This window comes from Perca flavescens, chromosome 8 (genome assembly GCF_004354835.1).
Source record: "Perca flavescens isolate YP-PL-M2 chromosome 8, PFLA_1.0, whole genome shotgun sequence".
NCBI classification, from domain to species: domain Eukaryota; kingdom Metazoa; phylum Chordata; class Actinopteri; order Perciformes; family Percidae; genus Perca; species Perca flavescens.
In genome coordinates this window covers 36686676-36821119 of record NC_041338.1, presented here as the reverse complement: position 1 = coordinate 36821119, position 134444 = coordinate 36686676, and the positions used below count along the sequence as shown (strand labels likewise).

General features: G+C 41.8%; 6 protein-coding genes across 10 annotated transcripts in view; 3 read left to right on the top strand and 3 right to left on the bottom strand.

Moving 5' to 3' along the window:
• itga11b (integrin, alpha 11b) overlaps positions 1–3485 on the top strand; it is a 54480-nt gene extending 50995 nt beyond the window's left edge. The window contains exons 28-29 of the mRNA XM_028585272.1: positions 2537–2650; positions 3022–3485. Of these exons, the coding sequence (XP_028441073.1) occupies positions 2537–2650; positions 3022–3102 (195 nt within the window). The 3' untranslated portion in view covers positions 3103–3485. The remainder of the gene's footprint in view (positions 1–2536; positions 2651–3021) is intronic.
• A 9296-nt stretch (positions 3486–12781) lies between these two features.
• Positions 12782–20349, bottom strand: fem1b (fem-1 homolog b). Its single transcript, XM_028585456.1, has 3 exons — positions 19914–20349; positions 15885–16308; positions 12782–14064 (listed from the first exon to the last, which is right to left on the bottom strand). Exons 1-3 carry the CDS (start codon positions 20159–20161, stop codon positions 12841–12843), a joined length of 1896 nt encoding a protein of 631 aa, XP_028441257.1. The 5' UTR covers positions 20162–20349; the 3' UTR covers positions 12782–12840.
• Positions 20350–23984: 3635 nt separating this feature from the next.
• Positions 23985–43669, top strand: cln6b (CLN6 transmembrane ER protein b). Its single transcript, XM_028585271.1, has 8 exons — positions 23985–24067; positions 25689–25809; positions 26352–26450; positions 26564–26752; positions 28049–28104; positions 29197–29319; positions 42158–42286; positions 43153–43669. The coding sequence occupies exons 1-8, from the start codon at positions 23985–23987 to the stop codon at positions 43298–43300; spliced, it is 948 nt and encodes a 315-aa protein (XP_028441072.1). The 3' UTR covers positions 43301–43669.
• Positions 43670–47137: 3468 nt separating this feature from the next.
• calml4b (calmodulin-like 4b) lies at positions 47138–88047 on the top strand. Of its 4 annotated transcripts, XM_028586335.1 has the most exons (5): positions 47138–47371; positions 47486–47516; positions 49533–49673; positions 83883–84071; positions 87642–88047. In XM_028586335.1, exons 1-5 carry the CDS (start codon positions 47369–47371, stop codon positions 87737–87739), a joined length of 462 nt encoding a protein of 153 aa, XP_028442136.1. In that variant the 5' UTR covers positions 47138–47368; the 3' UTR covers positions 87740–88047. The 4 variants fall into 4 exon arrangements, with proteins under 4 accessions (XP_028442136.1, XP_028442138.1, XP_028442137.1 ...); XM_028586337.1 differs by lacking the exons at positions 47138–47371; positions 47486–47516 and adding an exon at positions 49014–49062; XM_028586336.1 differs by lacking the exons at positions 47138–47371; positions 47486–47516 and adding an exon at positions 49084–49163.
• LOC114560737 (E3 ubiquitin-protein ligase TRIM39-like) lies at positions 68363–74287 on the bottom strand. 2 transcript variants are annotated; one of them, XM_028586334.1, is made up of 3 exons: positions 74203–74287; positions 69169–70254; positions 68363–68805 (listed from the first exon to the last, which is right to left on the bottom strand). In XM_028586334.1, the coding sequence occupies exons 2-3, from the start codon at positions 70243–70245 to the stop codon at positions 68758–68760; spliced, it is 1125 nt and encodes a 374-aa protein (XP_028442135.1). In that variant the 5' UTR covers positions 70246–70254; positions 74203–74287; the 3' UTR covers positions 68363–68757. The 2 variants fall into 2 exon arrangements, with proteins under 2 accessions (XP_028442135.1, XP_028442134.1); XM_028586333.1 differs by having other exon boundaries at positions 68365–70254.
• A 26706-nt stretch (positions 88048–114753) lies between the features above and the next one.
• On the bottom strand, positions 114754–116719 carry rxfp3.3b (relaxin family peptide receptor 3.3b). Its single transcript, XM_028585924.1, has one exon. The coding sequence runs from the start codon at positions 116566–116568 to the stop codon at positions 115408–115410; it is 1161 nt and encodes a 386-aa protein (XP_028441725.1). The 5' UTR covers positions 116569–116719; the 3' UTR covers positions 114754–115407.
• Positions 116720–134444: the final 17725 nt, after the last annotated feature.

Here is a 134444-nt window from a genome sequence, read left to right as displayed (position 1 = left end):
AAACCCTTGGTGTTCTCTCAATGAGCTTCATGAGGTAGTCACCTGAAATGGTTTTACCTTCACAGGTGTGCTTTGTCAGGGTTAATTAGTGAAAGTTTTTCCCTTATTAATAATAAAGCAAAGGGTGGCTACTTTGAAGAATCTAAAATATAAGACATGTTTTCAGTTATTTCACACTTTTTTGTTAAGTCCATAATTCCATATGTGTTCATTCATAGTTTTGATGCCTTCAGTGAGAATCTACAATGTAAATAGTCATGAAAATAAAAAGGAAATGCATTGAATGAGAAGGTGTGTCCAAACTTTTGGCCTGTACTGCCTAATCAATAGGACGGCCAGAGCTGCAGCATAAAAACACCATCAAATTGAACTGAAGAGGAACACCTGCTGCAACCGAACCGCTGATAAAGACTGGCACACACATTCAGAGACGTTAAAGGCTTATTAATAAGTTAGAAACTGAACATGTGGAACGGTGCTGCCATCTGCTGTCAGACATCTGTATTAAAACAATAACAACTGCAGATATTCAACATACACAGAGGGATTTCTTTACTCCCCCGTTGGCTGGGTGGCCGAATAATACTGGAATAGCTAGCTAACTTAGCATTCAAACACTTAATATATTATTATATAATATATATGGGATCCTCAGTCATATTCTGTTAATCTGTTGAATTACAGACATCCTGTTATGTAGGATACACGCTAAAGCCTCCAAATAACTAACTGGCTGGATGCTATGTCCGTCATTGAGTGTGTTTACATGCACACCAATATTTCACTATTATTCCAAATATGACAATATTCTGAATTTGATACAGGTCATGCAACAGCTTATTCTGTTCGGATATTCCAAATAAGACCTTTTTCCTAATATAGCATTTTCTGATTAAGACGTGGGATATTCCGGTACTATTCAGGTTTTTAGAAGCATTCATTGGACATGTATACAGTGCGTTCAGAGTCTGCGTCTCAGTCAGGTATTTTACTGCAGTTTGTGACTGTTTACGGTCTCTTGCCTGTTTACTGTTGCTATGGTTATTGTGCACAAACCAACCAGCCGACAGTTTGCAGGGCTGCAGACCCGATAAGAAGGAGAGACACAGCTACTTTTAAACATTATCAAAGACTCGGATATCAGCAGGTTTTGGTTTTTGGATATGAAGCTGGTTGAAGGAATGACAGAGGGAGGCTGACTACATGTGAATGGAAATATTAGAGGAATATTCACTTTCATCAGCGACACAGTGGTGTAGTCTACATGATAGGCAGGTATCCGCAGTATACCCACTAAGAAAGCTCCAGGATTTCCATGTACAGTACAGGCCAAAAGTTTGGACACACCTTCTCATTCAATGCGTTTCCTTTTTATTTTCATGACTATTTACATTGTAGATTCTCACTGAAGGCATCAAAACTATGAATGAACACATGTGGAATTATGTACTTAACAAAAAAGTGTGAAATAACTGAAAACATGTCTTATATTTTAGATTCTTCAAAGTAGCCACCCTTTGCTTTTTTTATTAATAAGGGAAATAATTCCACTAATTAACCCTGACAAAGCACACCTGTGAAGGTAAAACCATTTCAGGTGACTACCTCATGAAGCTCATTGAGAGAACACCAAGGGTTTGCAGAGTTATCAAAAAAAGCAAAGGGTGGCTACTTTGAAGAATCTAAAATATAAGACATGTTTTCAGTTATTTCACACTTTTTTATTAAGTAAACAATTCCATATGTGTTCATTCATAGTTTTGATGCCCTCAGTGAGAATCTACAATGTAAATAGTCATGAAAATAAAGAAACGCATTGAATGAGAAGGTGTGTCCAAACTTTTGGCCTGTACTGTATATATACAGTATAGTATACCCACTGCAGCCACGTAAACAGCTTAGTCAGAATATCGTCTTTTTTGGAATAAGTGCAAAAAACTGAATATTATGTGTATGTAAACGTGGTCAATATAATGTCCCTGCATTACGTTCTGCCTTTATGAAGGCATTTAAATATGTTTTTTTATTTATTTGGAACAGTTTTGTCTGATATCGTTGCTGTCTCCATATTTTGTGATCTTATTTTCACAACATTTTGTTAATGTGAAGCACTTTATTATCTCCATATTTCCCATGTGAATAATCGCCTTGTTTTTAAGTCTTATTGTATGAAAACCACTTTTAACGCTGTTCTCACGTTGTGTTCTTGTTATTTTGTCCGTATGTAACAAAGATGAAGTGATAAACAAACTGTAACTCCGAACACATCAACAATAATCAGCTGCAGTGTGAGAAAAATCACATTTATATTCAACATGTAACTCCAGCCGGTCTGAAGCTACATGATGTGATGTTTTATATACATTCAGATCATGAAGTATTTATAGAAAGTTGATGCACTCTGTTTGGTTAATAAATTGGGTTTCAACCTCTAAATTGATTTCTTCCTCATTAGAGGTAATTTATTCCAACATGTTGAAGCTCAGAAGGTCAGGAGAGAATAAATTATAAAATATGAGTGTGTTTCTATGTGCAGATGATTCTGGAGTTTAGGAAAGACGAGGATTACATCGTCCCCGTCTGGATTATACTGGGCAGCTCACTGGGAGGCCTGCTGCTACTCGCCTTACTGGTCCTGGCCCTGTGGAAGGTACACACACACACACACACACACACACACACACACACACAACACGTGCATGCACACATGCATGTACATACGCTCACACGTTTTTATCACATTGTGAGGACCAGTAGCTGGTAGCAGCCTGATGGGGATCCACCTTTTCTGAATGGTCTAGTGACATGTTTTTATTGCTAAAATGATTATTATTTTCATGTGAACAGGAAAATAACTCAAATGTAATTATTAATTACTTGTACTTGAGTATTTCCTCATCTCATAGGGAAATATTGTACCTTTTGTATAGTTGTTTGTCGGCAGATAATGGAAATTTAAAACAGTTGTCGTCTGTCTATTTGTTGTCGATCTTGTGTGTTTGATTTCTGTTTCCGGCTCAGCTCGGCTTCTTCAACAGACGGAAAAGACAGGAAGAGGACCAGCAGCCCGTAGCCAATGGGAAGGCAGCAGAGGAGCTGTAATGTGAGGGCAACAACGATGCTGCGTTCGTCCGGTCCTCGTCAACGTGTACAGTCACACAAACATCATCACACGAGTTCTGCACCTGAGTGGTTTAACGGCAGAACGTGGAGCTTATTACTGGTTTTACAGAGAAAAGTCTGCGATTTTATCAATTACTGTGGTCTAACGTGTAACTTCCTGGTGCTGAAATCAGAAATTTCAGACTTTATTAGTTGATGAGGATCACCTGAATGCATCATGAGCCACTCAGGGACCCTGATGCCCCAATCAGCCAATCAGCCGCGCCCCTGAACATTTGAACACGTTCCAGTTAATCAAAAAGGTTGATTTGCAGGTCACGTGAGTAAAGTTTAGCAGTCGTTTCAGCGGCCGTTGCAGTTGAGTTTAGCCGACAAAAGGTGACTGTCCTGCTGTGACGACAGTTAAGTTTAGATATCAAAACAAGTGGTTATGATTAGAAAAAAAGATTGTTTTTTGAGGTTAAAACACCGGTCGCCTTAAGTAGTACTACCCGGGACACAAACACCCGTTTTCCTGCCTTTCCTTTATTTTAAAGTTAAGTTTGCACCTCCAGCTTAGCACCATGTAACCAAAAACAGTACAGGTGTCTTGTACGGCCGCAGATACAAATGAGCATAAAGATCACTGGTGCTTTTATTTTATTCTAATAAATGAATGGGAGTGTACTCAAAATGTCTGATCTCATGCAGTTAAAAACTGTGCACAAGTACTTTAAAGGGTAACTTTGTTTTGTTTTTTCAACCTCGACCCTATTTGTGAAATTGATCCAGTATTAACCCTTGTGTTGTCTTCCCGTCGACCACACAGATTTTTCTCATTCTGGGTTGAAATGAAAACCTTTTTTTTTCTTCACTTTTGTTGCTTTTTTGTCATTTTATCCGATGTCGTTGATTTTAGTTTTTTTATCAAGTTTTTGAAGTTTTTTCTGACTTCTTCTGATGTCTCTGTCGATTTTTTTGTCACTTTTTTGTCACTTTTTTCAACGTTCTATGAACTTTTTTTTTCAAATGCTATAAAATCTAATAAAATACCCAAATTAATTTAAAGTATCGGACTGACCATTTATTTTACAATATAGACCGTTGTAGGGAAACATCCACGTTATTGTTTTTGGACAATTTGTTGAAAGAAACCCACATTTTTGATATAGAGACAAGGTCAAATTTGACCCGAGGACAACAGGAGGGTTAAGCAAGAATAACGCTGAAATGTAACGTTAATGTAACGCTGTTTTTGCTGCTGACAGACTCAGATTATTATTATAAATGTCTGACGCACAACGTTTTGAATGTGAACGAGCACCTGCTCACAGATTCGCTTCCACCGACTGCACCCGAACCTGATGTCCTTGGGGTCAAAATTTACCAATTTTCGAAAATGTTTCTATATCACAAATTTGGGTTTCTTTCAAACAAATTGTCAAAAAACAAAAAAAAACAAAAAAAAAACAGTAACGTGGATGGTTCCATAAAACCAACGCTCTTCACAAGTAAAACAAGTGATCAGTTCACTGCTTTAATTGAATTTTGGTGTTTTATTGAATTTTATAGCATTTGAATTTTGTTTTATAAGAGAACATTGAAACAAATGGCAAAAATGTCACAAAAAAAGGGGCAGGAAAAGTGACAAAAAAAATTGGAAAAAAGTGACTAAAGAAATAAAACAATTGGAAAAAATGACCAAAACATGCATATTTTTTATTTATTTGGGACCTACAATAAATTTGTGAAATCTTTTGTGAAGGCCAGTCACTTCACTCTCAAACAACAGCCAAAGATATTAATCTGATTTGAGGTTGCAGTGAACTTCTGCGTAAGTGCTTCGGAAAATGTGACAGAACCTGAGTAACCTGTGTGACAACGTGTGTCCTTTAATTGTCTTAAGATGACGTCATGATGTTTGAATTTATGCTGAGTGAAGCCGCTCAAATCTCAACACTGATACGGAGGAGTTAAATTGAAGAGAGAACGGATAGAAAACAAGACGAAGGTTGTAAGAATTAAACAAAATGTATTCACAGACAGGGCAGGTGGCTTCTGGGGGGTCCAGTCCCGAATCTCTTAGGGTTTTAAAATAACTTTGTGTCATTTCCCCTCAGTCTTTTTGACTGGACCGGCAAATCAATGAAAAAAAAGGTCTAATACTGGCGAAAAATCGCCATTCATTCTGTGAACTCTTCATAAAATAGATTTTGCACGTATAGTTATGTTGTTGAAGCCAAATTCCTACCCTAACTACATTATGTAACTCAAAAACAATTTTTCCTCTCTTTATGTGACAGGAGTGAAAATTCTCAACATTTGATTGTTTGTATGAAGGCATTTGGAGAACATTTAGGGCTCTACCTTGCTCCCGGCGCAGCCTTAATGCACCTGCTGGTCTTACAGGGAGGTGTGTTCAGGTGCATTCTGCGCGTATTGCTATCAGCGGAAAGCGATCGTGCTAGTGACCAACAAAAACCTGGTCTAAAGTCAATAACGCATTATTTCATTGTTATTTTAACACCACATTAGTAAAATAAACAGGACTTTCACCCAGGAGACCCGGGGTTCATGTCCCGTATGAAAAGAAAAGGAAACAGAGAGGTTTTTTTTTACTTTAAAGAACAAACAGAGCTACGTCACGTTCTGCGGCACCGTGGTAACCTTCAGGAAGTGAAGTCACGTCTGATTTGAACCCAAACCTCCATTTTTTTATCAACTTAACTCAGTAGTTTTGGTGCCTTAACCTAACCAAACTGGAACCGTTTCACAACGTTAACAATGTGTTTAAAACAGCGACCGTTACCATGGGTCGTATCAGAAGGGGGAACTAACAACAGATAGGTATGTTTTGGAGGACTTGTTGGGATGTTAACATCTGGCTCCGACATAGAAGAATAAATATACCCGGATGGAAAGCATTCAAACCAACAGCAGAACTTAACAAGACAACTAAAGACTACCTAAGACGGCTGGTTTTATTCTCCTTTTTTCATACTAATGGAAACTGTAAATGCATCTTATGAACACATATTGTATATTATGTCCAATTTATACCTGATGCACTTTTGTTGTATAAAGTCAAACTTGAACTTTTTGTGTAAATATGTATGAATTAATAAAAAAAAAGGATTGTGGCATTACTGTTTGATATGAAGCTGTTGTTTCTGCAGTAGTTTGTCCTGTTATGTGACGCCGTTCCGCCCACACACCCACACACACACACACACACACACACACACACACACACACACACGTTTGGTATGTTCACTGTTTGTGTTGACGTTGGAATAAAGCCAAGAAATATACCAGTTGTGTGTTATGTTAAGCTTCATATACAGAGCTGCAAGTAACTATTTTCTGGATGTATGGATTAGTAGTTTGGACTCTAAAATGTCAGAAAATGGTGAAACATGTGGATCAGTGTTTCCAAAAAAGCCCAAAATAAACGTCCTCAAACGTCCTGTTTTGTCCACAACTCAAAGATATTCACTTTTCTTTCAAAATTGTTTGAGATTTAAAAAAAATAATTTTTTTTTTTTTTAAAGCAATATATTTTTTATATACACAGTATGTTACATTCAAAGTTAGAATTACATTCAGTACATTTACTGTTGTCCTATCGTAACCACTCACCCTGTTTTAGTGAGACCCTGGATCCATACAAGGGCAGGGGGGATTAAAACACCATGTACGGAGTGTAACACATAACAACAGAGGGAACTGACAGTTTTGATTATTGAGGGAGTTGTAACCCTCCCACCCCCCCTGTAAATTACACCTACGGGCCAACAAACTCCACGGGGGAAAACCGTGTTTTAGTGCTTTCTTAAAGTTGTGTTCTGCGCCGCCTTCATTTTGGCCGATTTGACTTGTTGAATCGGAAGGCGGGCAGTCGGACTCAATGACCAATCTGATTGGTGGAGAGCTAACCCGGAAAAAAGGAGCAGGATGAGCATGACTAGAGTCTCTCAAAATCTGAGGAAATTTTTTTAAACTGACCTTTTGTTGATCTGAAATGAAGACAGATTCAGCAACTACACACACACACACACACACACACACAGCCTATTTCTCTCTTCAGATGTTTCCAGAAACATGTTTCGGTGAACTATTTTAGTCCAATATGAGATCGGATTCTCAACGAGCCGCCATGACAGTCTGGCTTTGTATTTCCGGAGAAACCAGACACCAGGTGACGCGTTCGTCCAATCAGCTGCCGGTTTTCATTTTTTCGGCGACAACACAGATCAGCGCCGCCTGCTGTTATGGAGACATATTCGTCTCTTTGGTGTGTTCTGAGGAACTTTTTGGACCAATTTCGAGGAGACTGATCAGTCCGACTGGCTTTACTGCTGATGGTCGGCCGTCTGGTCGGTGTGTCAGGGCTTTTTTTTTTTTGTCTTTTGAAGTTGAAAAAAATTCAACTTTTCTGAATAAAAGCGCTTTTTTGACAGCAGACATGAGACGCTGCTCGGGTTGAACAAGTTTCCTCAGAACAGCGTGTGCAACAGGCTTTGAGGGAGGACTTCTGTCATTTGGTGGCTGTGTCAGAGATGTTATCCAATTGGAAGCGACGCGTTTTTCAACTTGTGGTAATAAAAAAGGCAGAAGGGTGTACGCACCCTCAGTTTAAATAAACTGTTTGCTACGTTTTGCCTTCACTCTGACACCTACAGTATAATTGTAATGAAAAATACTTAATCCCTTTATTAAAATGTAAATCTAAAGCTATTTAGTCAAAAAAAAATTCAGAATCAGCCTTCAAAACTAGCCAACTCTTCATGAATTAAACTCCCCACACATAAATATGAGACAGACTGATGAGGTGTCATCAACCAATCACAGTGCACCTGGCAGGCTTTTGCTCCAATCAGGCGATAAAGTGAGAAAGAGAAAAGCACAGCAGATGAATGCAGAAAGGCTTTTATTTTGACAGCGTTGGTTCTGCAGGAAGTAAACAACACAGCTGACGTCTTTATAAAGTCTCATCAACGACGTGGAGAATCTTTGGCTTCGTTTCAGCCACAGAAACAAAAACTAGTTATAAAAACTCAAAACTTCTCCAACTCCGTCGGGACACAATCCATCTCCTGCAGCGATAAATAAAAAAAAAATACCTCAGAGTTAAAAAATAAAAGTTAGCATTCTGAATGGCACATTATCATTATTATTTATCATCACTTCAAACCCTAAAAACCTCCAGGCAGAAATCCCCTCTGACATCCTGTAATATTTTGTATATATGTATATTAGTTTCTGGATTTATTGTTGTACGTTTAATGGTTGATTAGTTGACTGACTGATAAGGAGGACAGCCCTAGAAAAGTCTGACATGCAGGACTTTACTCACATGCTGCTTTATGTTCAGAAAAATCTACAATCACGACACCAGCAAAACCAGCAGCTGAGAAATTATTATTTTTACCCTCCAGTTTATTTTGCAGACAGCAAACAGCTTAAAATACGTTTAGAAAGAGTCCCGCCGTCATGCTTAACAACAGCTTAAAGGGTCCCTGGACCCTATGTTCCTATGTTTTTGTGTCCAAGTGACTGATGGGAACAACAATCTTTGACGTTGGTCCAGTATTAAGCGAGATCTCTGCAGTCGGCAGCGGAGAAACGAGCTACAATGTAATAGGACAATTGTCCAGCTTGTATTTACCTTCACAAAAATGCTCGCGTTGCCGCTGACAGAATCAGATTAATATTCTAAGTGTCTGACAATGTTATGGAAAGGATTTCTAAGGAGGTCGACCTTTCTGTTAAAGAGTTAGATCCTTTTTTTAAACATGAAAACATCTGCGGAACTGCGTTCGCTAAACCCACCAGACTCCATGTAAATAATCAGTCATTTTAGCATCGTAAAACACACTTCATTCAAAGTCGACAGAAACAAAATAAAACTGCGAAAAGCCATTTTGTGTCGTCTTTCCACTTTAAACAACCATCACAACTCTAGTTATGGTTGAAATAAACACAGTTTACTGATTTACATGTGGAAATATGTTGGCTCTATACACGCTAAAAGTATTATTTTTTTTAAATTGAGTCTGGTGGGTTTGACGCAGAGCTGTTTCTGGTTGAACAGAAAGGTCTCAAAGAGGTTTTAAAAGGTCTATCTCTGGAGGGATCCTTCAGTCACTTACGCACAAAAACATCGTCTGCGGCCGAGTGGCTGCAGAGAAAGAAACCTCGGAAACCAACTCAGACGGTTCCCTCGGTGGGGGGGCCGACCGCGGGGGGGAGGGGCAGAGCTGCACCGATACAGAACAGATACCAGAGCTGCAACCATTAAGACTAGTCCATCGATGGTTATAAAAAAAAAAAACCTTTTCTGTTTTTTTGTCATATTAAACTTGATATCCTTGGGTTTTGGACGTGTGTGTGTGTGTGTTTACGGTTTTATATCATATTAAACTGGGTATCTTTGGATTTAGGACAAAACATTTGGAAAACTAAAGATAAATCGACAGGGTTCAACGCTAAGGGTTTTTTAATTCAAAAATTCTACTTGCCCAAAGTCTATGCCTCTTTACAATAAAAAAAAAATCTCTGCAAAAAAAAAGAAAAAAAACAGTAGAAAAATATTTTTAAAAAGAAAACGGTGAAACTTGGGTTGTTATATTGACTCGCCGGGCGCGGCGTTACTGCAGCACCCTGAACTGTACGATGAACTACTTGGAAGTTAAAATCTGTTCTGCAGAAGAAAAAAAAAAAAAAAAAAAAAAAAAAAAAAAAGTACCGGTGCACCTCTGGTGTTGAGCTAAAGGGCCCCCCTCCCCCATAAAGAAACACTTTCACACACACTTACAGGAGGAAAGAATAAGCAAACAGCTTTGTTTTTTCCGCTGCGACTGCGGTGACTCTCAAGTGCGATCGGCCGGTTTTCAAAGATGAACGAACCCCTCAGAGGAGCTTCTAATCCCTCAAACTTGGCGAGCTGCTTGAACACAGAACACTAGTTCTGCCTCTACAAATCGCTCAGCGTGCAAACTGTCAACGGAATAATCCCCAAAAGGTCTGGTGGGTTTTTACATTTTGTTGTTGTGGAAGTAAGTAAGCTTTTTGCATCGATAGCTGCCGTGGGGGCTTAAACTTTCCAAACCGAATACAATTGAATATTCAGATCTTTCGGTGCTTCTCGTGTGTAACCGCTACTTAGCACCCACAAAGATTCAGGCCTTTGGTTTTGAAAAACAAACACCAGCCATGTGTCTAACGCGTACTGCTGTTGAGAGACTCTTCTAACCAATCGGGATCAAGAAGGATTCTACGCTGCAACATTTAAAAAAGATTCTGAACACACGTGTCTTTTCCCCCCCGTTTCTATCTGTATTTCCAGTCCGATCAGCCAGAAACATTGTCAGATCTTCTTGCTCGTTTTGGGAAAATACAACCAAAAAAAATGCTTGCTTTACTTTTAGTTTTGGTTTCACATCGTACAAAATTGGGCACACGTATGTTTCGGATCAGAGCATGTGGGCCGGAAACCTTTCTTTGTGCGCGCCGTGGATTAGAACACTTCTACTAAATCTTTTCTGGGTTTTCATAAAGATCTCTAAGGTAGTATTTTTGGGAATCAGATGGTTGGCTCTGGAGACACGTGAGGCACAAAGAGCAAAGATGGAAATAAATCAACAATCATAAACCTGACAGAGAGTGAAGACACTTGGCAGCAGCAGCACGATGTGCCGACAAATAAATAAATAATCCGTGCGAAGTCATAGAAACTGATTCCTAAAAGCCTTTATGCTCCAGAAAGATCAATTCACAGAAATAATGCAAAGTCCTACAAGTCACTTCCGGCGCCGACAAATCGGCAAAAAAATGTTCAGCTCGGCTCTCGATATTAAAATGTCTCCGTGTTTCTCTCCCCCTCAGACATTAACAACCAAAAGCTAAAGCTGCAGCAGCAAAAAGCAGGTGTCATCACCCTCGAATTAATGCTGGTCAGAGCTCCTCTGGAACAAGAGCTAACGTTAGCTAACGCTAGGCTATATGTGCAAAACCAACAGCGGAGAGAAACAGACTTAACTGTAGATACACGGTAAACGGTGGGAGGCAGAGGCTTGATGCGGCTGAGTAAATGAATATGCTCTACGACGACATGAGGTTTTAAAATATGAATAAAAGAGAAAATCCATTTGTGGCGGTCAACGTTGATGTCGTGGGCGGGCCGCCACACATAAGTCAAAGTACGGGGGAACATTGCAGTGGCGATGATATCCCTAGTCCTACGAATAATGACATGGCAGTAAAGCATTTATTAAAAACGTACGACCACCTAGAAGCCCGATAGTTGGTAGAACTTTCCCACCGCAGTCGCATCACGTCTCCTTATTTCGGACTCGCTTTTCTCGCCGGCCAGTTGTTGTCGTCCGCCATGAAAACTTAAGCCAGAGAAAAGAATTTTTCGCTCATTCATTCTGTCCGTTCATCTCTCCGTCTCACACACTCTCACACACACACACACTCTCTCTCTCACACACACACACACACACACACACACACACACACACACACACACACACACACACACACACACACACACACACACACACACACACACACACACACACACACACACACACACACACACACACACACACACACACACACACACACACACACACACACACACACTCTCTCTCTCTCTAAGAACAAAGCTCGCCGTGGCCCCAAGAGACCCAGACGCACGTAGAGCTGTTTCGATACCGATAACAATCCCATGCTGCCCTAAAATGCCGGTATGGACGAGTCTGTGCACCGATCTGATACCACGTAATTTAGTCCCGAAAAAACATCAACTTCAAAAGTAGCGTTAGCGGGACAAAAACGTCACTCCCGCCTAGCCGTGCCGCAAGCAGACCAGACCAGAAATCAGTTCTTCTGTGCCGCCACAACTACTGTCTTTTAGAGCGGCGAAGAAGATTTTAGAGCTGAAACAATTAGTTGATTGAAATGGACGACTATTTTGATAATCGATTAATGGTTAAAGCAATTTTTCACGCCCCCAAAAAAATAAAACATAAATAAAAGGCAGAAAAATGCAGTTTTCAGCTGCTCTCTCTTTAATTTCATATCATAACAAACTGAATATCTGAGTTTGGGACTGGAAAAAAAGAAACAAGACATTTAAAAAGACATTAAAAGACATCATTGGTTGCAGACCGAATAAATTGATTTCTGGTTTTGGTCCACTAGCGGAGAGTTTACCCAGAGACGGTTTATAAAGCAGTTTTAAAAAAACAAACAAAAAAAAGATAGATCGGCCGATACAAAAGGTATCAGGTATCGGAAACTGGAAGGAAAACCGGTATCGAAACATCTCTAGTACTTAGCAGTTAATACTTAAAAAAAAAATAAAAAAATCAGGGTTTAAAATTAACTTTTTTATCCAGCAGCCACATGGCTAGAGCATGTTCCAATGTTACCAGCCAATAGATCACCATTGGTGTTTTCTGGGCAAATCTGCATTTGGCTGGTAAATGGGGCTAATTTTGAACCGTGCTTGTGTGTGTGTGTGTGTGTGTGTGTGTGTGTGTGTGTAAAAAAAGCCAACCCACTTCTTCATAAAAACACTCAAAAACTTGTTTTTTTTAGTACTGAACCATCATCTTCAGCACCGTTTGAATTTGTTAGAAAATTATAAGAAAGTTTTTTTTTGTTTTTTTAAAAAAGAACAAAGAGTCTTTTTTTGTTGTCCTTTGGGTTCCATTTTTTTTTCCCCTCTCAGTGGAACTCGACGAACTCCTCGAGCGTTTTGGGGATCTGGTTGCGGTAGGTGATCTGGTGCAGGCGCACGGCTCTCGCCGCCAGGCACTTGAGGCTCATCTTCATCTGCGTCTTGAGCAGGATCTCCGACACGCCTGTCGTGCTCTTGTCCAGCGGCGTCTTCTTCTGCTTGTTGGCCATGTCCGTGTGCGCGCCGGCCTCCACCAGGCTGATGATGATGGCGTGCAGCGTCAGGAAGTCGCTGATCGGCCGGTTGTACTGCACGATGACGTGCAGCGGCGTGTTGCCCTCGTGGTCCACGGCGTTGACCTGCGCGCCGCAGTCCAGCAGCAGCTTGGTGACCTGCGCGCTCGGGAAGCTGCACACGTCGTTGGTGTGGAAGTCGTCCACGGGCGTGTTGGAGCTGATGGCGAGGTGCAGCAGCGAGGCGCCGTCCCGCGAGCGCGGGTCCAGCTGGATCAGGTCGTAGATGTGCTTGTTGATGCGCGCGCGCTCCTCGGCGCCGCACGTCGTCTTGGTGGAGATGCACGTCAGGTACAGGAAGGTGAAGACGTTGGACTCGTAGTTGTCCAGGGCCTGTGGCAGCTCGGGCTCCGCCGCCGCTGCAGCGGCCGCCTCCACGCGCGCCATGCTGCGCCGGATCTCCAGCACGCTGCAGCTCAGCACCTGCTCCACGGCGGAGGCCACCACGCGCTCCTTGAGGTGCACCATCTGGGAGAAGACCTGGGCGAAGCGCAGCAGGTCCTTGTGCGTGTTGCGGTTGCCCTTCTGGCGCAGGCGCAGCGCGTGCAGCCACAGCTTGATGCAGTGCTCGAACTCCATGTTGTCGGCGTAGACGGCGCCGCGGTAGATGATCGGGTGCGACACGTCGATGTTGTCCGAGCCGAGGACGCGCTCGCGGATCATCAGCCCCTCCATGTGCAGCGCGTCGCGGTCGGCGCGGATGGCCTCCAGCTCCGGGAGCGTGCGGCACTCGGCGCGCCCGCCGTACGCCTCGATGGCCGGCAGCAGCTCCTTGGCCACCACGTTGTCGGGGTCGCGGTGGCGCTCCGTCATGGCCATGTGCAGGTAGTGGTACGTGCGCTGGATGTCGTAGTTCTCGCGGTCGTTGGCGAACGAGGCGCCCAGCAGCTCCAGCGCCTCGATGCGGCTGCGCGGGTCGCAGTCGGCGTGCGCCAGCAGAAGCTCCACCACGTCCGCCTTGCAGCTCTCGGCGGCCACCTTGAAAAACAATAATCGTTAGTGGCAGCCCTCAGAACACACAAGCTGACCTCTGGATGGAGCTTTTACACAGCAGACATGTTGACTTGTCATAGTAGGAAAAGCACAGCTGAGATTGATCACCTTAACGATGGCTCAGTTCCATCAAGTGTCTCAGTAAGATATTTCAGTGAGTCAGCATGAACAATACCAGGACCTCTCCTAAGTGGAATGCAGCCATCAGTAATGGTTTAATACCAGGACCTCTCCTAAGTGGAATGCAGCCATCAGTAATGGTTTAATACCAGGACCTCTCCTAAGTGGAATGAAGCCATCAGTAATGGTTTAATACCAGGGTCTCTCCTAAGTGGAATGCAGCCATCAGTAATGGTTTAATACCAGGGTCTCTCCAAAGTGGAATGCAGCCATCATTAATGGTTTAATACCAGGGTCTCTCCTAAGTGGAATGCAGCCATCAGTAATGGTTTAATACCAGGGTCTCTCCTAAGTGGAATGCAGCCATCAGTAATGGTTTAATACCAGGGTCTCTCCTAAGTGGAATGCAGCCATCAGTAATGGTTTAATACCAGGGTCTCTCCTAAGTGGAATGCAGCCATCAGTAATGGTTTAATACCAGGGCCTCTCCTAAGTGGAATGAAGCCATCAGTAATGGTTTAATACCAGGGTCTCTCCTAAGTGGAATGCAGCCATCATTAATGGTTTAATACCAGGGTCTCTCCTAAGTGGAATGAAGCCATCATTAATGGTTTAATACCAGGGTCTCTCCTAAGTGGAATGCAGCCATCAGTAATGGTTTAATACCAGGGTCTCTCCTAAGTGGAATGAAGCCATCAGTAATGGTTTTGAATACACCTGTGCTTTTCTACTATGACATGTCAACATGTCTGCCGTGAAAAAGGTCTATAGAAAACAACTTGATAATGCTACAGGGTAGGGCTGGGCGATATGGAGAAAATCAGATATCATGATATTCTAGACAGATGGATATAATATTGATATATCGCCCAGCCCTACAGGGTTTCTCCCTGATAGATTGTTAAGCCCGGTGGAAAGATTCGGCTCGGACCAGTCCCAGACTGATGGCAGCATTAATGTAGAGCTCTTCACTTTATGTGATAACAGAATCATGGACGAACTGGAGATTTGAGAATATGACTACGTCTTTGTTTCCAACCGAGCCGCCCCACTGTAACTAGTTTAAAAAAAGTCTTAAAAATACATTTTATGCTTCAGTGTTAAAACAACGCCGTGGCTACGTACGCAGACTGTATTCGTGTAGATACGGACCCTACGCCGGAGCCTGATGTGCACCTCCCAAAAAAATGTAGGGCTGTCCTCGACTAAAGGCCTTCTTAGTCGACTAACACTTATAGGATTTTGTCGACTAATCGATTAGTTGATTTAATTGACAGAGCTGTGCTCTTTGAGAGGTGGTTAAAACTAGAAAAGCACAATATAAATGTAGTTAATTAACCATCTGTAAAACTGAGTTTCTCCACAATTAATCCTGCAAACCACCACTTTAAATCTTGTGTTTACCATAAATGTGCTCAGAAGTTTCTTGGAAATGAGTAATTAAGCATGAATAAGCATAAAAAAAATGACTAATCGACTAATGAAATCTTAGTCGACTAAGACCAAAACGACCGATTAATAGGTGGCAGCCCTAAAAAAATGTCACCATTTCTAGCCACTGGGGGACCATAGGCAGGCTGGGTGAACTCATATTAATGTTAAAAAAAACTCATAAAGTGACATTTTCATGCCATGAGACCTTTACAACAAACTGCATTATTACTCAGGGTTGTGTTGCTTGTCACCTTGAGCGGCGTCATGCCGTGTCCGTTGACGACCATGCCGGCTTGGCAGCGCACCAGCTCCGTGACGATCTCCAGGTGGCCGGCCTCGGCCGCAAAGTGCAGCGCCGTGGCGCCGCAGTGGGCCTTGGCGTTGGGGTCGGCGCCCCGCTCCAGCAGGAACTTGACCACGTCGGCGTGGCCCTTGTAGGCGGCGATCATCAGGCACGTGTTGTTGTACTTGTTGGTGATGCGGAGGTCGGCGTCGTGCTCCACCAGGTAGCGCACGATGTCTAGGCGCCCGTCGAAGCAGGCGGCCCGCAGCGGCGTGGAGTTGGTGACCGTAGTGTGGTTGACGTTGGCGCGGTGAGTCAGCAGCAGGCGCACAACCTCGAAGTGCCCCGCCCCGGCCGCGCACCACAGCGCCGTGGCGCCGTCGATGACGTAGCTGCGGGACAGACGGCAAACTCTTTATTGAAAACATTTCTGGTAGAGGATGTAAAATCCTTTATTCCACACTCAAGCAACACAGAACAAATTGTTAGCTTATCCACAAGGATTTTTTACAGGATTATTGCGTGTCTCATATAGCCTTCTCACTTACAATTTACCCTAAAGCCCCAAAAAAGTAACTAAAGCCATCAAAGAAAAAAGCAACAAAAAAGGTCGAAAAAAAACCCCCGCCAGAAAAGGCCCCAAAAACGTTGGGAAAAAGTGACAAAACGTCGGGGAAAAGGCCCCAAAAAGCATCAGCAAAAGTGACAAAAACTTCAGAAAAAGCAAAAACATTGACAAAACATTGAAAAAGCTACAAAAACTATACGGGCCAAAATGTATTGTGAACCTAAATTGATATGCGGGCCGGATCCAAATCTGCGAGGGTCTGGATTTGGCCCTTGAGTTTGACACGTGTTCTAGGGTAAAGTTTTAAATAATTCCCTCGTGTCTCATATAGGGCAGCAGTTTTCTGATTACATTATGTGCTTACATAATTTGGTTGATGGTATATACATAAAAACAATAATATAAAACCAACAATAAATACAGAAACAAATAACACAGAAAGTCCCTGACAAAAGTCTTGTCGCTCATCTAAATTGTAGGAACAACAAATAATAACTTGACTTGTAGGCCTCGACCCATATGGATTTTTTAGTGCCGATACCGATTTTTTCCCATCAGCCTTCGCCGATGACCAATACGGGCTGCCGATTTTCTTGAGCCGATATTTGGAGCCGATATGGCTTTTGCTCCCTCAATGTACATCATAAAAATGTAAAACCCTGCCACACTGGATTTGCTTTCGCAATCGGCTCTGCCATTTCTTTAAAAATAATAACCAAAAATAAAGATCAGTGTCACTTCTGCAATCATCTTACATTCATATCACCCAAATTATGTGTGCAGTGTGCATCATATGGACGGGTGCACTGCATATGGTTAACTGTGCTTCATCTACATCTACAACACAGCCTTGGTGATGCATCGCTTGCTGACATATTATAAGACAGATATAATCAGGTCATCACAACATGTCCTTTGTGAAGACATTTAAATAATTTAAGAAAACAATAAACCTGAAAAGTAGCCATTGGACTAAAGTGCTTGATTTGTAATTTAAGACTACCGTGGTGCTAGTGGGGGAGGGGTAGTGCATGGTCTGCACGTGAACTGCAGCGTCTCCAGCAACACAGAGCTGCCTGTGGACGCCGGTCTGTAAATAATGCCGGGAAAAATCTATCGGCCGATAAACGTAAAATCACAAATATCGGCCCGATATACCGGCCTATCACTATTGACTTGTAGTTGATCAATTGGAATCAGAAATGGCTTTTATGAAAGGCAAAGGCTTCTGGATTATGCTTATTATACCAAAATAAAGTCTTGGTAAAAGAATGTACATGTATATGCAAGTGTAGAATAAAATGTACAACTTACATAAATAGTACATGTTGTTGTTGTTGTTGTTGTTGTTGTTGTTGTTGTTGTTGTTGTTATTATTATTACACAAAGTAACCACTGTGCAAGTAACACAAGGTAATGAGATAGTTACCTCACACACATAATAGTGTTGAGAAGATATGGAATTGTGAACAATGTAAATATTCACACCCTTCAGTATTACTACACCAGTCACAGCCGGATATTTCATTTGTAAATTGGTTCACAGAGTCTGCGGTTACATCACTGAGCGGGCGTGGCCAGCTAGACAAACCAGCTGAGCAACAACAACAGTTTCTGTGTCGGGGGGGGGGGGCTCATTTCACATCATTTATCTCATGTACCTCCCCCGCACCTTCCCCCCAACCCTCACTCACTACTATCAGGGTTCAGAATTAACTTTCTCATCCACCAGCCAAACAGCTAACTATAAAAGATCAACTCGTACCAGCCACTTAACAGATTAACATAGTTTTTTTGGGCCGGTGAGCGAAGCAAATCTACCAGCTTACCACTTGCATATTCTACCAGAATTTGGCGAATGGAGGACGCTGATTCTGAACCCTGCTAGTGATTAAATCAGGATAGTTGCATAGTAGAGAGACAGTTTCAATTCTCTTTGAGCCTTGTGTTGTCTCCCCCGTCGACCATGATGCAACTTTTTGTTTTTCTGGGTCAAAATGTAAAAATAATCCAACGTTTTGGTCGTCTTTTTGGACACAGTTTTTGTCACTTTTTCCAATTTTTTTACACATTAGTTTTCTACGTTTTTCAACGTTTGATTATGACTTTTTCTTTACATGCTATAAAATTGAATAAAACACCTACAATCAGTGACAGTAGTGAACTGATCATGTATTTAACTTGTGAAGAGCGTTGTATAGAACCATTCACGTGGTTTTGTTTTCAAATTTGGTTGAAAGAAAACCCACATTTCTGATATAGAAACTTGGGTCAGCTTTTACCCGAGGGATAACTACACACGTAAAGAGAAAAGGTAAACACGGCAGCTGTTGGGGGAATTGTTGAGTCTTTGTAAATTATAGAGTGTGGTCTAGACCTACTCTATCTGTGAAGTGTCCTGAGATAACTCCTGTTATGATAGGACACTACAAATACAATTTATGAATTCGTATCCTTTAGGGTGACATCTAATGATGCATTCAGAATATTTCTCAAACTGCCAGGATGGACCAGTGTGAGTCACACTTTTGTGAATAATGGTCCCACCACACACACACACACGTTTGACATCTCTTTCAATGTTTCCTTCTACGTTTTTCCCGCCCAAGGCTTTTGACATTTTAATTAAAAAAAATTCCTGTAATAAAAACGCCAACAACTTGTATTTTTGAATTTACCTGAATGCAGAAAATTAAGTGTTTAACACTCATATTGTTCTGGGGCTGAACCCCCAGACCTAAGACCTAAACTAAACATACACCCCTGAATTCCAATTCCCAAGACACTGTGTCTGTGTGTCTTTCTGTGTGTGTGTTTTTGTGTATGTATGTGTGTGTGTGTCTGTCTCTCTGTCTGTCAGTGCGTGTGTGTTTCAGCGTCTGTGTGCGTGTGTGTGTTTCTGTGTGCGTGTGTGTGTTTCTGTGTATGTGTGTCTGTTTCTGTGTGTGTGACACTGTGCGACACTGTGTGTGTGTGTGTGTTTCTTTCTGTGTGTCAGTGCGTGTGTGTTTTGGTGTCAGTGTGCATGTCTTTCTGTGTGTCAGTGTGTTTCTATGTGTGTGTGTGTGTGTCTCCATGTCTGTCTGTGTTTGTGTGTGTGATTCGGTGTTTGTGTGTGAGTTTCTGTGTCTGTGTGTGAGTTTCTGTGTCTGTGTGTGAGTTTCTGTGTCTGTGTGTGAGTTTCTGTGTCTGTCTGTCTGTGTGTGTGTGTGTGTGTGTTCGCGCGTGTCCGGGAAACACTAGAAAAAAAACATAGAAAGAGAAGTCAAACTTCGAGGGAAAAAAAACATGGTTAAACTTAACACATAACGTACTTTTCCCGAAGTTCGACATTTTTCGGCTAAACCTACTCCCTTGAATCCTGACAGCTCCAACTGCCTGTAACTTCACACCTAAATAGAAAAAGGTAACCATGGCAGCAGCTCTTACCCGTCGAACCGAACCGTGCCGGTCTGTTCCGTGTCCACCTTGTAGTGGTCCACGAGCAGCCGGACCACTTTGTCGTGTCCGTTCCGGGCCGCGATGATCAGCGGAGTGGACTTCTGCCCAGCCACCTGGGTCACATAGTTGAGCAGGTACCGGACATCCGGCTCGGAGTGGTTGTGCAGCAGCGCGGCCAGGGTCAAGACTCGGCCCTCGCTGGCTGCCTTGTACACGTACCCGGACAGAGACTCCATCTGCACGGGACAGGAGGCCGGGACCCCCGCTTTCTTCTTCGCAACTGGCGCCCGCAATGTCCACTCGTCCAAAGCGAGCCGCCTCCCATTAAAATGTCGAAACCAGCCCCACTGCACACATGAAAATGGTATTTTCTCCGTTATGGCCACAAAAGAAAAAGCTACGGATCCCGGTTGGGGAGTTTTACCCGTCTACTGTCCGAAACTGAGGCTCCAGTTGTGGGTTTCTGTCTCCGGAGGTGTCGGTGTAGCCGGTTAGCTTGTGTGCTAACGGTTGCGGTCTCGAGCTCAGTCAACAAAACGCTGCTTTTAAACCTCCAGAGTTGATTCAATTTAACTGACAACTTGTTAATGACCGTAGAATATATAAACAAATAATCCCCCGCTGGTGTTTCTGTCTAAAAAACTCAAAAAGCGACAAAGATTTCAAACACAAACAGAAGCACTTTCACCTTTTGCTACCTTACGTTGGTGCTAAAGCCGGAAGTTGCAGTTCCACTTAAAAATACCTCCGACTGGAACTTTCTCCAGCTGATATTGGGTCCACTACGGAGACTTCCTCTTAAAAAAAAAACAACAACAAAACTTTATTTCACCGTACCAACTTGTGCAAAAATGCAAAGAGGACTACAAAAACATATATAAATATATTAGTAAAAAAAAGAAAAAAGAAAAAAAGAATAACAGTAGTAAAAAATGAAAAAAACAAGTGAAATAATTTATTAAAACTTGTTTATTGAGGATTCAATACTCTTTTCTCTTCATTATTTTACACACACACACACACACACGCACACACACAAACACACGAATGAATGAATAATGGTAAAAAAAAAAAAAAAAAAAAAAAAGTAGTAAAATATGAATAAAAAGTGAAATAATTTATTTAAACTCTTCTGTTTATTATTCAATAGTCTTTGCTCCTCGTTATTTTGGACAGGCTGAATACTTTGCTCAGATATAGTTTATTTATTTATTTCATTGATATTTATTTATTAAAAATCCACAGTGAGCAGATTCTTCTGCTTGAAAGAGATTTGATGCATCCAACCCAAAGTTATACACTGGATTTCACTCAAAGTCCAAACACTTCCTTTTCCTTTTTTTTTACTCCATTTTATTTAGGCAGATTTAGCAGTTCCATCTGCTTCATTTCTTCAGGCATTAGGATACTTTAGGTCTCAAGATGTTTAGCTGTTTAGGCGAAAAAAAAAAAAAAAAGGGTTTCTGGGGGTCGTCCCCCAGAAAACTGTGAGCGTCAAACACTTAATTTCTTGCATTCTGGTTAATTTGTATGTCGCCTGGCATTGCCAGCGTCAAAATAGTTTACCAGGTCTGTGTGTGTGTGTGTGTGTGTGTGTGTGTGTGTGTGTGTGTGGGTGTGTGGGTGGTATGCGCATATCTCTTGAACTGTTAAATTTCAAACTTGACAGGTGTCTTGCTATACGGGCACGCGTAAGTGCAGTGCCAAGTTTGACGTTGTTTGGATTAGAAATGCAAAAGATACGGTAAAAGAAGCACACATTGGCTTTTGCCGCCCTAGCTGCTGGCCACTCCCCCTCTCACACTGCACACTGACTGTCTGAGCACTAAACCTGTTTGAGTCGTGACTCACTCGGATCTTTCACCCGACTCTTTAAATTAACTCATGAGTCGCTCATACTACACGAGACATCTCTCTCTCTCTCTCTCTCTCTCTCTCTCTCTCTCTCTGCGCGCACACACAAACACACAGACACAAACACACACACACACACACACACACACACACACACACACACACACACACACACACACACACACACACACACTCACACACAGGTTCTGGTGGTTAATGAACGCAGATATGTGCTGATTAGCTCTCATAACGGGCCGGGTGGGCAGCACACTGCCATGACTCCATGACGCTAATGTCTGATTACTCCACACTTTCATTGTGATATTTTGTGATTACATTCTGAATCTGCACAATCTCTGTCAGTTGAAATCTGTAAGTCAGTAGTAGGCTATACAGGGGAGTGACATATTAAGTAGTTTGGGGTCCTTCTGTAAGTAATTTTGGGCTACAATTTGGTTTTGATGAATTCTACAAGCAGCAATACCACAGGCCAAGTAATCGCCTGTTCCAAACAGGCACATTTTCAACGGGCACTGCACTAGTGTATTTAATTATTATTTGAGCTGATTTTATATTCTCTTTACGGGTGTTTTTACCTGCCCTTTAATGTTTTATGAAAAGCACTTTTAGTGAATCAATAAAGCTGCCTCGCCTTGCCGTAACATAACTGATGAACATTCCCCGAGCTGCAGGTCCCGGATCAGATTTTGCAGACCACGGTTTGGGTCTCTTCATACAGATATTTCTGATGTGTGCAGTGAACCTCATCATCAGCTCCTACCTGTGCTCATGTGAAACCAGATTAATGCTGTCTAATAAAACACGGGGCGGAGGTTTATACAGATTACAGGCTTATCTGCTGGCAGATCAACCTGCACACAAGCTGCTGTATTTTACCATCAAATGATTTCTCTTTGCATGAGCTTTAGCGTCAGTCCGAGGGGAAAACTGGGAGAAAAACGGCGTTTGGCTTCAGCAGCGGTCGGAGGAGACATCCACAGAGGAAACGACGAGAAGGGAAATCATACGTGGAGGCTAATCAAGATAAATGGTAGAATTTTGGGAGTGTCAGCAGCAGGATTGTCTCTACTGTCAACCCAATTGTCTCTCATTGAGGCTTAAGACACCCTGTTTAGGCCTGTGATACTCTGGCTCTTTATATTTTAATATCAGATTAAATTAGAAATAAATAGACAGAATATTGGAGTTTCAAAAGAGAGATGCAGCCATCCAGCCGGAAGAGACAGACCTCCGCTTTGTACGCGGCAACTTTCATGTGCAGGTTTGTAAAATGTATTTTTCTTATTTTTTGTCCCACCTTTAATGAGCTACGCCAGTCATCTCAACTGTGTAAAGGTTAAAGGTGCACGTCCTGGCTTTGTTTCTGCTACTGAACCAGGAAAAGTTCCTCGTATTTAAAACGAGTTGAGTTTAAAAAAACAGATCTCACAAAAAACAGATCTCACAAAAAGTGCTCCAAACCATCTGACGATATCGATTGTTAGTTCCTACTAGAGTGCGGATCGGGCCGACCCGAGCCCGACACAGTTAAAATCTCACTTTTGTACGTGTGTTTGTGTGGAAAGCTTTTACTAAGCAACTGTAGGAAGGCATTCGGAAATGCCAACAGATGAGCGCACACGGGGCAACAAGCGCAGCACCTAAATAATAAGCTTTTTTAAATTTAAAATGTTCAATGCCTTATTGCGCTGAAGTGACCGAGCCCGACCCGAACATCATTTCTAAATATCTGTCCAAACCCAGCCCAATTCGGGTATCCATCCTCTAGTTCCTCCCCTCTAATCCGACCCACAGGAGCGTTTTCCGTCCTCCTACCTAAAACAGAACATAACTGTCGCAGTTTTAAACACTTCGTTAACGTTGTAAAACGATCATCCCAATGATGATTAAAAAAAGAGACATATGGTGCTTCTCCATCACATGGTACCTGCTTGACTCACCTCGACTCGAAGTCCCTGGTACCTGCTAACAGGTACGTTTTTTCGTACCACCTCAGTCGAGGTGCCAAGCGAGCTGAGGCGATACCAAAAGGTGATGTGAAAACCTGCAGACTGCTGATTGGTTGGAGAGAATCTGCATTGCTAGCGACAGACGGGGGTGTCCCGAACAAACCCGGCATTTTAAAATAGTTTAGCCAGTGGTGGTTTTTTTGCTGCAGGGAGAATGACTTGAAAAATAGCTACAATGGATCTACAGGCCGACAGAGAAGAAAGAAAAAAACAGTGCTTCCCGAAGCGTCCTGGACCCAGAGAGAGTCGTGACCTGACGTATGCTCTCCTTCCATTATCCCCAAACTCGGAGAAAGTGGATTTCCTCCGGCGCTAATCTGCTCTGGTCCTCTGTCACACATCCAGCCGAGGATCGGCTGATGTCCTGCTGCTTTCATTTTGATCCAGCAGCATTCATTACGTAATCAGGTTAGTCCCACTGACACACACACTATATCTCGCTCTAAGAGAGGGAGACACACAACAATACAGCAGCAGTTTCAAGATAGAAACCAGCAGCACAGCACACATTTCTTTAGATAGTTGATATCCAAACAACAAAAGTTTAATATATCTGTTGATTTATGTATTTTATGTGTTGGGAATAATGTTGTATTCCATTTCTGTGACTCTGAAGAAAGTCGTTCCCATCCATTTTATTTGTATCCTAAAATGCAAAACTGTCTCTGACTCTTTTGTATCTCACTACACGTCATCTAAATGAATGTAGCCATTGTTAGAAAATATCTAGTCTATATCCACGATGTTCCACTTCTGGTGGATTTGTGAGGACTATGGTTAACTGCTCCTCAGATCTCTGCAGGGTAAATCCAGACAGCTAGCTAGACTATCTGTCCAATCTGAGTTATCTGTTGCACGACTAAAACTACTTTTGAACGTACACATGTTCCACCAAAACAAGTTCCTTCCAGAGACTATTTAGCAGAGGCACCGTGGCTCCGTCCGGAGCTTAGCGCCACCCACGATGATTGTGATTGGTTTAAAGAAATGCCAATAAACACAGAGCACGTTTTCCTCTCGTCCAGGAATGCTGTGTGGACAGGGTCAGCCCAATGGTCCCACAGCCCTATGGTCCCAAGATTCTTCTTAAAATTAGGCCCTTTGTTAGGGTTAGAGTTACATTCCATCTGTAGTCCATTGCTACTGGATAATAGGTTGGGTGTAATTGGCTACCAAATTGTAAAAAAAGGGGGATCAAATCTGATACAAATTTATGAAAAAGGAAATGTGGGAACATAGGGCCTAATTTTGGGAAACAATCTTAGAAATGTGGGAACATGGGGCCTAATTTTAAGAACAATCATAGGGCTTTCGGAACATAGGCACTCTCCCTAGCCACACTGAGCAACACTGTTTTTCTATCTGTGTGAATCAACCTTGGGACAATCTATCTTCCCTTCCTGACTCGTTTGTATCTTACTCAAGTCATCTAAATGAATGTAGCCATTGGTAGAAAATATGTATATCCTTGTATGTCTCATTGAAACTTTCGAACATTGTGAACTGAACCCTCGCTTCGTGTCGCTTCGTCCTCCGAGATCTCGCCACTGCTTTCGGAGTCAAAATTAACAAGGGGTCAGGGACAGTAGATGGTAGGAGTCGAACCACAAAACCATCCTGATCAGATTGTTTCACAACATTATGTATTTTAAAAAAGGAAATTAAAGACCTTCCTTTTCAGTCTGGCTTTTAATTTGGAGTAATGTCACAGCATTCGTTGATACTCTGGGGGTGATTAGAGGGTAAGAACAAACAACCTATATCTTTGTTGGTTTGGAGGACTTGGAGCAGGGGGAGCAGGGGGAATGAGAGGGGGAAACCAAAAAGTAGCGATGTGCAGGTTTACCCGTCTCCTGTAACATGTTCCTGTGTTCTGCAGCCGGGCGGCCCGTTCTCTGGAGGTGGAGGCGGTTCTGTCCAAGCCTCGGTTCCACCTGGACCTCTGGCTCCGCTTCACCGTCCAAAACTGGCTCCTGGATGTCGGCCGGCCTGTTGTCATGGTATTCTGTACTTCCATCCTTTTTATGGAGGATGATTTCAGCCATGAATTGTACAGTAGCCACTGTAATTGTTGGAATTGTTGGGGCTTTGTAAATTATAGAGTGTGGTCTAGACCTACTCTATCTCTAAAGTGTCTCGAGATAACTCTTGTTATGATTTGATACTATAAATAAAATTGAATTGAATTGAATGAAGAAAGGAAAAAGAGGAAAAAAATGTCTATATTATTTATATTCAATTTATATTTAAAGTCTCATTGTAGATTGTTCTCGCTGTGTTTTACCATTTTTAATCCAAACTAAGATTGAAATATTTGTCAATGCCTTATCAAAATGTGCCTTAAGTTCCTTTTTCTTTTTTCCCGGTAAATTATAAAACTAGGGATGCACTGAATCCAGATTTTTGGGGTTCGACTGAATCCTGAATCCACTGGTTCCTTATATATATATACAGTATATATATATACAGTATATATATATATATATATATAATGCCGTAAAATTAAATAATTTTTTTTACAGTGTGTTTTCTTCCTTTGCAGCTGGTCCTCCCAGCCGACTGGTTTCCCCTGAACCGTCCCGGTGCTGCCGAATACCTCCACATCCTGTACAACATCTGCACACCGCTCATCCAGCTCAAAGTAACCGTGACAACACAACATGTGTCACCACACACACACACACACGGAATAACAAACTCATGTAAGGAAGCTTGTTTTGTTTTCACATCGCAGTCAAACACCCGTTCTCACAGATGCTTGAGCGCAGCCCCAGGACGTTTCCCCGGCTCGCCGTCCAACTCGGCGTCATTGCCGTTGTCATGGGGACCAGCCTCCACCTGGTCGCCGACTCCATCACCCGACGGCTGATGCTGATTGGCTACCAGCCGCACCTGTCGCTCAGAGAGAATCCAGTCATGAAGGACCTGAAACCGTCCGCCCTGGTACGTCACCCTCTCAGTCTACATCTACATCGCTAGTTTTGGTTTTAAAAAAAGGAATATCTGTTACTACGTTTCCCCCTCTCATTCCCCCTGCTCTGGTGTTTCCCCTCTCATTCCCCTGCTCTGGTGTTTCCCCTCTCATTCCCCTGCTCTGGTGCATCCCCTCTCATTCTGGTGTTTCCCCCTCTCATTCCCCATGCTCTGGTGTTTCCCCCTCTCATTCCCCCTGCTCTGGTGTTTCCCTCTCATTCCCCCTGCTCTGGTGTTTCCCCCTCTCATTCCCCCTGCTCTGGTGTTTCCCCCTCTCATTCCCCCTGCTCTGGTGCATCCCCCTCTCATTCTGGTGTTTCCCCCTCTCATTCCCCCTGCTCTGGTGTTTCCCTCTCATTCTCCCTGCTGTGGTGTTTCCCCCTCTCATTCCCCCTGCTCTGGTGTTTCCCCCTCTCATTCCCCCTGCTCTGGTGTTTCCCCTCTCATTCCCCCCTGCTCTGGTGTTTCCCCTCTCATTCCCCCTGCTCTGGTGTTCCCCTCTCATTCCCCCCTGCTCTGGTGTTTCCCCCTCTCATTCCCCCTGCTCTGGTGTTTCCCTCTCATTCTCCCTGCTGTGGTGTTTCCCCCTCTCATTCCCCCTGCTCTGGTGCATCCCCCTCTCATTCTGGTGTTTCCCCCTCTCATTCCCCATGCTCTGGTGTTTCCCCCTCTCATTCCCCCTGCTCTGGTGTTTCCCCCTCTCATTCCCCTGCTCTGGCGTTTCCCCTCTCATTCCCCCTGCTCTGGTGTTTCCCCCTCTCATTCCCCATGCTCTGGTGTTTCCCCCTCTCATTCCCCCATCAAAGAATATAACTGTGAATGTTGTGCAATGGACAATTTCTGTTAAAATATATAAAGTCACAACTTGGGTGATGAAAAAGGAAATATCTTAAAGAAGTGTAAAATCATTTCTAAGGTGTAAAATGACCTTAAATTATCATTATTAAAAGCAGATATAGGGCTGAGTTTGTCTATATAAAGCACATTTTTTCCTCACACAGTAGCTCAGTTTTTCACCGGAGAAGCAAAGTCACTTAGCAAATTATTTATAATGATTCCCAATTTAAAGCACATATGTTTCTGATGGAGCCTCGGGCCAAGTGTGAAATTACCAAGTGAAATGAAACGAGTGGAAAGGAAAGTGACCTTCCTGTGAGGACATGTCGGGAATAAGAATAACACACGACCTCGACGCAGGAGGACGACACCTCTGTATATGATGCTGATGAAGTCTGTAAGAGTGATGAATATTATTTTATTTTGCAGATCGATGCCTTTGAGCTTCTGTTTTACTTTGACGACACTCTTGGTCATCTGATGTGGTAAGAATATTATTTTTATTGTAACTCACCAATGTTCATTCAGTAGAGTTACACCATTGGGACATTATTCAGACCGTCTTCGCCCAGAAAATGGCCGTATAGGTTGATTGTGAATCAGCTCATAATTACCCATAATCACGTTTGCCGTTAGGCAGCGACCCCATCGTTACCGGAGTAATTATCGTGGACACAAACAGGAAGTAAGGTGACAAACGTTCACACAGTCTTAATGCTTAATTCGGATTTTTTGCTCAGATCAAAGTTTCTGTTTGGCTGTTCACGTGACCTTTTAAAATGTGGCCTATATCAGATTACAGTGTGAACTGTTTGCGGTTTCGAACTGACCCGCATGCACAAAAGACCAATAACAATTTAGGAACACACAGGAATCTTCCTTTAAATAATTTACAATAATATTGAAAGATATGTCTGCTGAGTTGTTTTTGTTGTTGCTTGTGCTGAAATGTACATGTTCGTGCTTATCTTTTATCTTTTTATTTGTAACATGTTCAAAATATGTTGAACTATAAATAAATACAAATATATAAATCCCCGTGTTGAAATGATTCCACAGTTGGGTGCTTTAATATTTGAGGCAGTAGGACCTTTTGTATGGGAAGCTAAGCTAACGGGTGCCTCACATTTATGAAACATGACCATGGGTTGGTAATTCCAACCCGTTCTCACTCAAAACTTGTAAAATACGGACGTTTGGGCAGTGGCTGTCAGCTTCTGAAGCGACGCAAAAAACGCAGCTGTCCCGTTCTTCTTTACCTAAACCCAACCGTCACATTCTTGTCCCACGTGTCATGGAAACGTAAGCCCACCCACGACCTTTTCCTTAACCTGTGTCAAAAGGGATGCCAATCGTCCCGACCAAGCGCGTCATATGGTGCCAAAGGAGACTTAGCGTCAATAACAACGCCAAAGGCACCTGAACAAGCGTCCGTATTTTACGCAATGGGAGTGAGAATCTGTTGGTAATTCTCGATCAAATGTGTAAAATAAGAACACTTAAGGACATTTTGAGCTTACTTGGCTTTGAATTTGAACAGTTTTTTGGAGCCTGTGATTATTCCTTCTCTCCTCCAGGTATGTTCCCCTTTTCCTCGTCCTCTTCCTCTTCTTCAGCGGAAGTTTCAGCTACCGGAGACAGGAAGAGAAGATGCCAGTGGCCGCGTGGATGCTGCTTGTTCCCAACGCCACATACTACTGGTTAGACCTCTTTACTGCAGATCACACAGTGTGTAGTTTCTGTCAGTAGCCACTAAGGCTACAATTACATTGCTACGTTTTTAAGCAGAGTTTTGAGCAAAAAGCAGAATTTTCTCTGTTTAAAATTACACACCCAAACCGCAGATCCAATAAACGGTTCTTGGAGAACAAGATGTTGTGACCGATAAGACCCAATCAGGAGGAGAAACGTTGGCCTCAGTGTCGTTGCCAAAGGTCTCCGTTTGCGGCCGTTGAGACTGCAACACAACCCCGCAGAGTACCAACCAGAACGGGTTAGAATTGTTTCCTAATGTCTCTGGTTTAGGGGCTCGGAAACGCCAGAGCAGGGGGAATGAGAGGGGGAAGCACAAGAGCAGGGGGAATGAGAGGGGGAAACGCCAGAGCAGGAGGAATTAAAGGGGTAAACACCAGAGCAGGTGGAATGAGAGGGGGAGACACTAGAGCATGGGGAATGAGAGGCGGAAACACCAGAGCAGGAGGAATGAAACGGGGAAACACCAAAACAGGGGGAATGAGAGGGGGAAACGTAGCAAAAGATATCCATTTTTAAACCAAAAAGTAGCAATGTAAATGTAGCTTGAGTATGTTTACATTGTTTTAGAAGCATTCTTTGGACATGTATACATCATTATTTTTTTAATCTGGGTTTTTACTGCAGTTTGTGACAGTTTATGGCCTCTTGCCTGTTTCCAGCCTATGGTCAGCTCTGTGCATTGCTTTGGTTACTGGACACAAACCAACTGTGATTGTTTATGTACACAGTCTTGTACCTTTGCCTGTTTTGGAGGGTAAAATAATGTCCCCAGAAATTAAAGACCCTGGTCCCTGCGGACGCAACGTGATTAATTCTCACGTCCCTGGGGAAAGTTCCTGCATTGGAAAATAGACCTGTACAAGCAGCCAAAATGGAAACCTACAGAGGCGTCAACAGACCGGTGTCAAAATCCAATATCACGCTCTCCCTAGGAGCAACCCTGTCTACTAGAAATTATGTTTCTATGTTTTTAAATTATGTTTTTCCCATCACGCTGTGACGCTGTGACGCTGTGACGCTGTGACGCTGTGACGCTGCGACACGCTGGTTAAGGTTCTGACCTGGGCTGAAGACAATTTGTCGGTATTATTATTATTGCACAATGTGTGAATGTGTTTGCTCCAACATGTTCTCCACCGCTGGAGCACTTAGAAAAAAAATTCTGTTTTGCACGGCTGCATGTAAACGTTAATATTAGTGGAATATTAACTTTCATTAGCCGTGAAAACAGCTTAGTCCTGTTCTGTTAAAAACTGACTTCAGTTATTCACTTATAATAGTGTTAATGTGTTTCATCTCACTGGAGGAGAACCTACCAAACAACTTGTCTTTGTAATGAAACTCTCGGAGTGAGAAACAGATGGAGCCACTGAGGGAAAGCGGTGTTTGGCTGGAAGTGGTGATTAAGTCCATTAGTGGGCTGCAGGAGAATGAATCTACATTAAGTTTGTGTTAAGAGCTCTGTAAGGAGGAAACAAGCTTGGCATTCTTCACTCGACTTCAGCCCCGTCTCCTAAAAGTTACTTTCCCAAACACTTAGATTGCATTCTCGCTTACATTTCGAGGGAAACTTATTTTGTCCCAGATTACATTAGTTTTTGACGTATCACAAATACGTTTCTAATCACAGTCTGTGTCAAAGTCCTCGTAGGGAGGGATAGCTCAAGCACACTCTGGGCTTTCGCCCAGGAGACGGCATTTGGTCTTATTAGATAATAGACAACACAACACAGAGATGGTTAAACATCAGGTCTTATCAGTTCAGTTTCCCCGGCTGCTCCCAAAGAAAAGTTTGTGCACAAAGATTTCATACGGTCACAGAACAAAGAACTCTTTTCTGATTGGAATACAGCCAGAAATTAATCTCCCCTTATCCTATTGACGCGGTCAAGTTCTCAACAACAACTTCTCTCAGTTAAGGTGGTTTATTAAAGCTGGAATAATAAGAGAACTTGGATACAAGGATCTTCATGGTTTGAGAAGCCACAGTCAGTGGATTGCTGTTTCTCTGTCTTTCCTCGCCCCTAAAAGAGTGCAGTTCAACAGTTTACTGTTCAATAAATGTAAAATGTGCAGGCTATTGTGATTGGTTAATACTAAGGCGGGAGGCGGCCGTGGTTTAGACTTTAGCGCTTCCTTGTTGGTGCACAGGCTGGTCCCAGCATCTTTGCACACAATCCATCCAGTGGTAGATGACAACACCCTGAAAAGAGATTTCCCGCTCTCCCTCCCCTCGGGTATTGTTACTTGTTTACAAGAAGGGAGTCAGTTTACTAAGAGGAAGTCAAACTGGTTCAAATAAAAAACTAGTTACATAGTTTAATTTTCAGTGCTGCACACTGCTGCAGCTCCTCTTTTCACCCTGTGTGTTGAGCTCTCTGTTTTAGCTACAGAGTGAGACCTCTCACTGCTGTAACATCTTTGTTGGCAGTCGCACATGCTCAGTAGCTAGGTAAGGATCATATATCAGCTAGCTAGCTGTTTAATAATAACTAAAACTAATACTTTAAACAACTTCGGCCTGTACAAGGCAGGATTAGCCGGGAGACTTCTTCTAAACCAGGGCGCATTTCCAACTTTGTGTGGAATACCTGCAGAACAGGGACATGGAAGTAATTCTTTTGGAGATTATGGTGAACTAGTGTGTGTTGTAGCAGTGTTTTGCCATTGAGAATGAGGTAGCATGCTAGCGGTTAGCCAGCGCCTTTTTGGCTAGTGACGTAGAAAGCCATGTAGATTTTGACCAGCTCACCAGGAGACTGAAGGCAGGACACATTCAGAAACCAAGTTTGTATGTGTGTGGAAGCACCAGAGACACAAAATTACACCCCAAATCTCAGAAAAAGTGTTTTTTTCATAAAATGGGCACTTTAAGTGTCAATGCTTTGAGTGTGTGAATGTATGCGTCACTATGTGTTATGTGTGCTATGTGTTATTTTGCCCAGGAACAGCCATTCTTTAAGATGAGTGTTCTCTACAGTATTGGTTTTAATATTCCTAATACTATGAAAAAGAGTCTCTTTACAATACTCTTTTATCATTGGACAAAAGTCTCCATGCAATATGTGGCATTTAATGATGCAATGAGGCTGCTGCTTCGAGTCCCCAGATGGCATAGTTAATGCTGGTGTTTCTACATAATGAGGCACTACTGAGGCAATTAATGTTTAAATGTATGTGTCATTTGGATAAAAATAGCATCATGGAGGCTCTAATGAGCCCTAGAAAGTTTTGCTTTCGATTCTCATCTGAACTCGTGAAAACACTGGCATGACAGCTTGCACACTGATTCTTTGTATTTTGTGTGCTCATTTGTATGTATTTCTTGGTATGGGCCTACCTGAGAGTCTGAAATAAAAACCTATTATAATATTAATAAGCAACAATCCTCTGTGCCCTATAGAAAAAGGTTTAATTCCGCCACTAATTAACGACAACAAAATTGTAGGCGCGTCCACATAGGCCAACCGCCGCTGATAGCGGAAAAAGTTGACGCTGTCCAGGCTCCGGAAGAATCCAACGGAAAGTCAGCTCGGAGGCCTCCCTCCACCCGGACCTCGAGCACCTCTGCTCAGCGCAGGATCCTCAAAGAGGCTGTGCTTCGTCACTCTGGTGGGCTTCGTCGACCGGACCTGGCAGGTAATCCTCCACTCAATACCCATTCAGCGGTCTCACAAAATTCTCCTGTCCCGTCATGCAGTGTAGTCCTTACTCCTTGCTGCCATGAGCAGCCAAGCCTTCAGATTGATCGTCCCCTTTTTGCCCCGACAACGCTGATAGTGGGTGACAGTATTACCAGAAACATACGCTTTTTTTAACGCCATAACTCGCTGTTTTCCGGGAGCAACGGTCCCAGGCCTTCTGGAGAAACTGCCAGGTCTACTGCAGTCTCTCTCACCCTCCATAACTCGGGTGATTATCCATGTGGGCCATAATGATATGGCACGTCGGGAATCGGTGAAGACAAGGAAGGATTTTAACGACATTTTTAGCCTTTTAGAGCTCTGTGGCAAATCTGTTTTTACGCGTGAAAGTCGCCGGACGCCACAATCTTCTGAACATAGTCATACTGAGAAACACAGAGAGAGTTGTGTGGAGCTGATAGTGTCCTCGTAAGGAGGCAGGTTGGGGGGGTGGATTAACTGACTTTTACGGACCTAATTCCATGACGTCTTCACGTCTTCATTGTAGCAGAAAGAGATTATATTCTTTCCCTATCAATTAAAAATACAATGTGAGGAGCACAGGGGGTCTGCCGGCTCCCTTTTGAGACCCCGGCAGCAACAACAGGGATTCAAACCAGGACATCAAAGTAGAAAGACTTTAAAAAGATTATGTTTGAGAATCCATGACATGCTGTGAAGTTATCAGGGAACTACATGCAGGCTGATCGCCGTGAAGGGGGTTATTTTGAGTGCATGATACCCAGTTCCCACTGTGCACAGCGTAAACTAATCTTTAAATGTATAGTCAAGAAATGTATGCTGAGAGTATACATGCACCATCGGAGATCAATCCGAAGCGATGCAAATAAATATCCCAAAGAGAAAAGGAAAATGGAGGGGGTTAGCTTCTTCTCCAACATCTTCAATTTATTTAAACTAATACAGTGCCCGTTCAAAATGGGCTTGTTTGGAAAGGAGCAGATTGCTTGGCCTGTGGTAATGCTGCTTGTAGAATTCTCCAGAATCAAATTGTACCCCAAAATGACTTACAGAAGGAGCCCAAACCACTATGCAACTCCACTGTACAGCCTACTACTTACTTACAGTGTAGTCTACTTCTACATCAGAGGAAACCATTAGACTACTACATACCTGACAGAGAACATTGCAGATTCAGAATATAATCACAAAATAACGACAATGAAAATGTGTAGTACCTTATTAGACAGTTGCCTCATGGACTCATGGCAGTCCGCTACCCATCTGGCACCAGAACCGGACAGAATAGAGAGACAGACCCACATACACACATACGAGTGTATTTGATAGTGTGTCATAGTGTGTTTGTGTGTGCACAGAGAGAGAAAGAGAGAGAGAGAGAGGAAAAGGTGGAAGGCCCTGTCTCGTCATTATCGTTAAGGCATTTAACACTTCAGCAGAGGTGTTCAATTCCAAACAGGCTTAGTGGCTTGACGATTAACGGTGAAGTATGGATTTGATTGAGGGGGTATTTTGCCGGTAGCGTGCCTGTGTTCCCACAGCCCTATGTATTATGGCCGAGGCACTGACCCAAAACACAGAGAAAACCACACGCAGTCACAGAATAACAATTTCAAACGTTTTAATGAGAGTCTTGTACTTGTAGTAGCCAAGGACAGAAAGAACAGGACTGGAGGACTCCAAACTGGATCGCGACTGAGGCGGGTAGTCAGTGGTGTGTCCAAACTCTCTCTCTGGAATCCGAGCTGGGAGGTTGCAAGGCCTGAGCAGTGTAGAGCGGCAGCAGGTCTGAGGCGTAGGTCTGAACAAGAGGCAGAAGTTAACATCAACACGAGGAATACAAGATTAGGACCAAACTAGAAAAAACTAAGTTTTCACTGGGAGCCAAGTTACCACTCTGGTAGGTGAAACAATCTGGTGCCGAAGGGTTAGCTCCGCCCGGGTATAAATACAGTAGGGGTGACTAGTGGAATCGACAGCAGCTGAGCAGGTCGTAGTTAGCGGAAAAGACAGCAGCTGTGCAGGTATGAGAGATCGACCGGCGTCGCCGCTTGACGTACTTCCCAGGAGAGTCCACACACAGACACCACAGGGAAAAGGGGAGAGACACACACAGGACGGGAGAGAACAGCTGCCCCCATAACACTACAGTAGCCTATGTTCCCACACTTCCCACATTTCTACGATTTTTTTCCAAAATTAGGCCCTACGTTCCCACATTTCCTTTTTCATAAATTTGTATCAGATTTTATCCCCCTAACCCCTAACCCTAGCCCTAAAAAATGTTGTGGGAGGATAGGGCTTGAATTGAAGGGAAATGTAGGAACACAAAACCTAATTTTGAAAATGTCCTAGAAATGTGGGAACATAGGGCTGTGGGACCATTGGGCTGTGGGAACATATGGCTGTGGGAACATAGGGCTGTGGGACCATTGGGCTGTGGGAACATATGGCTGTGGGAACATAGGGCTGTGGGACCATTGGGCTGTGGGAACATAGGGCTGTGGGAACATAGGGCTGTGGGAACATGGGGCTGTGGGAACATAGGGCTGTGGGACCATTGGGCTGTGGGAACATAGGGCTGTGGGAACATAGGGCTGTGGGACCATTGGGCTGTGGGAACATAGGGCTGTGGGAACATAGGGCTGTGGGACCATTGGGCTGTGGGACCATAGGGCTGTGGGAACATAGGGCTGTGGGAACATAGGGCTGTGGGAACATGGGGCTGTGGGAATATAGGGCTGTGGGAACATTGGGCTGTGGGAACATAGGGCTGTGGGAACATGGGGCTGTGGGAACATAGGGCTGTGGGAACATAGGGCTGTGGGATCATAGGGCTGTGGGAACATAGGGCTGTGGGAACATAGAGCTGTGGGATCATAGGGCTGTGGGAACATAGGGCTGTGGGATAATAGGGCTGTGGGAACATAGGGCTGTGGGAACATAGGGCTGTGGGAACATAGGGCTGTGGGAACATAGGGCTGACCCTGTTTTGCCGAGTCTGATCTCGGCCCGGTCGGCTCCGAGATAGTGTTGCTTTGCCCGACCTTTCTGCACAGCGCTGCGCAGGAAGCTCTGAGATTTTAGAGCTGTGTTTGCAGGTTGTTTTCGTCAATTTTTTCCTCAACCTTTATTGTTCATTCGTTTAGTTTTATTCACAGTTTTTTAATATCCAATATCCAATGCTGCCCAAATGCTCCAAAATCCAAACCCCAAGTTCTTTGGGGAACCCAAGTGTGAAGTAGATTGGATGAACGGTTCATGAGATATCTCAAACACATCACACACACACACACACACACACACACTGGCATCCCAATTTATTAGATGTTTTTCAGCTTTGAGCAGGTGCAGATATTTGTACAGAAGTGTGCATCTTACTCACAAATCCAGTCATTTTTAGTATGCATATGTAACAGGTGTGAGCTGGCGTTGTGTTATAGAGAGACACCAAAGGCCAGTGTTCCTATTTGAGTGGTTATATTGTGGTAATAGACAAACAGTGCAGACTTTAGTTTGTAACATAACCTACACGCTGCTATGTAATTCAACAACTGCACTTTGTCTTTGTCCGTAAAAAACCTCCTCTAAGTAGACATCAACATAATGAACAAAAATATGAATCTCTTTAAATAATCTGCACAGTGTTGTAAACATAATTTAGTAAGTTAAACTGGGAAGCACGTAACATGCGCCATTCCCTTAAAAAACAACCGCACAGGTAATTTAAAGTGGCAGAACACTAAAGTACAGAAATATACACTTAGGGTGAGTGGAAGCAAAGGCGTTATTAACCATGTAACACATACAGACTATTGTGTGAATCCTTAAATGGTTATTTTTGCAGAGCAACACAGGCCTGTACAAACACATTACACTTGGATGACTAAACGCTAAGGAAAATGGATTAAGAAGAAATAAACACACCACTGCCTCCAGGCTTAAAGTTTATTTTTATTTTGCAGTGACAGCTGAAGTGAAACTGTAACTGATGAACAATACACCTGAGGACGTGTGTGTGTGTGTGTGTGTGTGTGTGTGTGTGTGTGTGTGTGTGTGTGTGTGTGTGTGTGTGTGTGTGTGTGTGTGTGCAGAGAGAGAGAGAGTCAGAAGGGTTGGAAAGAAAAGGTGGAAAGCAATGCAAATAAAGAGTGTTTATGTTCAACTACATTTTAGTGTTGTCTTTTTTGTCAACAATATTACATGTGGAAATCGCCACAGTCAGCGTTTAATGTCGGCGGTCCTGTCTCGTCATTATTATCGTTAACACATTTAACACTTCAGCAGAGGTGTTCACTTCCAAACAGGCTTAGTGGCTTGACGGTTAACGGTAATTTAAAGTGGCAGAACACTAAAGTACAGAAATATACACTTCTGGTGAGTGGACGCGAAGGCATTATTAACCATTTTACACATACAGACTATTATGTGAATCCTTAAATGGTTATTTTTGCAGAGCAACACAGGCCTGTACAAACACATTACACTTGGATAACTAACCGCAAAGGAAAATGGATTAAAAAGAAATAAACACACCACTGCCTGTGACAGCTAAAGTGAAACTGTAACTGATCTGAACAATACACCTGAGGATGTGTGTGTGTGTGTGTGTGTGTGTGTGTCTGTGTACACCTGAGGCTGTTTGTGTGTGTGTGTGTCCATGTGTTTGCACATTTCTGCATGTGTATGTGTGTGTGTGTGTGTGTGTGTGTGTGTGTGTTTATGTGTGTGGTGTTTGTGTGTGTGGTGTTTGTATGTGTGTGTGTGTATGTGCGCATGCTTGCGCGTTTCTGTGTGTATTTGTGTGTGTGTGTGTGTGTGTGTGTGTGTTTGTGCATCTGTGTGTGTATGTGTGTGTAGTTATCCCATCAGCCCCTTCAAGGCTGTCAGATTGCTATGCCAACCCTCATAAGCAGCTGCTCTTTTTCTTTTTTTTAACAAACATGACTTCTTTATCTCATCATCAGAGGAGGAAACTCTGCAGCATCAGCTCTCTATCCAGTAATCAATGTCCTTTACATGAGTCTAAAACTCCTCTTCATACACACATTATTCAGAGAGGAGAGGAAACAAGCAGAGATAAGATGGATGGATAGATACTTTATTTGTCATTCTCACAACACGCGGAGGCTGAGGAGAACTAAATAGGAACTCAGGTGTCGGTGCCGACCAACTACTGATTAATAAATAAAAACATTTCTTCATAAGCCCTATACTACTAAAAACTAAAAAAATAAAATAATTAACAAAGACAGTTTCAGAATAGCACCAAGTAAAGTGCAGCACTATTTCTTGGGATGACTCAAAGGATGATGATGTGGGGTTGTTAACCCTTACAAACTTGGGTTTGTTGGTCAGAAAGTCCAAAATCCTATGTGCGACATAACGATTCTCTCAAAGCACTTCATTGCTATTGGTGTGAGAGCGATCGGGCGGTAGTCATTTAGACAGGACACTGTGGCGGCTTTTAGCACAGGGACGATGGTGGACGTCTTGAAGCACGTTGGTACGGTGACCCGGGAGAGTGAGGTGTTAAAAATGTCCGTCTTGACATTTGACAGCGGGTACGCGCTGTCCTTCAGGACCCGGCCCGGGACCCCATCGCGGCCGGCAGTTTTGCGGGGGTTTATTTTCTGCAGTGTCATCCTAACCTCACCTCATGAAACCATGAGTTATTTCTCAGACTTTCACTCAGTTTTCATTTGCATTAAACACTTTTTTTTTTATCAATTATCAAATAACAATTCTCTACCTAAGACAGAAAAATCTAACAAGAAGTGACTTGCTTTCCTTCTCCAAACACAGCCAATCACAATGCTGCACTTATTCACCAGGTCACACCCCCACAGCTAGAAATGGGACGTGTGGTTAGTTTCAGTGTCAGTGTTGTCCGCTAGTACGGCACGTTTAATTTGCACAAATACAAAATATCCTCATGTCTGGGTTTTCCTTTTGACACTGGACACTGTAGAGAAACAGACCGGCTTGTCTCTCTTCCGTTTGTGAATCTAATTGAACAACAACTATATGATATTTTGGCTACCATGTAGTAAAAGCTGAGCTGACTTGTTGCGTCTGTTTGCCTTCCGGCTGGGCCCTCCCATAGTGCCATGACATCACAGGAAAACTATAAATGGGCCTATTCAATTTCATTTGTCGCATGAAATGGTAGAAGTACAGTTCCAGTGAAATGTTATCCCATCAGCTCCTTCAAGGCCATCAGATCGCAATGCCAACTTTCATCAGCAGCTTCTCACTTTTTTTTTTTCAAACATGACTTCTTTATCTCATCATCAGAGGAAACTTTGCAGGATCAGCTCTCTATCTATCAATCTAATCAATGTCCTTTACACGAGTCTAAAACCACAGAGGCTGATGTGTCTTCATACACACATTATTCAGAGAGGAGAGGAAACACACACGCGATATTTGTACAGAAGTGTTCATCTTACTCACAAATCCAGTCATTTTTAGTAAACATATATAACAGGTGTGAGCTGTGTTATGGAGAGACACCAAAGGCCAGTGTTCCTATTTGAGTGGTTGTATTGTGGTAATAGACAAACAGTGCAGACTTTAGTTTGTAACATAACCTACACGCTGCTATGTAATTCAACAACTGCACTTTGTCTTTGTCCGTGAAAAAACTCCTTTAAGTAGACATCAACATAATGAACAAAAATATGAATCTCTTTAAATAATCTGCACAGTGTTATAAACATAATTTTGTAAATTAAACTGGGAAGCACGTACAATGCACCATTCCCTTAAAAACGACCGCACAGGTAATTTAAAGTGGCGGAACACTAAAGTACACAAATATACATTTCTGGTGAGTGGAAGCACACACACACACACACACACAAACACACACACACACACACACACACACACACACTCACACACACACACACACACACACACACACACACACACACACACACACACACATAAGTGATAGTTAACATAAAGATAAAATGATTTGTAATAAAACTCCTAGTTGACAGCAATGTACCTCACAATCAAAACAAGTTGTATTGTTTAATAATAATGTTTATTAAACAGATGATAGATTATAGATATAGACAAAGATATAATAACAAGTTTATAACACTGACGACACAGCAAGAAACAACTATTATAAATGCATTAAAGACAATTCATATTACTTCATATAGAATATAAAACATCACATAAGCTTTAGATTTAAAATAAAACATCAGAAACACACACAAACACACACACACACACACACAAACACACAAGGTGATAGTTAACATAAAGGTAAAATGATTTATAATAAAACTCTTATGTGACAGTACTGTTAAAAAGTGAATTCCCAACATGTTAAAATATTAAACCAATGTCCCCTAATAGAGCAGCCGGGGCTGCTCTTAATCTCAAAAAAAGATCAACTAACTCAATATATATACAATATAATGTCATATATATACACAACATACTAATACACACAATAAGGGAACATTTGCACCCTGTCAGGATCAAAGGTTACCTTATAACATTCAAAACCTATATTTCACAGCGACTACAGCAGCACAGAGCATCAGCAGCAGGACAGTGAGCACTGAGCATCGCACTTTGAAGAAGGAGGAGTAAATACCAAAGGGCTCCATGTACACTAACACAGTTCTGCTGTTTGACACACTGAAAATCACCATCTGGGTCAATAACTGCACACCAGTACTCCCCTGCGTCTCCCACTGAGATATTAGAGATAACCAGGCTCCCATTATCATGGTACCAGGGTCCTTTAAAGGTACATCCTCGGCACGGCGTGTGACCATGGCTGGGGACCCGTCATCGAGGCCATTGTCTTCCTCTTTTGGCTATCCAGCGGTACATCTTATCGTGGTTTAGCCAGAGCTATGCCCCGGGCCACTGTGCACCGTGCTGTCCACAAGACCAGCAGGGAAATCCTCTCTCTCCTCTCCCAGGTCTTTCGCCTTCCAGCAGAGGAGGACTTGGCTCAAGTTGGCAGAAACAGCACTGTTAATACGATATAACATAGCATACATTAACGTACTGTAACATTACTACTAACGCTCGCAGCTTAATGTATATTAACAAGATCACACATCTAACGATAAAATCATCTACAGTGAGGACGATAGTTTAAAAACAACAACCGTATACCACAACACATGTAACGTTAGCTAGGTTATAACTTTTTTGCCAGTGGTTAAACCAAAGAGCATAGAAGTACCGGTAACTTCGCCACTGTTAGCTAGCTAAGGTTAGCTAAAGCTAGCTTAATAGCACGTCAAATTACAGTGCAAATAAACGTTATAATTTGCGGTACAAAAATCATCACCGACTGCAAAATTAACCAAATATACATAAACTTATATGTTAAACAAGTATAGCAAAAAGACTAATGTTGAACTCACATTTGGGTCTCGCTGTCGCATATTCGGCCGCCATTATTGAACGTTTTTCACCTTTTGTTAGCTCCGCCCCTTCCGCTACGTAGCCAAGATGAGTGTGGAAAGTGTCCATCGAACTACACTCATCTTTTTGACCGTTATGAGTGCACTATCCGGGTACTTGTAGTGCAATGCATTGACCACACTTCGACGAGTGACATTTTGAGTGTACTCAAATAGCTAGTATATGTACAGAAGTGCGCAATTCTCTCTGTGAATGTGAGTGTGTGTGTGTGTGTGTGTGTGTGTGTGTGTAAATGTGTGCGCGAGTGTGTGTTTGTGTATGTGTGTGTGTTTGTGTGTGCCTCCAAGTGTTAGCAATAATTGATTAGGTAGTTCTCAGGTGTTGCTGACTCAACGAGATCAGCACTTACAGATGAAACCAGAAGTCAAGAACCATGTCAGGTGTTTTAGCCCATTATATACAATGTTTCATTCACTTTACTGGTTCTTGCATTTAATTTTTTCAGACACTTTGGTCAGACGTTTTATGTGATTAGAACAGCATTTAATACCACATTTCAACATGGTTTTTGGGATTGAGTTTGAGTTTATTGAAATCATGCTGACAGTTAAACTACTGAATAAAAAGAAGAATTGACAACAGTTTAAAACAGAAATATATATATATATATATATATATATATATATTGAATCTGTGACCCTCTGCTCAGGTACCTGATCACAGAGGGACAGACCTTCATCCTCTTCATCTTCACCTTCTTCGCCATGATCGCCACGGTGATGCACCAGAGGAGGCGGGGCATGGTTCCCGACGGCAACGGCCTCTTCATGCTCTACAGGTACGCTTTGGGATTCAAGTTTGCGTCACACGTTTAAAACAGCAAATCGTCACCACAAAACAAATGAGACCGCCATCTGAAAAACCAAAAAGAGGTTTGTTTCAGCATCATTCTGATCATCCACATGATACACACATTTTTGTCTATCAAAATAGTGCACGTAGCTACCGTAAACGGAGCATGCCTGGGACCCCAAAAAAACACCCAAATACGTCATCTGTTCATCAGCAATTCTGAACTACTACGGCCCTCGAGTGGCCGTAGTAGTTCTGATGGGAGCATAGACTTAGATTAATGGACAGAGCATGTTTGACATCACCCATTGATTTGTAGAGATCTGCTATGAGTCATGGAGTTTGCCGTTACGAGCGCAGCCATCCTGGTTGTGGATGTGAGAATTTTAGACGAGAGGGAGGAGTGAGGGAGGACCCCTTAAACTCTACGTTACGTTAGTCACTTTCACTGGCAATCACATCATAGCTACGCCCTAAAACACCCCCTGCATTATTGTCGATTTTAAAATCAATGAGACCATCATTCTGTATTGCAGAAGACTTAAAACTAGCGATTGAGACCATAAACTCATTATGAAAATGTTTACTGAGGTAATAAATCAAGAGAGAAGTGGGTCACTTTCTCATAGACTTCTGCAGAAACCGACCTGCTTTTGCAACCGCACATGTCGCCCTCTGCTGGAATTCAGATATAATGCAGGTTTAAGGAGTCTCCCCCTGCTGGTGGTCAGATATAATGCAATATATGCAAACAAACACAGGACTTTCTTCTTTTTTAAAGATTACACAGCTGAGATGGGTGGAATATCGCCGTATGGTTTGTCCTGATGTGAAAACGTGTTCCTCTGGTAGTTTCTCTGCAGCTCTGTTCCTGGTGGCGGTGTGGGTGGCGTGTCTGTGGAGCGACGGCGTCCTAAGGAAGAAACACCCCGGGCTGATCTACGTACCGCAGCCTCGCGCCGTCTTCACACTCCACCTCCGCCAGGACACGCACACGTAACACACAACACTTCCTCCAACAGACACACACCTTCACACTGCCACTGACTCCATTTGTTGAAAGGACAAATGTTGGATTTCCTCTTCTCTGGTTCTGACTTTTCAAATGTCATACTGGCAAAATGTTTTAAGGGTGTGATGATGACAGAGGGGGACAGAAATGTTTCAGATCGCCCAGGGCTATCCGGCCTGAGTGAAATATATTCCAATGTTAACGCAAGGCTTAGACAAATTCCAGTAAGATGTGAAGAGAGTCACCCTTCCTGTACTGCAGGGAAATTTCACAGAGTTGTAAACTCTATGTGACCTTCCCCATGAAAACATGGTTTAAAGGGATAGTTTAACTACAGTAGATGGTGGCCGGCCAACACATTCTCACTCCCATCGCTTAAAATACGAATGCTTGGTCAGGTGACTTTGGCGATGTTATTGACACTAAAAGTCTCCTCCAGCGTTTCATACTACTCTTTACCGTAGTTACTCTTAATGCTACGGCATCTTCAAACCCGTGTAGCTGCTGCTCTCCCCGGTGCGTTCTACACACATGCTGAAGGGCGCTTTTTAACGTTGTATCTGACGCTGACAGCCACTGCCCAAACGTTCGTATTTTACGAGTTCGGAGTGAGAACCGGTTGGGCCGACACGCCCTGAGTTTGCATCAGGGTCATCGTTCGCAGTAGCTGTCTTTGTGTGTGTTTGTCTTTTGTACGGTCGAAGAATACCAATGCTTCCCCGCCTTCAGACTCTCTGTGACTCTCTCTGGTACTATGTTTTTATCCTTTTTCTTTGAGAACATTGCTATGAATGTAAAAATATGGATCAATAAATCAATCCTCTGGCAGAACTTTACCAGCACCACAACATTAACACTGTGTTCATTCCACATGTTCAGTTTATTTTTTTACGTGTCTGTTTCATAAGGAAGCACTCTGGAAAGAAAAGAAATTAGACACTTTATCTCATAATTACAAGAAAAGATATGTGTGTGTTTGTGTGTGTGTGTGTGGGTATACACCTGAGGCAATGCGTGTGTATCTCATACCGAGAAGGAAATTAAAGAGAAGGCAATCATCTCTGCCCATGTCTGATCCTGTAGCCTAGTTTAGCAACGATCGTTAACTATACCTTAACTTTTCTCATAATTACAAATCTTTTCACATAAATGCGAGATTCTGTCGAGTAATTACAAGATAGGAACTCTATAATTCTGGGATAAGATACTGTGGATTCAACTGTTATATGTCCGATAAGTTGGTCTGAATAAAACTGAACTAATTCAAATGTTCCTCTCCTCTGTCTCCTGCTGATATTTCTGTTTTTCTCTTGTTGATCTCTAAATGGTTCATGAAGTTGATTTTTTTCACCATCGGCGGCGTGTGGCGAATCGCAGCTGAGTCATTAACATGTTGGAGGGAACATTAAGGTTTATTCATTTCAGCCATGCAGTCTTTATACATTATTGTACATCGTTGCTACGTCAGCAGCTTTGAGGGTACACAGAGAGCGATTTCTACACCCACGGGAGCAGAAAATAGACCAGTTTGCAGGAGAACATGTTGCCCTTGCCTCCTACATCAATCAGCTTTCTAAATGGTTCTTACAACACTACATAATAAAGCAGAATCAAGAAAGTTACAACCTGAGTTTAGAAAGGTTTTAAAACTACAGACTGATAGGGATATGCTAAATGTGAAATGATCTATACTATTGCATTTGTTGTGACATTATAAAGTCCTAGCTCTGAGATTAAAGCCCTGCACTAAAGATGTAACTTTTTACATATAATGTAAAGTAAAAAAAAAAAAAAAACCTTATTCAAAAGATTTGGATATCTTTTTTCTAAACACAATTGTCACAGAAAAAAAAACTAGGGCTGTCAAAATGAACGCGTTAATGATGAGTTAGACTTGGCAAAGACATGTCTGTAAACCAAATACTCCATAACCAGAAATGATTCAGGAGTGCTGTGACCCGGATTTGGGGAGAATTTAACCACACTAGCAGCCAAGATGACATTGTTTACTGCCGCAGCATGTAGCTGCATGTGACAATGGTAAAACCAATAAAAAAAATGCTTCAGTAGATCCTGCCTGCCGTGTGTATTCGATTGACAGCCCTAATCAAATCCAGACACGCGTTTTAGGACTGAGGGTACCAGACATATTAGACAGATTCTAACGTCCAGATCTCTTCCCAGCACCAAAGCAAAGGCACAAAAGTCCCCTTTAAGGTTGGGGCAAGATTGTGGTTTCGGCTGAATGTCAATTAAAATGTCATGTCCTAGCATTTCCACTTCCTGAATGAAAGCAGACTGTGATCTATTCCGAACACTAACCAAGTGCTGTGCAAAAACATGATCAGAGATGTGCGTAGAAAGGTCAGCACTGGCTTGAAGTATGTTTTAATTAACATTTAACAAGAAAACATAATCTTCCCCGAACCTTAATCAATGTGTTTGTGTGACTCTGCTGTCACAGCCCTACAGCGTGATCGGAAAAAAGTAATTTAAAACATAATTTCTAGGAGACAGGGTTGCTCCTAGAGAGAGAGAGATATTGGATTTTGGATTTTGACACCGGTCTGTTGACGCCTCTGTATGTTTTCAGTGTTGGTTCCTATTTGGCTGCTTGTCCAAGTCAATTTTCCAATGCAGGAACTTTCCCTAGAGATGTAAGAACTAATTTACGTTTCGTCCGCAGGGACTAGGGTCTGAATTAATTTCTGGGGACATTATTTTACCCTCAAGACTGTGTACATAAACAATCATAGTTGGTTTGTGTCCAAAAACCATAGCAACGCACAGAGCTGACCGTAGGCCGGAAACAGGCAAGAGACCGTAAACTGTCACAAACTGCAGTAAAAACCCAGATTAAGACACAGATTCTGAATGCACTGTATATATGTCCAAAGAATGCTTTTAGAACGTTGCAGAAAAAGTTTCATCGCTCTGAATCGGCCCGTCTCAGCTCGACTCAGACCAGCTGATGGTGTTGCTGCGTCTCAGCTGGTCGACTCAGTACAATATAACCGGCGGATCTTCATTTTCTGCATTCTGGTGATTTATGGTGCAAAAGTAAAGGAAATTAGGGATGCTCCGAATCTAGGATTTGGCTTTGGATTTGGCCGAATATTGGGCTTTTTGACAGGGTTGGGTTTCTGTCGAACCTTAGAGTTTTCTTCCACCGAACTGAGCCCTACGCTTGCACTACGCACGCTACGCTGGTCGCCATAATGACGGCGCCGTTGATTACGGGAAGGTGTTTACGTAGGTGGAGCGTTCAATGCAGCAGGCTGTGAGGAAGTAGACATGTATCTGGTGAGCTGAAAAAGTTGTTGTTTGGCAGTACTTTCAGTCAAAAGAAGGCCATTCAAGTCCAGCTACATGTTCAATCTGTTCAATGCTGATTGGTCTGGTGGTGGCGAGGACCCTAAACTATACACAACATGGCCACTGTTACATTTGGTATGAAACATCCAAAATAATACGAGTTGTACATGAAGCAATCTACAGACAGCAGCCAAAATGCAGCAACTTCAGGTACATTACATACATTAATGTGTTTACTGTGTTAATGGACTGAGGATGGGAGTAGGATGCGGTATTCGGTTTCGGATTCAGCAGAATCTTAACCAGTGGATTTTGTATTCGGCCGAACCCGAAAAATCTGGATTCGGTGCATCCCTAAAAGAAATTATTATTCTTCTGTGTTGTTCTTTCTGCATATTTAAAACAGGTTGTTTTTTAGGAATCATATACTGTACATCTCAACAGTCAACATTACTAATATAGAATGGGAAGAGTAGGTTGTCTTTCATCTTTTTTGAGGGAGGACGAATCCACCCCCTGAATTCTACACCTCTGATATCACCTGTGAACATGACAGCAGAGGCGTGTCCTGCCCCTCATACCTTCCCTCCTCACTGAGTCCCAGCCAGGATCCTCCATCCACTTCCATTACGTTCCTCATCTTACAGCAGCCTGGATCAGTTTCCTGACAGCCGAGTATCAGCCGGCAGAGTTCACACCAGCTGCCCTGCTCACACACAGCCACACAGCCACACAGCCACAATGGTGAGATAATTACTCTTTGAAGCTTCACACTGTCTGTCACACAGATTTCACCTGTAACATATTTTCTGCCTTTTCAAACACTCACTCCTGATGTTTTTTCTGCTTTCATCCCAGGCGAAGTTCCTGACACAGGATCAGATTAATGGTAAGACTCTCGTCCATTTCACATCGCAGCCGGGTGGAAACTGACACAAGCTTTGTAGAGAACGGTTTCCAGTCGGACAGACACTTTTCACATGATGGATACTTTTTGTGGAATAGTTTGTTTATTTTTGGTAACACTGGGAACTAATTTAGTTCTAGTTTTTTAATGAGATTATTCTATGAGAGGCCGCTTAGGCCAGAATTTAATACTTCACTTGCACATACATGTATACTGGTACTAAACACTTGTACATACATATATACTTCACTTGCAAATAAATATATACTTCACTTGCCCATACATATATACTTCATTTGAACATACATTTATACTGGTACTAACCACTTGCACATACATATATACTTCACTTGCAAATACATATATAATTCACTTGCCCATACATATATACTTCATTTGAACATACATATATACTGTTACTAACCACTTGTACATACATATTACTTCATTTGCAAATACATATATAATTCATTTGCACATACTGTACATTTATACTGGTACTAACCACTTGCACATACATATATACTTCATTTGTAAATACATATATAATTCACTTGCACATACATATATACTTCATTTACACATACATTTATTCTTCATTTGCACATACATTGATACTGCATTTGCACATACAATTATACCTCATTTGCACATACATTTATACTTCATTTGCACATACATTGATACTTCACTTGCACATGGATGCGTAAATACTTCAATTGCGCATACATATATGCTTCATGTGCATACATATATACTTAATTTGCATATATATATGTGAATATATACTTCACTTGTGCATACATATATACATGTGCAAGTGTTTAGTACCAGAATATATATATATATATATATATATATATATATATATATATATATATATATATATATGCAAGTAAAGTATTCAATTTTGGCCTAGGCAGCTTATATTTTCTTATGTTATATTTTCTTTGTCGCAGACAAACAGCAGCGGTGCTGGTATTTAATCAGTCGGCAGAGTTTTCCGTGTGCCTGCGTCCCTACAAAGAAGAACTTGTTCCTGTTCCTGCTGAGCAGATTCACACAGTGATCTGTGGTGCGCCTGCTAATGTGATTAAATACAAAGAATCTCTATCTGAACACAGTTTTTTAGCCTAATGAGGACACATTCATTCAGAGTATTGTCTCTGCTGGAAAGCATTGAGAGGAGCTATTTTGTCTGTGATATTGTAGAGTTCAACAGCAGAAGAGTTCAGCAGGAGTACCGACACAGAAGCTAAGCAATGTTCTGCTGTGGACGAGTGCAGCACCTAAAAACATCTATATCTGTTTAAGTAGACGCCATATTTAGAATATTTTCCTCGCTTTACCTTGTTGTCAGACAGCCCTTTATGACAAAGAACTGAAGCTGTTATCACATAGGCACGCTCCCAAAAAGACGCACCGGAAACATAAAGCTTGAAAAAATGATATACCCCACCAAATCACAGACACATCTATTCACATGGGACTATTATTATCACAGGACCTCGGTGTGTAGTGAAATACGGTAGGTCATTTGCGAGGCAATTTTTACTTCACAAATTACAGACATGGCCGATTCATCACAGACAACCTCCATAATTATTACAAATGACTAGAGGTCACCAGGTAATACTAATCCTGTGCATATATTGCTTTAAACTGATATTGATTTTTTGACATCTTCATGATTATAATTTGACTTTTATTTGTTAAAAAAAAGAAAAATCATGAAGGATAATCTGGAAACTGGATGAGAACTTCTTGAATACTTTGTTGTTAATGATATGATAATGTGACATCTGCTGTCTGTACTAAAGTGTTAAAAAATAACTTTCATCTGTGTGTTTATAATCTTTGAACTTTCAAGACTCTTTCATCTCATGCTAGAATGTGCGACTGTCTGTGTTTGTGTGTGTGTGTGTGTGTGTGTGTGTGTGTGTGTGTGTGTGGCTGTGTGTGTGTGTGTGTGTGTGTGCATGTGTGTGTGTGTTGCAGAGTTTAAGGAGTGCTTCTCTCTGTACGACCGCCAGCGGAAGGGGAAGATCGAAGCCCGGGAGCTGATCACAGTGATGCGATGCCTCGGGTCGAACCCCACCCCCTCCGAGGTGCAGAGACACCTGCTGAACCACACCACAGGTACACCTCTATGTGACCATAGGTGCAGGGGATATTTAAATATAATATATTTAAAAGAGGTACATTTCTCCACCACAAAAAAATATGACAGACAACCCACTCTCAGGGGGCTCAAAACACATGTACATCCTTCTTCCCTGTAAATATGTTTCCTTATGTTTTCAGACAGTGTTTGATGCTCAAACTTTTTGGGGAGGACCCCCAAACCCCACAGCTATACTGTGCCCCCCCAATGTGTCCCCGGGGGGTGACTTGTATCATGTGGACGCGCTGACAGTTTTGTTGTCAGTACTTCGAAATCCTCATTGGGGAAACAGAAATTATGCACTATAGCTTTGAAGAGATGTGTTCTATAAATGAAGCCTTGATTGTTTGGCTTCCTGTTCAGTAACACAGTGATTCCCAACCAAGGGTATTTGTACCAGGGCTGTAGTCAAGACCACCTTTGTTGAGTCCAAGACAAATCCAACACCAGGACTGGTTGAGACCAAGACAAGACCAAGTCCAAATAGGTTTGAGTCCAAGACAAGAAAATAAAACAAAGTCTTATGATGCCTCTGAAGATGTCTTACGAAGTTTGACGTTGACCCACCGGTTTCCGAAATTGTTGCTTTGCAGAATTTGCAGTCTGCCCCGTGTTTTTCTTTTTTAGGCACAGTGCTGAGAAATTCCTGGTGATTTCTATAACCATAATTTGATTATGGCAGAATTGGCGGACGTCTTCGTTTGTTACAGTGTGTGACAGTAACGTTGATGGCAGTAACGTTAGCAGGGCACACAGAGGCAGGGGGGCATGCAAAGATCATCTAGTGTGTGATTGGTTATCAGGTGGCCAGTGTTTCACTTTCACTCCAATATTATTATAAACGTAATAAAGACACCTGGACTCGGTCGAGACAAAAAGCCATATTTGGCAAGACCAGTGGCAGAGACAGAGACAAGTCAAAGTCCAAATACCAGTGAGTTCGAGACCATAGAAAAACCGTCTTGAGTCCAAGACCGGATTTGAGTACTAGATCCCTGATTTGTACCCCTGGGGGTACTTCTGCAGTTGCCAGGGGATACGTAGAAAGATCGTTGAGTAGCTCAACTAATTTGAAAAAATAAAAATGATGATTGGATTAAAAGAATACATGCACTAATTAACATTAAGTCAACTATTATGTTACAGTTATGTAGGAGTGTGTAAAAACTAGTTAGCAAGTTTAAACAGGTAGCTACAAGTAATGGAGTAAAGTATACTTAAGAGGAAAGTAAACTTTGCCCATAGCATCTCAGATGGACCTGACAAAAAGTTATCGAAATAAAAAAATGCACAAATGAACAATGTTTTATAGCTAGCTACCAAAACACTCAGCAAATATCTCAGCAAATGGTATCAACGTAAGATTCTTGTTTGTATGCAACTCTGAGGCTCTGGAACAAATTTGGCGAAGATTGGTCATTAGGGGGCGCACACATCCGAATGGTTTATATCTCATAAAGGGCTTGTTTGATTACACCTGCAAAAATGCATTGATGCTTTTACAATGGATGTTTAAATTAAATGTAAATGAGAAGTTTGCATTTGCAATCTACAACAGACCTTGCAGCTCACACATATTTCCTGACATTTGCCTCGTCGTCGTTGCACTTTGGGTTCGACTTTCTTAGACTCTGTGGGTCTTCGTGGGCGACTAGCACTGGGGAGGCTTGGACTCCGTCATAACTGCTTGCAGTTCTAGATTTTTCAATACAAAGGCGGAATATTCAAGTCCTGTATGTTGCTTCTGTTCAAAAAACATACACATAAAACAACACATTGCTAAGAATCTGATAAGATGAGCCTTTATTTGACGGCACGCAGCCTGTTTACACACCACATATCAGGATACATGTACAAACAAACTAAAGTTAACATGCAGTAACAGACACAGATCCATACACTCAGAACATACACACCAAGAATATTGCATGATCCTCTGTAGTATACGTAAGGGTTAATGCCCGACGAGGTGTCCATTGTCCGCGATGTGTAACGTTACTGTCAGCCGCAGCGGCGCAGCCTGAAGCAGTGACCGGAACAGTGAACGGGATGTGAGATAACGTTATTTGCTGTGAAACAAAGTCAGTCCAGAGGGCCAGTAGAACTTACTTCTTGCAGCCTGTGTGTTTTAGCGCCATCCTGTGGTGTTCAGAGGACGATTTGGAAATAATAAATCCACATTTCCTTTTTTTTTTAATGTAGCGCATTCATTTAGAAAAGTAAACAGACAGTTTTACCGGAACTTCTTTAGTAGGTGTACTATATCGCTTTATAATGGACACCCTGCAGCCAATTAGAATCGAGTATTTACCCAGAACATGGTATAAACCAATATATTAGACACTACCCCTGAGTAAAAAGCCTGAGTATATGTACAACTACCACCAACAGTTACTCAGTAACTGACAGGAGAGATGATCAGAGGGGCAGAGTTTTTACCATCATCATTAAGACTGGGACTAAAGAATGGGTAGAGTTTCTCAGTGAAGGAGCAGCCAGTGAAGGAGTAGATAAGAGCTTCAGCATCAACATCATAAAAGGAGACCAGACCCTCCTCATAATCCACAAACACCCCCACCTTCTGAGGCCGATACTTCAGAGACAGACGGACACGAGGGCCAGCAGCAGCGTAGTACTCATTTCTATTTCTCAACGCTATAGTCCAGTAACCATCCTGAGGGCTCAGTGTGATTTTTCCCTTCCTATTGATTGACTCTCTAACTACTCCTAAATCCCACTCAGTCTTCCCTTTAACCTGAACCTCATAATAAAATCTTCCTGAAGAGAAACTCTGCTTTGCTAAGACAATAACACAATCAGTTTCCTGAGTTTCTCCTGCTGAGCCACATAGAGCTGCTCCACCTCAGTGTTTCTCTTCTTCAGCTCAGAGATTTCCTGTTTCAGATCTTTGACGAAGCCTTCAGCCAGTTTCTCTGTCCTTCTTGTCTTCTTTTTGATCATCTCAATGAGCTCGGCCTGGTTTCTCTCAAAAGACTCCTTCAGAGTGAACATCTGTCTGTTTGTGTCTTCCTTACTGAGCTCCATTGAGTGTTTGATCTCCTTCTGGATCATCTGCAGAATTTCAGCCTGTGTCTTGCACAGCTCGATCTTCTTTTCTTCAAATTCTTCTTTCAGAAGAACAAAATCATGTTTCTTTTGTTCTGACACCATCCAGACCATGAAGACACACATCAGACACAGCAGGAAGAACATCCAGGTTTTCATTTTGAATCCTGAGTAGACGTCACGGGGAACTTCTTCTGGTATCAGTTGAGCTGACCGTCTGAACTTAGCAGCCATCTCAGAGATCAAAGTGTTGACCTGTAGCTTAGGGTTCATGCTAAAATCATTTTTACAGTTGGGACACTGACAGGGAAGATCAATATCCCAGTGATCAGTGATGCGGTATACTGCAGTATATAGGGTGAATGTTTTCTTGCATGTTAGCCAATAAGAGTGTTTTTTGATGGGCCGTTAACACTTTACCCTCTGTTCTAGCAGCAAGAACTAGGGATGCACCGAATCCATATTTTTGGGGTTCAGCCCGAATAACAAATCCACTGGTTAAGATTCTGCAGAAACCGAATACCGAATCCTCCTCCCATTCTCAGTCCATTGTGCTATTTTAGAAAACATATTTTCACGATGCCACCTGGTGCAGTAACTGTTCTGAACATTTACACATAGGATGAATACTGTGGGCATATATAACTTAGTGTGATTTTGAATGACTATGAGTAGCCTAAAAGTGAGTGAATATTCTTAAGAAATATGAAATGAAACTTGGGATTGTTGCAACTCAACAGCCTTTTTTAAGAATCCAAAGTTAGCTCACTGTTTGCCTTTTGTTACTTCATTAAGAATGTATATGGTACAAAGTCAGACATCATAGATTTCACATAATGTCAAAAAACAGATGACAGACTAAAATAACTAAAAGAGATATCAGAAAAATAGAAATAGAAAACATTTAAATAAACAGCATTTTAAATTAAATATTAGATAGATCTACAAATACTTGTTTATAATACTGAAGGGTGGATACACTTTTGTTATTATTTACACGTTTCCACGCAGCTGTTCTAGCCACTCCAATATCAACTTTGGTCTTGTTGCTTTGCCTGTCGCGTTGTCATTTCAATTCTCTTTTAATCTCCCCCTGGCATTCATCACGGTGCCACTGAGTGTGAGAGGGCAAACTTTTAAACAGAACAAAGACTTGGCAAATTTAGATTTCTGTACATGAAATATACCAAGCATGAGCATGACATTTTATCATAAAATACAATGAATTCACTGCTGTTCTAATCTGCGTGTTGTAGTAATAAGCAAATGTGAAAAACATTTCAAGAAAAGCACACATTGATAAGAATCTGATAAGGTGAGATAAGCCTTTATTGTTTCCCTCAAGATAAATCTGTCTTGGGCATTCAAGATAAAACAGGTGACAGCACAGCCTGTTTACACACCACATATTAGGTACAAAACAAACTACAGTTAGCATTCAGTAACAGACACCGATCCATACACTTAGAACATACACACCAAGGACATTGCATGATACCCTGCAGTGTACACCAATATATTGCACACTCCCCCTGAGTTAAAAGCCTGAGTATATGTACACCAAACATCACCAGTAAATATACATATATAACATTAAATTAAAATTAAACGGTTGTTCTACTCAGTGACAGACAGGAGAGATGATCAGAGGGGCAGAGTTTTTACCACCATAGTAAGGTTCGGGACTGAAGAATGGGTAGAGTTTCTCAGTGAAGGAGCAACCAGTAAAGGAGTAGATAAGAGCCGCAGCATCAACATCATAAAAGGAGACCAGACCCTCCTCATAATCCACAAACACCCCCACCTTCTGAGGCCGAGACTTCAGAGAGAGAAGGACATCAGGGCCAGCAGCAGCTTTGTACTCATTGTCATTCCTCAACCATATCGTCCAGTAACCTTTCTGAGGGCTCAGTGTGATTTGTCCCTTCCTGTTGATCGACTCTCTGGCCACTCCTAAAGTCCATTCAGTCTTCCCTTTAACCTGAACCTCGTAATAAAATCTTCCTGAAGAGACACTCTGTTTTGCTAAGACATACAAATAGTCATCAAACCTCTTTGGATTGCTTAGGCGAAAAAAAGAAGAAATAATCTCCCACACATCACCAAGTTTAACTTGTTTTCCATCATCAGACAGGATGAGATAAAGATTTTTTGTATCAGGATCAAGAGTCACATCCACTGCATACCGCCGGACCCTCATTAGCTCGAGATGGGCCTTCAGCTTCATCTGTTCTGAAAACACCCAGGCCATGAAGACGAACATCAGACCCAGCAGTATGAACAGCCAGGTCTTCAGTTTGGATCCTGAGTAGGCGTCACGGCGAACTTCTTCTGGTATCAGTTGAGCTGAATGTTTGAACTGAGCAACCATCTCAGAGATCAAAGTATTGACCTGCAGCTCAGGTTTCGTGTTGAAAGCCTTTCTACAGTTGGGACACTGATAGGGATAGTTAATATCCCAGTGATCAGTGATGCAGGTTTTACAGAAGTTGTGTCCACATGGTATGGTGAGTGGATCAGTGAACACATTCAGACAGATGGAGCAGAGAAACTGATCTTCAGTCAGCAGACTGCTGGCAGCAGACATATCGACACTCTGAGGATAAAAAAGGTGAAAACTCAAAACTGTAATGACATCTTTTAATTTGTTTCAGAAAATCTCACTTTCACAGGTTAAATATTTTTAATTCCACTTCACTATTGAACTTAACACATTTATAAAGATATACTGTGATATATTTACCCAGTATTTGTCTTTATTATTTGTTTTATCGAAAGTTATTGCTGATAAAGACCCAACATTTTCTTTGTTTGCTGCTTCATGACAAAAGCTTGTAAATATCTAAATAACAAGGGACATTTATTGCGAAGAATGTAAAGGAAATATACAGCTGCTGCTTTGACCACTCAGGTTCGCCGGCTTCTAAACAGCGATAGCAGCACTGTGATGTAAGAGAAGGAATGTCTGTAGTACAATCCTACATATTCGTGATTTTTTTATGCAATAATAATGCAGAATTTCATTGTGTTTCACTTATATGAATTCTGTAGCGATCCACGGCCGTGATTCCATGAACTAGCCAACAGTCTGTAGTTAGTTCACATCTTTAAAGGTCACCTATTATGCTTTTCTGTATTTTCTGTCATATCTATAATGTTACAATGTCAGATTTTCATGTGAAACATTGCCAAAGCTTCAAATAGTGAGGTAAACGTATTCTAGAAAAAAATCCCCTAAAACTTCAGATTTGACCCTGTTCTGAAAGCTCTGGTTTTAACTTTTTTTTAATACAGATGCAGCAGCCATGGGCAGTATAAGAAAATAAAGTGTTTTTTTAACATCTGCACCTTAGACAGGGAGGCTGAGAGGAAAGAGTTTGAAGTTCAAGGCTGCTTACCAAAGTGTGTCACAGTTATTTAAGTTGTTATTTATCTAGTTATTTATCTGACCTTTATAAGCAATACATTCATGTGTGCATTTTTTCTCAGTGTACTCACCACTGTTTGGCAGAGATTCGGCTGTTGTTGAAAAAAAGCTGCTAGATAAAGTTGAATTTTTCTTTTGAGAGAAACGGAGAGACTTGTCTTGACTGCAGCTCTGCTGTCACTCAGACAAACTTTCACCGGCAGTTCAGGAAATGTCACATTCCTCCTGTCAGTGTAGCTCTGTGTGGAAGGCGTTACTGCCTCTTTGGAAAATACCTTAACATAGATTGAAAACAAGATATGCTTTTGTTTCCTCGTCTTTCTTCTACAATGGAAGTGTACAGCAGTCAAAAGAACAAAAAACACAGCAAAATTGAAAGATTTGCAGAAACATACTATATATCTGATGCCTTATAAGAATACAAAGAATACAAAGTTAGGCTCACTGTTTAACAGACAAAAATAAATGGAATGACAAAAAACATAAAAATAGAAGAAGGGAAAATACACAGCATTTTAAAATTAGATACAATATTTGTATAACCAAATAATTAGTTATACAGATGACGCCATCTAAATATTCCCCTCCAAGCCAGAAGCCACAGTAATCACACCCTTTCATTCACTTAGAGGGTTTCACCATGAGGTGGCACTTCCCTCACAAAGTGTAGTAAGCTATCATTTATTGTACATTAAATTAATCTTTACCACATTGAAGATATCACCCAGAGACATGTAGCAAATCCAGTTCATTCCAAGTCAATGATGTCTATTATACAGTAGGTATAGCCTACTGTAGTAATTGCTCTCTAGTCTCTAGTTAGTGTGTCTTCAGCTAGTTTAGTTAGTCTATTTAGTTATTGTAATTTAGCCTTTAATTAGGCCTGCATTTGTTTAATTTACCCGTGCATGGTTAAAATGTGGCTCTTTTCAAAGGTGAGGCTATATAACCATGTTCCTACAGTGGTCATTTTACATACATTATAGCCAAATAAAATGCTATCTTCTATCGTCATCTTTACTAGTTAATATAGACTGAGAAAAATATTAATTCACTGTTCTTGGCGTTGTAACCTGGTAAGAAGCGACCCACCGTCGTGATACACAAAACCCTGGGTTGGACCTTAAGTTACCTCGGTAACCCCAAATCTTGGTTAGTAGTAAAGACCTCTGCCCAAAAGCTACGACTGTCAGCTATACTGCAGTATTTAGGGTGAACGTTTTCTTGCATGTTAGCCAATAAGAGTGTTTTTTGATGGGCCATTAACACTTTACCCTCTGTTCTAGCAGCAAGAACTAGGGATGCACCAAATCCATATTTTTGGGGAATAACAAATCCACGGGTTAACATTCTGCGGAAACCAAATACCAAATCCTCATCCCATCCTCAGTCCATTGTGCTATTTTAGAAAAAATATTTTCACACTGCCACCCGGTGCAGTAACTGTTCTGATCATTTACACATAGGATGAATACTGTGGGCATATATACCTTAGTGTGATTTTGAATGACGTAATGTAAGTAGCCTTCAAGTGAGTGAATATTCTTAAGAAATATGAATTGAAACTTGGGATTGTTGCAACTGAACAAAACAATAGATGTGCCTCTTAAATGCCTTTTTTAAGAATCCAAAGTTGGCTCACTGTTTACCTTTTGTTACTTCATTAAAAATGTAAATGGTACAAAGTCAGACAGAATACATTTCACATAACGTCAAAAAACACAGATGACAGACTAAAATAAATAAAAGAGATGACAGAAAAGTAAAAAATAGAAAACATTTAAATAAACAGCATTTTAATTTAAATATTAGATAGATCAACAAATAATTGTTTATAATACTGAAGGGTAGATACACTTTTCTCATTATTTACATATTCCAGAGTATTTAAAGCTACATTGTGCAAGAATTTCTCCCATCTTGCGGTGAAATTGTATATGACTACCAACTGAATATGACTTTCTAGTCCCTCCCATTCTGAGCGTGTTTTAACTCCTACGGTGGCCAAACCCAAAATGATCTCTTAGTATCTCCATCGTTTCCACGCAGCTGTTCTAGCCACTCCGATATTAACATTGTTCTTGTTGTTTTGCCTGTCGCGTTGTCATTTTAATTCTCTTTTTAATCTCCCCCTGGCATTTGTCACGGTGCCACTGAATGTAAGAGGGCGAAATGCGGAGGTATGTCCCTCTTTGGCTAATGTATTTTAACGATGGAGGTATGTCCCTCTTTGGCTAATGTATTATAAATATGGAGGTATGTCCCTCTTTGGTTAATGTATTTTAACGATGGAGGTATGTCCCTCTTTGGCTAATGTATTATAAATATGGAGGTATGTCCCTCTTTGGTTAATGTATTTTAACGATGGAGGTATGTCCCTCTTTGGCTAATGTATTATAAAGATGGAGGTATGTCCCGCCCCCTATTCTGAATGATTCTGAATGTCAGATTCTACGCTTATGAGAATACTTTGATTAGCTGGTGGAAGTACTTACACATGAATGAGCACATATTTGTGAAAGAGCAAAGTTTTTTTTGCTAAGAATCAACTAAAAAAATTACACAATGTAGGTTTAAGTAAAAAAATCTATTAAAAAGAAAATTTTAAACAGAACGAAGACTTTGCAAATTTAGGTTTCTGTACATGAAATCAGGAGCATGACATTTTATCATAAAATACAATGAATTCACTGCAAATCATTTCAAGAAAAAAACACATTGATAAGAATCTGATAAGGTAAGATAAGCCTTTATTGTTTCCCTCAAGATACATCTGTCTTTGGCATTCAAGATAAAACAGGTGATAGCACACAGCCTGTTTACACACCACATATTAGGATACATGTACAAACAAACTACAGTTAACATCCAGTAACACACACCGATCCATACACTCATTGACTGACAGGAGAGATGATCAGAGGGGCAGAGTTTTTACCACCATAGTTAGGTTCAGGATTGAAGTATGGGTAGAGTTTCTCAGTGAAGGAGCAGCCAGTAAAGGAGTAGATAAGAGTTGCAGCATCAATGTCATAAAAGGAGACCAGACCCTCCTCATAATCCACAAACACCCCCACCTTCTGAGGCTGAGACTTCAGAGACAGACGGACCCAAGGGCCAGCAAGAGCGTAGTACTCATTTCTATTTCTCAACCATATCGTCCAGTAACCATTCTGAGGGCTCAGTATGATTTGTCCCTTCCTGTTGATCGACTCTCTGACCACTCCTAAATCCCATGCAGTCTTCCCTTTAACCTGAACCTCGTAATAAAATCTTCCTGAAGAGAAACTCTGCTTTGCTAAGACAATGACACAAGTATCAAATCTCTCTGGGTTGTCTGGGAGATTCTTCACCACATCACCATGTTTAACTTGTTTTCCATCATTAGACAGGATGAGTTTAGGATGTGCTGTATCAGGATCAAGAGTCACATCTACTTCATACTGATGGAGCCTCTTCAGATCAGGCTTATGGAGCAGTTTCATCTGTTTATTGAGTTTCTTCTGCTGAGCCACATAGAGCTGCTCCACCTCAGTGTTTCTCTTCTTCAGCTCAGAGATTTCCTGTTTCAGATCTTTGACGAAGCCTTCAGCCAGTTTCTCTGTTGTTTTCTGTTTCTCTTTGATCGTCTCGATGAGCTCAGCCTGGCTTCTCTCGAAAGACTCCTTCAGAGTGAAGATCTGTATGCTTGTGTCTTCCTTACTGAGCTCCATTGAGTGTTTGATCTTCTGGATCATTTGCAGAATTTCAGCCTGTGTCTTGCACAGCTCAATCTTCTTTTCTTCAAATTCTTCTTTCAGAAGAACAAAATCATGTTTTTTTTGTTCTGAAACCATCCAGGAAATGAAGACACACATCAGACACGCCAGGAAGAACATCCATGTCTTCTTTTTGGATCCTGAGTAGACGTCACAGGGAACTTCTTTGGCTTTCTGTTGAGCTGACTGTCTGAACTGAGCAGCCATCTCAGAGATCAAAGTATTGACCTGTAGCTCAGGTTTCATGTTAAAAACCTCTTTACAGTTTAGACACTGATAGGGAAGATCACTATCCCAGTTTTTAGTGATGCAGGTTTTACAGAAGTTGTGTCCACATGGTATGGTGACTGGATCAGTGAACACATTCAGACAGATGGAGCACAGAAACTGATCTTCAGTCAGCAGACTGCTGGCAGCAGACATGTTGGCACTCTGAGGATAAAAAGTGTGAAAAAACAAAACTGTTATTACATATCTTTTGATTATTTGTTTCATAAAAACAGTGGAGAACGATATCGTTGGGATCTCTTTCAGAGTGATTCTATGAATGATAGAAACACTGTCAGCCAATCAGAATCCATCTGACATCAGGACACGGCGTGACTTCTCCCCTCGGTGGGGCTACAATCCTTTAGCTCTGTGTATTTTTAAACATTGGTACTTTGAAAGTACTTCTCTTGTCACAGAAACCCCAGAGAGTGAATCTTGTGTTTTGGATGTGATTATCATACTGTCTGCGTTTTTGTTCCGGTGTTCTGCACAGATCTCACACCGCCCGCCTGCTCTCATCCCCTTAGCTCTCTGCAGCTAATCAAAGCCTACAATCAGCCACACTAACAAGTAACAAGCAGACATGGCTAAGAGGGTCTTCACCAGTGTTAGGTAACGTAACTACTTTTTCAGGTAAAAAGTAGTGTAACGCGCTACTACTGACGGTCTTCTCAGTTGCGTTCCACACGGTACGTGACAGACGCTGGTAGCAGAGCAATGCTGCAGCCAGTTTAAGCTTCATGGCTTTTTGCTGGACGGCGCTCTGAGCGGAGAGCTACGTGACACATGCCACTACATCTCTGAGGACTGGCGCTTAAATCGGCCGTCCCACAAACAAGCTGACAACCTCACAGATGGATGCGGTGGAGATGGGCTCATACATAGGCTACACGCAGCGGACCGCTGTGGACTTGTGTCAGTCGCATGGATATGCAAAGACTTCCAGAAAAGAGGCTCCATGTGTCTACGACAATGCACGGCCCATAGTGGCTGCGCAACCGGTACAAGTCGATACAGACATTACATACACTAACACCTTTTAACGCCGATGACGTGCTGATGTGCATTCAACCCACGCTGGACTCGTTCATAATGAATCAGCCGTCACTCTGTGAGGAGAGAATCCAGTCTGCAGTGTAGTTCAGACACTTCACTGATAGACCAGAGATTGGCATTATGGTCAAAGATAGTTTTTGTATAATTAACTTCAGTCTCTGCCAGAGACGCCTGCTTTTAAAAGTAACGTAAAAGTAATGAATAACGTAAAAAGTTACTTTCCATAGGGGATAACTAAGTAAAGTAATGGATTACTTTTTTAAGAAGTAACGAGTAACGAGCAAACACTACTTTTTAAAAGTAACTTCCACACTGGTCTTAACATTTTTATTTCCAATTTAATATTGAACATTTATTATATTATAATTTACTAATATATATTTATATATAGTCAGTATTTTTCTATATTAAAGACCTTTAGCGTCAAAGGCCCTGTTTCCACCTGGTTTTAACATCTGTCCTGTGTGTGTCAACAGTACACTGGTGTGTGTAAAGTCAGTTTTTTCTCTCGTTATTTGTACATTAGAAACGTTCAATGACTAATAAAAAAAGTACTGCCTACAGTCTTATGTGCCGAAGGAGTGCTTGGATTGGCTTGCTAGAAAAATATGGCGCACTTTCGTGAAGGTAGTTGTCAAACCGATAACTCAGATGGGGTGCGGTTCATTCTAATGAGCCAAATTTGGTTGGCTCACATGTTTTCTGATCAGCTGACTAGGTCGTCTTATTTCACAGTTTGTGGGTTGGTAGGCAATCCAGCTACCAGAATGTGCACAAGCACTGAAACAGTGATGTCTTTATAATTAAATGTCCCTTTTTTAAATGTGCAGAAGAAAAGATGGAAGCTACTGCTCTCCACATGCCCCACGGCCACCGATGGACCTCAGTTAAACATTTGTCCTGAGTGGAACTTCCTGTCTGAGTAGAGCTCAGGTTTTGAGTTCAGACCGGTTGTTGAAACACAGTAAATATGATCAGCTGTTCTGTCTTACAAAGGCACACAGCAGGAACTACAGAGACAGGGAGGCTGAGAGGAAAGAGTTTGCTTACCAAAGTGTGTCACAGTTATTTAAGTTGAAAAACGTCAATTATCCGCCTTTATAATCAATACATTCTTAAGATAAGATAAGATAAGCCTTTATTGTCTCCTGCAGTATAGGAGAAATTCACAAAATGGTAACACATCGCACATAGACACACAAACATACAGTTAACCTACATAGAAACATATCATACATTATCTCATCCAATGCTTCAATACATTTCTAATAAACCTCACACCATACCCCCCCCACACACACTTTTCCTCACAATCACAGAAGAACAGAAGAGAACCCACAACACATCCTCCCCCTCGTATTGCACTTCATTTTTATAATGATTGCACATTTGTCGTTAACTCATGCTGTGGTCAATAACTTCTGTATTGCAAAATGCCCAATTGCATAATACCATATCAAATATATCTTAGCATATATATATATATATATATATATATATATATATATATATATATATATATACAGTACAGGCCAAAAGTTTGGACACACCTTCTCATTCAATGCGTTTCCTTTTTATTTTCATGACTATTTACATTGTAGATTCTCACTGAAGGCATCAAAACTATGAATGAACACATATGGAATTATGTACTTAACAAAAAAGTGTGAAATAACTGAAACATGTCATATATTTTAGATTCCTCAAAGTAGCCACCCTTTGCTTTTTTATTAATAAGGGAAATAATTCCACTAATTAACCCTGACAAAGCACACCTGTGAAGGTAAAACCATTCTAGGTGACTACCTCATGAAGCTCATTGAGAGAACACCAAGGGTTTGCAGAGTTATCAAAAAAAGCAAAGGGGGGCTACTTTGAAGAATCTAAAATATAAGACATGTTTTCAGTTATTTCACACTTTTTTGTTAAGTACATAATTCCATATGTGTTCATTCATAGTTTTGATGCCTTCAGTGAGAATCTACAATGTAAATAGTCATGAAAAATGAAGAAACACATTGAATTAGAAGGTGTGTCCAAACTTTTGGCCTATACTGTATAATATGTATATATATATATATATATATATATATATATATATATATATATATATATACATATTGAAGATGTGATTTGGGTCGTGGGTGATTTTGAGACCCTGTTTCCTCACCGCCTCCTCGAAGAGCTCCTGAAGAGGAGTTGGTGGCATTTGGCCAATTATTTTTCCATCCCTTTTTATTAAGTTTTGGAGCTGTGATTTTTATTTAATGGACAGGTTACCGAACCAAGCCTGCATTCTTGTGTGTATTTTGTCTCAGTGTACTCACCAGTGTTTGGCGGAGATTCGGCTGTTGTTGAGAAAAAGCTGCTGCTGTTTCTTTCGAGAGAAACGGAGAGACTTGTCTCGACTGCAGCGCTGCTGTCGCTCAGACAAACTCTCACCTGCAGTTCAGGAAATGTGACATTCCTCCTCTCAGTGCAGCTCTGTGTGGAAGCCGTCACTGCCTCTTTGGAGAATACCTTAACATAGATTGAATACAAGATATGCTTTTTTTTCCTCTTCATCCTTCTACAATGGAAGTGTACAGCAGCTGAAAGAACAGACAAGTACAAACAGACAACACAACAAAACTTCCACTTTTTAGTTTAGTTACTGCTCCGCGAGATATCTCCATTGGTCAGTCTGGTGACGAGAACGCCACCCCATGGTCCAGTGTAGACCGGTGGAGCCGTGTTTATCTCTGTGAAGAATCAGCTGTTTAGCTCACCACAGCGAGTATAATGAACGTCCCCTTGTTCAGAGAAAATGCTCAGAGTCTGCCCTAAGTTTACATTAGTCCAGACCTGGGGGAACGAGAGGACTGGTCATTTTCGATAACCAAGATCTAAGTGTGTCTCTTTCTTTCCCCTTTCTTCTCTCACTAACGTAACACACACACACACACACACACACACACACGTGGTTGAACAGCTAAACGGCTAGCCCCAGCCACAATGTGCGTAAGTAGCTGTGTTGGGCATCTTTGCTCTAAACACGGTAGCTTGGACGAGTTAACAGGTTAACAAAGCCTCGTGGGCTGCTCCAGCTCCACGACCCGCCAACGCGGTCCCCTGACGGCCATTTTGGTAGTCCTTGGGCTAGACTATATCTCGTCACCTCCCAGACACATGCCTGCCACATGTGTTGTTTGTTTTTCTTTTGGTTGTAGGTTGTAAAAAAGGTATGTAGCGTGATGATTGAAGAGTTATTAATTGGCCATTGATAATTTTGAAGTTAAATAAATTCTACTATACTTACATAGCAGTTGTGATTATTTGTGTATTTGTTGTAATAAGGGCTGGTTAAACAAGTCGATGCTCAAATTCAATCTTCTTCTGTTCCTGTCAAAGATACCAGATAAATTAATCAAATTAATTAAGATCTGTATTTTAAAGGGAACACCATCAATGAGACTATTTCACAGTTCAAGTGTTGACCCCTGGTTCCAGGGTGGTGCCCCATTTTGATTGTTTGTCAATTTTTGACAACTCATTACTTTATTAATATTAATAAAACATCTTTTAATTTGCCAATAATTGAATCTGTAACCCTTCCAATTCCCAACACATAAAATGCAATGAATTCACTGCTGTTCAAATCTGTGTGTTGTAGCAAGAAGCAAATGTGAAAAACATTTCAAGAAAAATCTGATAAGGTAAGATAAGCCTTTATTGTTTCTCTCAAGATAAATTTGTCTTGAGCATTCAACATAAAACAGGTGATAGCACACAGCCTGTTTACACACCACATATTAGGATACATGTACAAACAAACTACAGTTAACATTCAGTAACACACACCGATCCATACACTCAGAACATACACACCAAGGATATTGCATGATACCCTGCAGTGTACACCAATATATTGCAGACTCCCCCCAAAAGCCTGAGTATATGTACACCAAACATCACCAGTAAATATACATGTATTACATTAAATGAAAGTGAATCTAAAAAACCAAATGGTTGTTCTACTCAGTGACTGACAGGAGAGATGATCAGAGGGGCAGAGTTTATACCACCCTCATAAATAGGACCGGGATAAAAGTATGGGTAGAGTTTCTCAGTGAAGGAGAAGCCAGTAAAAGAGTAGATGAGAGCTTCAGCATCAACATCATAAAAGGAGACCAGACCCTCCTCATAATCCACAAACACCCCCACCTTCTGAGGCCGAGACTTCACAGAGAGACGGATTGCAGGGCCAGCAGCAGCGAGGTACTCCTTTTCATTCCTCAACCCTATCACCCAGTAGCCATTCTTATGGCTCAGTATAATAAGTCCCTTCCTGTTGATCGACTCTCGGACCACTCCTAAATCCCACGAAGTCTTCCCCTTAACCTGAACCTCGTAATAAAATCTTCCTGAAGAGAAACTCTGCTTTGCTAAGACAATAACACAAGTATCAAATCTCTCTGGATTGTCTGGGAGATTCTTCCACACATCACCAAGTTTAACTTGTTTTCCATCATCAGACAGGATGAGCCAGGGATATGCTGTATCAGGATCAAGAGTCACATCCACTTCATACTGCTGGACCGTCTTCAGATCAGGCTCATGGAGCAGGTTCTGTTTACTGAGTTTCTTCTGCTGAGCCACATAGAGCTGCTCCACCTCAGTGCTTGTCTTCTTCGGCTCAGAGATCCCCTTTTTCCGATCTTTGATGAAGCCTTCAGACAGTTTTTGGTCTGAAACCATCCAGGCAATGAAGACAATCATCAGACACACCAGTAAGAACATCCAGGTCTTCAGTTTGGATCCTGAGTAGACTTCACAGGGAACTTCTTTTGGTTTCCGTTTAGCTGACTTTTTGAACTTAGCAGCCATCTCAGAGATCAAAGTATTGACCTGCAGCTCAGATTTCGTATTGAAAGCCTTTCTACAGGTGGGACACTGTTGTGACAATTAATATCCCAGTGATCAGTGATGCAGGTTTTACAGAAGTTGTGTCCACATGGTGGGAGGACTGGATCAGTGAACACATCCAGACAGATGGAGCAGAGAAACTGATCTTCTGAGGACAAAAAGTGTGAAAAATCAAAACTGTCATTACATATCTTTTAACTTGTTTCATGAAATCAAACTTTGACAGGTTAAATATGTTTTATTCCACTTAAATATTGAATTTAACACTGTGATATATTTAGCCAGTATGTGTCTTTATTATTTGTTTTATTGAAGCGTCTGAGGGAGCAGTTACTACTGATGAAGACCCAACATTTTGCTGCTTCACAACAAAAGCTTTTTAAATTACAAAATAATGGGTGACTTTTATTGCGAAGAATGTATAGAAAATAAAACCATTCCAGCATTTTACAGCCGCTGCTTTAACCACTCAGGCTCGCCGGCTTCTAAACAGCAATCGCAGACGCTGTGATGTAAGAACAGGAAAGTCTGTAGAAAAATCCAGACTGATATCATGAAGTGGTGTATGTATGACACGCCAATTCATATGCTATTGTTGGCGTGTTATTAAGACGCATACTCGCTTTTTAGCGTGTTTATCAACGCCGTTTGGCCTCCATTGACTTCCATTACCTTGCGATTGCATGTTAATTGACGCTGTAGTTGCGGCAGACTCCATTTAAAGAAAATATCTTTTAAAATGCTACATTGCTTGTAAGAAAATAACAGTAGAAAAAGGAAGCTTTAAAAGTGCACGTATTTATACCCATGACACATGCACATCAGCAAACACCCAACATTATTGTTTCGCCGCTGCCGACTGCTGCCGTCTTGCTTAAAGCTATAGTGCATAGTTTCTGTCGCCCCTATGAGGAATTCTAAGTAATGAAAACAACACTGTCCATCTGATGCTAGCTTTCAGCAAATATCCTCTATACTCAAGATAGCGCATTTCAAGCAGTGCCATTGGTATTAAACAGTACATACATCCTGTCTCCTGAAGGGGCGTGGCCTTGTTTGAACGTGTAGTGAATGAAAAGTTATATTTGAATAATTTATTAATATGTTCTTTTGCTAACAAATTTAGCATCACGGAGATTAGTTTTGTTAGGGGGTTCAGGAACGTTAGCTGACGTTAGCTTCTCTTTGTTGCCAGATCTCGCGAGAGTTTGGTCCTGAGACAGAAACAGGTCTCAAACTAAGTTCATTTTCTTTTGATGTGCCCGTTTGAAAAATGCCATGTTAGTGTCAGAATGTTCTGGAGATATGTGTTATCTGTTGTCTTTTCTCATTGGTGACGTAAAAACACATCACCTGAGTTGCTGCTGATGAAAGTTGCTGGACGGCACCGTACCGAGAAATACAGAGTTTAGTTTTGCTGATAGGCTTAATCAGTTTTGTATCAACTCATTTGGCTACTGCTTTTACTTTGTTTCTTTGTTCTGGATTCTAGTTTTTTAACTTTGAGCAAATATTCTGCCTCAGTGTACTCACCAGTGTTTGGCAGAGATTCTGTTGTTGTTGAGAAAAAGCTGCTGGATTCAGTTGAATGTTTCTTTTGAGAGAAACAGAGAGACTTATCTTGACTGCAACGCTGCTGTTGCTCAGGCAGTTCAGGAAATGTGACATTCCTCCTGTCAGTGCAGCTCTGTCAGGGAGGCGTTACTGCCTCTTTGAAAAATACCTAGACATAGTTTTAAAACAAGATACGCCTTTGTTTCCTCTCCTCTCTTCCTTCTTTCTTCTACAATGGAAGTGTACAGCAGCCAAAAGAACAGACAAGTACAAACAGGCAACATAACAACAAACAGGCAACATAACAAAACTGAAAGATTTGCAGAAACATACTGTATCGTTGGGAGCGTGCCTATGTTCCCACAGCCCTATGTTCCCACAGCCCTATGTTTACCACATTTCATTTTTCATAACTTTGTATCAGATGTTATCCCCTAACCCCTAACCCTAAAAAAAATTGCTGTGGGAGGATAGGGCCTAAATTGAAGGGAAATGTAGGAACACAAGACCTAATTTTGAAAATGTCCTAGAACTGAGGGAACATTGGGCTGTGGGAACATAGGGCTGACATATTATTAATGCCTTTATAAGAATTGAAAATTCTGCTCATGGTTTCCCTTTTTTTATAACTTTATTAAGAATGTAAATGGTAGAAAATAAACAGATTTCACATATTGTCAAAAAAGACAGATGACAGTTATAACAATGAAGGGTGAATACACCTTTCTTATTATTAACATGTTCCAGACTAAAATAAAAACAATCAATCAAAAAACGTTTAGACATGGTTATGACTTGGCAAATTTAGATTTGTGTATATGAAATTTACCGGGCAGGATTATGAGATTAATCGTCAAATATGATGAATTAACATTGCTTTTAAAATACACAATAACATCTGTAAGACTTGATAAAAAAGGAGCTAGTAAAAAGCCTGAGTATATGTACATCGAACATCACCAGTAAATACACATTCATTACATTACATGAAAGTGAATCTAGAAAACCAAACGGTTGTTCTACTCAGTGACAGACAGGAGAGATGATCAGAGGGGCAGAGTTTTTACCACCATAGTTAGGTTCGGGACTGAAGAATGGGTAGAGTTTCTCTGTGAAGGAGCAGCCAGTAAAGGAGTAGATAAGAGCTGCAGCATCAACGTCATAAAAGGAGACCAGACCCTCCTCATAATCCACAAACACCCCCACCTTCTGAGGCCGAGACTTCAGAGAGAGAAGGACTGTAGGGTCATCAAGAGCGAGGTAGTCATTGTCATTCCTCAACCATATCGCCCAGTAACCATCCTGAGGAGTCGGTAGAGTACTTACCATCCTGTTGACCGACTCTCTGGCCACTCCTAAAGTCCATGCAGTCTTTCCTTGAATCTGAACCTCATAATAAAATCTTCCTGAAGAGAAACTCTGCTTTGCTAAGACAAAAACATAGTTAAAGAATCTCTTTGGATTGTCTGGGAGATTCTTCCTCACATCACTATCATGTACTTGTTTCCCATCATCAGACAGGATGAGTTTAGGATGTGCTGTATCAGGATCAAGAGTCACATCCACTGCAGACTGCTGGAACCTCTTCAGCTCGACCCGAAACAGCTTCTTCATGTGTTCACTGAGCGTCTCTTCCAGCTGAGTCACAGCTCTCCTCACAAACCCCTCATATGAAGGTGAATGGACGTTGACTTCTGTCCAGTCCTTGGTGGGTGGAACAGCATTCAGGGAGGTGAAGCTCTGGAGGAGGTGTTGCTGGTCTTCAGACTGTAAGAGCTGCTCCACCTCAGTGCTTCTCTTCTGCAGCTCAGAGATTTCCTGTTCCAGCTCTGTGATGAAGCCTTCAGCTGGTTGCTTTGTCGTTCTCTTCTTCTCTTGGATCATCTCGATTAGCTCGGCCTGGCTTCTCTCAACAGACTCCTTCAGAGCAGTGACGACCTGAACACCTTCTGCTATCTCTCTGTCAGCATCTTCATCACTGAGCTCCACTGAGTGTTTGATCTCCTGAATCTTCAGTCGTCTCTTCTGTATCACTTGCTGGATTTCAGCCCCTGTCTTCCACAGCTCAGCTTTCTTTGCTTCATATTCTTCGTTCTGAGGACCAACAAGATGTTTCTTTTGGTCTGAAACCATCCAGGTCATGAAGACACACAGTAGACACACAAGGAAGAACATCCAGGTCCTTCTTTTGGTTCTTGAGTATACGTCACAGGGAACTTCTTTTGGTTTGGACACTTGTTGCTCTGAGCTGCTGCTGGCTTCCTGTTGAGCTGACTGTCTGAACTGAGCAGCCATCTCAGAGATCAAAGTATTGACCTCTAGCTCAGGTTTCGTGTTGAAAACCTCTCTACAGTTAGGACACTGATAGGGAACATCAGTAACCCAGTGTCTGGTGATGCAGGTTTTACAGAAGTTGTGTCCACAAGGTGTGCTGACTGGATCATTGAACACATCCAGACAGATGGAGCAGAGAAGCTGATCTTCAGTCAGCAGACTGCTGGCAGCAGACATATCGACACTCTGAGGATAAAAAGTGTAAAAGAAAAAAATATTATTTTATATCTTTTTAATTAATTAAAGCATTTAACGTTTATTAGGGTTATGCAATATGTTAGTGGTGCAATACATAGGCTGATGGATTGTTCAATATGTCATTGTGTACTGCATATGTTATGTGGAAATGTGTCATTTGTGCAATATGTAGGCTATTTGGGTTGTGCATTATGTCATTTGTGCATTTTGTAGGCTATTGGGGTTGTGCATTATGTCAGTACATTGTGTCATTTGTGCGATACGTAGGCTAATGAGGTTGTGCAATATGTTAGTTGTGCATTTCGTAGGCTATTGGGGTTGTGCATTATGTCAGTACATTGTGTACATTGTGTCATTTGAGAAATACGTAGGCTGTTGGGGTTGGGCAATATGTTAGTTGTGCAATATCTTATTGTTATTATATCTAATCTTATCTATCTTATTCATGGTGGCTCCATAGCGCCACCTAATTAGTTTAAGCCTTTGCATTTTTGACGCCCTTAATAAACTTAAACTCATGACAGTTGGCGCCAACATCAAAACCTGTGTGCACTGCGAGACTATACAGCGATTTGGTCTATGCATGTAAAAAGGCTCCATAGTGCCCCCTAATGTGTTGAAGGCCTTAATTTGGTCATAGCTGCGCCACTATTCCCGAAATTTAGTACACACATTGCTCTCATAATTTCAAACATATTTACCATTTCCTTTCATTAGCTCTGCCCAACCGGAAATCGGCCATTTTGAATTGTATGCGTTTTTCACGTATTTTATGCAAAATTCCTTCAAACTCCTCCTACGGAGTATATTGGATTTCTTTTAAATTTGGTTACCATCCTCTGACTAACGTGACCCTAAATTACGAAAGATTAGACGATAGCTCGAACGATGATGTCATAGGTGATGTGACAACATTTTAGGCCCTTTAAATGGTATGGAACTCTTTTTAAACTACTCCTAGATGATTCAACAGATCCTTCACAAATTCGATCAGCAGCAACTTGGAACAATGTTGCTGTGGAGAAACGGGCTATTTGCAAATTTCACCATAAGGCTTTTGTAACTTCGCATTATATTTTTCCAATCTGCCTGAAACTTCACATGCATTTTAAGAGTCCAGGCGACATCTACTCACCCATATTGAGTCATGGTTATAGTGCCACCTACGGACAACAGGAAGTCAGCTTTATGTGACAAAGACGATCTGATTTACATGACATTTACATGGTGTGGTTTACACAGATTAAACTGCAGCATGACATAATTAGTGTATAATGTCATGTGTGTTCTCTAGCGCCATATAGTGGACAGAGGAAGTGTTTTAAAATTTGTAATATGTCATTTCCAGTGCCACGCACTCCACCCAGGAAATAATGTCTAACTTGTGCTTGCAGTGTCAGATGGTTATGAAATCTATTACTGCATCAATCGGTATACCGCCAGTCCCCCCAACATGCAGGGAGGGGTGAGGGCCAGTTCATCCCTGTTTGCAGCTTTAATTATTTGTTTTATCGCAGCGCTGCGCTGCGCAGTGCAGCGCAAAGCCCGACACAAGTGTCTTTGCTAGTTTAAGACCGACACAGTTGTCAATTTCCCGTCTAGCGACCGCGTCCAATGTACCATAATGTACCATGACTATAAGAAGGATCAGAACGTGGCAGTCCTCTGATTAGATGCAGAGAAAGCTTTTGATTAGGTAGAGTGGGCATATATGTGAAGGGTATCTGAGGACTTTGGATTTGGTAGCCATTTTGTCTCATGGATTAAAATGTTATACGCCCACCCTTCTTGTTCCTTTCTAATAAATCAAGAAAGGTCAACTCTTTTTCCATTACAATGTGGCAAAAGAACACAGCTCTCTCAACCTCATTCGTCTAGGAGATGTGGACCACCATCTATCTTTATATGCAGATGATGTTGCAATCTTTATGTCACAGCCTGAAAAGTCTATTCCCATTCTGTTAGACCTCATAAAGTAATTTGGTGAAGTTTCTGGGTACACAATTAACTGGAAAAAAGCAAATTTTTGCCTCTTGGGGACAGCCATGAAGCAGAATTTTTGCATAAACTCCCATTTAAAGTTACAGACAAGCTATAATACCTTGGAGTAACACTGCCAAAATATCCTAAATTAATTTTTAAACTGAATTTTCACGAAAAGGTGGAAAGACTAAAAGGAGATATTGGCAAGTGGCGCATGCTCCCTTTTCTATGGTGGGTCGTATAAAAGCAATGAAGATGGTCTCACTGACAAGATTCCTATACTTCTTTCAAAATCTTTCTATTTTCCTAACAAAGTAATTCTTTAAACTACTAGACACAATAATCATGCCTTTTATCTGAGGTTTTAAAGTTCATAGAATATCAAAATATCATTTAAACTTGGGTTACCATGCTTTCAACATTACTACTGGGCAGCAAATCTTAGAGCTCTTGCCTGTTGGCGTAAAGGCTACAGCCTGGAAATTTAAACAAACACCCCTGCGTGGGTGGCCATTGAAAAGAAAGATTTCAAAGACAGTTCACTTCCAGCTCTTCTTTTCTCAACATCTGGACTGTCTATAAAGACAAAAGTGAATAACCGAATTGTTCTTAATTGTTTGAAAATATGGCAGCAAATTAAGAAGTGCTGCAAGTTGCCTAGAACCTCTATCTATGCTCCAGTGTGTCATAATCATGCATTTCCCCCTTTACTCTCAGATGCAACTTTTTATAGTTGGAGGCTAAAAGACATAATAGTTTTAAAATATCTGTATATTGACAAACATTTTTCCTCATTTACTCATCTAAAAGACAAGTTTTCCCTTGGATCAACACACTTCTTTAGATACTTGCAAGTTAGGACCTATGTCCACCAAAACCTGCCTATTTGAATCCCTCCCTGAGGAAAGAAGGGTTTATAGTCTTTTGCTTGGCCCACCAGATTTAAAACACTTGATCTCAGATTTTGTCAAGGTATTTTCTGAACAGGTGAACTATGCCACCCACTCTTTGAAGAAAGTTTGGAAAGAGGAACTGGGTCTCCAGATTGATGATATTGTTTGGGAGGTGAGTCTCAGTAGAATCCAATATTGTTCAATTATAAGGGTGATAGAATGCAAAACCAATTTTACCCTGTCATAGTTGAATAATGACAGTTTGGAGGGTAAATAGGACATACATAGAACCTCAAATCCTATTAACACCTCAGATCATCTAATTAATAATGAGCATAACATATTTGGAAGAAAAGCTGTTGTTCCAAATAGAGCCATTACACAGGGATGCATAAGGGCCAAAAAATAGCACCTGGGCCATTTTCAGCCCAACCAATGTTACATACCCCATTAGGAGACCTTAAGGAACAGTGTGAAATACCCTATATAATCATTCTATCACCCCTTTAATGTCAGACATCACTTAATCCAGTTTAAGGCCAGGCATTGACTTCATTATTCAAAAACTAAACTACATAGAATATATCCTACTGTTTCCCCTTTGTGTGATCGATGTAAGTCAGCTGACGGTTCAATTCAGTTTTAATTTAGAGTACCAGTGATGCAACATTAAGTTTCATTGTCTTGAGTAATACGCCCAAGGTTTTTTATTATTTTTCTTCCTCTTTTCCTTTCCTCTTTTCTTTTCATATTGGCATATCTTTTTTTTTACTCCTAATCTTTGTCCCTTTGTATTATACTACTTGGAAAACACTTAACACAGACAGTGGGGCTCAGAGTATTTTTTAAGTTGTAAAACGTCAATTATCTGCCTTTATAAGCAATACAAGATTAAATCAGACACTTTACTCTGTTTGGACACCTCAAAGGGAAGCTAAGCTGGGCTAGTTAGCTTTTAGCAGACCTATTTTATCGGCTGTTAGTTTGTTTCTTTGTTCTGGATTCTGGTTTTAACGTTGACTAAATATTTAATGAGTGCATTCTGTCTCCCTGTACTCACCAGTGTTAGGAGAGATTCTGCTGTTTCCTCAGTGAGAAACCGAGAGACCTGCCAGACTGCAGCTCTTGCTGCCGCTCAGACACAGTGTTACTTTCAACTTTCAGGAAATGTGACGTTGCCGCTCTCCTATTTCACTGTTGCTCCAACTCTCAGCGGAGCTCTGTGATGGAGGCGTTACAGTCTCTTTGGAAAATAACCTTGGCATAGTTTTAAAACAAGCTGATGTTTTAAAGCTGCACGGAAAGCTTGTATCATGTGGACGCGCCGACAGCGTTGTTGTCATTACTTAGAATTCCTCATGGGGGCGACAGAAAATATGCACTATGGGCGCTATCTTGCACCCGGCGCGGTGCAGCGCAAAGCCCAACGCAAGGGTCTTTGCTAGTTTAAGACCGACACAGTTTTCAATTTCCCGTCCAGCGCCCACGTCATTTAAATAGCAAATGCACCTGCACCCATCTGTGGCCCATGGGCGTGCTGGTGTTACAGGGAGGTGTGTTCAGGTGCATTCTGGGCGTATTGCTATCTTGAGGCAGGGGGAAGTGATCGCACCATTGACCAACAAAAACCTGGTCTAAAGTCAATAACGCAGCATTTCATTGTTATTTTAACAGAGCATTAGTAAAATGCTCCTAGGCTCGTGCACAGCACACACACACTATGCTTGTTACACACACAGGGACGCACAGCAGCACACACACATGCAGAAGATTACACATAAAAATATTACGGTGCAAATCCTCCATCATAACAGCAATGCTCCAAGGTCCAAACGTGCCTGGCTTTTAAAGGAAATGGGAGATGATCTCTGATTGGTTGATGAATGTTACGCCCAAAACACACCTCTAATTAATGAAGACACTAAGTACAACCCTTTAGGACCATGCGCCCGGCGCACGGACCCTTTTTTCTGCCGTCAAACTAGCAAAAGTGGATTTGGACACGCCCTAAACACACCTGTGCCATGCGCTTCACGCCGTGCGACTAGATAGTTAAAACAGAGCCCAAAGTCTGTAATAATCATTAGGAAATTGTACTTAAAAGTAACAGTACTCAATGCAGAAACATCCTCACATTTCCATCAATCCTTTCCCTCTATTTACTGTCAGTTCCACCAAAACATCTCATACATGTCACTGATAAGTTGTATCTCTCTTTTGAAATGAGCTATCATATTTGACAAATCCAGATAAAATGTTTTGTTTTTGTCTTTTTCAAATAACCCTGGTAATCCTGAAAAAGAAGAGGTGCAAAATATATATATATATCCATATTTGAAGGTAATGAGAAGGTTTAGGAGGCAGATAAATGGAAGTTAAACTTAAAAAAGAGCAAATGTAAGCCTAAGACTGACAGTGTTAAAGGCAAGTGTCTTTGTCAATTATTTTCACTGAACATATTATAGCTGAGATCAAGTTATTTCAATACAAAGGCTGAACAATTAAATATTGAATCAGCTTTATTGGCCAGGTTTGCAAAATCAAACAAAGAATTGGACTCCGGTTAATCTTTGCTCTTAAAGTACAACACTCACTTAACATATAAGAATAAAAACAGAAAGGACAGTAAGTAAAAAATATATATATATATATATATATATATATTAATAAAAATACTGTTAAGTATACAGAATAACAATACAATATCATTTAGAAATTTATGAAAAATATACAATAACAATTGAAGAGAGGGACGGAATAGTGCAATATCAGTATGGTCTGAGATTTAAGATTTAAATATAAATATAGTGCAAGGAGTCCTGTCTGTCGCTTCAAATTAGTGTGTTGTAGAAAGAAGCAAATTTGAAAAATATTTGCAGAAAAAACACATAGGTTTATGTTATTTTAACAGATTCTTATCATTGTGTCTCCCGTTGGAGAAATTTGTCTTGGGCATTCGAGATAACACAGGTGACAGCACACATTCTCTTTACACACCACATATAAGGATACATGTTTAAACAAACTACAGTTGACATTCAATAACACACAGATCCATATACTCAAAACATACACACCAAAGAATATTGCATGATACCATGCAGCATATACCAATATAATGCACACTCCCCCTGAGTAAAAAGCCTCAGTACATCGAACATCACCAGTAAATACACATTCATTACATTAAATGAAAGTGAATCTAGAAAATCAAATGGTTCTACTCAGTGGCTGACAGGAGAGATGATCAGAGGGGCAGAGTTTTTACCACCATAGTTAGGTTCGGGACTGAAGAATGGGTAGAGTTTCTCAGTGAAGGAGCAGCCAGTAAAGGAGTAGATAAGAGCTGCAGCATCAACATCATAAAAAGAGACCAGACCCTCCTCATAATCCACAAACACCCCCACCTTCTGAGGCTGAGACTTCAGAGAGAGAAGGACTGCAGGGCCAGCAAGAGCGTAGTACTCATTCCTCAACCATATCGTCCAGTAACCATCCTGAGGAGTTGGTAGAGTTTGTCCCTTCCTGTTGATCGACTCTCTGGCCACTCCTAAAGTCCACGCAGTCTTCCCTTTAACCTGAACCTCGTTGGATTGTCTGGGAGATTCTGGAATCTCTGGAATCTCTTTGGATTGTCTGGGAGATTCTTCCTCACATCACTATCATGTACTTGTTTTCCATCATTAGACAGGATGAGTTTACGATGTGCTGTATCAGGATCAAGAGTCACATCCACTGCAGACTGCTGGACCCTCCTTAGCTCGACCCGAACCAGTTTCTTCATCTGTTCACTGAGCATCTCCTCCAGCTGAGTCACAGCTCTCCTCACAAACCCCTCATATGAAGGCGGATGGATGTTGACTTCTGTCCAGTCCTTGGTGGGTGGAACAGCATTCAGGGAGGTGAAGCTCTGGAGGAGGTGTTGCTGGTCTTCAGACTGTAAGAGCTGCTCCACCTCAGTGCTTCTCTTCTGCAGCTCAGAGATTTCCTGTTCCAGCTCTGAGATGAAGCCTTCAGCTGGTTGCTTTGTCGTTCTCTGTTTCTCTAGGATCATCTCGATGAGCTCGGACTGGCTTCTCTCAACAGACTCCTTCAGAGCAGTGAAGATCTGAACACCTTCTGCTATCTCTCTGTCAGCATCTTCATCACTGAGCTCCACCGAGTGTTTGATCTCCTGAATCTTCAGTCGTCTCTTCTGTATCATCTGCATAATTTCAGCCCCTGTCTTCCACAGCTCAGCTTTCTTTGCTTCATATTCTTCCTTCTGAGGACCAACAAGATGTTTCTTTTGGTCTGAAACCATCCAGGACATGAAGACACACATCAGACACAGCAGGAAGAACATCCAGACTGTCTGAACTGAGCAGCCATCTCAGAGATTAAAGTATTGACCTGCAGCTCAGGTTTTACGTTAAAAATCTCTTTACAGTTGGGACACTGACAAGGAACATTAGTATTCCAGTGTTTAGTGATGCAGGTTTTACAGAAGTTGTGTCCACATGGTGTGCTGACTGGATCAGTGAACACATCCAGACAGATGGAGCACAGAAACTGATCTTCAGTCAGCAGACTGCTGGGAGCAGACATGTTGGCACTCTGAGGATAAAAAGTGCAAAAGACAAAAGTGTTATTATACATCTTTTTAATTAATTAAAGCATTGAAAGTGGTTTGGTTTTTGAAACTATTATTATTTTTCTGCTGCACAATCTCATTTATGAGCTTTGGATGCTGGAAAACTCACAAATATTGGCACACATGTTCTTTTGATGGTCACAAAAGTTGGTGGGAACATTGTTCTCATCTTTAGAAACATATATGATGTTTAAAATGTTTTCTTTTAGCCTAATAGGAAGTCAGCCATCTTGGATTTTGTGGTTACATTTTAATTTTAGGGACACATTTGGGCACTTTAGGATCCACAAAAACTCTCAAAATGTTGCTGCCATGTTCAAACACGTAATTATTTCGATTGATATCACATTTGAACTTGGGCGTGGTATGTCCATTAAGCTTATCAACACTAATATGTAGGCTGGCTGGGTTGTGCATGTCATTGCGCAATAAGTAGGTTATTGGGGTTATGCAATATGTTAGTGGTGCAAAACCCAACGCAAGTGTCTTTGCTAGTTTAAGACAGACGCAGTTGTCAGTTTCCCGTCCAGCGCCCACGTGGTTTAAATAACAAATGCACCTGCGCCCATCTTTGGCCCATGGGTGTGCTGGTCTTACAGGGAGGTGTGTTCAGGTGCATTCTGGGCGTGCTGGTCTTACAGGGAGGTGTGTTCAGGTGCATTCTGGGCGTGCTGGTCTTACAGGGAGGTGTGTTCAGGTGCATTCTGGGCGTGCTGGTCTTACAGGGAGGTGTGTTCAGGAGCATTCTGGGCGTGCTGGTCTTACAGGGAGGTGTGTTCAGGTGCATTCTGGGTGTGCTGGTCTTACAGGGAGGTGTGTTCAGGAGCATTCTGGGAGTATTTCTATCTTGAGGCAGCGGGAAGTGATCGCCCCATTGACCACCAAAAACCTGGACTAAAGTTAATAACGCAGCATTTCATTGTTATTTTAACAGAGCATTAGTCAAATGCTCCTGTAGGCTCGTGCACAGTGCACGCACACACTATGCTTGTTACACACACAGGGACGCACAGCAGCACACACACATGCAGAAGATTACAAATAAATATATTCGGTATAAATCCTCCCTCATAATAGCAATGCACCAAGGTCCAATCACGCCTGAATGGGAGATGATCTCTGATTGGTTGATTGCATGTTACGCCCAAAACACACCTCTGATAATGAAGACACTAAGGACAACCCTTTAGAACCATGCGCTAGCAAACTAGCAACTAGCAAAAGTGGATTTGGACACACCCTAAACACACTTTCCCCGTTGTTGTGTGCCCCTGCGCGGGTCGCGAGTGGCGGCCCGTCCTGTTGTTTTGGCCGGCGTAGGTTCGAAAAGCGTGACCTGTACACGTTCAAAAGTCGTTGCATATACACGAAAAAAACGGCATTTACGTAACCTGTCCACGACTTAATAGATTACAATAACGTGACTATATAACGACCTGGGGTGAGACCGGTTGGGTAGAGAGAAGTGAGAGAGTGCCGGCGATTACCTTCGGAGCGCGGAGCGAGTAGGGACCCTAGAGTCATAGTGAGAGAAACAAAGTGTTTCCTCTGTTCTTTCTGACCACGGTGGGAAATATGTAGCAGGAGAACTTAACCCGCTCCTTGATTTCATGTTGTTTATGGAGAAGGAGAACCAGGAAATGAGTCGGCTGAAATGCAACGCTACCAAGCCACGGCCGAGCTACGTGCGTCGCCGCGACGTGTAGTTACATTTTTCGAGAGGTGCACGTCAGGCTACGCCGTAGGGTCCGACGTAGACGCCAATTCGACGCACAACTATAAAAAGGCCTTAACAGTTCGCATCACTGTGTTATCCTAAATAACCATAAACTGCTGAGCTGGGAAGATGTAATCAAATACAAAAACATCTGTCTGGTGTCTGGTCTACAAAATTATGCATAACACCGCTCCTCCTCCTTTTAACTCATTCATAATCCAAGCCAAGCTGGATAGCTGTTTATTTGGTGAGTTTGGCAATGGAGATTTCAGGGCTGTTTCATGTTAAACAAAAAGGATTTTACAAAAAAAGTGGTTACATAACCTTTGAAACGAGCCTGAACTTGCACGTGAGTCATACTTACTAACTAACTAAACTAATAGTACTACACCCCTACTTACAAAGGCAGACAGCAGACAGTGGGGGCTGAGAGTATTTTTTAAGTTATAAAATGTAATTGATCTGCTTTTATAAGCAATACAAGATTGAGTCAGACACTGCACTCTGTTTGGACAACTCAAAGGGAAGCTAAGCTGGGCTAGTTAGCTTTTAGCAGACCTACTTTATCGGCTCGGGTGGATTCTGGTTTTAACTTTGACTAAATACTGTATTTAGTGAGTGCATTCGGTCTCCCTGTACTCACCAGTGTTAGGAGAGATTCTGCTGCTCAGTTGGGTGTTTCCTCAGAGAGAAACAGAGAGACTTGTCTCGACTGCAGCTCTGCTGTGCTCAGACTAAGTTTCACTTTCATTCAGGAAATGACATTGCAGCTCTCCTGTTTTTTTTTCTTAACCTTTATTTATTCAGGGAAGGTTCACTGAAAGGAAGCACACATTCTGGAAGCTGCCCAGTACAACCACAGTCTGACCTGCTGGCCACTGAGCAGCTCCACTGGAGCGGTTGGGGTTAACCCCCATGTTGTCCTTGGGTCAAATCTTTTTCAAAGTTTCTATGTCAAAAATATGGGTTTCTTTCAACCAAATTGCCCAAAAATAACTTGGATGATTCCATACACAAAACAGGCTGTGATTATATTTCATCATAGGTTTCTCTGATCTTAACTATTAGTCAAACTAATTCATAATTTCAGTTCGTTTTAATCGAATTAGGTATTATTTGATATGAATGAGGTTTATTGACTATTAATTCCATAAATAAGTGCTAAACTAGTGGTAATTATTTGGAATGAAGTTGGCTAAGAAGATGTAATGCAGAATTGGGTGATCATGTAGTCTTAATGCTTTAAGAACAGGCAAAACAGACAGAGGACAACACAAAGGTTAAGGGCCTTGCTCAAGGGCACCACAGTGTTGATAATGAGAGGAGGGACAAGCGCTGCTCTTTCACTTTTCCCCACCCAGATTTGATCTTGTCGGTCTGGGGACTGTCCAACTCTCAGCGGAGCTCTGTGAGGGAGGCGTTACAGTCTCTTTGGAAATTACCTTGGCATAGCTTTAAAACAAGATGAGTTTTTGTTTCCTCTTCTTTCTTCTACATTGGAAGTGTCCAGCAGCCAAAACAACAGACAAGTACAAATAGACAACACAACAAAAGTACAGGTACAGTGAAATATAGCCGAGAAAAGGGTTACCGTGAGGGGACTTTCAGAGGCCGTTGCAGTTGAGTTTAGCCGACAAAAAGTGAGCATCATGCGGTGACAACAGTTTAGATTAGACAAAAGATTGTGTTTTGGGTTTCTACTCCCCTGGAAACAAACACCCATTTCCTGTGTAAAAGTCCTGTGTTTTCTCCTCAACTTCTTCTGGGAAACGAACTCTGCTTCCCCGCTTTAAATCCCAGTGTTTTAGGACCCACTCTTTGTCCATCCCACAGTTTAACCCTTAAAGCTTCAGGGCCCTATTTTAACGATCGAAGCGCACGGCGTGAAGCGCCTGGCGCAGGTGCGTTTAGGGCGTGTCCAAATCCATTTTGCCCTGTTTATTTTTAGTGTTGCATGCTATTTTTAGGGAAATTTGGTTGAAAGAAACCTATATTTCTGATATAAAATCAAGTGATCAAATATGACCCAAGGATAACACGAGGGTTGGACCTCCGCGGGAGGTTGTTCTTTACATAATTCTGTACAAATCTACAATAAAAACCATAACAGCTGGAACATTCTTTTTGCAGCAGAGAGCTAAAAGGCTTCTGTCTTACGCATACCGAGTGACATCATTCTATTTCAGATAAAACTTCCAAAACCCCTTTCCTCTCTGCTCATTAAATGAGCATATCTCAACAACAACAAAAAAAAGTACAGACTTCAAATAACTTCTGGAGTGTTGAGAAATATCTTGTTCATGTTTCTACGTTTAGAAATCTTTTGGATCAATGTGTTTTTTATGTTTATTTAGTCAAATTTGATGAAGACCTTAGGTTGTACTGACAATCGTGTGTTTATGAAGCTAGTATCTGTTTTCAGTTTGAATATATTTGAACACAGCGAAGTGAAGGCAGGTGGTCATTCTGCGAAAGCAAAGCGCTGCATTAAAATGTCGTCCACGTCTCGGCATTACAGCGGGTGTCATCACCTCGCAGGGTGATTACATGAACTGAAGCTAATGATTCTTGTCGGACAGGATTACAAATAAAGCAAATGCAAATCACGCGTGACGCACGCTGTGAGCACAGCGCTGCTCTGCTGCAGTATTTCATGTCATCTGATCACGGCTCCTCTCTGATCATATTTCAGCTCTCAGCCATCATCATCTTTAATCACCTTTGTCATCATTCGCGTCTCTGTACACGCTGTCTTCATCTGTTGTCACTGTGGGATAACATTTTGCCAAGAATGGCACAGTCCTCTAAATGGGTCCATGTTAAAGGATAAGGCTGGGGGATTTTTTATATTTCACTTATCTTCAACAAATCTCATTTGCAAACCCAAACCAACGTGTTTCTTTTAACATTGTTTGACTTACTGTCTGGGACTCTCATAGCTGTATGTACAAATGAATCATTAGTACAGCCTGTGCACAGTAAAAGTTTTTTACAACATCCCCAGATGTCACTGTAGTGTGTACTTATGTATATATATTTCTACATTATGAATCTAGTCTTTACAATCCTTTTTCTACTCATTGATTCACCTGGGTCTTTCCATTGGTTGTGAGCCTTGAGCTTTATAACTGTTTAAAAAAATAGTCAGATAAATACTAAAATTAGCATGTCACGTTATATTAGCACTAACCTCAAACCTCTAGTTAAACTTCCAACTTTAAACTTACGTAATGCATTGAAGAAAATGTAGTTTGCAGCCAGAAATCACAGGAATGTTAAACGTCAATGAACTATATTATCGTGTATATGTATAGTCAAAGACAAATATATTTTATAGGCCTTCAGAAAATACAGTGTGTCACCTGGAGGTTTCCTGATTAGTTAATCAAGATTTCCCTCGACAGCAGCAATGCATTTTTATTGTGTTCTTAATCCGTCTGTTTGTATAAAGGTCGCTGATATTTGACTTTCTCTTGGGTTATCTTTGTGGAATCCGAAATTGTGTACGTAGCAGCTGTAATTAACAGCTCAGTTTCCAGTTCATTTAACATGTTCAAAGTGTCACCAGCTGCTCTTTACATACTGTTTTACTGCTTCGCTGTTTGAACAACTTATTTCATTTTCATTCTCTCCACTAACTGAGGCTACATTTTTTGAAAGTCAGCGCTCAGCTTCATACGACACTGTCAAAACAACAGACAAAGCCAGAAATCTTGGTGTAGTCATGGACTCAGACCTGAATTTCAACATCCACATGACGACAATTACAAAGTCAGCCTATTATCACCTTAAGAAAATATCAAGGATTAAAGGATTTATGTCTCAGCAGGATTTGGAAAAACTTGTCCATGCTTTCATCTTCAGTAGACATAACTACTGTAACGTGTATTCTATTCAAATAATCCCAGTGTCTATACAAATCTCCCTAAAAGATCACTCCGACAGCTGCAGCTGATTCAGAACGCTGCTGCTCGAGTCCTCACTGAGACCAAGAAAGTGGCTCACATCACTCCGGTTCTTAAGTCTTTACACTGGCTTCCAGTGCCTCAAAGAATTTATTTCAAAGTACTTCTGCTGGTTTATAAATCACTAAACGGTTTAGGGCCAAAATATATTTCTGATCTGCTATTGCACTATGAACCACCCAGAACTCTCAGGTCGTCTGGAACAGGTCTACTTGTTGTCCCCAGAGTCAGAACTAAACAGGGGGTAGCAGCGTTCAGTTTTTATGGAATGAGAGGGGGAAACACCAGAGCAGGGGGAATGAGAGGGGGAAACGCCAGAGCAGGGGGAATGAGAGGGGGGAAACGTAGCAGAAGATCCGGTAACACGGTGACATTATAAATGATTGGGCCGGTCCAGTAACATTAAGATGTTGATGTTCCTGCAGATTGGGGCGGAGAGCTGGACTTCTCTATCTTCCTGAGCATCATGCACCGGCAGCTCCAGCAGGAGGCGCCGCAGGACGAGATCCTGGAGGCTATGAGGATGGCTGACAAAGAGCAGAAAGGATTCATCCTCGCCTCCGAGCTGCGGGCCAAACTCACCGGGCTGGGAGAGAAGCTGACTCATCGAGAGGGTAAGAAGCCATCGGCGGATTCTTACAAATAATAACACATGGTTGGTTTTTACACACCTAGTCTCGCACAGCGCTGCGGAGGAAGGTCTGGCAATGCAAGACTTATTTATTGGCATTTCTTTAAACCAATCACAATCTTCTTGGGTGGCGCTAACGGATGGAGCCACGGTGCCTCTGCTAAATAGCCTCGGGAAGGAACTTGTTTTTGTGGAACATGTGTACGTTCAAAAGTAGTTTTAGTTTTGATACTAGCCAAAGCTACTGTACGTTAGAGAGCTTTTAATCTATTGATTTCTACTCCGTAACGGATGTGATTTAAAATGTAGCAAAGTTCAATTCTTCAAACAAAACATACTTAAGTGAAAGTAAAATTACAGATGTTGCTTGTTAGAATAATGTCACATACTTATATTTTCTGTCAGGTTTTACCCTTTTTAAGCATTGCTTGTTTCCTTCTGTTCCTTCATTTTAATCCTCTTATGTGAAGCCCTTTGGACATCCACACAATTTAAGAGGCTTTGCATCAAAGTCTGGTGTGAAAACAATGAAGCTTCCAATTGAGGGATTTTCATTACTGTAGATAATATTGAAAAGGAGTGGAAATAAAGATAACCGCAACAGTAAATGGGATAATGTTAGTCTCACTGTTAAATAGGAGCTAGACGCTTGCACAAAAACACAGAAAATCTCAACAGAAAAGTCTTAATGTCTTAAAAGAAAGATTCTGTGATTCCTGGACCCTATTTTCACATGTATTTGTGTGACTGATTGGGACATACATTTTTGAAATGAGTCCCTCTTGAAAAAATGGTGGTAAAAAAAGGTCAGGATTTTTTTTAAACAACTAGAAGGAGATTCATTCAGTTCATTTAACAAATGATGAAATACAAGTTACAAATTAGACGCACGGAAACAGATACGCATCTGTGGATACAAATTGCTCTGCATTCATTTCTACATTTTGTTTTACAAGCTGCAAATACTCATGAGACTGTTTTAGCACCATAGTTTTCCCCCATGGCATAAACGGAAATTATGTTTTAGTGGGCGTTCCCAAGAATGTTGACTAAGTCTATACAGACGTTAAAGGGTGATTTTTGCATCAGTATCTGACACTAAGAGACATTGACCAAGCATTAGTATTGGATGAGTTGGGAGTGAGAACAGGTTTTTATATATATATATATATATATATATATATATATATATATATATATATATATATATATATTCACATCCACATACTGTTACATTGCAGCCCGGTTTGCAGCTTTTGGCTGCAGGGCTCTCGCTCAAAACTGAACCAATATAACCCATTAGTCACAAAAAACAAGGGAAACAGCGTCCAGGTTGAAAAATACCAATATTGCTCTTTATAATAAGTTTTCTAGTCTGTGTGTAAAATAAAGAAATTGCAGGAACGCTTCTGGTATCCTTTTAACCACCGGTGCTCATGGAAGGGAATACAATTCAGAAAAAGGAAGAATTATGACCAATAATGATCCTGAGGAAGGCTCAAGCCGACATGCGTTTTACGCCCCATTTTTTATTATTATTAAAGGCCTTTTATCACTTGTTGTAACCAACCTTGAGTGCCTGGAGTCAATTATTTTATGACTTTTTGATCATAATTCTGCTTCCTTTTTGTGGAGTGCCTATGTATGTTGAAATAAAAACAGAACAAAGCAGATTGTTGCTCTGAAAAACAAAGAAGAAAACCACTTTCCCTCCTGAAAGGCCTCTCTGCCAACACAGGTGTTGTCACTTGTTCTGTCTGATTAGACCTTTGCTCAGGTGGAAGTGTGGAGCAACGCTGGGATTACACCAGGTCACCAAACTTCACAAATCATTAACAATGATCAAAGTATAATTTACACTTACACAGAGAGGTGCAACAAAGTACCAGAGGTCTTTGCTGTATGTTTGCTTCATAAAATGTCCAGTTTTTCCATTTAACAAAAAGAAAAATGTGTTTTCAGCAGAGGTCTCAAAAGTATTTACATTCATTTCTCAAGTAGAAGTACAGATACTAGGGTTTAAAACGACTTCTGTAGAAGTTGAAGTATCAACTCAAGCTTTTTACTCAAGTAAAAGTGTAAAAGTACTGGTTTCAAAACTACTTATACTTTATTAAAAAAGTAAAAGTAATGTAATGGGGGAAAAAATGCCATTAAGGACAAAAGCTTAGCCCGCCCCACAGGGGCCTATACTGCACTACCCCACATCCACAAAAAGTATTTTTTCTAAAGGCCATAATGACAATAATGTCAATTTGGGATGCACCTGTTTCTGCCACATTCATGCCCTTTGAAAATGAATGCATTTTAGCACAATGCAAATACGTTAAAGACCATATATGTGTACTACTGAGCATTAACATGTGTTACATGGAGCGGAAGATATGATGACTAGTTGCCTATAAGTATTGTAATGGTGCAAAGAGTCAAACTTCAGAGGCATGTTATCAATAGCCTTTATTGGAATGTAAATGTCCATCCAAGCTTAGCTGCAGGAATCTGGGAGGGCAACGGATGTAAGATATTAGAACTGGTGAAGATAACGGATAATAATAGATAACCAAACTGGACAAGAAAATTACCGGTGCTTGGTTGGGACATTTCGCTCAAGTTCTCTTTGAGTCTCTGCCACGGACATCTTTGTACTAGGCTACATACTGTATGTCTGCTGTGTCCTTGCTGGAGTGTGACGTGATTTGTGTCATGTGCAGGTGCGACAAGAAAAGATAATTTTGCAAGTGAAGAAAGTCTCAGTTTGTCGTAGTACAACTAAGTTTTGTGTGAAACCACTCAGTGAACTGCGAGACGCACAATATATGTCACTTTTCTAGCCAGCTAGCTATCTAGCTAGCTTAGCTCTGTTCCCCAACACATGCAATGTTGTCTTACCTGATGTGTTATATCCAGCGTCTTTTTTTGTCTTTTAAAGAAGGAGCAAGTAACGTTACATCCCGTTACCAAACGCACAGACATCGTAGCTTCAGAGAGACGTCACTTAGAGACTTTAGTGTCATCTTTCTAATAACGTATTTTCAAAGTCTGATACTTCAACATTTTTGCGACAAACTGAGACTTTCTTCATTTCGAAAATTATCTTTTAACCTGACAAACATCATGTGTTTAATTCATAGCTCAATTCAAATGGGATCCAAACATAATTTGTCTCTGTAGTTAACTACCGGGCTGATTTTTTCTCTCAAATAACGTCCCATGGTGGTCCATTGGAAGGGGAGGGACTTTGCCTCTCTATATGTTTAGGTATACTGGCTTTAAATGATGGACAAACGAGTTAAAGACATTTGTTTGGTTTGAAGGCTCGTCTGTATTGTTACGCACCAAGTTATCAGAGCTTTCAGTAAATTATTTTGTTCTAACTTGGATGATGATGTGAACTCTGTTACTGTAAAATTACTTTAACGCAGCATCTGTGTGGCCGTAGCATTAATTCCTCGTACCAAGAAATGTATTTATTTAATCCCTATAACTGAAATGGCTCTTCCTAAAGGTTTCCGTCAACATACTTTGACTGACAGCCGTGTCTCTCTGTTGTCAGTGGACGAGCTGCTGAAGGAGGCGGGTGTTGGAACTGACGGGCGGGTCCACTGTGAGCAGTTTGCTAAAGCGGTGACTCACTCCCCTGCAAAGCGCTGATGTCACAAACAACATCATCACCAAGCTGCTACTCAACCCTTTCTAGCATCAAGAGAAATATGTAAATTATTGTTGTGTTTGGTTAAAGTGGCTATATGTAACTTTCAGTTTGTAATAGTTTTTATTACGTTGGAATGTTGCCTTAGGCCTATGTGTTTCAAGCCTGCTACTGATTGATTGGCTGAAGTGTAAGTAGGGGAAGGCTGTGAGTTGTGTTCATACCTGACTATGTAGTTCTTAATTTTATTTTGTGTGTGTGTAAAACAAATTTCCGAACTCTGGGATAATAAAGTATACTTTTGATTTTCTTTTTTGGTAAATCTTTACATCAAGTCAAAGGGTGAAGGCAGAGTAGAGTAGACAGTACATGTTTTTTTTTTACTACGTTCTGCGTCACGTGGTTAATCCTAACCCTAACCTTCAGGAAGTGACGTAACGTTAGATTTTTACCCAAACCACCATCTTTTTCTAAACATAGCAGTTTTGGGGGCGGGACTAAGCTCCAAACGGAGCCACTGTGCCTCTGCTAAATAGTCTCAGGAAGGAACTTGTTTTGGTGGAACATGTGGACGTTCAAAAGTAGTTTTAGTCGTGCAACAGAAAACTGAGATTGGACAGATAGTCTAGCTAGCTGTCTGGATTTACCCTGCAGAGATCTGAGGAGCAGTTAACCATAGTCCTCAGAAATCAGCCGGAGGTTAGAACGCCAACACAGAGACAGAGGAAGGGGACAAATATCTAGCGGCACCGGAGCAATCCTGGAAAAAATGTTGTGGTTCCTATTTCCTGCCACTTCTACGGGCACTAATTTATGAACCGCTCCTTTGAGTTGTATTAGAGGGTAGGGAGAAACAACCGGTATAGTCTATCGTATGGTTTGGAACAATGGTTCTCAAGGTTGTTCCCCCTTTGAACAGTTTTTTTAAGCCATGTACCAGCACAAATAATTTTTGGTAGAAAGAAATAAGTCTCTATAAAAGGGGAAGAATACAGCTATGTCAGCAATAGATTTACCAAACAACAGCCTTGGACCTGGAAAACATTTAAATGCTGATGAGAAAATGAGACAAAAAAAAGGAAGGCAAGAATAGGTCGAAAATGGTGTCAAAAACTTCCAAAAAAGAGACAGTAGAAAGAAGGAAGGCAACACTAGGGCGACAAAAGTGACAAAAATGTTTAAAAAGTGACAAAAACTAAGACAGTAGTAACTACAGCCTTGTAACTGAAAAACATTTAGCTAAAAATCTCAAGTATCCCCTGCAGTCCTCCAAAGTACAACTAGGGGGACACATACCCCCTGCAGTCCTCCAAAGTACCACTAGGGGGACACGTACCCCCTGCAGTCCTCCAAAGTACCCCTAGGGGGACACATACCCCCTGCAGTCCTCCAAAGTACCACTAGGGGGACACGTACCCCCTGCAGTCCTCCAAAGTACCCCTAGGGGGACACGTACCCCCTGCAGTCCTCCAAAGTACCACTAGGGGACACGCACCCCCCTGCAGTCCTCCAAAGTACCACTAGGGGGACACGTACCCCCTGCAGTCCTCCAAAGTATCACTAGGGGGACACGTACCCCCTGCAGTCCTCCAAAGTACCACTAGGGGGACTCGTACCCCCTGCAGTCCTCTGTCAGTATACTGCTAACGTGCACTGACCACTTCCTGCCGTAGTGCCCACTTTAGATGGTTAGTGTCGTCCCAAAAGGAACACTTATGTTAAAACTCTTACCGGAAATGACAAGCGGTCGGCTCGGCTCACCGCCTCTCAAAATCTGACGAAAATCAGATAAACCGACCTTTGTCGTTCAAAAGAACAGACAGAATCAGCAGCTGCATGGCCTATTTCTCGCTTAAAATGTTTTCAGAAGCACGTTTCGGTGAACTATTTTTGTAAAATACAAGATCGTATTCTCAACGAGACGCCCATTATGCTCTGTTGTGAAATCCGCGAGAAGCCAGACCCACGTGATGCGTTCGTCCAATCAGCTGCCGGTCCACATCCCCTGGTCCCTCCCCTTTCCGCTGCGTAGTCAAGATGGCGCCCGTTTAGCGCACGTAGGGACCATCATTCCACACTGAACTTTTTGACCATTTTTAGGGGGGTCATCCGGGTACTTTCAGTGTGTTATCTCCACGATATACTTCAAACTCAGTGTTTGAAGTGTGACAGTAGGTGCTTTGAGACACAGCCAATGTTGCTGTTTTACATAAGCCTTGACTTGAATATGTTATAGATATCGTTTGTATGGTCTCTCCTTTCATTACTTCCCGTGTTGCTTTTATGTATTTTGTGTGAAAACTGCTGCCGTCTCAACTAGGACTTCCTGGGAGAAGAGTTGTGTCTCAAGGGGACTTTCGTGGCAGAATAAAGGATAAGATAAATCATTTAATAAGGTGAAGCAGCAGGCGGTCAGGGCTCATCAAAGGGGCAATTAAATGGCCTTTTTCACCCTCCTGCTGTCCTCGGGTCATATCTGACCCATTTTCAAAAGGTTTCTACATCAGAATATTTGGGTTTCTTTCAACAAAAATGCTCAAAAAGAAACAACGTGGCTGGTTTCCCTACAGCACTCTTCACAAGTTAAAGAAATGATCAGTTACCTGCTTTCACTGAATTTGGGTTTTTTGAAGTTTCAATTTTAAAGTTTTGACCCAGAAAAAACAAGAAGTATCACAAACACACAAACACACACACACACAGAGAGAGAGAGAACACATATCACACACCCACAAAGAGAGAGAGAACACGTATCACACACACACACAGACACACACACACACACAGAGAGAGAGAACACGTATCACACAGACACACACAAAGAGAGAGAGAACACGTATCACACACACACACACACACACACATGCACGCGCCCCCCCCCCCCACACACACACACACACACACACACACACACACACACAGACAGATACACACAGAGAGAGAGACAAATGTATCACACACACACACACACACACACACACACACACACACACTCAAACACACAGACAGATACACAGAGAGAGAGAGAGAGAGAGAACACGTATCACACACACACAGACACACACACACACACACACACACACACATGCACGCACACACACACACACACACACACACACACACACACACACACACACACACATTGATTGACAGGAAGACAACACCCATCCATACTAAACTTTGACAATCGTGATTATCCACTAAATCATAACTATTTGTCAAAATAATTCATAATATTAAGTTGTTTTTAACGCAAATTAGGTGTTATTTAATTTTAATTAGAAAAAACCCACAAACAAAACCTGAAAAAACCCTCAAAAAAAGCATCTTAATTAAGGTTAATTTTCTATTCTTTACCGGAGAGGAAAACAAGTTGCACGGTCCAGTATTTAAACGTTAAAAAAAGGATTTGAATAGACGCACAGTAGAGTAGATATTTTATAGAATAATTTCACATCCGGTCTGTTTAATGAGATGCAACATCTCTGCAGAGTTTCAGAAACACGAGTCTTTGCAAACATCTGTTGTGTCTGCATGATGTGACATGTTTGCTCTGCAAACACAGTTTGGAACATTTTATGAAGGGGAAGATTATTTGACTGTAAACCGACCTGTCATTTCCTGTTAGTAAAGCCTCCTGCGTGGAAAACCCATCAGCTGGGTTTTGATGAGACACAACCAAACGCTGGAACCTTCCTCCGGTAATTCACAACGACATCTCTTACAGGCTTATGTAATCGCTCAGGGAGAACATGGATTTATGAATATGCCCGAGTCCTCTGGAGCGCTGTTGGAATGTGTTTTGTGAGGGGTTAGTGTCTCTCCCTCTCTGGAAAACATAGGCAGCAGCTGGGCGCTCTGCAGCTTTCATTAATACTCACAATGAATTACATATTTCTCTGAATAACAGTCTCCTCCGGGGCGTCACCAGCACCAGGTGCCTTTCACCTCATTAATGCTGATTATCGGCCACTTCACCCATAAACCGAGTTCATCCATGCAGGCGACAGGGAGCCGCATTGGCCTCTGTAATGAAGTCATCGGGGGGAATCCTTTGGTAAAATGATGTGGATTTACTCACCGAGTCAGATAAATATCATAGGAACATCTGTGTTAAAGGTCCCATGACATGCTGCTTTTTGGATGCTTTTATATAGGCCTTAGTGGTCCCCTAATACTGTATCTGAAGTCTCTTTTATATAGGCCTTAGTGGTCCTCTAATACTGTATCTGAAGTCTCTTTTATATAGACCTTAGTGGTCCCCTAATACTGTATCTGAAGTCTCTTTTATATAGGCCTTAGTGGTCCCCTAATACTGTATCTGAAGTCTCTTTTATATAGACCTTAGTGGTCCCCTAATACTGTATCTGAAGTCTCTTTTATATAGACCTTAGTGGTCCCCTAATACTGTATCTGAAGTCTCTTTTATATAGGCCTTAGTGGTCCCCTAATACTGTTTACACCTATCACCATTTCTAGCCACTGGGGGGCCATAGGCAGCCTGGGGGAACGCATATTAATGTTAAAAAGTCCTCATAAAGTGAAATTGTCATGCTACGGGACCTTTAAGACTACCGCACAATTTATTTTAAAAAATCCATTCCAGTCCAATCCAAATGTGCAAACAAAGATTTCGAAAAATCTCCACTCTGGACGAAGTTTTTAGAAAGACTCGGTTTCAGAGGCGAATTCTCCGTTTGCGTGTAAACGAAGGGCACAAACGAAGGGAAATGTCTCCGTTTGTAAAAATAACCATGTACGTGTAAACAGGGTCTGGGACGATATGCTTTTTTCCTGATTTCTTTCACGCTTACATGACAGCTTGTTTCATCTTGCATAATACTGGACTCATTTAAAAGATCGTTGCTCCCATCAGTCAGACACAAAATCATTAGAAAACAGGGTCCAGGTCAAAGAAAAGTTACCCTTTAATGTTGCAAAGGGAAAATGTATGTAATATAAACATTGTAAAGTATGGTTCTTGCATGAGGCTAAATGTGCAACTGTACACATAACCTTTGTTGGCTTACAAGACAACTCACCCAATTAACTCTCTGGTTTTAAGACTCTGCACAGCTCTTTGTTTGCGTCTTCCTCCAAAGTTACCTAAGAAAAGGCGGATTCATGATGTATTTTTTACATTCACAACAATTAAGAAAAAGAATAAACAGAATCACTGAAGTTCTTCTCAAAGTTCATTTTTACTTGCGCAAGCAAGGAGCTAGTTTACAGCACTTACAACAAAGTACAGAAATGACTAACGAACCTTCAACAGCAGCTTTTCTTATGAGTAAGATGCAGTCATAACACAAAAATCAATATTGTGTCTTATCTCTGGTCAGGCAGGACATCTCCTCTGCCCTCAGTAGCATTCTGGGCTTTTCACAAGGTCAGTCATTGGCTAATCCCGTGAGAAAGCCATCAGTATTTTGGCTTTCTACCACGCAAACAGTTTAATATTAACAGAAACAAGAAAGGGTATCATAGTTTTTCTAACAACAACGTGGCGTAGAGACATCCCAGGACTCAGGCATTTTCATTAATCCATGTTCTCCTTGAGCGATTACATAAGCCTGTAAGAGATGTTGTTGTGAATTACCGGAGGAAGGTTCCAGCGTTTGGTTGTGTCTCATCAAAACCCAGCTGATGGGTTTTCCACGCAGGAGGCTTTACTAACAGGAAATGACAGGTCGGTTTACAGTCAAATAAATGTTTTTGATTCTTTCACGCTACATGGGTGCCAATTGGATTTGTGTACTGGATTCCTTCTTTACCAAAAACAAAAGTTGAACAATACAGACAATACATCATGAGACATTTCTAAAAAGTAAAGAAGAATGAACATCACGTATCAGTCAGTTTGACATTTACTGTATGTCATTTATAAAGAAGAACATAACGTGGATCTTCTGCTTTCGCTCTGATTTGCTGGAAGCAGATCTGATGTAGTCGCCGTCAGTGTTATCGTATAAGTAGAAGTTATTTAGGTGAATCATTGGTAAAAAAAAAAAGATTGTTGCAAAAAAATATGACGATACGTAAGATTTTCGATTTCTTTTTCCCATCCTTACAATTCTACATGTGTGTGTGCTGCTGTGCGTCCCTGTGTGTGTAACAAGCATAGTGTGCACGTGCTGTGCACGAGCCTAGGAGCATCTTACTAATGCTCTGTTAAAATAACAATGAAATGCTGCGTTATTGACTTTAGACCAGGTTTTTGTTGGTCAATGGTGCGATCACTTCCCGCTGCCTCAAGATGGCAATAAGAATGCACCTGAACACACCTCCCTGGAACATGAGCACGCCCAGAATGCACCTGAACACACCTCCCTGTAAGACCAGCACGCCCAGAATGCACCTGAACACACCTCCCTGTAAGACCAGCACGCCCAGAATGCACCTGAACACACCTCCCTGTAAGACCAGCACGCCCAGAATGCACCTGAACACACCTCCCTGTAAGACCAGCACGCCCAGAATGCACCTGAACACACCTCCCTGTAAGACCAGCACGCCCAGAATGCACCTGAACACACCTCCCTGTAAGACCAGCACGCCCAGAATGCACCTGAACACACCTCCCTGTAAGACCAGCATGCCCAGAATGCACCTGAACACACCTCCCTGTAAGACCAGCACGCCCATGGGCCACAGGTGGGCGCAGGTGCATTTGCTATTTAAACGACACGGGCGCTGGACGGGAAATTGACAACCGGGTCGGTCTTAAACTAGTAAAGACACTTGCGTCGGGGTTTGCGCTCCGCCGGGTGCAGGATAGGACCCTGTAGCTACTAACGTTACCATGGCAACTACCAGCAGTGTTCGTTTAAACAGAGATTAGTTCTTCTACTGGAGATAAAAAACACTTGGTGCACCAAGATCACTTTTGGCTCAAAACTCAAACGCTTAAAACCCAAAACGTAGCGGTGGAGATGTAGCCTTAGGTTGAAATGTCATGGCTGTATATCAGCTGTAGCTATGGCGTTAATTCTGTAATGGCTTAGAATACAGTGTGGTGATTTTGTGTTTAGCTGAGGAGACAAAATGATTTCTAAGCTTTATGGGAGAAATGTCACTCTGTCTCTCCATTCATCTTGTAAAGATAAAATCCGACGCTCATAACAACATTAATTTCAAAGCAGCTGAAAACACTTCAGACTGACAGATGAGCTCAAGTGGGAGAGATTTGTTTTAGTGATGAATGAGTGACCGAGGCTGGGTGTTTGTGGATCACAAAGATGGAGGAGCAGCTCCACGATGATATCTTTACGCCGTGTTGTGATTGTAACAATGCATCAAGAATACGCTTTCCCTGGAGTTAAAGGGTAACTAACAAACTAAGAGCTGTGCAGACTCTTAAAACCAGAGAGTTAACTGTGCACTGTGGAGTTGTCTTGTAAACCAGCAAAAGTTATGTGCACAGTCGCACATTTAGCCTCATGCAAGAACCATACTTTAATTTACAATGTTCCCTTTAAACATTGTAAGGTAACATTGGTTCGTTCTTTAACCTGGACCCTATTTTCCTATGTTTTTGTGTCTAAGCAATTGATGAGAGCAACAATCTTTGAAATTGGAAAACAAGCTGCAATGTAACGTTGATGGGCAATTGTGCACCGTCACTGTTGTTGCCTCTGACACATTATTATTCTAAGTGTCTGACAACATTATGGGATGGATCCCTACAGAGATAGACCTTTTAGTTAAAGAGTAAGATCCTTTTAGTTTAACATGAAACAGCCCCAAAATCACCATCACCAAACTCCACCAGACTCCATGTAAATAATCAGGACTTTAGGTAAAACACACTTATTTCAAAGTGGAGAGAAAGTAAATAAAACTACCAAAAGCCGTCTTGGTTCATCTTTCCACTGTTCCAACAATCACCACTCTGGTTTGGTTGAAATAAACCCTTAACCCTTGTGTTGTCTTCAGGTCAAATTTGACCATTTTCTATATCAAAATTTCTTTCAACCAAATTTGGGTTTGTTTCAACCAAATTTTCATAAAGTAAAATAAATGATCAGTTCACTGCTTTCATTGAATTTGGTTGTTTTATTCAATTTTATAGCATTTAGAGAGAAATAAATTGATAAAAGGACGTTGAAAAAAGTGACAAAAATATCAACACAGACATTGGAAAAACTGGGTGCCTGGGTGACTTGTAGTAGAGCGAGCGCCCATATAAATAGGCTCAGTCCTTGACACAGAAGTTGCGGGTTCGAGTCCGACCTGTGGCACTTTCCTCTCTCTCATTCCCCTTTTATTTCTAAGCTGTCCTGTCACTAAATGCCAGAAAAAAAATAATAAAAAAAATAAAAAAGGGACAAAAACATTGGGGTTGTACCCATTTACATTTACAAAGTCCTGATTATTTACATGGAGTCTGGTGGAGATATGGTGGCTCTATACACGCTAAAAGTCCTGATTATTTACATGGAGTCTGGTGGAAATATGCTGGCTCTTTACACGCTAAAAGTCCTGATTATTTACATGGAGTCTGGTGGAGATACGCTGGCTCTATACACGCTAAAAGTCCTGATTATTTACATGGAGTCTGGTGGAAATATGCTGGCTCTTTACACGCTAAAAGTCCTGATTATTTACATGGAGTCTGGTGGAGATATGCTGGCTCTATACACGCTAAAAGTCCTGATTATTTACATGGAGTCTGGTGGAAATATGCTGGCTCTTTACATGCTAAAAGTCCTGATTATTTACATGCAGTCTGGTGTAGTTTGGCGATGGTGATTTTGGGGCTGTTTCATGATAAACTAAAGCTGCTTACACATATAGCAGACGGCCGACCGTTGACAGAAAAGCCAGTCAAAATGATCAGTCTCCCCGTGTTGGTCCAAAAAGTGCCACAGAACACACCGAAGAGACGAGACAAGACGTAATACATCTCTTTAACAGCAGGCGGCGCTAATCTGTATTGTTGCCCAGGAAATCAAACTGGCAGCTGATTGGACGAACGCGTCACATGGGTTTGTTTTCTCCGGAAATTCAAAGCCAGACTGTCACGGCGGGAGTTCAGAACACGATCTCATATTGGACTAAAATACCTATTAAAATACATTTTCAGCAAGAAATAGGCCGTGCAGTTGCTGAATCTGTCTTCATTTCAGCTCAACAAAGGTCAATTTAAAAGATCTTCATCAGATTTAGAGAGACTCTAGTCACCTCATTCTGCTCCACATTTCCGGGTGAGTCCCGACTGCCCTGCCGGCGACTGAACACGTCAGGTCGCCAAAATGAAGGCCGACAGACCCCCAGACGGACAACGGCACGGGACACACCGAACAGACTTGCGTCACTGACCTCGCCAGACTGTCTAAGTGTGTCTCGGCTATTAAAGGATCTTACTCTTTAACTAAAAGGTCTATCTCTGTAGAGATCCTTTCCATAATGTTGTCAGATACACAATAATCTGAGCCTGTCAGCGGCAAAAACAGAAATTTAAGTGGATCTTTACATTTCAGTCTGGTTCACGGCTGCCGGTTACAGCATTCTCGCTCAATACTAGACCAATTTCAGAGATATTTGTTCACATTAGTCACACCAATGCACGGGAAAGTTGGCTCCAGGTTAAAAAATATAGAAATTACCCTTGAACGGAGAGTGTTAACCCGGTTGTTGTTCTACCCACAGTGTGTCATATCACATCATTACTTTCAAATGAGACGAGCACCGAGCCAGCGGGCCGGCCCATTGGCTCGGCAGTAATCATCTCTACCCGACTCGACACATTCCTCTTGCTACATGAAACCTGGTTAGTCAGCTGAAGTTATGAAACGGCGCCCTGAAGGTCTGACCTGATGCTGGCCTTGGCTTTCAGAGTTCATGAGCTGCGAATACAATCACTTGGTCTGCAAAAGGAATACACATCACATCATAAAGAACATCCACTATCCTCAGGCTCTGTGTACAAACTACACATGATTACTTATATTGTGTCTGTTCTTGCACAGAGCAGACAGCCAGATTCATTCTTCGTTGTTCTTTCCGTGCTTATGTGTTTATCATGGCGGGAGCGTGCCTATGTTCCCACATTTCTAAGATTATTTTCAAAATTAGGCCCTATGTTCCCACATTTCCTTTTTCATGAATTTGTATCAGATTTTATCCCCCCTTTTCTCCCAATTTGGTAGCCAATTACACCCAACATATTATCCAGTAGCAATGGACTACAGATGGAATGTAACCCTAACCCTAACATAGGGCCTAATTTTAAGAATAATCTTAGAAATGTGGGACCATAGGGCTGTGGGAACATAGGACCTAATTTTCAGTGAAAGAAAAAATTCTTAGAAATGTGGAGACATGGGGCTGACCCCATCATTGCTATCTGTGGTGGATAAATTAAAAGTTTTTGCGAGTCAAGAAAGCCTTTAATTTAAAAATAGGCTAACGATTGGGTCATAACCACGAGACGAGAGAGGAATTACCGTAGAGTACAGTAGAAGCTCACAGGCAGTTTGGACTTACATTAGCTGTTTAAGTTTAATGACTAAAGCATGTTAGTGATCAATAATTAGCCTGTGTCTATGTTATCTCCTTACATATACCTACGCTCTCCGTCTCTGTAAGATTGGGAATGATTGAGATTTCTCTCTCACAGCTACCAGAAGACTTCACACTTTCAGACACGTTGCTCACGTCACATCTACGTCTTCAAGCTCAGTTGGAGGCTGCTCAGTAACACTCAGCCAGCACCGGGAAAGAGACTTCAACTGGTCTCCATAGAAGTATATGGCGTCGCTGTGTCCATTCTTTTACTAACTACTACTTAACACATCAGGTACGATAATGTTACGTTATGTGTTGTCGTGGAACAGAGCTAAGCTAGCTAGCGAGCGAGCTAATGTGTATTGTGCAAGATGAGAAATGTAGTTCCTTTCATACAATTAAACGCAGCTCAAAGGGCTTTACAGTGTGGTATTAAAACCAAATACAATGATCAACATACCTGGAAATGACAACATACATAAGAGAAGTTCATAAGAAGAGGATGAAAAAACAACAATAAAAACAGGCTCACAAGTCGTGATGAATATTTTCCAACTTAACAAGGTCATTAAATTGTTACTTTTGGATAAAAATGTGTCCACAAAACATTTCAGGCAGTCATGTTTTGTCGTCCTGAATACATGTGATAATTAAGTCAGTGATAAAAGTGCTTAGGTAATTAACCACACTTTCCTTTCATGTCTCACCGACATTTATGTTATTTTCCTCCTTGAGTCGAAGCGGTGCCTTGCTCGAGGGCCCTTCTGCTGGTTTGAACCTGCTGTTGAGGATCCAGCTGTGCCTGCATGCATCCAGCTGTGAAGAGCCACATGAGAAATGTAGTTCACTGAGCGGTTTCCCACAAAAGTAAGTGGTACTACAGCCTGTTCTCATGAACCATACGTTGGAAAAGGTACGAGAATATAACCACTGTAATTTGCATGATTTCCAAGTTTTTTGTTGTTGCTGTATGCCCCACATTGACTGCTGCTGCCACGTAGAGAGGAGCTCGGGGGGCCGAGCTCCTCTCTACGTGGCCAACAGTGTTCTTATGGATGGATGGGCGTTAAAACTCAGGACTTTGAAGCCAGGGAGCGGAGTTTGTTTCCTGGGACAAACAAAAGACTTTCAACTAGAAAATGTGTTTCTCAGAGTGTTTTAATCAGGGATGCACCTAATCCAGGATTCGGCTTCAGATTGGGCTGAATATTGGGCTTTTTGACGGGGTTGGGTTTCTGTCAAACCTTAGAATTTTTTCCCTCCGAACCGAACCCTAAGCTTGTTCTACGCGCATAATGACGGCGCCGTTGATTTCGGGAAGGTGTTTACGTAGGTGGAGCGTTCAATGCAGCAGGCTGTGAGGAAGTGGACATGGATCTGGTGAGAAGAACAAGTTGTTGTTTGGCAGTACTTTCAGTCAAAAGAAGGCCATTCAAGTCCAGCTACATGTTCAATCTGTTCAATGCTGATTGGTCTGGTGGTGGCGAGGACCCTGAACTATACACAACATGGCCACTGTTACAACATCTGGTCTGAAACATCTGGAAGAATACGAGTTGTGCATGAAGGAATCTCCAGACAGCAGCCTGAATGCAGCAACTTCAGGTACAGCAAAGGAAGGACAGTCCCTGTTTACTTCATTCATGAGTTTACTGGGTTCATGGACTGAGGATGGGAGGAGGAGTCAGCACAATCTCAACCAGGGGATTCAGGATTCGGCCCAACCCTAAAAATCTGTATTCGGGGCATCCCTAGTTTTAATCCAAACCACGATCTTTTTCCTAAACTTAACTAGTCGTTTCTTCTCGTTCCAGTAGAACTACATGAAGCAGGTAATTAAAAATAAATCCAGGTCCTCTGGCTCCACCTACAGCCTGTAGTGGGATTTGCAAAAATCCACAGCTCCCTGTTCAGATGCACCAATCAGGGCCAGTAGGGGTGTCTAACTGCATGTCAATCACTGCTCAGGCACACGCATTAATTCTCCCTTGTGGGGGGAGGGGCTTAGGACACAGTTATTTTTTTTGGGGGGGGGGACTTCCCCTCCCTACTGTTGTCGTGTTTTGTTTTAATAATATAGTGTGATTTTCATAATTGTTTCTTTTAACTGCTGTCCCTTTATGTGTGGACCCCAGGAAGACTAGGGACCATTTTGTGGGAGCTACTAATTTAAGTTATAATTTTAGCCAAACTATTATGTGGTCTTAATCATCTGACCTATTATTATCCGGAGATATCGAGCTTTGTGGTATCTGTGAGTCTGTTTCATGCTGTCATTAGAGAGAGAGAGAGAGAGAGAGAGAGAGAGAGAGAGAGAGAGAGAGAGGGAATACATTAACCCGCTCATTAGGTCTGCGTTATGACAACTGTCTGTCATCTGTAGATAATGAGAGGGAAATGATTAAACTATAATCATGTTGAGATAATTTTCATCTCAATTGTTATGACCTTGTATGCATAGTTAGTCAGTTTTCTTTTGGTATGCCAGCAGCGTGATAACAAGACTGAGAGGTGAAGGATTTTGCAGCGTTGCTGACGTTAAACCTGCACACATAAGTCCAAAAGAAAACATGTTCTTTATCGGTTGCGTGGTCCCCACCCCCCCCCCAATACGACCCACAGGAGCCTTTTTCCGTCCTCATATCTTAACCAGAGAAGGTAACACTCGCGGTTTTAAACACATTGTTAAAGGAAAATTTCGGCGCAAAATGAACCTAAGGGTTAATAACACATTTGGACCGAGTCGACCATTCTCTGGGATATGTTTTCATGCTAATCACATGCACTCCTTTCTGTTTGTTTTCCATTTACACAGTCAGGGCTGTGCATTTACTCTGACTGTGTAGTACTTTTTTAGCGCACGCAGAAAGTAGAGAGCTAGGTGACAGTGACAAAATATTTGCTTAATTGGACCAGTAGTGTATTGGATTAACATCACCTACTATAGCTTTAAAGGTTGCGTGACAAGCTGCTTTTTGGATGCTTTTATATAGACCTTAGTGGTCCCCTAATACTGTATCTGAAGTCTCTTTTATATAGACCTTAGTGGTCCCCTAATACTGTATCTGAAGTCTCTTTTATATAGACCTTAGTGGTCCCCTAATACTGTATCTGAAGTCTCTTTTATATAGACCTTAGTGGTCCCCTAATACTGTATCTGAAGTCTCTTTTATATAGACCTTAGTGGTCCCCTAATACTGTATCTGGTCATTAAATTGTTACTTTGGGATAAAAAATTGTGTCCACAAAACATTTCAGGCAGTCATGTTTTGTCGTCCTGAATGAATGTGATAATTAAGTCATTATAATAAAAGTTCTCAGGTAATTAACCACACTTTCCTTTCATGTCTTACCAACATTTATGTTATTTCCTCCTTGAGTCGAAGCGGTTTCTTGCTCGAGGGCCCTTCTGCTGGTTTGAACCTGCTGTCGAGGATCCAGCTGTGCCTGCATGCATCCAGCTGTGAAGAGCCACATGGCTTTGCCTGGGGCCTCGGACCACATGTTGCTCTCATTAGGTCCCACGCGACACCGAAAACAGCTAGTTCATCCGATCACTGTACCGTCGAAGCCATCCATCACCGGAGGGCACTCATCACGTTACTCGCTGAGTGATAAATGGTTGGGAAAATGAAAATTCAGAACTCAGCGGCAATCCCAGAGCTGTTAAAATGTCACCCGGCTCTCCGTCATCGGCTCATATCGGCTCAAAGCCAGAGAAGAAGTCAAAATAAGAAAATAGTCTAAAGCTTACAGTTTTTTTGGATTGCTTACACACTAAATTAAAAGTAGTACACTATTAGCAAAACCTTACACTCAAGAAGCAAAACATCAGCCCATATTTGCACAACTATAAGCACATTGTCAACCTCACACTTGTTGCAAAACTCTACACACAGTGATTTGCAAAACACTAAACACACTTAACATACATTACACACAAAAATCTATCATGAAGTCACTTCCTGCAATACCAAAGCACTGACTGTCAAATTACCGCACCGTCCAACCAATTGGTTCAACAGTCATCAGGTGTGCAAACACTTGTTTGCTTAATTATAGACACACCAATCAGGTGTGTAAGCACTATAAAAAGCAGCAGGTGAGTTCATCGGTCTTCAAGCACAATGGAAAGAGTCAGAGAAAGAGTAAGACGACAAGGAGGAGAACGAGGAGGAGGACAAGGAGGAGGAAGAAGGGGAGGAAGAAGGGGAGGAAGAGGAATCAACAGAGGAAGAGGAAGAGATGGAGGCCTGGAGGTAGAGGTAGAGGAAGAGGAAGAGGAAGAGGAAGACAAGAAGGTGCTCAAAGAGGACCAAATCTGACAAATGAGATCCGCGCAACACTGGTTGACCACGTTGTCGACCACGGCCTGACGCTGAGGGAGGCTGGACTGCGAGTACAGCCAAATCTAAGCCGATACACAGTGGTGAGTGTGATAAGAACATTTCGACTGGAAAATAGGTATTGTAAAAATATCATCATATCAAACCCATCTGCATGGTTTCAGTAACTGCTTACAGTACTGTATTCTATGCACTATCAGTACTTCTGTTACCTTTTCCTGTGACATTACTGTACTATTGTATACTGTTTTTTTTTGGTTTTTTTTCTACATAGGATTGAGGGTCAGGAACGACAAGGGGGAAGGCCTCCTATGTTCACAGAACAGCAAGAGAGGGAGATAGTAAACATGGTTTTGGCCAACAATGCTATAACACTCAATCAGCTCCAAACTAACATTGTCAATGACCACGCCAGTTTCAACGATATCCATCAGGTCTCAACATCAACACTGGCACGCATCCTAAAGAAAAACATATTCAAATGAAGCAAATTTATCGAGTGCCTTTCGAGCGCAATTCCGACAGGGTGAAACGACTGCGGCATGATTATGCAGAGGTATATATTCACTTCAGTAGTGTGATCTTGCATACTGTCTCATAATCTTTTACTGTACTATAATATGTATACTACATCTACACTGAAATACACAATTTTGCCTGACACTGTTCTTCAGAGAGTTTTATGAATGGATGGAGAGGAGATCCAGCATGAGTTCATTTACGTAGATGAGGCTGGGTTCAACCTGACGAGAGCACGAAGGAGGGGAAGAAACCTCATTGGCCACAGGGCTATAGTCGATGTCCCAGGGCAACGTGGGGGTAATATCACACTCTGTGCAGCCATTCCAAAGAATGGGGTCCTCCACCGCCATGCCCATATGGGCCCTTACAACACAGCACTCATACTTACATTCTTACAATTGTGTGTCGTGTTTTGAAAACACGGGCCCTGTTTTGAAAATCGTGCCTAAGCAATCCAAAAAAAACTAAACAGCAGCATTACAAAAACTGCATTAAATCTGAATACATTTATGCTGAAAGCACCTCTTTAAACCCACTACACTGAGTGTCCGTTTTGTGTGTCTGTGTGTGTGTGTGTGTCTTTTTCTGTGTGTGTCTCTGTGTGTATCTCTGTGAGTGTGTGTGTGCGTGTGTCTCTGTGTCTGTGCGTCTCTTTTTGTGTGTGTGTGATATAATTGCCGGCTGTATTATCAGACTGTGTTTGATCTGAATACATTTATGCTGAAAGCACCTCTTTAAACCCACTGCACTGAGTGTGTGTGTGTGTGTGTGTGTGCGCGTGCGCGTGCGTGTGTGTTTGTGTGTGATATAATGGCCGGCTGTATTTCCACAGGCTACTAGTTGCCTTGTTTCTGGGCTGTTTATGTGCTGAAAGCTCCTCTGCCGGCTCGTAAGGGAGGAGCAAAGTCCACCTCAGTGTTTATAGGCTGTTACATAACCAGCTGTCTGTCCTCTGCTCCTGGTGGCTCTCGTTCATGTGAAGCCCTCGGCGACGCTGACAAGTGCTAAACATTAAACATTGTTCCTGCCGCTTCCTTTTCTACTCCATCCATCCATCCATCTTCGTCCGCTTATCCGGTGTCGGGTCGCGGGGGGAGCAGCTCCAGCAGGGGACCCCAAACTTCCCTTTCCCGAGCAACATTAACCAGCTCCGACTGGGGGATCCCGAGGCGTTCCCAGGCCAGGTTGGAGATATAATCCCTCCACCTAGTCCTGGGTCTTCCCCGAGGCCTCCTCCCAGCTGGACGTGCCTGGAACACCTCCCTAGGGAGGCGCCCAGGGGGCATCCTTACCAGATGCCCGAACCACCTCAACTGGCTCCTTTCGACGCAAAGGAGCAGCGGCTCTCTCCGAGCTCCTCACGGATGACTGAGCTTCTCACCCTATCTCTAAGGGAGACGCCAGCCACCCTCCTGAGGAAACCCATTTCGCCGCTTGTACCCTGGATCTCGTTCTTTCGGTCATGACCCAGCCTTCATGACCATAGGTGAGGGTAGGAACGAAAACTGACCGGTAGATCGAGAGCTTTGCCTTCTGGCTCAGCTCTCTTTTCGTCCACAACGGTGCGATAGATTGAATGCAATACCGCACCCGCTGCGCCCGATTCTCCGACCAATCTCCCGCTCCATTGTCCCCTCACTCGCGAACAAAACCCCAAGGTACTTGAACTCCTTCACTTGGGGTAAGGACTCATTCCCTACCTGGAGAAGGCATTCCATCGGTTTCCTGCTGAGAACCATGGCCTCCGATTTAGAGGTGCTGATCCTCATCCCAACCGCTTCACACTCGGTTGCGAACTGATCCAGTGAGTGCTGAAGGGCGTGGGCCGATGATGCCATCAGGACCACATCATCTGCAAAGAGCAGCGATGAGATCCCCAGCCCACCAAACTGCAACCCCTCCCCACCCCGACCACGCCTCGATATCCTGTCCATAAATATTACAAACAGGATTGGTGACAAAAGCAGCCCTGGCGGAGGCCAACCCTCACCTGAAACGAGTCCGACTTACTACCGAGAACCCGGACACAGCTCTCACTTTGGTCATACAGAGATTGGATGGCCCTGAGTAGAGACCCCCTCACCCCATACTCCCGCAGCACCTCCCACAGTATCTCCCGGGGGACCCGGTCATACGCCTTCTCCAAATCCACAAAACACATGTAGACCGGTTGGGCATACTCCCAGGCTCCCTCCAGGATCCTTGCGAGAGTGAAGAGCTGGTCCGTTGTTCCACGACCAGGACGGAATCCGCATTGTTCCTCCTCAACCCGAGGTTCGACTATCGGCCGAACCCTCCTTTCCAGCACCTTGGAGTAGACTTTACCAGGGAGGCTGAGAAGTGTGATACCCCTATAATTGGCACACACCCTCTGGTCCCCCTTTTTAAAAAGAGGGGACCAGAAAAAAAACCACCCCAGTCTGCCACTCCTTTGGCACCGTCCCAGACTTCCACGCAATGTTGAAGAGGCGTGTCAACCAGGACAGCCCCTCCACACCCAGAGCCTTGAGCATTTCTGGACGGATCTCATCAATCCCCGGGGCTTTGCCACTGTGTAGTTGTTTGACTACATCAGTGACTTCCGCCTGGGAAATCGACGACAATCCCCCGTTATCCTCCAGCTCTGCCTCTAACATAGAGGGCGTATTAGTCGGATTCAGGAGTTCCTCAAAGTGCTCCTTCCACCGCCCTATTACCTCCTCAGTGGAGGTCAACAGTGTCCCATCCTTACTGTACACAGCTTGGATGGTTCCCCCCCCCTCCTGAGGTGGCGAACAGTTTTCCAGAAACACTTTGGTGCCGACCGAAAGTCCTTCTCCATGTCTTCTCCAAACTTCTCCCACACCGCTGCTTTGCCTCTTTCACGGCAGAGGCTGCAGCCCTTCGGGCCCCTCGGTACCCTGCAACCGCCTCCGGAGTCCTCCGAGATAACATATCCCGGAAGGACTCCTTCTTCAATCGGACGGCTTCCCTGACCACTGGTGTCCACCACGGTGTTCGTGGGTTACCGCCCCTTGAGGCACCTAAGATCCTAAGACCACAGCTCCTCGCCGCAGCTTCAGCAATGGAAACTTTGAACATTGTGTCCACGGGTTCAATGCCCCAGCCTCCACAGGGATGCACGAAAAGCTCCGCCCGGAGGTGTGAGTTGAAAGTCTGTCGGACAGGGGCCTCCTCCAGACGTTCCCAATTTACCCGCACTACACGTTTGGGCTTACCAGGTCTGTCCAGAGTCTTCCCCCCCCCTGACCCAACTCACCACCAGATGGTGATCGGTTGACAGCTCTGCCCCTCTCTTCACCCGAGTGTCCAAAACATACGGCCTCAGATCAGATGAAACGATTATGAAATCGATCATTGACCTTCGGCCTAGGGTGCTCTGGTACCAGGTACACTTATGAGCATCCCTATGTTCGAACATGGTGTTCGTTATAGACAATCCATGACTAGCACAGAAGTCCAACAACAAACAACCACTCTGGTTTAGATCAGGGAGGCCGTTCCTCCCAATCACGCCCTCCAGGTGTCTCCATCATTGCCCACGCGGTGTGCGTTGAAGTCCCCCAGCAGAACAATGGAGTCCCCCACTGGAGCCCCATGCAGGACTCCAGTCAAGGTCTCCAAGAAGGCCGAATACTCCGAACTCCTGTTTGGTGCATATGCACAAACAACAGTCAGAGTTTTCCCCCCACAACCCGCAGGCGTGGGAGGCGACCCTCTCGTCCACCGGGTAAACTCCAACACAGCGGGCGCTCAGCCGGGGCTTGTGAGTATCCCCACACCCGCCCGGCGCCTCACACCCTGGGCAACTCCGGAGAAGAAAAGAGTCCAACCCCTATCCAGGAGTATGGTTCCAGAACCGAGACTGTGCGTAGAGGTAAGCCCCACCAGATCTAACCGGTAGCGCCCACCTCCCGCACCAGTTCCGGCTCCTTCCCCCACAGAGAGGTGACGTTCCACGCCCCCAGAGCCAGCGTCTGCCGCCCGGGTCTGGTCCGCCGAGGCCCCTGACCTTCACTGCCACCCATGTGGCATCGCACCCGACCCCAACGGTTCCTCCCACAGGTGGTGGGCCCATGGGCTGGAGAGATGGGAGCCACGTAGCTTGTTCGGGCTGTGCCCGGCCGGGCTCCGTGGCAAACCCGCCACCAGGCGCGCCCGACGAGCCCGCCGTCTGGGCCTGGCTCCAGACGGGGCCCGGGCTTCCTCCGGGCAGGGTCACTCCATCTCTACCTTGCTTCTTCATTGGGGTTTTTGAACCATTCTTTGTCTGGCCCCTCACCTGAGACCACTTTGCCTTGGGAGACCCTACCAGGAGCACAAAGCTCCAGACAACACAGCCCTCAGGTTCACAGAGACACACAAACCTCTCCACCACGATAAGGTGATGGTTCACGGAGAAGTGAACTACTTCTTTCTACTCATTAACCCAAATACTTCCCCAGTTATCTTATCTTATATCTGATAAAAGGTTCAATTCTACTAGAAGAAGTCAATTTATCTGCTCGGACGTTTTCAGCCTCGAGTCAAACAGCCACACAGCTATTTTATCTCCATTTACTCCAGCAGATCTGGAGGAAAGCAGACGATTAATTTGCACTTCTACCATCGAGCTTCGTGTGAAACTCTTTTGTCACGCTTGGCTTCTATTTTCTATCCCCAGACAAACCAAAACGGATAACAAACACAGCAGCATTTCCCTCTATTTTAGCTGCATTTATCTAAAGATAAAGTAGAAAAAAATATAATTTTGTTTGGAAAACCACACATTACTGTGAGAACATTTAAGAACTCTTTATTTTGTCTTCAACATATCTAAAGGCTCGAGTCATTTGGGTTAAAAGTTAATTTAATATTTATCAGAGATTGGCCTGGGGTACTTTCCATAAGATCATCTCGCAATGCAAATCAAACCAGCTGTTAGGCTAACTGAAATCAAACCATGCCAATCTCTAGGTATGGTGAAGGGTATGTAATGATGTGGGGGGTATTTTAATTCCAAAGGCCAAGGGAACTTTATCAGGATGTGTAGTTTCCTGGATCCATGAAATAACTGGCCATTAAAACTAAAAATCTGCCTGCCTCTATGGGAATTCAACATTGGGGTGTACTTACTTACTTATGTCCCCTGTATTTTAAGGAAGAACATTTATTTATTTACGATACATTATTCATTCACAAAGAAAATTTGTGTCCTTAAAGGTTGGATTTTTCCTCATTTTTGTAATTAAGGCATTAAGATCAATTTCCAAAAGATGGGTTTTTTTATTCCTCTTTATAGTTAACTTTAGCATGGGTTCATAAACTTAACGCGTAAATGTAATGTTATGCAAAGTTATTTAATTTAGTTTTTAGACACAAACTTAAAGAGAAACTTATCAGACTGAACCCTGATTGGGTAAAAGAAGCAGTGACTCAAATTCAAAACGCTGGTGTGACTACACACGTCCAATACCACACCAATAAAAGAAAATGTAGTGAGTCAGCTGGAGCCGAATGTTGAAAGACAGGCTTCATGTCTCCCACTGATATTGTAAGTGCTAAATGACTGTACGAGACATTGAAGAATGTAACACAAAGTCTGTAATAGGGGAGATATACTCAGATTAAAGAGCAATGTTATCATTTTGGAATTTTATTTTAGATTTAGAACGTTAATTTTCTATAAAATATACATTTTCACATAACATCGACATTTATTTTTTGCCCATGGCCTTCCATCCAGATACATTTTTGACACTTCATAGGAAAGAATTTGGGCACCTCTGCCTTAGAGTCTCCTTCAAGTGCTTGGCTGCCAACGGAAGCGCGTGTCTAAACATTTTAAACATGTATCTTCGTCTTGTCAAATAACAGTCCGTCCTGTTAGGATTCACTTTTGAAGAACGGCGAGTCAGCGATACAAACCGTGCCGCTTGGAGGCCGTTGCCGTGTAAACACTTGACGTTCCTGACAGTAAATCTGATCCACGCGGACTGAACCCTGAAGGCATCACAGCCTGCCCCGATATGGTCCGTGCCCACTGGCAGCATCATTTCAACGCTTCCCATTTATGAGCTGTGTTCAAAACTGTTCCCTCGTTCACTCACTGTTCCCTATATAGTGTTTATTAACTCTCCTGGTGTCCGAAGGGATTTGACCCATTTTCAAAAAGTTTCTACATCAGAAATTTGTCCAAAAAAAATAAATAACGTGGATGGTTCTCTACAACACTCTTCACAAGTAAAATAAATGATCAGTTCACTACTTTCATTGAATTTGGGTGTTTTAGTCAATTTTATAGCATTTGGAGAAAAAACTCTTGATAAAAGAATGTTGAAAAAAGTGAGAAACGTCAAAAAAGTGACAAAATGACAAAAGTCAAAACAAAGTGACAAACGTAAAATAAGTGTCAAAGAAAATGACAAATGTTAGAAAAAGTATCACAAATGTTTAAAAAAAATGACAAAACAGTAACAAAAAAACTTTAAAAATGTTGAAAAAAGTGACAAATGTAAAAAAAAAAAGCTTTAAAGATTTTGGAAAAACCCCCAAAAAACTTCAAAAGGCTCAGAAAAAGTCAACAAACGTTTAACAAAATGACAAAAACATCGGGGAAAGCCACAAAGTTTAGAAAAAGACGACCAAAACGTTGATAAAAGGTTTTTCATTTAAAATTTTGAAGAAAAACAAAAAGTTGCAGGTCGTCGGAAAGACAATATGAGGGTTAAATAGTGAACTATATCGGGAACGACTAAAGGAGATTTCGGACTGCCAATAAAGCAACAAAAATTTGGGAAAAAGTGACAAAAAAACTAAAAGTTGAGGGTGCTCACCTGGTAGAGCGCGCGCCCATATATAGAGGTTTACGCCTCGATGCAGCTGTCGCAACACAAGGGTTAAACCTCCTGTTGTCCTCTGGTCAAATCTGACCCATATTCAAAAAGTCTCTATATCAGAAATTTTGAGTTTCTTTTAACCAAATTGTCAAAAAAAAATAACGTGGATGGTTCAGTTTTAGTAAATTTTATAGCATTTGAAAATGAATGAATGTTGAAAAAGGTGACAAAAACATCGGAAAAGGTTACAAAAACCTTGGAAAAGGTGACAAAATCATTGGAAAAGGTGACAAAAACATCTGAAAAAGCGACAAAAACATCGGAAAATGTTACAAAAACATTGGAAAAGTTGACAAAAACATCGGAAAATGTTACAAAAACATCGGAAAAGGTGACAAAAACATCGGAAAAGGTGACAAAAACATCGGAAAAGGTGACAAAAAGCGACAAAAGTGTCGAAGTTAACTAAAACATTAAAAATTAGTATGAATTTTAAATTTTGACCTAGAAAAACAAAACGTTACGTGGTCAACCGGAAGACAACACAAGGGTTAAAGCGCAACGACACTTGAATTAATGTCAACACAAATTACATAAAAATACATGTGAGGGTTGCTTCCTGCCTGTATAATTTACAGCAGAAGTTCTATGAGAATCTCTGTTATATCCAAGCTACATCAGTGTTGTAACTGTGATTGATAGCGAATCGAAAATTTTATTGAATCAGGACCTCGTGAACCGGAATCAAATCAGGAAACCAGCCCTAACGCTGCCCTGTTAGAGATATTAAAACAGCACCAACACACAATTAATCTCAACACAAATTCAATATTTTTTATTCTCCAAACATTTGTTTTTAAGGTTGCATTGGCAGTTTTTTTTTTTTTACATTCACTTACTTATGTTTGAACATTTTACACAGCAGCCACAACAAACAGTCAATAATATTCCACAGAGTGATGTTCGAGGCAGCCATGAGCGGAGCCAGACGTTTTCAACATTCGGGGGGCTCAGCTCAAACATGGGGGGTCTGGGGACATGGTCCATTTAAAGTACTTTCCCTCAAGATATTTGATGAGAAAAAATGCCTTAAACTCTGTACATCAATAGTTGTAACATCCTATTTTGTATGTCTGTCTTGATCATTTCTGAAACAAGAACACAACAGATGTTGAGGAAGATTAATTTCAAAAGACAAAAACTGTTATTTTTAATTTACATAATGTAGGTACATCAGGGTAGGAATTTGGCGTAAACAGCATTCACTAATCTTGAAACATGTTTTTTTAGTAGAGTTCACGGAATGATTGGCAATATTTCCGCAGTAATGTCAAAAATGTAAAAGTTGATATACCGGTCCGGTCAGACAGACTGAGGGTAAATAACAGTTATTTTAAAGGTCCCATATTGTAAAAAAAAATAAAAAATAAAGTGAGATGTCTATGTCTCGACGTACTATATAAATACTGTGAAAGTATCAAAACACTCCACAGAGAAACGCACGTAGCCCGTATTCAGAAACTGGGCCTTTTAAACGAGCCGGCAGGACTTCTGTACGGTTGTGATGTCACAAGGGATAAATGGGCCTCATTCACCAACCGTTCTTACAAAGAAATGTCTTCTTAAACCCCACTTACGCACTTTTTAACGAAGATTCTGACATTCACTAATGTCTTCTCATCTTGGATTTGGTCTTAGCTTAAGAACAAAATCTACGAACACTCAAAAGCACTCTTACGCACAAATAATTGGTTACCGCACGGTCGTTTACAATGATGATAGCATTTTACTCTAATGTATTTCTGATCATTTGTTGGAAGAAAAAAAAAAATCATAATATGCAAAGAAACACTAACACTGCAATTTTCATCAGCAAATAAGCTGATTAAATCCTGCGTTACTTGGGGATTGATCGCGCTATTTATAGGGCCAAAATGGGCCTGTTTCTGCACATAGGGCATGCTATCAAAATGGCATATCTATTGCTGCTTGACGACATTAACAAGCGTGCTCCGATTTTAAGTCAAACCATTTCTTCTTTTACATCTTCAATTGAGCGACGTTGTCCAGAAACAGAGAGAAACACTAATAAATAACTCGTTTGGCATATACCTGTTGCAGTAGAATTTCTATTTCAGAATTACTGAAGTTCTTTTCTCGTTTAGTGATCGTTGGACCACCACCGTCTGTGAGTCTTTTGGACATTCTCCAACTTTTCTCGCACACGGCACTTAATTGTCATGTCCTTATAAGGGAATTTGCGGGGCGTTTTCTTATGCTAATTAGGAACAACTGGCACGCGCTTTCAGTTAGGAAGACGTGGGATTCATCAATCCTAAGAACACAGGTGCGAACAATTCTGTTGTTTAAGAACACGTCATGTTTATTAAGAACAAAGTTAAGAAAACTCTTAGGAAGATATTGGTGAGTGAGGCCCTTTGTCTACATTATCCCACATTATTACACGGCTAATATGACACAAATAATTGATATTAAAAGGATTTTATTGATTAAAAACAATTGTATTGCTTCCGCTAAATAAAATAGTCCTCCGTCTTTCACCCAACACCACAGTTTCTCCTCCTCCTTGCTTGGCATCAGACTGGTGTGTGTGTGCCCACCTTGTTCCAGCTACGAGCTAACGTTACCCGATAGCCAGCTGTTTACAGCGAATACATTACTGGCAAAAGCCACGGTCTGGCACGCATTTGATCCCTTCTTACGAGCTGTGGTAGTAACGTTAGCCTAAGGCCTCCTGCACACTGTTTTTATTTGGGCTCCCATGGTAACAGGTTAGAGCTTGCACACTGCCTGCGTGACACTCACGTCTCAGCCGCGCCGAAAACGCGTACATGCTAGAAATAGAACCGACGCCAGTGTATTGGAAGCGTTTCCAGGCAACATAGAACAGGAAAAGATGTTTATATGTCGTTTTGACACGAATACATTTAATAAATGACATTTTGATGTTTGAAAGTCTCGAGGTTTTGACATGAATGCAGATATATAAATGCAATTTAAAAAATTATAATAAATAATTATCAATTTTCAATGGGAATTGAAATATAAAAATATATATATTTTAATATGTGCAAACAAATGTACAAACACAAAAATCTTGACAAAATAAAGTTGAAGAACATGCTATTATTTCATTTTATCAATGGGAAACATCCATGTGCCCTGCAAGGCTAGCAGCAGCAAGTCATGTAATAATATATATATATATATATATATATATATATATATATATATATATATATATATATATATATATATATAGAAAGTACCGCCCACTACAGCGCCATTACAGCCCATTCCCGGCTGCAATGGCGCTGCAGAGACTCAGAGAACACAGCTACAGGAGTCCGGGAAACACTGACCAATCAGAGCAGACTGGGCTTTTTCAAGAGGGAGCCTTAAAGAGACAGGCGCTAAAACGGAGCGTTTCAGACAGAGGGTACATATAGGTATATTCAGACGGACGGTATGAGAAAAATTATGTGTTTTTCTGAACATTAAAGCATGTAAATGTGTTTTAGTAGAAATCCAAATTACAAGTATGAAGCTAAAAAATTAGCATGATGTGGGACCTTTAAAACCCTCAAAGATTCAGAGGCGTTTAGAAAAACATTTTGGTCTGGAGCCCCCAGAAACTCCCCCACTTCGCTCCGTCCCTGGAGGCAGCAGCAGCAGCAGCAGCAGCTGGATGATCAGACTGTGATTCCTCATAAAAGTCTGCACACACAGAGAGCACTTTAGAGACCGAAGAAGCAGCGTTTGGATGAGACACTGAGCCTGCACTCCTTTTATAGGAAAAGAAAAGACCAAAGAGTCAGCTTCCCAGAAAACCTTTAAACAACATCAGCATAATCGGTGATGTACAGTAAGCTCCCGCTGGGACTCAGCACAGTCTGGGGGAAGCAGAAACACAGCTGGATGCTTTTACGCACCGATGCACAATTTACTCGCACATTATTCTCTCCTTTAGTGTCACACATTTAAAAAAAACTAAATAATGTGATGGAAACATATATAATCCCTGCGATGCAAAGTCCAAAAAACACATCTAAAAACGCCCACTTTTAGCGATGATTTGTCCGGTTCTTTGTTGTTTTTTAACCACCGTTGGATTTGGCACAGTCTGCACAGCGCTCTCCCAGAAAAAGAATGAGGCCAAATATGATCCTGCAGTGTTCCTTTTAGAAGAGGTAAAAACTCCAGCGACACAATAAAGAGAAACTTTACGGTGAGAAAAGATTAGAGTGTCAGCGAGTGATCAGGAGAGGATTAGGGCCACATGGGGAAAAAACATGCAGGGCTGCACAATTCATCGCAATTTCACTGCCATTGCAATATTGCTATGGTGCAATATCCAAATCAAATGGGGGCTCAATTCGTGTCCAATCATTCTGAATTAAGTACTGTGGTGCTGCAGAGATGTCTCGGCCTACAAATCTCTCAATAAAAATGATCATTCCCTTCAATATGGTGAAATATATCTCCATCACAATAACCCTAACCCTTGCAATTAGATATTTTCCTCATAGCATGCACCCATACTTTGAATTCTGACTTACATACACCCTACTTCTGAATTTTTTTAATAAATTAAGTAATTTTGACTTTTTTTCTCATAACTCAAAAGATATTTTAACATGTGGCCCTAATCTTCTTCCGTAGATGATGAGTTTTGAGGCAAAATGTTTGAAATATCAATCAGTCTTTCAAATGAGTCCCCCCCTTTGTAGTTTTTCAATTCAATTTTATTTATAGTATCAAATCATAACAAGAGTTATCTCAGGACACTTTACATATAGAGTAGGTCTAGACTACACTCTATAATTTACAAAGACCCAACAAATCCAGTAATTCCCCCAAGTCTGCTTTACAAAATGACCATTCCCTCCATTATTGTGAATCATATCGCAAATCGCAACATCAGTCAAAATAATTTAGATAATTATATATTTTCCTTATATCGTGCAGCTCCAGTTCTGACTTTAAAGTCAGAAAAATTAAAAGGAAAAAGTCATTTTTTCTCAGAATTCGGACTTAAAACTCAAATAAAATGTTCACACGTGGCCCTAATCATCATCTTCCGTAGCGTGATGAGTTTGAGGCGAATTTTTTTTTACCCCTACTTTTGTCCTTTTTTGTAGTTTAAAGTCTGCTTTACAAAATGATCATTCCCTCCATTATTGTGAATCATATCGCTATTGCAACATCAGTCAAAATAATCGCGATAATTAGATATTTTCCTCATATCTTGCAGCCCTGGTTCGGACTTTAAAGTCAGAAAAATTTAAAAATAAAATGTTCACATATGGCTCTTATCCTCTTCTGTAGCGTGATGAGTTTGAGGCGAATCATTTCAAATATTTATATTTCAACAACAACAACAAAAATAAGAGTTCTCTTCTTTTTTTTTTTACACACCTTTTGTCCTTTTTTTTGTAGTTTAAAAAGTCTGCTTTACCTCTGCAGCGCGTCCGTGTCGCCCTGGTCCGTTAACACGGACAGCCTGCAGTTCTCCGTCTCCACGGTGTTCAGCGGGATGACCTCCGGCTCCGCTCTCACGGTGCCGGAGAACGGCCGCAGCGGGCAGCTGTTCGCCCCGGTGGGCGACGAAATCCGCCAGAACAGCTCCTTCATCTTCTTGCGGAACTCGCGGCGCATGAGGCAGTACAGCACCGGGTTCAGGCAGCTGTTGGTGTGCGCGAGGCACACGGTCACCGGGTGGATGTACGTGTGCACCATGTAGTACGTCCGGTCCCAGTTCACCACGTTGAACTTGACCAGCACGCCCCAGAAGGTGATGGCGTGGTTGGGCATCCAGCACACGAAGAAGGACAGCACCACGATGGTGACGGAGCGCGTGACCCGGGACCGGCGCTTCACCTGGTTGTTGTTCATGCTGCGCAGGCGCACGAACCGCAGCAGCAGCAGGTAGCACACGCTCACGATGAGCATGGGGAACACGAACGCCACGAGGATCTTCTGGAGGTGGTAGAGCGCGAGCCACGACTGGCCGTCGGGGAAGCCGAGCAGGCACAGCCGCTCCCCGGCCACGCTCTTCACCGTGGAGAACACCGCGGTGGGCAGAGACGCGGCCGTGGCGGAGACCCACAGCCCGGCGATCACCCACCGCACCGGGCACACTCTCCGCCGGGTCCGGTCCTTCAGCGCCGACGCCACAGACCAGTATCGGGTCACGCTCATGGCCGTGAGGAAGAACACGCTCGCGTACATGTTCATCACCGTCACGGAGAGGATGATCTTGCACATGGCGTTGCCGAACGGCCAGCTGAAGTCCAGAGCCGTGTCCACGGCCCAGAAGGGCAGCGTGAGCACGAACTGGAAGTCCGTGACGGCCAGGTTGAGGATGAACAGGTTAATGCTGGAGCGCTTCTTGCGCCCTCGGCGCGCTTTCATCAGGAAGAAGACGAGCAGGTTGCCCACGAGCCCTGCGGCGCACACCACCGAGTACACGATGGAGATGAGGATGCGCAGCGCCGGGGAGCCGTCCGCCGGCAGGTCGATGTCATCCAGGCTGCCGAAGCGCTCCTGTCCCCCCGCCGCAGACTGGTTCCACGCGGACGTGGAGTTGTAGCTCCACAGCTCTGGCGTCGCCATCCCGTGTTGTGTGACCCAGCGTGCAGCGCGGGGCGCATCACCTCCCGCGCTCCTGCCGCGCGGAAAGGTGCGCACACTCCCTCCCGCAGCAGCTCATTGTCCAAAAAAAAACAAACTTTCCCTTTTCTTTGCCCGGAGCTTCTCTCTCCGCCGCCAGTCACAGGTTCACTGCTGAGCCCCCGTGCGTGCGCGGCTGACTTTATGTTGTGCTGGTGCCCGAGGAGGGGGCGCGCGCCCGGCGAGGGAATGGCTGGCTGGCTTTGCGCGTCACCTGGAGAAGAAACAGTAGCAGAGGACAGGAACCGACGCACCGACAGAGAGCAGGGCGGGACACACACACACACACACACACACACACACACACACACACACACACACACACACACACAGTGTCGCATTAAACAGCCGCATGAACACCTGTTTAACCAGAGCTGGCCATTTCCAATTTGGTGCCCTAGGCAGAATTTTTGTCTTTTTTTTTCCGCCTTTTGATTTCATATATTTGAACCTTTTTAAAAAAAAATAATAAAAGAAAATCAACATGTTTTGTCTTTTTTAAATTTTTACATTAGTCATCGTGTAACGTTTTTTCCGTCTTTTTTGCCAATTTTTTTCCCAACGCTGTCGCTTTTCCGAGGTTTTTGTCGCTAATCTTTCAAGGCACTTGCCTATATACTGTGCACACACACACACATACATATACACACACACACACACACACACACACACACACACATACATACACACACACACACACACACACACACACAAAATGTGTCCCATAAACAGCAATAAACAGTTTAACCAGAGCTGGCCTGATCCAATTTGGTGCCCTATTGGCAAGATTTCAGCCGTTTTTTGTTTTTCTTTGTAATTTTTTTCAAGCATTTTAGTCACTTGTTCCAACGTTTTTGACACTTTTTCCGATGTTTTTGATGCCTTTTCCAACTTTTAGTCCATTTTTTTACGTTCTTGTTACCTTTTTTTGGTGTTGGTGTGTTTTGCTTCTGTTTTTTTACCCAAAACAAAAAGCAAATCAATGTGTTTTGATAAGCACTGTGCCCCCCCCACCCCCACCACTAACATGTTCCCCTCCCTCACTACTGAGCGTCTACTGTCGCAAGGCTGCCGTACATCACCCCTGTGGGTGCTACACATTGGTGGTGGTGGTACAGAGTAGCCTGAACTCAGGAAGTGAATAAGTGAATTACTCACCCGACGCAGTTTCACTCAGTTAATGAGTCCAGCAGCCAGATGGCCCACAGCAGCCTTTTTCCCAGCATGCTCAGCTCTGATCCCCTCACAGCTTTCCATCTCTGTCTGCAGGCAGCCTGTTCTCATGAGCCATTCGTTCAAAAAAAAGCTATGAAAAGTTAAGCACTGTCATCCGTATACATTCCATGTTTATTTTTCTGTATGCACAATATCTGCTCATATTTATATTTAAGTTATATTACTCTAAACCACCTTCTGTATATTACTGTATACACTGCACTTTATTTCTTGTCCTGTCTATGCACCACCTGTCTATACTTTGTATATCGCATTGCACTTTTCTGCTTTTTTTGCACTTGTGGTTGGACGCAAACTGCATTTTGTTGTCTTTGTACTTGTACTCTGCACAATGACAATAAAGTTTAATATCTCTAATCATTGACTGCTACTGTAGAGAGGAGTTTGGGCCATAAAACACAGGACTGTTAAGCCAGGGATCGGAGTTTGCTTCCTGGGGAAAACTAAAGACATTTACGCAGGAAACGTGTTCCTTGGAAGTGTTTTAACCCAAACCATTATCTTTTTCTTAAACTTAACTAGTCGTTTTGGTGCCTAAACTTAACTTTCATCGCAGCATGATGCTTATATTTTGTGGCTTAAACTTATGTCCGCCAAAACCACCGGTAGCTCGCGGTGCTCTGTACCCCGGCTCAAAGGCACCTATTCTCTAATGTGGCCAACCCTAAGGGGTTTATAAGACACCAAAATACAGTTGCAGTGATCAAACGTTTCATTACATTTCACGTAATCATAGGCAAAATTATACAGCTCGTTATCTCGTGCCTTCTCTCCCAAGCTTGGCAAATAAAATCCGCTACAAAAAAAGGCTCAAAAGCACAAGTCAAATATTTATAATCATCCAGCCAGAAGAAATTACCATAAATAGGTCATTTTCGTTAAAAGTACATCCCTTGTCATAAACAGGAAACAGGACAATAAAAGAGAAAATCAACCTCATATTTGAGCTATAGCTCACATAAGTCGGTCCTCTGGAGCCACTTTAAACCTGCTGGTCTCTCGGGCTAATGCTTTAAAGGTCCCATGGCATGAAAATTTCACTTCATGAGGTTTTTTAACATTAATATGGGTTCCCCCAGCCTGTCTATGGTCCCCCAGTGGCTAGAAATGGTATTAGGGGGACCACTAAGGTCTATATAAAAGAGACTTCAGATACAGTATTAGGGGACCACTAAGATCTATATAAAAGAGACTTCAGATACAGTATTAGGGGACCACTAAGATCTATATAAAATAGACTTCAGATACAGTATTAGGGGACCACTAAGGTCTATATAAAAGTATCCACCTTTAAATTAGATTTCACATAAAGTTCTACATTGTAGCTGTTCTTTATTAGACAATAAGTTTGTAATTTTGTTTTACACCATATATCAACAGACTATCTCTCCCTATACATAAGAAACATTTTGCTCATCTCCTGAATATCACAAAGTAACCCATTCAGAAAAAAATGGACAAACTGTTTGACTAGAATTAGCATTTAAACTTATTTGCGTACGGCTGACCATGCAAAATGTCCCAATTAAATATCTTCTCAGCAAGTCTCTAATAAGACTTCTTTACAAGTGTATGTATGTACAGAATCAGCTTATTGCCAAGTATTTTTGCTCCAAACTGCTGTAAAAATGTCCCGCTGGGATTAATAAAGCACTCTCTGTCTTATTTTGCCGGTTTTTCCACAACACACTCACAGTTTAGTTTGGCTGTAGTCTATGTCGACGACGTTACACTTCCAGGATTGCTCAGTTGTCGTCGGAAAGTCCGCCGGATGTCCGTCCCCTTCCTCCTGTCCTAACCTCTGGTGGATTTGTGAGGACTATGGTTACCTGCTCCTCAGATCTCTGCAGGGTAAATCCAGACAGCTAGCTAGACTATCTGTCCAATCTGAGTTATATGTTGCACGACTAAAACGACTTTTGAACGTACACATGTTCATATTTATATATTTTACATATTTAGCAGAGGCACCGTGGCTCCATCCGGAGTTTAGTGACGATAGTGATTGGTTTAACTCTCCTGTTGTCCTCGGGTCAAATTTGACCCATTTTCACAAAGTTTCTATATCAGAAATTTGGGTTTCTTTCAACCAAATTGTCAAAAAAGATAACGTGGAGGGTTTCAGACAACGCTCTTCACAAGTAAATAATCAGTTCACTACTTTTATTGAATTTGGGTGTTTTATTTAATTTTATAGCATTTGAAAGAAGAAAAAAAAAAGATTAAAGAACATTTAAAAAAAAAAGTGACAAAAATGTCAAACAAATTCAGTAAAATCTTTGAAAAAAGTGACAAAAGCGTTGGGGAAAGCGACAAAAGTGTCGAAAAAGACGACCCAGATGTTGAAAAAAATTTTAATTTAAAAAATGTTGCCGACGGGAAGACAAGACAAGGGTTAAAGTAATGCCAATAAACCAGAGCAGGTTATTCTCCCATCCCAGAATGCCGTGTGGACTCGCCAGACCGTGTCCTCCGCAGCGCTGTGGGGGAAGGTCTGTCAATGCGAGACTAGTTTGGCTGTTTTCGAACAAATGAAATCTGTCAAATCCATTTATTGCCTGTGTGTAGTTGTAGCTCTGGATCAATGGGCAGCTGTTTGGTTTTGTTTGATCTCTCTCAGCCCGGGGGAGGCATCGCTACATCTCGGTCAGCGTCTGGAGAGCTGAGAAATGTAGTTTGGTCAGAGGAGATGGCTCCGCGGCGGGGGACCGTCTCTCTCGGCCTGTGGCTCAGGACTGAACTTCACAGATGGTCAAACTTTTTTCTATCCTCTTTTCTTTCATGACGTGTTCCTTCTGTCTGCAATTTGGACCCAGATGAATGCTTGAAATCATAGAAATGTAGCCAAAGAGACATCAAAGATGGTGGTGTGTGTGTGTGTGTGTGTGTGTGTGTTTGTGCTTGTTTAACTATATTTGTGGGGTCCAAAAACCGGGAGTCCAGTATACTTGTGAGGTCCCAACAGCTCTGTGGGGCCAAAATGCTGGACCGCACAACTTTAAAGGGCTGTTTGAGGGTTAAGACTTGGTTTTAAGATTAGGGATAGAATTAGGTTAAGGTTAGGGTGAGGGTAAGGGTTAAGGTTAGGCATTTAGTTGTGATAGTTAAGGTTAGGGTAAGGGTTAAGGTTAGGCATTTAGTTGTGATGGTTAAGGTTAGGGTAAGGGGCTAGGGAATGCATTATGTCAATGACAGGTCCCCACAAAACCCCTACAAACCTGTGTGTGTGTGTGTGTGTGTGTGTGTGTGTGTGTGTGTGTGTGTGTGTGTGTGTGTGTGTGTGTGTCAGGCACGATGTTAAGGGTGGGCCTGACGGGCCTAGGCCCACCCACTTTTCAACAGGCCCACCCAAAACATTTCCTCAAAAAACATTAATTAATTAATATATTATAATTTGGTGAAGAATTATTAAAAATCGGCAAATAATCTCATAATTTCTGTTAAAATTGTCTAAATGTTTAGTTTTCAAAAACAATTTATAAAAACGGGTCATGTCTATTTCTATGTTTCTGCGCAAGTTCAGCAGACAGTGAGGTTCGGATCGGATGTAGCTTGTAGGTATGCTAAGCTAGGCTAGGCTAGGCTAGCTCCCAGTGATCTGAGAGTGTGAAAATCATTTCCAGTAAAGGACAAGGTTGCAACAGTCGTTGTTTAGGTACCTTAAACGTGACATGAACGGTCTCAGAGTCATCGCTGCAACCAGGAGATGAAGGAGAGCTGAGATCCACAACGCCGAGCACATCTTTGTCTCGGCCTCCGCAGGATGCTAACGCGGCTAGCGCGGCCAGCGCCGGTGCTAATGCCTTTGCCTCTGCCTCACGAGTGGATGATATAGCCCCTGTGGATATAGCCCGCAACTCAACCAGTGCTAAATTATCCGGTCACTTCTTCTTCTTTAGGGAGTTTAATTGTGTAGGACCCCCAGAGGATAACAGTAAGGTATGTGGCTACTCTGCCTGTATTGTATTATGTCGTTATATGAGATATATGGATTAAAATAATCAATTCATAACCCGCTACAGAAGCTGCAGGCGCAGTTCTATTTCTATAACAGTTTGTTACTGTTGTCAGTAACAAGCTGACAACAGCCTCATGGTTATCTCTTGTTATGGTCAATAATGCTTTAGAGCTATTAATGCAATTTATTTATTTTTGTTAAACATGTCTATAACATGAATCATCACACTAAAGTAAGGAAATAACTTGAGTCTTGTTTTACATGACAGATGACGTTCTGTGGCCGAGTATTGATTGAAACTGTCGGGCGGTGTTGTTGATCTGTATATTGTTGAAAACTTAAAACAGTTGAAAAGAATTGTGAAATATTCGGCCTAATGATATACGAGCAGAACTAAACTATGTTTTGGGGAAATATTAGATTCCTGACCACTTTTACAGTCTATAGGCCTTAGGTTAGGAGAGATGCGCTATAGCACAGCCAGGTATGGTGGTAATGGAGAGTCCAAAGAGCTCTTCTTTTGGGCAGAACCAAGGAGAGCGATCGCGGATAGGTCCGTCCTTTGCACCAAAACTTTTTACAATGCAACAACATATAAATAGCATCAAGCTATTACAATCTTTATTATGGAAGCACATGTAATATATATAATATAACAGTATATTAGCCAGTCATTTGTATTAGGTTAAACAGGGATTTGATAACGTTTTTAATTTAAGGCCCACCCACAATTGGTCTGGCCCATCCAAAACTGGAATCCTGGCGCCGTGCCTGGTGTGTGTGTGTGTGTGTGTGTGTGTGTGTGTGTGTGTGTGTGTGTGTGTGTGTGTGTGTGGGTGGCAGGTCGGTTCTCCCCACCCCCCCACCGGTAAACCATCGTCCACAGGTCCTGATCTTTCTTCCCCCCAGGGAGCTCTAGCTGGTGGAGTTATGAGAGTGTGACGGATCCTGTCTGAAGCCATTTACATTCTGTCATGAAGACCCAGAACTGAAGACAGAAACTCTGCAAACGCTTGTTTCTGTTGAGAACTTCATATTCAAACAACAGCAGCAGCAGATTATTGCTTCCTGTGTCCCTGATTCCTACCGGAATAAAAAGACAGAAACACAGAGCCTCCTCCCAGAGGGAACAGAGTCCCATAACTCCACACTTGTCAACTCTTTCATATTGAGAGCAACAGAATAAATAACTTTAAGCTGTAAAAGTGAAGGCTGAATGTCACATTGAACACACCAAAGACAAGTCGGAAATGTTGCTTCATCCTCACCGGTCTACCCTCATATTTTGGGGTTATAAAACGTCCTTTAACATTTAAGCAGTCTGTAATCTTCAAGATTACAAAGCAGGGAGAGGTAAGACATGTCAAATTTTACTATTTAAAAAGACAGATTTATCTACAGGGTACAAGTGGCTGAAATGGGTTTCTTCAGGAGGGGGGCTGGTGTCTCCTTAGAGATAGGGTGAGAAGCTCAGTCATCCGTCACTGCTCCTTTGCGTCGAAAGGAGCCAGTTGAGGTGGTTTGGGCATCTGGTAAGGATTCTCCCTGGATGCCTCCCTAGGGAGGAGCCCTTGGGGAAGACCCAGGACTAGGTGTAGGGATGTCCAGCTGGGAGGAGGCCTCGGGGAAGACCCAGGACTAGGTGGAGGCATGTCCAGCTGGGAGGAGGCCTCGGGGAAGACCCAGGACTAGGTGGAGGGACGTCCAGCTGGGAGGAGGCCTCGGGCAAGACCCAGGACTAGGTGGAGGCACGTCCTGCTGGGAGGAGGCCTTGGGGAAGACCCAGGACTAGGTGTAGGGACGTCCAGCTGGGAGGAGGCCTCGGGGAAGACCCAGGACTCGGTGGAGGCATGTCCAGCTGGGAGGAGGCCTTGGAGAAGACCCAGGACTAGGTGGAGGGACGTCCAGCTGGGAGGAGGCCTTGGGGAAGACCCAGGACTAGGTGTAGGGACGTCCAGCTGGGAGGAGGCCTCGGGGAAGACCCAGGACTCGGTGGAGGCATGTCCAGCTGAGAGGAGGCCTTGGAGAAGACCCAGGACTAGGTGGAGGGATGTCCAGCTGGGAGGAGGCCTCGGGGAAGACCCAGGACTAGGTGGAGGCACGTCCAGCTGGGAACAGGCCTCGGGGAAGACCCAGGACTAGGTGGAGGGACGTCCAGCTGGGAGGAGGCCTCGGGCAAGACCCAGGACTAGGTGGAGGCACGTCCAGCTGGGAGGAGGCCTTGGGGAAGACCCAGGACTAGGTGTAGGGATGTCCAGCTGGGAGGAGGCCTTGGGGAAGACCCAGGACTAGGTAGAGGCATGTCCAGCTGGGAGGAGGCCTCGGGGAAGACCCAGGACTAGGTGGAGGGACGTCCAGCTGGGAGGAGGCCTCGGGCAAGACCCAGGACTAGGTGGATGGATTATATCTCCAACCTGGCCTGGGAACGCCTCGGTATCCCCCAGTCGGAGCTGGTTAATGTGGCTCAGGAAAGGGAAGTTTGGGGTCCCCTGCTGGAGCTGCTGCCCCCGCGACCCGATCCCGGATAAGCGGACGGGGATGGATGGATGGATGGATGGATTTATATAAAGTGGTGAGAGCAGATTAAGAGATTTTTAGGACAATTTTTATGTTTTTAATTAGGCAATATGCCACGAGTGGCCATGGTTCACAGTTAAACCTGTTACCTATGTTCCTATGATTTTGTGTCTAAGTAACTGATGGGAACAACAATCTTTGACGTTGGTCCAGTATTCAGTGAGATCTCTGCAGTCAGCAGTGCGAAACAAGCTACAATGTAAGTTAAAAGGAACATGTTTCAGCGTGTATTTACATTTACAACATTATGGAAAGGATTTCTAAGGAGGTTGAACTTTCTGTTAAAGAGTAAGATCCTTTTTTAAAACATAAAAACATCCGTGGAATTGCGTTCACTAACACACCAGACAAATAAATAGTCATTTTTAGCATGGTAAAAATACATTTCTAGCTAGCTATCTTTACCCTGCAGAGATCTGAGGAGTATAAAATTCCAAAACAAAGAAAGCGGAAATCGGCAAAAAGACATGCATCCGGCAGAATATCCTGTGGCACCAGAGCAATCCTGGAAGTGGAACTTTGAGGATATAAACTACTATGTAGATACCTGTAGAGCAGGAGAATAACAAAGAAAAGGGAAATAAAAATAAAAGTGGTACAAATAATATAAAGTTGGGGCTAACACATTTTGGGCCCTATCTTGCACCTGGCGGAGCATGGCGCAAAGCCCGACCCAAGTATCTTTGCTAGTTTAAGACTGACGCACCTGTCAGTTTCCTGTCCAGCGCCTGCGTCGTTTAAATAGCAAATGCACGTGCACCCATCTGTGGCCCATGGGCGTGCTGGTCTTACAGGGAGGTGTGTTCAGGTGCATTCTGGGCGTGCTGGTCTTACAGGGAGGTGTGTTCAGGTGCATTCTGGGTGTGCTGGTCTTACAGGGAGGTGTGTTCAGGTGCATTCTGGGCGTGCTGGTCTTAAAGGGAGGTGTGTTCAGGTGCATTCTGGGCATGCTGGTCTTACAGGGAGGTGTGTTCAGGTGCATTCTGTATATTCTCATATAGCCTCTGTCTTTCTTTTATTACTTCATGTAACAATGCCAGATGCTGTATACCCATCTTGTATATAGGTTTTTTCTATTTTTTGCAAAAGTTTAAAAAAATTAAAATAAAATTACTTTTTAAAGATGGAAAGTCAGATGATCACTGAAGCTATTACAGATCATCCTGAGGGGAACCTGAATAATGTACCTCATTTCATCTCCATCTGTCCCACAGCTGTTGAGATATTTCAGTCCGGAGCAAAGCCGGGGACCGTCCGACTGACATTCATAAAGCGACGCTGCAGGACGGATTAAAATATGTACGCTGGATCGTTGATGATCATAATGATTATTATGTGATATTAATGACACCAAACCATCTGCATGCGAGTAAGAAGAGGAAGCCTTTGAGATGACCTGAGGAAGAAAAGTCGCAGACGGAGAGAGGCAGAATCAGACTGATCATTTTTCCCCCTGCCCCCCCACTGGACGACATCTTTAAGATCCGCTGCCTCCAAAGAGCGTGCAATATTCTGCAGCATGAGACACACCGCTCAAACCATCTCTTCTCCCTGCTTCCATCTGGCAGGCGGTATTGGGCTTTTAGAGAACGCACCTCCAGGCTGCAGAACAGTTTTATCCCCAGGGCCATCATAGAAATGAACAATCATGGGCCATCACAAAATTGAACAATCATGCCCCCACAGCCAGTACAGTTGCACTTTCTAAGATAGGGATTCTAGGCAATATTGGATGCTTGATAATGTTTTTATATTTTCTTATTTTATTTGCTGTGTGAGTGTGTATATGAAAATGGATATTGTTTTAGAGGTTGCACAAGCCAATTTCGTTGTATGGTTCTACTGCAGAATGACAATTAAAGTATATTTTATTCTAATAACTGTGTGTAGGGTGTAGTCGATATAGTCCAGTATAAAGTCCAGCTCAGACCAAAGATTCTGGACGAGTGTAAACTTGCAACTCGCAGGTCGTGCAATGCGCAGGTCTGCGACCTTCTAAAAACCTGCCAGTTAGCACCAATGAGTCTTCGACAAATAGTAATATAGACACATACTATAGGGAAAGAATCAATATTAATAGGCGTCGCAAAAAAATCCTGATTTTACCCGTTGAGTTTTTTTTACTCTACATCGATCGAGATAGGTCTGGCATGCGAGACTGGATGATATTACGATTAGAGTCTTTGTTTTCCAGCCTCACTCACTTAAGTCTGTTTACTCCGCCGCTGCCCCACATAATTAACGGTCAAATTGTGCTTTAATGAAGCCTTCACTGCGTTTGCTTATTTCATTAGTTTGTCCTCGTCTTTCTGGGTCGAACCTGACGCTGCCAAATCTGTGATTTCACTCCGAGGAAAAAAAAAGTCTTTATAGGGGAAGACTTAAGATAAAAGTAATAAAGTGATGAAGTGATAAAAACCATAAAACTGCAGCCGGTGTCACGCTGTATGAGCATGAAGAGGTAATAGGATTAAAGATCACTGAATGTCCCGAGGCAACATGAGTTCATCTCAGGTTGTAATTTGTTTCTTCGCACGTGAGCAGAAGACTGAACAGATTGTGCTGATTAACAGCCAAACACACTCTCACATTATCTCTGAGAAAAGAGCGCAGCTACAAGTTCACTCAGATGGCACTAAATCCAGCTGGAAGAGAAGAAGCCAGAAGATAATAACATAATCTTTCTCTCAAATAAAAAATGTAACTGTAATCTTGTGGTTTTATTGGATCAATCACAAATGAATGGCGTGCATAATTTGGTTCAGTAAGAAAAATCTGCAATAACAGACTAACTAACTAACTGTGTCTGATGTCTCAGGTCCCGTACGTGCACGCTCTTTATTCTCAATGAAGAGGGAATTAAGTCTAAAATAAGGCCCTAAGGCCTGTCAAATCTGACTCCAATTTATTAATTCCCGCACCTTCTTACATCGGACTTCCCAGGTAAAAAAGTAGTATACTTTAGTGTATTAGAAATATGAATGAAGTACATGAAGTATAAAACAAGTATGCTTCTACTTATTGTGCTTTATTTAAAGAGTATTTAATATGTACTTTTTAAAAGTATACTTCAAAATAGATGTAATTAAGTTCAACTTCAGAGTCCAAAAAGTAAGTATACTAATTTACCAGTGATCAAATTATTTTTTAAATGTACTTTTTGAAAGTGTACTTTGTTGTTAATGTATTTTAAATTGTATAGAAGTTTATTTTTTTTTAAGTGTATTAAATTTGACATAATTAGAGTGCCAATTCAGTGTACTTATGGGAAGTATATTTTTTGGGAAATTAATTGTTAGTGTACTTTTTTAAAGTGTACTATGATCTCACTTCATTAGAAGTGTGACTTCTGTACACTTTATACAGTGCACTCTAAAATAAGTGTATTTTTAGTGGCATATCAGAGTACTTTAAAAAAATATGTTAAAATACAAAAATGTATAGTGGTAACCTAATGTACTTATAGTAAGTACATTTTTAATACAGAGTTAGTATAATTTTTGAAAGTGTACACTAATTTCACTTCATCAATAGTGTAATCTTAGTACACTATTGTAAACAAAGTGCACTAAATATAAGTGTACCTTTATTAGCATATCAAAGTACACTGAAAAAATGGGAAATAACAGGTCTTTGAATTTACAAAAATGAATTCATTTATATTCCTTTCAAGAACATGGTTCAATCATGTAGACTTCAGTTGTTTTTGCATAGATTCCTTTTGCATTCATTGAAATGGATTGAATTGAACATTTTAAATGATCGAATTAAGTTTGGTCACTACCAGAAATGGTATATTTGAATCAAATGGCGCCAGGAAGTGTAGGTGGCACTTCCCGGGCACTGACACCAACCGTTTATATACTGTCTATAATAACTGTTTCAACAAGGACATCGCCAAAACAAGAAGAATGTGAAGAAGAATGTTGAGTATGTGTTGGCTGCGTGCAGGATTAATTCTACAGCAGCCATGTGTTGTCTTCTTCACGAAAAAGTAAGTTAACATCAATCAAAATGATTTTGTTCATGTTCATAATGTTTTTGTACTGCATGTAACAGTTACAAAAGTCCGTTCACTTGTTTGTGCATTCTATAAATATATCGGTTTTCTTGTAACTAAGTTAGGTAATACCATCACTAACTAGTAACTACTTAGTTTAGCATTAATAATTGTGTTTCTCCCCCTGACGGTCCTGCTCCTAACAACGGTATTTCAATGTAGCTAACGTAATGTTAATGGCAGCCGGTGAAGAGGAGCCAGTCAGCCTCATAAGAATGAGTGTTAAGTGGTCGGGTTTAGTTCGCAACATTTAGATTACATTGATGCTGTTGTAATATTACTTTATGTAACAAAAAAAAGGTCCGTTGAGTTGTTTGGGCATAACGTTATATGTTGGTTTGCTAATAGCTAAGGTTAGCTAGCTAAGACCACAGGCTTACAAGTTCAATGTAACGTCGGGTAAGAACGAACGAGTGTTGTAGCTAAAGCTGTAGTTACAGACTGTGCGTGTGTGTGTGTGTGTGTGTGTGTGTGTGTGTGTGTGTGTGTGTGCGTGTGTGTGTGTCGGTTATATGCGGGAGGGTGCTGCTGACATGAAAATGTATCGGGGCAACTAACGTTAGCACAGTGTATGGGAATGTCATTTTCCTAAATCTCTCTCACGCAGCGTTTTTAAGGTCGGACTCAAACTGGATTTTTAGCCCACCTTTGTGTCTTTGTTGTGTGCTTTATTTTGTGTGGTCTTTTAATTATTGAGTCAATGTGCTTGGTTCACCTCACTGATTCTAAATGTTTTCTTTCATAGGATCCTATTTGAACAGCATACACAATCAAATGCTTTATGGTGGTAAGTGCTGTCATATTTCTTTTTTCTTTGTATATTTCCTAAAATAATTGAAAGTTACAGACGGAAACATTTATTTGTTTCTCAATTGTTTACAAATGAAAATGGACCTACTCTCACAGATATCGCCATTTTAAACTTTAACAGTATCAGAAACATTAAAACACCAACTGGTTGTTTAGTGGTTCTTTTTTTGAAAAACTAAGATTTTAGAATTGTGGAAAAGTTATGTAAAATATTTTACATACCACAATTTATTGGCAAGAGCGGCATACAAATTGTAAGGCCCAACGTCAACTTATTTTTCATCTTTCTCCTACTATATTCATCTTTTTGTCTCAGTTTTAACTTATCTTCATATTTGTATCTTTCTTTGTCTTTACTGTCAATCTCTTTCCTACGTGATTTGGAGTTGACAGAAAGGCTAGTACCTTTTTAGTGACCATGTTGTAATATTCTTAGAGAAATATGTACCCATATGACAGTGTACACCAGTAGTTGACTTCAAAGTGTAGTGTGTTTAAAAAAACAATGCAATCCACATGTTTATATATGTTTATTACAGTTAATAATAATTAAATAATCTAAGTACTACTAAGTGTGGTAAAGCCACATATTTTTGCAATCTGCACTTTAGTTTGTGTGATTTGTTTCTGACTTTCATATGAACGTTTACACCAAGCTTGGTCAGTGCTCAATATACTAATGTGATTGAAGTAGTTAAATAAAAGATGTCATTCATATAAATTCATGAATCACCTAATTTCATCATCACATCCAGACCTGGCCTCCAAGATATAACTGTTTGTTTAATCTATCTAATCTTGTGTTGTTCATACTATACAAGGATGTATTACTTGTCTTTGTTGAATAATACAGAAGACAAAGAGCTTAAAAAATGATTGCATATTAAATTGCAATCACAATATTGGAAAAAAACGATTCTAAAATCGTTAGCCCTATTTACTACTCCCTTATGATTTAATACTTGTGTATTTGTTTCTTGATTGGTCTTATTGCCTGCCTTTTTTTTTTTTTTTTTTTAATAGGGCATGGATGAAGACGCCATCAACGAGGCCATTGAAGAAATTCAGTGTTGGGATTAATGTTCTTAAAGAACATGCTTCAAGTGATGAACCAGGGGACATTGGTATTGTCCTTGAAGGCATCAAGATGTTGCAAGATCTATAATAATGCAAGAATATATATAATGTAGCATTACCTGTTGCTATGCTGTTTGGACTAATGTACATTATGCCCTGAACTTCAGCTACCCTGCTCGCCTTCAATCCAAAAGATTTGCGTGGAACTTGATGGAGGGAAACTTACCAACAAAGCACTTGCTCTAAAAAACAGGCTCTTCCAGTGAAAGGGCCAGAGAGACTGCGCCGTCAACCAAACAGCGTAGTTGTCCCTAAAGGCATCGTTGGTATGGCTGTACTCTTTGGACTAGTTTTTTTTATTTGAATTAACTGGACAGGATTTGCATCGGGCTGCATGGAAATAACCTTTTGCAAACCAAGCAAAAGTTTTCTCTCTAGAAAACAGACTCCTTCATTAAAAACCAACAGGCATCTTTGGTACTGCTATACCAGATGGAATGTTTTTTTTTATTTATTTTTTTTACACAGGGTTCAAAATGTTTGTCATTTAAAAAACTACTTTGAAAACAGAGTGCACAATTTAAAGGGTAACTTCGGGTTTTTCAACTTGGACCCTATGTTCCTCTGTTGTTGTTACTGATGGGAACAACGATCTTCGACATTGGTCCAGTATAAAGCGAGTAGGCCTGTCACGATAACAAGTTTTGCTGGACAATAAATTGTCCCAGAAATTATTGTGATAAACCATAATCTTGTCGTCCTGAGACCATTTTCATCTAATATAATGATAATGGCATAATAATGCAGGTACACTTTTTCAAAGATCAATAAACTTTTATTTCTAAGGAATTTTTAACACTAGAACTGGAAGATATTTTAAATATCCACAATATGTCTTTGATCTCCTTTAGTAGGCTATGTCGTCTTTCACACTGTTGTACAGTTGTGGAATTGCCGTTTGTGGCACGTATGTTCCCCCAGGCAACTGGTACTGACCGTCAAATGTTTGCATTATTACTCGAGTGTTTGTGCGATAGACTGCAGACTCTGTACTGCTGTTAACAATTACTAAAAACTAAATATTACATTTAAATAATAACATAAATTATATCTGCCACATGGCGAGTAAATATTTTTACCATAATAGTTCTGTTTTTCAGCCTTCATTTTGGTGAAGGTGCAGCTACTTTCTTCTGCTCCTCTGCAGGTTGGAGCTTCGCGGGGGTGGGCCGACACACACACATGCGCGCGCACACACAAACAAACACTGGCGCCACTTTCCTGAAACCGCTTGCAAGACATCGTCCACAGCGGCGTATGTCCAAGTATGTCCGATATCGCTCATATTCTTTTTTTTTTTTTCTCTTGACGCTGCCTTAACTGTTCAAGGTTCCTGCTTTAGCCAATATCTGCTTTTGTGTTTTACTTTTGTGTCAATAATAAAGATCCTTTTCTGAAATGCAATTTATAATCTGTTGATGTAATGCACTTGAACTGAATTGTAATATAATACACTTGTAGTGTAATGGCAACATTCATGCTTTAGTATAACAATGGGGATAAAAGTACAGATGAAATATACTTCAAACTTTTTTTTTTATACCTAACACTATACTAACATTGCACTGAAAGTACGTGTTTATGATGTTTAGGTTGTAATTGAACTTCACTTCAAACACATTATTATTGTCATAGTGGGACACTTTAAAAGCACTAAATATAGTTATGAAGTGCATTTGTAGATCACTTGAAATATCACAGAGGCATACTAAATTAACATAGTAAGTATGATAGCAGTATGCACAAAATATACTTAAACACAACTATAAGTTGCGCTGCAATGCCTTTTTAAGTGTATTTCAATAACAATGGCAATACAATGCAATTGTACTGTAAGTGCTTAATTGCTCATGAATCTTGATTTTCATTAGTGTATTTTAGTGCACTAAAAAAAAAGTTGTTCCATTTTAGTATACTATTTACACTTGAAGTGTAGTCAAATAGATGTTAAGTTGAAGTTAATACATAATTGAATACACTTAACTACATTTGGATTTGACGAAAATAGTACAAAATTTAGAAAATATACTTAGTACACTTTATTAAAGTATATTTTTAATAGAATTCTTTTTCACCTGGGCTTAGTTTACCAGAACACAAGGATCAATCTGAGACAAAGAGTTCAGTTAAGCAAAGTTTACTTTGCCCAGCATATGAGTTACAACACAGCTGTGGGTTCACAAACAGCATCTATGTTTGCCTGGCATCAGACATTTAAGTCAGAGCTGGTCCACCAAGATCTCGTCTGAAAATGAACTCTGGTCTGTTCTCTCCCTCAAGCTTTTATCCATTCCTCATAAGGGGGGTGGTCTCTTGTTTCTGGACAGAAACTGGTATCTTCACACACACACATGCCAAGGTCAGGGCCTTTGTGTGGTCCAACGTCCTCTTCCGTTCTGGCAACCTTCAAACAATGCACCTCTATTTGTATGACTTAAGCTTAACTTTATGTGCATCAGATGTCACCCGGAGTACTTTTAACCACTTCCTCAATGACTAACACAGCTCTTTTGCAACGAGCACATACACACATTTTGTTAAAATAAAATATTTCTACATCAACCACAGATAAACCTCTGAGGCGAAGAGAAGAAGAGAAGCTGCCTCCGTCTCCTCGGACAGTAAAAGCACATCAGTGACCTCTGGTGTACCTCCAGCTGTCAGACTTGTGGCTGCAGCGCTAAGTGCTGCAGGCAGCGGGACGCAGCCCCCCATCGTCGAGGACTGCATTAATGATGGGGGTTTTATACCTCAGAGGGACGTTTAACCTTCAGCCCTCTTGCCCAGCGAAGGAGATGAGACACTGGACAGCCACGGAGCTCTGAGAAACACAACATGAGAAGCAACAATTGAGGCTCCATTAGTGAAAATAATATATATTATTACTGTCTGTTCTTCTTTTTTTTTTAAACAAAATTGCATTTTCAGAGCCATGCATTTATGTTTGTTATGATTCCCCTTGTGATTGTTAAAGGGTACTCTATCATCCTATGTTTTTGTGACTGATGTAGTGACTGATGGGAACAATCTTTTCTGTCAACTACCATCCACTAAGATTTCTGTTTTTGCCGCTGACAGACACAAAAACACACACACACACACACACACACACACACACACACACACACAGGCACGAACGCAGAGAGACACACACAGAGACAGACACACACACAACTTAAGTTGTGCAGCAGAAAGATGTCACTACACTCAACAATAATTTTCTGAACTGAACCACTGTAGTTAAAGTGTAACTTCATTTTTTTTCCAACCTGGACTTTATGTTCCCATGTTTTAGTGTCTAAGTGACTGATGGGAACAACAACCTTTATAATTGGTCCAGTATTAAGAAGAAACAAGCTGCAATGTAACGTTAATGGGCAATTTCACACCTTCAATCTACCGTCCACTAAAAGTTCTGTTTCTGCCGCTGACAGACTCCGATTATTATTCTAAGTGTCTGACAACATTATGGGATGGATCCCTACATAGATAGACCTTTTAGTTAAAGAGTAAGATCCTTTTAGTTTAACATGAAACAGCCCCAAAATCACCATCACCAAACTCCACCAGACTCCATGTAAATAATCAGGACTTTTAGCGTGTATAGAGCCAGCATATCTCCACCAGACTCCATGTAAATAATCAGGACTTTTAGCGTGTACAGAGCCAGCATATTTCCACCAGATTCCATGTAAATAATCAGGACTTTTAGCGTGTATAGAGCCAGCATATCTCCACCAGACTCCATGTAAATAATCAGGACTTTTAATCATCGTAAAACACACTTCATACATACAAAGTGGATAGAAACTAAATAAAACTACCAAAAGCCGTCTTGGTTCATCTTTCCACTGTTCCAACAATCACCACTCTGGTTTGGTTGAAATAAACCCTTAATTCACCCATTTACATGTGGACAATAATACAATCGTGTTATGAGTAGGGATCGACCGATACTGGTTTTTTAAGGTTATGTGGAAATGTGTCATTTGTGCAATACGTAGGCTATTTGGGTTGTGCAATATCTCATTGTGCAAAGGC

Excerpts from the sequence above, each read along its gene's own strand:
- fem1b (XM_028585456.1), bottom strand. The coding sequence starts at position 20,161 with ATGGAGTCTCTGTCCGGGTACGTGTACAAGGCAGCCAGCGAGGGCCGA. Across the intron at positions 16,309-19,913 it reads GGCACGGTTCGGTTCGACGG|CTACGTCATCGACGGCGCCA; the intron begins GTAAGAGCTGCT and ends TCTGTCCCGCAG. Across the intron at positions 14,065-15,884 it reads ACGGCATGACGCCGCTCAAG|GTGGCCGCCGAGAGCTGCAA; the intron begins GTGACAAGCAAC and ends TTGTTTTTCAAG.
- cln6b (XM_028585271.1), top strand. The coding sequence starts at position 23,985 with ATGGATCTACAGGCCGACAGAGAAGAAAGAAAAAAACAGTGCTTCCCG. Across the intron at positions 24,068-25,688 it reads AGAGAGAGTCGTGACCTGAC|CCGGGCGGCCCGTTCTCTGG; the intron begins GTATGCTCTCCT and ends TGTGTTCTGCAG. Across the intron at positions 26,753-28,048 it reads ACCTGAAACCGTCCGCCCTG|ATCGATGCCTTTGAGCTTCT; the intron begins GTACGTCACCCT and ends TTTATTTTGCAG.
- LOC114560737 (XM_028586333.1), bottom strand. The coding sequence starts at position 70,245 with ATGTCTGCTGCCAGCAGTCTGCTGACTGAAGATCAGCTTCTCTGCTCC.
- rxfp3.3b (XM_028585924.1), bottom strand. The coding sequence starts at position 116,568 with ATGGCGACGCCAGAGCTGTGGAGCTACAACTCCACGTCCGCGTGGAAC.
- calml4b (XM_028586335.1), top strand. Across the intron at positions 47,517-49,532 it reads GACACAGGATCAGATTAATG|AGTTTAAGGAGTGCTTCTCT; the intron begins GTAAGACTCTCG and ends TGTGTGTTGCAG. Across the intron at positions 49,674-83,882 it reads CCTGCTGAACCACACCACAG|ATTGGGGCGGAGAGCTGGAC; the intron begins GTACACCTCTAT and ends ATGTTCCTGCAG.